A 144,179-nucleotide genomic window follows, 5' to 3' on the forward strand; every position below is an offset into this window, starting at 1 on the left:
CCACAACTGGTGCTTCTGCAGCCTCTTTAGTACTTCCCTGACGTCTCTGACATGTTGCTTCTCATTGTCTGAATAGATTAAGACGTCGTCCAAGAAGGCTACGCAGTTCTTGTACAGCAGGGGCCCCAACATGTGGTGCATGAATGCTTGAAAGCAGGTGGAGCCGGATTGTAATCCAAACAGCATGACTAAGTACTCAAAAGCCCCCAGGGGGGTGAACATGGTGGTTTTCCATTTGTCCCCCTCCCTTATCCTGATCAAATTGTACGCTCCCCTGAGGTCCAGCTTGGTAAAAATTTTCCTCTGCCTCACCCGTGTTAAAATGTCGTCAATCCTGGGCATTGGGCAGGTCACGGGTTCTGATACCAGGTTTAACGCCCTATAATCTACGACTAATCTGGGCTGGTTAGTCCCTTTTTTGTCCACAAAGAACACCGGACTGCCCCCCACCGCCTTTGATTCCCTTATGAACCCCCTCTTCAGGTTCTTGTCAATAAACTGCCGTAACTCCTGCATCTCCCTGTCCGACATGGCATACAGCTTACCCACAGGCAGCTGAGCCCCTGGGATTAAGTTGATTTGGCAGTCAAAGGGCCTATGGGGGGGTAGTCTGTCCGCCTCCTTCTCACTGAAGACTTCCTTTAGGTCAGCGTATGGTGGTGGCAACTCTCCCTTTGTTTCCACCGCCAGCCCAGCCACCCTGGCCACTGTCATTCTTGGGGATCCCCCCCCAGACAGTGTTCCATTCAGTAAGCTGACCCAAAGGTGACTGACCGCTGATGCCATGACACTACTTGATCATGCAGTGCCAGCCAGCTCATTCCCAGTATTATTGGGGGTCCTGCCAGTGTGGCCAAGTGAAAGGCAATGGTCTCCGTGTGCCTGGAAACCCTCATTCGCATTGGCGGGGTCTGGTGTGTCACTTCCCCTCCCAGAAGTTCCCTGCCATCGATGGTGGTCACTTGCAAGGGAAAATCCAGGGGTAGCAAGTGTATTTGGTGCTCCAAAGCGAAGCCCCTGCTAAAGAAATTGCAGGAGCTGCCCGAATCCAGCATCCCCTCAACCTTGACTGGGTGCCCATTCGGGAGTTCTAGCACCACTGCTAAGGCTATCGCTGCCCTGGGGGGGTCAGGCTGGGGCACTTCTATTGGTTGCTGGCCTGGCTGCTGGCCCCTTTGGTTGGCAGCCAGGCGCTGTCGTTTCCCTGCGCCTGCCCTTCGTCCCCCTTCTCCTCACAGCCAGCAGCCCCCACCATCCCTTGCCAGGCCTTTCTTTGCGGGCAGACCCTTGCAAAATGTCCCGGCCATTGGCAGAGGAAACACTTCTTGGTGGTTTTCCAATCCTTCCCCTCCCTCTTGTGACCTTCACTGGAGTTTGAAACCCATTGGCTCCGCCGCCTGGGAAAGCTGTCTTGGTATTTCAGGAATGTAGTAGTTATGGCAACGTTCCCCTCTCACTTCGCGTTTCTCCTGAGCCCGCGCTTCCTGCCTCACTCCAATCACAAGCACAGCCTTGGTCAGCTGATCCATCGACTGCGGGCGGGGCACGTGGGACAGCTTGTCCTTCACCGTTGGGGACAACCCCTCCTCAAACAACATTTGAATAGGTTCAGAGTCCAGATCCCACCCGAGACGGTGGATCAACATTGCAAAGTGCGACCAGTAGTCTCTAACTGACTGGCTCCCCTGCTTGCACCCCATCAGTTCTCGCCGAGTCACACTTTGCTGGACTTCACTGGAATACATCACATCCATCGCCTGAAAGAATTTCTTAAGGTCCTTCAAGGCATGATTTTGCGTCGCCATAAGGGGCCTGATCCATTCCCTTGCCCCATCCTCCGGATGCCCCACAATGTAGGCTACCCTTTGCTCATTGTTAACAAAGTCATCATGCTGCAGTTCCAAAGCGTACTCTATTTCCGTTCGGAACGCATTGTAGTCCTGGGGTTTCCCCCCAAACTTGTGTACCAGCCCCGGTACCTTCCTTGCGATGGGGGTGGGTCTGGCCTGAGCATCCTGAGCTCGTCTTTCGTCCAGCAGCGCCGTCAGGAGAGCTACATGCTGTTCCAAGTCTCGGTTTCTCTCTACCAGACCTTGCACTGCAGCCGCTTGCTCCGTCTCTCCGGCTCCTCTGGTCTGGCTCATCGTGCTGCCTCTCTGGAGCTGCGCACAAGCAACGTCACGGACTGACAGATTGCTGTAATGGGTTTAGGGGTTGCTCGTGCGTAAGTTGCCGCCACTCCTAGCTAGGTTACCTGGTTGAACCCTTTCTGACTGAACAGCCTCCAGCATCATGACTGTCTCAGTTGCTGGCAGAATCCGTCAGTGGGCGTTTCTTAAACTTCTTCCAGCACAAAAATTCCTTGACGCCTAGTCTCCGCCTAGACTCCCTGCATAATAATAATAATAATAATAATAATAATAATAATAATAAATTTTATTTATATCCCGCCCTCCCCAGCCGAGCCGGGCTCAGGGCGGCTAACAACAGTCAAATAACAATCAAATAATAACACATTCTAAAAATATTTCATTATAAAAATTAGTTAAAATCAAATTGATGGCAACCGATTAAACAAAATTCTGTGCAGGTTGCCAGAGGAGGGAGTCAGGCTGCGCCCTGACCAAAAGCTTGGCGGAACAACTCTGTCTTGCAGGCCCTGCGGAAAGATGTCAGATCCCGCAGGGCCCTAGTCTCTTGTGACAGAGCATTCCACCAGGTTGGAGCTGCAGCCGAGAAGGCCCTGGCTCTAGTTGAGGCCAGCCTAACCTCTCTGAGGCCTGGGACCTTGAGGGTGTTATTATTTGTAGACCGTAGGTTTCTCTGTGGGGCATACCAGGAGAGGCGGTCCCGTAGGTACGAGGGTCCTAGGCCGTATAGGGCTTTAAAGGTTAAAACCAGCACCTTAAACCTGATCCTGTACTCCACCGGGAGCCAGTGCAGCTGGTATAGCACCGGATGAATGTGATCCCGCAGCGAAGACCCCGTAAGGAGTCTCGCTGCGGCATTCTGCACCCGCTGGAGTTTCTGGGTCAGTCTCAAGGGCAGCCCCACGTAGAGCGGGTTACAATAATCCAGTCTGGAGGTGACCGTCGCATGGATCACAGTGGCTAGGTCAGGGCGAGAGAGATAAGGGGCCAACTGCTTAGCTTGGCGGAGATGGAAAAATGCCGCCTTTGTTATAGCTGTAATCTGCGCCTCCATAGAAAGGGAGGTATCGAAGATTACACCCAAACTCTTAACGGACGGTGCTGGCACTAATTGCACCCCCGCAAGAGATGGGAGTTGCCCCCTCGATCCCATATCGTCCCGCCCCAGCCAGAGGACCTCTGTCTTCGAAGGATTTAACTTCAACCGGCTCCCACGTAACCATCCAGCCACAGCTTCCAGACATCTGGTCAGTGTGTCTGGGGCCGAGTTAGGATGGCCATCCATCAACAGATAGAGTTGGGTGTCATCAGCATACTGATGGCAACCCAGCCCAAAACTCCGGACAAGCTGGGCGAGGGGGCGCATAAAGATGTTAAAAAGCATCGGGGAGAGAATCGCACCCTGAGGCACTCCACACACCAAGGAGTGATGCGATGACAATTCCCCCCCAAGCGCCACCCTCTGTCCCCGATCAGAGAGAAACGAGCGCAGCCATTGAAGGACTGTGCCCTGGATCCCCACGTCGGCAAGGCGGTGGTCCAGGAGTTCGTGATCCACCATGTCAAAGGCTGCTGACAGATCTAGAAGAATCAGCAGCCCCGACCCGCCTCGATCCAGCTGCCTGCGGAGATCATCTGTTAGGGCGACCAGAGCCGTCTCGGTCCCATGACCAGCACGGAAGCCGGACTGGAATGGATCCAAAGCAGATGTTTCATCCAGAAACCTACCAAGCTGTTCAGCAACCGCTCTCTCAATCACCTTACCCAGGAATGGAAGATTCGAGACCGGGCGGTAATTGGATAGATCTAAGGGATCTAACGATGTTTTCTTTAAGAGCGGACGCACCACCGCCTCCTTCAGTTCCCCTGGGAATATCCCGGTGCCAAGGGACAAATTGATGATATCCCCCAGGGGGGCCCGCACCTCGTCTGGACACGCTCTAATCAGCCATGACGGGCACGGGTCAAGAGGACAGGTGGTGGGCTTTCCAGCTTGGAGGAATCTGTCCACATCGGCTGGAGATATCCGGTCAAAGTGGTCCAATACTGGACCCAAGGACAGTCGAGGGGCCTCCAGTTCCTTTATTGTATCCAAATTGGCAAGGAGGTCATGGCGGAGCAACAGGACCTTCTCCGCAAAAAAGCTCGCAAATGCCTCACAGCTGTGTGTCAGATTGTTATTTAAATTTGGCTGTCCTTCAAGGGACGTTAATGACCGGATTATACTAAATAATTGCGCCGGGCGAGAGCTAGCGGATGCAATGGAGGCCGAGAAGTAAGACTTCTTAGCGGCCTTCACTGCCATCTCATAGGTTTTCATAAAAACCCTATAAGATGTTCTTGAGGCTCCGTCACGGGCACCCCGCCATACTCGCTCTAGCCGTCTGAGGTCCCGCTTCATTTTCCGAAGCTCCTCGGTAAACCAGGGAGCCCGGTTTCTGCGGGGTCGCAGAGGGCGCTTAGGTGCGATCTCATCGATGGCTGCCAGGAGCTGGGTATTCCAGCCCTCAACAAGCTCAGTCAATGAGTCGCCAGGGGGAGCAAGGTCCCGCAAGGCTTGACGGAATCTATCAGGGTCCATCAGCCTCTGCGGGCGAGCCCAAATCGGCTCGCCACCTAAGCAGGGTGGGGGTGGAAAGTCAATCCTGGCTTTCAGAGCGTAGTGATCAGACCATGGCACCTTCATCGAGGGAGACATGATCACATCTATACCGGCGCCAAAGATCAAATCCAGCGTGTGGCCTGCTTGATGTGTGGGGCCCGAAACAAACTGGGAGAGCCCTAGTGTCGCCATGGAAGACACCAGGTCCAGAGCCTGTGGGGAGGGAGTGGCATCAGCATGGATGTTGAAGTCCCCCAGTACCAATAGGTTGGGGAACTCCAAGGCCCAGCCGGCCACCGCCTCCAACAGGCCTGACAGGGTGGCTGCTGGTGCGCTAGGTGGCCGGTACACCAGCCAGACAGCCAAGCTCACCTCGGAGCCCCACACTAGGCCAACACATTCAATGCCGGGGATCGATGGCGATGGCAGAGCCCTGAAAGAACAGTCTTCTCGGATTAATAATGCCACCCCTCCCCCCCGGCCCACAGTCCGCGACTGGTGGAGGACGGAGAAACCTGGGGGCGCCATCTCTCGTAAGGTAACAGTTTCCCCTTCGCGCACCCAGGTCTCCGTCACACAAGCCAGGTCAACCCCCTGCGAGGTGAAGAAGTCTCGCAGGGTGGCGGTTTTTTTGCCTATAGACCTGGCATTGCACAACACCAGTGACGGAGGTGAGTAATCCTTGCTCACCCTACCTTCGTCCCTCGGGATGGGGCGCAGATTGGAAGGGGTACGAGCATATCCATATCTCAATCCCCTTCGCCTATGACATCTGCCCCCACCGCCATACCTCCCTCGCCCCACTACGGTAGCAATCCCAAGCCTCAAACCAACCTCCATTTACAGAATAGAAACAAGTCAAATCAAAAACAATTGTACCAACACAACAAATCCCCACCCCACTCAATAGCCAACCCCAAACCAAACTAAAACAGAAACAAAATAGAAATACATCAATAAAAACCACCGTTCACGGTGGGACAACAAAATAAAAAATAAAAACCCCTATAAAACATTTTAAAATATATAAAAACATATTAAGCATTTGCCGCGGCAACATCAGTGTCCTTAAAACAGTAGCGGTGGCGAGTGTGGGCCCCGCCCCCTAGGCCTGGAGGAGTGTGCCTACAGGAGGGAGCGGCCTTCCTCAACCCCCACGGTGGAGCCGCAGCAATGGTGTCCCAATGCCTCATGAGGCCTCTTAAGCTGTGGCGGTGGTGAGTCAGTCTGGGCCCCGCCCCCTGGGCCTGGTGGAATCAGCCTGAGGAGGGAGCGGCCTTCCCAACTCACAGTGCAGCAGCAGCAGTGGTGTTCCGGTGCCTCGTGCGGCATGGAAGTCTTCTGCGCAGGGAGGGTGTGGGCAGCGGAGGACCCGTACTCTCTCCGCTGGTCTCCAGCAAGGAGTCTTGGAGCCTCCTCTCCGATTCCCCCATCTGCCCCCCTTCTCCACTGGTGTTACGCTGATTTCCTTCCCCAGCAGATGGGCTGCCTCTCTCCCTACTGGGACCCTCTCTGGCATCCTTCTGGAGCCTTCCCTCCGCCTCTAGCTCCGATGGCAGTTCCCTGACAGTTGCTTTTAATTAAAAATATTGTAACCAATTTATTCCAAATGTTTGTAATTGTTCGTAAGTTTTTAATTTAATATTTCCGTCTGCATCCTCTAATATTTCCCTATATGTTGGCCAAGTCTCTTTTGAATTACTCTTTAATGTTGTGGTTGCCTCCACTGGCGAAACCTATTGGGGAGTTTTCTCAATAATTTTTCCTTTTGTTCTTTCCCAGACATCCAATAGAGCCTTTCTTACTATGTGATTTGTAATTTTTTTATGTTGTTCTTTTTTGTCATAGAATAAATAGCCATGCCAGCCATATATTTTGTCCCAACCCTCTAGTGTTAGGACTTCATTATCTTTTAATAATATCCATTTTTTTATCCAACACCAAAATGCTGCCTTAAAATACTTTTTTAAATCTGGCACTGCGAATCCTCCACTTTCCTTTGGGCCCGTCCTTACTTCTAATTTTATCCTTGCCTTTTCCCCCTGCCGTATAAAATTTGCAAGATCTCTATGCCAGCTTTTTATTTGTAATCCATTTCCCTAAGTAGTTCACTTTATTTTCTATTTTTAGTCCTGTTGTTTCCTCTAATTCCTTTTTCCCTTTCTCGCCTATATTTTTAGTTATCAATTTTGATTTATCTTTGTTCAATTTGAATCCTGCTACTTCGCCAAATTCTTTCATTCTTTCTAATGCTTTTTTATACTTTCTTTTGGTGTTTCGGTTGTAATGATCACATCGTCTGCAAATGCTCTTACTTTGTAACACTGTGTACCAAGACATATGCCCTTTATTTCTTCGTCCTTTCTCAGAGCTATTAATAGGGTTTCTAATATTGTTATAAATAGGAGTGGGGATAAAGGACATCCCTGTCGTGTCCCTCTCTCGATGTCGAATTCTTCTGTAATTTCGTTGTTTAGGATTAATTTGGCTCTTTGTTTTTTGTAAATTGCTTGAATTCCATTCATAATTCTTTTACCTAAATTTAAACTTTCGCGGGTTTTGATCATAAATTTCCAAGAGACACTGCCTTTTCAGCGTCTACCAAAAGCATTGAAATTTCTTTACTTGATTCATTTCGGCATATTCTATTAAGTCTATAATTATTCTAGTGTTGCCGGTGAGTCTTGGGGAGGACCGCTCCCCCTGGAAGCCCATTCTCCACCTTGGGCCTGGGGGCGCGCCCCATACTTCACCACAGCATACAAGGCTCCAAGGAGGCCTCGGGACATTGCTGCTGCCGCTTTGCCGTGAGTTTGTGGGGAGGACTCTTCCCCCTGCAAGCCCACTCCACCAGGCCAGGGAGCGGGGCCCACACTCACCACCGCCACAACTTTAAGGACACTGGTGCTGCTGCAGCAAATGTTAAAAATGTTTTTATATATTTTAAAGTGTTTTAAAAGTGTTTTTACTTTTTACTTTGTTGTACCACCATAAACGGTGGTTTTTATTCATGTATTTTTATTTTGTTTTATTTTATTTTGTTTTGGGGTGGGATGGTTGTTGAGTGGGGTGGGGATTGGTTTTGTTTTGGTATAATTGTTTTTGTTTGTTTGTTTGTTTTGCTTTTATATTTTGTAAATGGGGGCGAGTATGAGGCTTGGGATTCCTACCGTGGAGGGGCGAGGGAGGTATGGCGGTGGGGGCAGATGTCATAGGCAAAGGGGATTGAGATACGGATATGCTCGTACCCCTTCCAATCTGCGCCCCATCCCGAGAGACAAGGGTAGGGTGAGCAAGGATTACTCACCTCCGTCACTGGTGTTGTGCAATGCCAGGTCTATAGGCAACAAAACTGCCACCCTGCGAGATTTCTTCACCTCGCAGGGGGTCGACCTGGCTTGTGTGACGGAGACCTGGGTGCGCGAAGGGGAAACTGTTACCTTACGAGAGATGGCGCCCCCGGGTTTCTCCGTCCTCCACCAGTCGTGGACTGTGGGCCGGGGGGGAGGGGTGGCATTATTAATCCGGGAAGATTGTTCTTTCAGGGCTCTACCATCGCCATCAATCCCTGGCATTGAATGTGTTGGCCTAGTGTGGGGCTCCGAGGTGAGCTTGGCTGTCTGGCTGGTGTACCAGCCACCTAGCGCACCAGCAGCCACCCTGTCAGGCCTGCTGGAGGCGGTGGCCGGCTGGGCCTTGGAGTTCCCTAACCTATTGGTATTGGGGGACTTCAACATCCATGCTGATGCCACTCTCTCCTCACAGACTCTGGACCTGGTGTATTCCATGGCGACACTAGGGCTCTCCCAGTTTGTTTCGGGCCCCACACATCAAGCAGGCCACACGCTGGATTTGATCTTTGGCGTCGGTATAGATGTGATCATGTCTCCTTCGATGAAGGCGCCATGGTCTGATCACTACGCTCTGAAAGCCAGGATTGACTTTCCACCCCTACCCTGCTTAGGTGGCGAGCCGATTTGGGCTCGCCCGCAGAGGCTGATGGACCCTGATAGATTCCGTCAAGCCTTGCGGGACCTTTCTCCCCCTGGCGACTCATTGACTGAGCTTGTTGAGGGCTGGAATACCCAGCTCCTGGCAGCCATCAATGAGATCGCCCCTAAGCGCCCTCTGCGACCGGGCTCCCTGGTTAACCGAGGAGCTCTGGAAAATGAAGCGGGACCTCAGACGGCTAGAGCGAGTATGGCGGGGTGCCTGTGATGGAGCTTCAAGAACATCTTATAGGGGTTTTATGAAAACCTACGAGATAGCAGTGAAGGCCGCTAAGAAGTCCTACTTCTCGGCCTCCATGGCATCCGCTAGCTCTCGCCCGGCGCAATTATTTAGTATAATTCGGTCTTTAACATCCCTCGAAGGACAGCCAAATTTAAATAACAATTTGACACACAGCTGTGAGGCATTTGCAAGCTTTTTTGCGGAGAAGGTCCTGTTGCTCCGCCATGACCTCCGACCCAATTTGATAACAATAAAGGAACTGGAGGCCCCTCAACTGTCCTCGGGTCCAGTATTGGACCACTTCGACCGGATAACCCCAGCCGATGTGGACAGACTCCTCCGAGCTGGAAAGCCCACCACTTGTCCTCTCGACCCGTGCCCGTCTTGGCTGATTAGAGCGTGTCCAGACGAGGTGCGGGCCCCCCTGGGGGATATCATCAATTTGTCCCTTGGCATTTTGTCCCAGGGGAACTGAAGGAGGCAGTGGTGCACCCGCTCTTAAAGAAAACATCACTAGATCCCTTACATCTATCCAATTACCACCCGGTTTCGAATCTTCCATTACTGGGTAAGGTTATTGAGAGAGCGGTTGCTGAACAGCTTGGTAGGTTTCTGGATGAAACATCTGCTTTGGATCCATTCCAGTCCGGCTTCAGCACTGGTCATGGGACCGAGACGGCTCTGGTCACCCTAACAGATGATCTCCGCAGGCAGCTGGATCGAGGCAGGTCGGGGCTGCTGATTCTTCTTCTTCTTCTTTTTAAAATATATTTATTAACTTTTCCGAGGTTATATAAAAAAGGGCAAAAAACAAAAATACAAAAATAAAAACACATATAATTTCATTCACTTATTTTCTTTTAACTTATTTCTCGGACCTCCTCATACCTCCCCTTTTTGTATTCCAATTCAAGTTATTCATTCAGCAAATCCTCACCCTTAATTTTCACTTAATTTTACACCTTTTATTCTCTCCCCCCCCCCAATTATCTTAATCATTACAGCTGGTAACCACTTAACTTCTTTTTATCCAACATCATTCTAACATTCGCTGATTTTATAATATTTCCCAAGATAGTCCTTAAATTTCTTCCAATCTTCTTCCGCCGTCTCTGTTCCCTGGTCTCGGATTCTGCCAGTCATTTCTGCCAGTCCCATGTAGTCTATCACCTTCATCTGCCATTCTTCCAAGGTGGGTAGATCTTGTGTCTTCCAATACTTTGCGATAAGTATTCTTGTTGCTGTTGTTGCGTACATAAAAAATGTTCTGTCTTTCTTTGACACCAATTGGCCGACCATGCCCAGGAGGGACTGCTGAATCTTCTAGACCTGTCAGCAGCCTTCGACATGGTCGATCATGAACTCCTGGACCACCACATTGCCGAAGTGGGGATCCAGGGCACAGTCCTTCAATGGCTGCGCTTATTTCTCTCTGGTCGGGGACAGAGGGTGGCGCTTGGGGGGGAATTGTCATCGCGCCACTCCTTGGTGTGTGGAGTGCCTCAGGGTGCGATACTCTCCCCGATGCTTTTCAACATCTTTATGCGCCCCCTCGCCCAGCTTGTCCGGAGTTTTGGGCTGGGCTGCCATCAGTATGCTGATGACACCCAACTCTGTCTGTTGATGGATGGCCATCCTGACTTGGCCCCAGACACACTGACCAGATGTTTGGAAGCTGTCGCTGGATGGTTACGTGGGAGCCGGTTGAAGCTAAATTCTTCGAAGACAGAGGTCCTCTGGCTGGGACGGGACGATATGGGATTGAGGGGGCAACTCCCATCTCTTGCGGGGGTGCAATTAGTGCCAGCACCGTCCGTTAAGAGTTTGGGTGTAATCTTCGATACCTCCCTCTCCATGGAGGCGCAGATTGCAGCTATAACAAAGGCGGCATTTTTTCATCTCCGCCAAGCTAAGCAGTTGGCTCCTGATCTCTCTCGCCCTGACCTAGCCACTGTGATCCACGCGATGGTCACCTCCAGACTGGATTATTGTAACTCGCTGTACGTGGGGCTGCCCTTGAGACTGACGCAGAAACTCCAGCGGGTGCAGAATGCCGCGGCGAGACTCCTTATGGGGTCTTCGCTGCGAGATCACATTCATCCGGTGCTATACCAGCTGCACTGGCTCCCGGTGGAGTACAGGATCAGGTTTAAGGTGCTGGTTTTAACCTTCAAAGCCCTATACGGCCTAGGACCTTCGTACCTACGGGACCGCCTCTCCTGGTATGCCCCACAGAGGAACTTACTGTCTTCAAATGAAAACATCTTGAAGGTCCCAGGCCACAGAGAGGTTAGGCTGGCCTCAACTAGAGCCAGGGCTTTTTCGGCTGCAGCTCCAACCTGGTGGAATGCTCTGTCACAAGAGACAAGGGCCCTGCGGGACTTGACATCTTTCCGCAGGGCCTGCAAGACAGAGCTGTTCCACCAGGCCTTTGGTCAGGGCACAGCCTGACTCCCTCCTTTGGCAATCTTTACAGAACTTTAGTTTATGGTTGCCATCAATTTTGATTTTAACTAATTTTTATAATGTTTTTAGAATGTTGCACTATTTTAGTGTTGTTAGCCGCCCTGAGCCCGGCATCGGCTGGGGAGGGCGGGATATAAATAAAAATTATTATTATTATTATTTGTCTGGCTGGCAAAAATCCTGCCTGATCTTTTTTAATTACCCTTTTTAGCAGAGTTTTCATTCTATTTGCAAGAACTCCAGTAAATATTTTATAGTCTATATTCAATAAAGATATTGGCCTGTAGTTTTTTATAAGTCTCAAATCCGTACCTTGCTTTGGGATAAGGGTTATTAATGCTTCTTGCCACAAATTGGGTATTTCTCCTTTGTCTAAAATTTCATTCATAATTAATTGTAATTTGGGTGTTATTATTTCCTCTAATTTTTTATAATATGTTACTGAAATTCCGTCTGGTCCCAGCGATTTCCCAACCTTCATATTTTTAATCACTTTTTTAATCTCTTCAAGTTCAATATTTGAATTTAAAATTGCATATTCTTCTTCTATATCTGGTAATCTATTTTCTAATAGGAGATCCAGAATTCCAAAAATATATAAATTCCTTTCTTATGATACTATTACAAGAAACTTGGGTGGAGGAGGAAATTGAGTTAAATGGCTTTGAGTTTATATGTCTGCCTGCTAGTCCGTCAACGAATGGTGGCCGCCCCAAAGGTGGCCTTACAATTGGTATCTCCCTTAAACTTCGGGCCAAACTTTCACTAGTGCATGTATTACCGCCTTATGCTATTACCGGACTGATCTCTGGTGGAAACTTCTTGTCAGCGCTGCCTCAGGTCCCAGCTCACAGAGGACCAACGCCAGTTGCTCTTTATAAACAAAAGTTTTTATTGTGGTTCATTGTTGGTTTGACATCCATGGCGCGCAGTGCTACGTCTGAGTCCTTAGACAGGCGAAGCTCCGTCTGACTCCTCCCCGCTCATACACCAGTTCAAGAGCCGAGCTTTGCTCCACCTTTCCCTCTCCTCCTTTTGCTCCTTTCTCCTCCGGGTCCTCCTGCCCTCTGGGGTTCCCTCCTTCCTACTCTCTTCAGAGGCGGATTCTTCTGACTCCGCCCCACCCTTCCGGCGGGCTTTAGGACCTGGCTCCCAATCCGGTTTTTCTGCTGGCCCGCACGCCTCCACATTTGAACTTGGCGCACGCGCCCAGCTGCCTACTTTCCTCCTAACGGCTACACTGCTCCCCCCACTGCTTTCTCCTTCAGGGAGGCTGGCCGGACCTGCTCTTCCCTCCGCCCCTCCACTCTCTGACGGAGGCGTGGTCAGTCCAGCCTCACTCTCTCCTTCTGCAGGAGGCTCTTGTTTTAACCCTTGGGATTCTTCCCCCCCCCCCCCGCTACGCTCTGGTATGGGAAACTGTCGTGTAACGGGCCAATGGCCGTAATAAAGATCAATCCAATCCAATCAATCCAACCCCAGAGTCGGCAATGACTGGACTTAACTGTCAGGGGTCCCTTTACCTTTACCTTTACCTTTAACAGATTGGCCTAGGATTTGAATATGTGATGGTGTAAAATATTATAGTCAAAAGTCAAATGATAAGAAAAAAAAGATGTTAAGTGACCAAGTAAATTTAAGTGAAAATAGTTTTGGAAAACTGCTACAATTATTTACATGGAAACTCAGCCAGGGGGATTCGAGGAAGTCACCCAACAATGATAATGAAAGTGGTATAATTACATTTAGGATAAACGTGTTTGTTTGTATGTTTTTTGATATGTTTTTCTTGTTTTAGTTTGTTGTTATGTTTGATATAAATTTGGAAAATCAATTAAAAAAATTTGGGGGGGAAATAAAGTGACAGCTCACCATATTAAATCTTTTTTTTTCCTCCAGTAGGAAATAGATATATTCCAGCTGTATTGCAAGTGCTTGATATGAAACTTCGTGCCCAACTTTTATATGGCACCCCAGTGTGAATTTCAGGTGACCTCAAGAGGTTGGATAAATTTCATGCATCCCTTCTGAGGTCATTATTAGAACTTGCAAACTCTGTAAAATATGAATCAATATGTTGGGAGCTGGGAATACTTCCTTTATCAGTAAGAGTATGGATGAGAACCTTGAAATATTGGATCTTCCTGCATTATAGAGCTCTATCTCGTAATTCTCTCCTTTACGACCTCTTAAGTGATAATGTAATTTACAATCTATCACTGATTTGTAGGAGAAAATTGAACTCGATAGGGCTTAATCTGACTGACTTTGAAAATTCTGACCCCAAAGATACTTGGGAAATTATCCGGAAGAATCTTACAGGAAAAAGTGTTCTCTCCACTCTTGAGGTTGCAAAGTACAGCACTTGCTCTCCTCTCTATTTAAATCTCCCTTTGTGTAGAGATTTTCAAAAGGGATACATGACAAATCTGAAGAAACATGAATTGTGCAGGCTGTTTATGTTAGCCAGATTTAATATGTTTCCCTCGATGATAGTGAGAGGAAGATATTTAGCTCTCCCAGAATCAGAGCATCTCTGCAAATGTAATAAACAGGAACCTGATACTTTGGAGCATATTTTCTTTTCTTGTGATTTTGGCATTTATGCCAGAAGACAATTATTAAAGGTCTTACAACTTAATAGGCTGATTTCTATGCTACCAACGGTTCAGGACCCCAACGGCTTTTGGACAGGAATGATCAAATTACTTTAATAGTGGCTGAATTTCCCCCCAAAAAAAGATATTTATTAAAGTTTTTAAAATATAACAATGAAAATGAAAAATAAAAAGGTAGGTTTCTGGATGAAACATCTGCTCTCGACCCATTCCAGTCCGGCTTCCGCGCTGGCCATGGGACCGAGACAGCTTTGGTCGCCCTAACAGATGATCTCCGCAGGCAGCTGGATCGAGGCGGGTCGGGGCTGCTGATTCTTCTAGACCTGTCAGCAGCCTTCGACATGGTCGATCACGAACTCCTGGACCGCCGCCTTGCCGACGTGGGGATCCAGGGCACAGTCCTTCAATGGCTGCGCTCGTTTCTCTCCGGTCGGGGACAGAGGGTGGCGCTTGGGGGGGAATTGTCATCGCGCCACTCCTTGGTGTGTGGAGTGCCTCAGGGTGCGATTCTCTCCCCGATGCTTTTTAACATCTTTATGCGCCCCCTTGCCCAGCTTGTCCGGAGTTTTGGGCTGGGTTGCCATCAGTATGCCGATGACACCCAACTCTATCTGTTGATGGATGGCCATCCTGACTCAGCCCCAGATACACTGACCAGATGTCTGGAAGCTGTGGCTGGATGGTTACGTGGGAGCCGGTTGAAGTTAAATCCTTCGAAGACAGAGGTCCTCTGGCTGGGACGGAGCGATATGGGATTGAGGGGGCAACTCCCGTCTCTTGCGGGGGTGCAATTAGTGCCAGCATCATCCGTGAAGAGTTTGGGTGTAATCTTCGATACCTCCCTCTCTATGGAGGCGCAGATTACAGCTATAACAAAGGCGGCTGTCAGGGGTTCAGGAGCAGAGACGCAGAGAAGGGAGGAAGCAGAGAGCGAGGGGGAGGAATCCGAAGGGAAAATGAGTGATGATGACGACCCGAGATCTCCAAGCCTAAGCAGTGAGTCAGAGGACTCCCAAAAGGGAGCCCCAGTGAGCAGAGCAAGGGGGGGATCCGGGGGGACACCCCAGGAGGAAGGGAACAGAGGAGATTCAGAGAGTAGCAGCTGGAAGTCGGGACCCACGCTCATAACTGAGGGCGGCAGCAGCTGGAAGTCGGGACCCACGCTCAAGACTGAGAGCAGCAGGGAGGAAGGTAGCCAGGCATCGGGTTCCGGAGGCTGTCAGCAGGAGGGAGGGCACGAGTCAGGGGTGGTCACGCCCTCCTCAGAGAGCGAGGCAACGGTTAAGAGGAAAGTAGAGAGTTGGGCGCGCGCGCCAAGTTCAAATGCAGCGGAAGCGGGAGCAGTAAGCAGCCCGGAGAGTGAGCCAGGTCCCAAAGCCCGCCGACCTAGGGCAGAAGGTGTAGAGCTGCACGCTGCAGTTCGGAAATGAAACCTGTAACTTAATAAAGACTCTTATAAAGTGAACGCTGGCGGACTTGGTCCTATGTGAGCTGGGACTGGGTGGCAGCTCTGACAGTAAGACCCGTCTCAAGAAAGCTTCGGACACCTGATATCTCGCAGCGGAGAGAGAGGCAGCTGGAGGAGGGGATCGGTGTTTGGGAGCAAGCTCACGACGGTTAGCAGAGATGACGGAAGCAGAGACAGTTGCAGCGCTGCAACAGGCAGTTACCCAATTGAACGCGGAGGTACTGGCATCCAAGAAGAGGGAGGAGGATGCGGCAGCCGCCTACAGAGATCTCCACGCCAGGTTTGAAGCATGGGTTAAACACGGGCAGCCAGGACCCAGACCGGAGGGGGTTGGGTTGGCACGGAGAGCAGGAGGGCTTGTGGCTCACTTCGATGGGAATTTACAACAGTACCCCAATTTTCGAGCAGACGTAACGTGCGCACTGCAACTGCTGGCAAAAGACTTTAGAGATGAGGAAGAGAAAGTGGGGTTCATACTATCCCATTTGCATGGGGATGCTAAAGCGTGGCTACGCAATTTGTGGAGGGATAAAGATCCGGCGCTTCAGAATGCAGATGCCTTTATCAAAGCGATGGATGCGTGTTTTTTGTCTACTATTGATGTGGATCTTGCCCGACGGGAGATTCATGGACTAAAACAAGGGAGGGCAAGCGTCCGGCAGTACCACGCCAGCTTTTTTGCGCTGGTCAGTGCCTTAGAGTGGGACCGGGATTCGCCCCCTGTCAGAGACCTGTTCTGGGAGGGTCTAAGCTCTGCGGTCAAGGATGAGATTGCAAGGGGGGAGAGGCCCCGAAGCACGCAAGAGGTGGTCCAAAGGGCGCTGACTGTGGGGGTGAGGCTGGAAGAACGTCCATGGTGCAGAGATGAAGGACGTGGAGGGCGCGAAGCAGCGAGAAGTTTCTCTTTCATTCCAAGAGAAGCAGCGCGTGCGCAATCCACACCTCCGCCTGGAGGGGGAGGGGAACCGATGGAGGTTGGAGGTGCAAGGGCTCAGTCAGCAGCCAGAGCCCAAGCACCGACAGCAGTGAAAGCGAAGCCTCCTAGAGGGAACAGGAAGTGTTACATCTGCGAGGATCCAGGCCATTTGGCGAAAGAGTGTCCCCGGAGGCTCCACAAGCACACTGCAGCCTCAGCAATGGTGACTGCAGCAACGCAGCAAGGAGAACCACAGCAGGGAAACGACGATGTCTGGCTGGAGACAGAGGCACTGGGGCCCAGCCAGACGCATCAGTGAAGCAGTCCCCAGCGATCTTGCAGCCCACGGACCCCCTCCCACCCAAACCAGTAGTGCAGCTCACAGCATCTCTCCAGCTACCCGATGGCGTCACTATCGAAGTGCCGCTTTCTGTGGATTCTGGAAGCAACGCAGACTTTATAGCGCAGGATTTTGTGGAGCAGCACGCTATACAGCTACTGCCTGCCACTCTGCCCCTGCAAGTCGTCACAGTGGATGGCAGAGAGTTGCTAGGGGGGCAGGTGGTGAAGCAAACGCCACCGATGGTGATGCGCCTTGGCAACCACAGGGAAGTCATCAGTTTTAATGTCACCCAACTGTCGGACACGCCCATTGTGTTGGGCATGAGTTGGCTGGACAGGCACAGTCCGACACTGGCTTGGTACCAGAGACAGCTGATCTTCGGCTCCTCTTATTGCGCAGAACACTGCATCCTGCCCAGACAGGAGGGAGAGGAGGAGGAATCACAACTGCAGTTGGGAACGTTGCAAGCAGTCCCCCACAAATACGCAGACTTTCTGGAGGTCTTCTGCGAGAAAGAGGCTGACAAGCTGCCACCGCACAGGCAATATGACTGCAAGATTGACCTCCTACCAGGGGCGACGCTGCCGAAAGGGAAGCTGTATTCCATGTCTGAGGACGAATTACAGGAACTCAAACAGTTCATAGATCACAATTTGCAGCGCGGTTTCATCCGGGAGTCCAGGGCAGTAGGGGGCAGTCCTGTTTTCTTCGTGAAGAAGAAAGACACGCCCCAAAAAAGACTGGTGGTGGATTTTCGCCTCTTAAACAAGATGACCAAGCCTTCTGATTTCCCCATGCCCAGGATTGACGACCTACTAGCGACGGTGCGCAAGGGACGCGTGTTCACCAAGTTGGACCTGCGAGGTGCGTACAATCTCATCCGCATGAGGGAGGGCGATGAGTGGAAGACAGCCATGTTCACGCCTCTGGGCACCTACGAATACAGAGTGATGCCGTTTGGATTGCAAAACGGTTCTCACTGTTTCCAAGCTTTCATGCATCATGTGTTGGCGGGACTCCTTTACAAGAAGTGCGTCTGCTTTCTGGATGACATCCTGATATTCTCCGAATCGCAGCAAGCCCATGACCAAGATGTTCGGGAGGTGCTGAAGAGGCTGCAGCAGCATAGACTGTACGCCAAACTGGAGAAGTGCCAGTTCGACACGACGGAGGTGGATTTCTTGGGTTACAAGTTGTCGGACAAGGGGCTAGCCATGGACAGCGCCAAGGTTCGTGCGGTGTTGGATTGGAAGAGCCCGCGCAACCGGAAGGAGGTCCAGCGGTTTGTCGGCTTCGCCAACTTCTATCGCAAGTTTATCAAGGGGTTCGCGATGCAGACGGCGGCCATTACGGACACGCTAAGCTCCAAGAAAAAGAAATTCATCTGGACGGAGCAGGCGGAGCAGTCCTTTCAAGCACTCAAGCGTCTCTTCGCGTCGGAAGAGCAACTGCTGCATATCGACCCCAGCAGACCGATGCGGGTAGAGACAGACGCGTCCGATAGAGCAGTGGGAGCTGTCCTGCTGCAAAGGGACCCACAGGGGGTCTGGAGGCCGGGAGCGTTCTACTCCAGAAAGCTCAGCAAGTCGGAGCAGAACTACACCATCTGGGACAGGGAGTTGCTGGCCATTCATGCAGCTTTCAAGGCGTGGAGGCACTTCCTGATCGGCGCCAAGCACACGGTGCAGGTCTGCACGGATCACAAGAATCTGGAGCACTGGCGCACGGCTCAGTTCCTGAACCAGAGGCAGATACGTTGGGCGGAGTTCTTTGCTGACTTCAATTTCCGAATAGAGTACGTCCCAGGCGACACCAACGTCATGGCGGATGCACTGTCCCGCAAACCGCAATACCTCGAAGAGGCGACGCCAGCGGCAGCCATGCACATCTTCGCGCCAACAGTGTGGGCGTGCGCTTCAGCCACAGTAGACCTGGATGCGGTGCGGCGGGCGTTGCAGGACGACTCCTTCGCGCAGGCGAAGATGGCAGAGGTGCACAAGGGCACGGCGAAGGGCGACGAGTTCCAGATACGAGACGGCTTGCTCTTACGTAAAGGGGCCATCTACGTGCCGGGAGACGAACTTCGCGCCAGGGTACTGCAGCAGCTGCACGACGCACCCACGGCCGGGCACTTTGGCACGGAAAAGACGGTGGAATTAGTCGCAAGGGACTTTTGGTGGCCCAGACTGAGAGGGGAAGTCGCGGACTACGTTGCGAGGTGCGACACCTGCCAGAGGGCCAAACCGGTGCACAAACCACCGGCGGGACTGCTGGAACCGCTGCAAACGCCGTTTGAACCGTGGGAGAGGGTGGCCCTGGACTTTGTTACGGATCTACCCAGCTCGAGAGGCAAGACAGCTGTACTAGTGGTGGTGGACTTGTTCACCAAGATGGCACATTTCATTCCGTGTGCGAAGGTGGCCACGGCGGAACAAACCGCCAAACTGTTCATAGATCACGTGTTCAGAGTGCATGGTCTGCCGCGGTCTATCCTGTCCGACCGCGGGCGCCAGTTCGTCTCGAATTTCTGGCAGAAGCTGATGAGTTTTCTAAATGTCAAGGTCGATCTGGCATCAGCAAGACACCCGCAGACCAACGGGCAAGCAGAGAGGGTCAATGCCATCATGCAGCAGTACCTGAGATGCTATGCCAATCAACAACCTGCGACCTGGGTGGATTACCTGCCGCTCGCCGAGTTCGCTTACAACAACACGAAGCACGTGTCCACAGGGGTGACGCCGTTCTTCGCCAACAATGGGAGGAATCCCAGAACCTTCCCGGGACGGGAGAGAGTGGGGGACGGAGAACCACAGACGGCGGACGCGTTCGCGTCAGAGTTGCAGGCGGTACACGATCAACTCAGACGGCAGCTGGAGCTAGCTAAGCACGCCTACAAGGTGCAAGCTGACAAGCACAGGCGGGTTGGCGAAGAGATCCAAGTGGGAGACTGGGTCTGGTTGGCAGCCCACGCAGTGCCGACCAGGTCACTAGCCAAGAAGAAGTTGGGGCACAAGCAAATTGGTCCGTACCAAGTCGAAGCACAGATCAACCCGGTGGCCTTCCGACTGGTGCTGCCGGAGGGTTCCAGAATGCATCCGGTGTTCCACAGGTCGGTGCTCACTCCCTACAAGGCACCTCACAGATTCCAGGAGCCAGGGACGGCACCGAGTCCGTTCCGGGAGCGGACGGAGACGCGAGGGGTGACGCAGCAAGACCCCATCAACGAGGTCACGGAGATTTTGGACTCCAGATGGGGGGAAGAGGGAGTCGAATACCTCCTAGCCAGAGAGGGCACCCGGGCCAGCGCCAATAGCTGGGTGCCAGACTACGCTTTGGAGGAACCCCTGCTCAAGGACGAGTTTCATGCCCTTTTCCCGCACAGACCCATGCCAGCGAGCTTCTTCGACGACTGGCTGTTCACGCCCACACTTTCTTCCAGCACGTTCCATGGATTCGACTCGGACGGGGAACCCGCACTGAGCACCCGTTCCCCAGAAGGATCGCCGGCGGGTTCGGCGTCAGACACCTCGTATTGGTGGGACGATCGACCGGAGGAGCAATGGCGCCGGAAGTGGCTGGAGATGCCAGGTCGAGCGACCGACGCAGAGACTGACATGGACGTGTTCGGGGAGGACCTTGGGTTCGAGCACGGCGGTACAGAGATGGAAGCGGAACAGGTCAACGTCGGCGACCGCGAGGAGGAAGACTCGGAGGTCTTCAGTTGGCGGCCAACCACGGGGAGCGAACTGTATCCGGCATTCCCTCCCGTGATGATGGAGCACCCAGCACCCACACCTGAAAGCGGGGAGGGGGGAAGGGGGGGCTTCGAGGGGGGGATGGATGTCAGGGGTTCAGGAGCAGAGACGCAGAGAAGGGAGGAAGCAGAGAGCGAGGGGGAGGAATCCGAAGGGAAAATGAGTGATGATGACGACCCGAGATCTCCAAGCCTAAGCAGTGAGTCAGAGGACTCCCAAAAGGGAGCCCCAGTGAGCAGAGCAAGGGGGGGATCCGGGGGGACACCCCAGGAGGAAGGGAACAGAGGAGATTCAGAGAGTAGCAGCTGGAAGTCGGGACCCACGCTCATAACTGAGGGCGGCAGCAGCTGGAAGTCGGGACCCACGCTCAAGACTGAGAGCAGCAGGGAGGAAGGTAGCCAGGCATCGGGTTCCGGAGGCTGTCAGCAGGAGGGAGGGCACGAGTCAGGGGTGGTCACGCCCTCCTCAGAGAGCGAGGCAACGGTTAAGAGGAAAGTAGAGAGTTGGGCGCGCGCGCCAAGTTCAAATGCAGCGGAAGCGGGAGCAGTAAGCAGCCCGGAGAGTGAGCCAGGTCCCAAAGCCCGCCGACCTAGGGCAGAAGGTGTAGAGCTGCACGCTGCAGTTCGGAAATGAAACCTGTAACTTAATAAAGACTCTTATAAAGTGAACGCTGGCGGACTTGGTCCTATGTGAGCTGGGACTGGGTGGCAGCTCTGACAGCGGCATTTTTTCATCTCCGCCAAGCTAAGCAGTTGGCTCCTTATCTCTCTCGCCCTGACCTAGCCACTGTGATCCATGTGACGGTCACCTCCAGACTGGATTATTGTAACTCGCTCTACGTGGGGCTGCCCTTGAGACTGACCCAGAAACTCCAGCGGGTGCAGAATGCCGCGGCGAGACTCCTTACGGGGTCTTCGCTGCGAGATCATATCCATCCAGTGCTGTACCAGCTGCACTGGCTCCCGGTGGAGTACAGGATCAGGTTTAAGGTGCTGGTTTTAACCTTTAAAGCCCTATACGGCCTAGAACCCTCGTACCTACGGGACCGCCTCTCCTGGTATGTCCCACAGAGGAACTTACTGTCTTCAAATGAAAACATCTTGAAGGTCCCAGGCCTCAGAGAGGTTAGGCTGGCCTCAACTAGAGCCAGGGCCTTCTCAGCCGCGGCTCCAATCTGGTGGAACGCTCTGTCACAAGAGACTAGGGCCCTGCAGGACTTGACATCCTTCCGCAGGGCCTGCAAGACAGAGCTGTTCCACCAGGCCTTTTGTCAGGGTGCAGCCTGACCCCCTCCTCTGGCAATCTGCACAAAATTTTGCTTGATGGTTGCCATTAATTTGATTTTAATTTAATTTAATTAATTTTATAATGAATGTTTTAGAATGTTGAGTTATTTTGATTGTTGTTAGCCGCCCTGAGCCCAGCTTCGGCTGGGGAGGGCGGGATATAAATAAAATTTATTATTATTATTATTATTATTATTAAAAAACAAATAATTTTCCATAACATATATTCCTTACGCTTATTTCCCCAGACCTCCTCATACTTCTTTGTATTCCACTTCAATTTGTTAGTTCAGCAAATCCTTACCATTAAGCTTTTACCCATTTGTAAACCATTTTTTTCGTATCTCCTAAAGCATTACAGCTGGAAACCCCTTAGTTTCTATCCAACATCCTTCTAACATTCATTAATTTTACAGTATTTCTGTAAATAGTCTTTAAATTTCTTCCAGTCTTCTTTCACCAACTCTTCTCCCTGGTAATAGTGGCTGAATTTTTGAGTGCTGTCCATGTAGAAAGATTGGGCCATTGTAAAGAGATTTAGTGGTTTTTAATTGATCGGTGATGTGGTAGTGTTGTATTGTATTATTTTTGCAAATTGATTTTCTCTTGAGTTAAAGATATGATTGGGACAAACCTTGTTATGCTGAGCTCATAGTTTCCACAATTTGTATATGGTGTCTGTTTGATAATGTGTGGTTTGCTATGCCTAATAAAGGATATTTGATTTGGAAAAGTCTCTGAGCATATGGGACTTTTCCAAATGCTCCTTCCAAAACCGGCGAGGGCAAGGCTGAGCTTCTGGCTAGAATAAAGGCCCTTCTTATGTTTCTTGATAAGAGAAAATAGAGGTATGCTGCCGGGGCCGCAACATACCTCTCATTTTCTATGATTATGTAATCAGGGGACCTCAAGCAGTCCTGTTGTCTCTCTGTGTCCATGATTCTTTGCCTGACCACAGATCTTGCTTGGCCCAGGCCCAAGTTTAGAAGGGCTTGAGGAGCAAAGCCCAATTTCTGGAGAGTGTTCAGAACTGCTGTCTGCCAGCCAGACTTGAACCAATCGCATAGAATCAGTGGAGCTATTCCTCGGGGGAGCAGTTTCAGCGTCAGCCGATTATAGATTGATGTTAAACTAATATAAGCCTCTACTCTCATCATCCCTGTTTCTAATCTGACCCATGCATTTGAAAAGCATCTGGGGACTTATAGGAGGGCTCTGAGGAGTTTGGATTGCACTCTCTCAAGGGGAGTGAAGGAAGAGGATGGCGGGCCCAAGAAGGAGCTGTGCCAACGTTTTGGCCTTATATAGTTTTAGGGCTGCGGGGACGAAAAAGCCCCCTTGAGTTCTAAAGAATTTGAGGATACAGTTTGCAGATCTTTCCGCAACACTCCCAATGGAATTTATATGGATTTTGTTGGATCCTGAGGCCTGGACCACCATTCCTAGATACTTATAGCTCGAAACTTGTTCTAATTTGTGACCTTGGAGTTCCCAGCTTCTGGGCTTTGGTTTTCCCCCAAAAGCGAGAATCTTGGTCTTCTGGTAATTTATTTTAAGGCATTCAGTTTCACAATAGGCTGCAAGTTTTCTTAAAGCTCTTCTGAGCCCTACCGGGGTTCTAGAGACTATTACCGCGTCATGTGTGTATAGCAGAACTGTGATATGCCAATTTGCTATCCTCGGGGGATGGAGTTCAGGGTTATTGAGAGTGTTTACTAGGTTATTGAGATAGAAATTGGATAGTAAGGGGGCCAAAAGGCACCCTTGCCTGTTGGGATACTGCCGGGGAGACAGGGGCATCAGGCAGGCCCCCAGCTGGCTCCAGACGATCACTGGTCTCCTGTGGAACAGCATCAGTCAGTTAGCGACACAAGCCTCAGATACGTTTAGAGACCTGTGCACGCCCTGTCACCACACAGCAGAGGCAGATGTAAGCATTATTTACAGCATTTATTCAGCATAGTTCAGGAACAAAGGAAAACATATCTGCATCCCTTCGCCTCCGGCAGAACAGCAGTAATACAAAAGCTACATACAACGGAAGTTCCCAGCAGACAGTGCTGGGAGTAAACAGGCATGTGATACACAAACGTCATGCCTGTACCCTTTTTAAGGTGGAATAGAACTATATCCTAACATCCTCCCCCTTTCCATGTAACCTGTAGTACTTGTGGTTCAACCCAATTGCAACCTCTGTACATAGACCTTAAGTTGTTCTCTGTTAACAACCTTAGACAACAGATCAGCAGGAATTTCGTTTCCTGGCATGTAGGACACCTGAATGAGTCCTTTCTGAATACACTCTCTTGCACGATGTAACTTAATCTGCAAGTACGTGGTTCTTTGCTTGCAGCTCTCTGAGTTCAGCAAAACCAGACAGGATCTATTGTCTTGATACACCTGTATAGGACATTTCACAGAAACTCTGATGTCCTGAAACAGTTGCATCGACCATTCACAATCCATGAGTGAAAATGACAGGGCATTGAGTTCTGCATCACAGGAACTTAGGCTTACTGTCGTCTGCTTTTTGCACAACCAGTCAAACAGACAGTGGTTGTACATGTAGCATATTCCAGAAGTGCTTGTACCATCCGTGGTGTCACTTCCAAAACTAGCATCTGCAAAGATTTCAGGACCTCCAGTCTTCTGACTGGTGAAACTCAGTCTGTAGTGCAAAGTCCCCTTCAAATAGCGGGCTATGCGCTTCAGAGCTTTCCAATCCTGAACAATAGGATTGTTGGCATGTCTGCTAAGCAGGTTAGTGCTTACAGCTTTGTCAGGTCTTGAACATCTAGCAATGAAATTCAGCTTGCCTAAAATGCATCTGTGCAGTGTGGTGTCAGAAAATGCTTCAGCAGTATTATCTACCTGGTAACCTGTCACCATCGGTGTGTCTGCTGGGTTTGCATCAACCAAATTCAGCCTGGTTAATACATCAGCAATTTTCTGTGTTTGGTGTACCAGAAAATTACCTGCTTGGTCCTTCTCCACCTGCAGAGAAAGATAGTCGGATACCTCACCAAGCTCCTTCATGTCAAAGTGCTCCTTCAGCTGAGCTAGGGTGCTTTGATACAAAGCCTGATTCTTCCAAAACAAAAGATGATCATCAACAAAACATAAACAATACAGTTTGTTTTGCCCCTCCTCCTTGACAAACACACATGGATCAGGTTTGCCTTGGTGAAAGCCTAGAGAAAACAATGTCTCAGTGAGTTTTGTGTTCCAACACCTGGCACTCTGCTTGAGACCATATAAGGATTTCCGCAGTTTACAGACCATTCCCTTCTGTACCTGCGCTCCATCAGGTGGAAGCATTTTCAGTTCCTCCCCCAAAACCCAGTACAAAAAAGCTGTGTTCACATCGTGATGAGAAACGTGCAGTTTCTCCTCTGTAGCAATCTTTTTTAAAAAATAATTTTTATTAAGTTTCCATATTACCAAATTAAACACATCAAACCAATTAATCCAAATTATAAAAATACACATCATATAATCCAATTGTTTTCCGAATTATAAAATTTTGTGGGGGGTACCCATGCTTCTTGATCAGCAGGAGTCCAATCTTCCAATATTTCTGCTTTCATATTTACAATATTTTCAGTCCCCTCTCAATCCTTGTCGTTACTCATTTTCCTTTTCATTCACCTCTGAGTTGCTCAGCAAATTGGTTTAAAAAAAAGTCTTATTTGTATTTCTGTGTGGACTTTGTATTGCTCTCTCGTAAATCACTCTCATCCAATAGTCCAGGCGTTTCCGCTCGAGCAAGCAATCGCCATCTTGCCGTTCCGATGAAATACAGTCTAAAAGCCCGCTCGTTAACTTTCCCAACCTGTTGCATCGTAAATTTGTCTTTTCCAGGAGGGCTGCCCCTTCCAGTTCACAATCCCATCCAGATAACAAATCTTCGGCTCGCCCTCCCTAAGACCAAACTTCCTGCAACGAAGGTCTGTCCTTCCGTATCAAATCTCAATTCTTGCTGCGTCACAAAGAGAGCCTTTCTTCTTTCCAAATCCTTCACAGAGTAAAACCTTTAAATTCATATTATTCCCACACAGTTCATTTTTAGTCCCATTTGCCAATTAGTTGTTGTGACGGATCTTCTAAGGGGGAGGGTTGTTAGGTAATCACATAAAACAGAAAATAAAAAGTCGTTCCCCCCCCCCCCGTTCCATTCCGTTGCATTCCACATACCAGCATATCTGTAGTACTTTGATGTAATCTTCCGTCTCAATCTTCTTCATTTCAGTGGTAAAATTATTAGCAGATAAAAACCTGCCTCTCTCGAAGCATTTGCGTTAACTTTCTCCAGATTTTTTCCTTTTAAGTAACGCAACTAGTTTCGCTCCCGGAAGCAGCTTCGGAGAAGTTCCGAGACCCGCCGAGGGTTATGAACCCAGTGCCTCTCACCCCCTCTTTCTTCCAAACTCGGGGGTGATTTATGGCAACCGCGGGTGAAAACTGCACCTCTCCCTTCCCTGGAGAGATGAGTGAGACTGATATACTCCCCATAATCAGTCTCTAAAATTACCTCGGCGAGCTGGATAGATGTTATTATCCGCCATCTTCCAAGGCGCCCCTAGCAGGCCCCCCTCCTCTGTAGCAATCTTGAGCATTAGTCTAATGCTCTCATACTTGATGGTAGGTGAGTAGGTCTCGTGGTAATCCTGTCCTGGTACCTGTGAAAAACCTCTGGCGACCAATCTAGCTTTGTGCCTGACAACCTTGCCAGTCTGGTCTGTCTTGGCCTTGAAGACCCATTTGCTGCCAACCAGCCTCATTCCTGGGACTGTTGGCACCAGCTTCCAGGTTTGGTTCCTATTCAAGGAATCAACTTCGGCCTTCATGGCATTAAGCCATGGTTCAGCATCCTTAGAGATTAACTCCTGGACCTCTTTTAAGCTTGATGGTTCCCACACCTTTTCTGAGCTACCAAGAACAGCAGTTGCTGTCTTAGCAAACACATCAGCAAATCTCTTTGGAGGTTTGCCTTTTGTGGCCCTTTCAGATCTGCGTACAAGACGCACATCTTCTGCACTCATCTCCTCTTTCTTGGGAGAAAAGTGGCCAATGGTAAACAGTGGTTCTTCCAGTTCATTGTCAGACGCATCAGATGGTCTGAGTGAGGCCTTTGCGCTCTTGTAGTCTGCTATGTCATGACTGTCGCTGACAGCAGAAGCAGTGCTGCCCACTGAGCTGGAATCCAAACTCTGATCATCATCCTCAGGTTCCTCTTCTACATCATCTTCATCCCCCTCTGAGTGACTCTGGAAAATTTCAACATTTCCCCCCCACTTGGGATTGTACTCAACACTCTTTGTGAACCTAATGGACGTAGAGTCAGTCCTGAATACCCTGTATGCACCTTTTTCGTACCCCATGAACAAACCATGTGCCCCACGCTTCCAAAGCTTGCTGTTCTGTGGGGTGTGGACCCACATGTCAGAACCAAAGATTCTCATGTGCTTGACATAAGGTTTCTTGCCAAACATCTTCTCATAGGGAGTACAGCCAATAGGTGAAGACAATCTCCTGTTATAGGAATAAAGGAAACACGATAAAGCTTCAGCCCAATACTTCTCAGGGAGATTGGCATCATGCAACAAGGTTTTTAGGCCTTGCAGCCAAGTTTGGTTTGCCCGCTCGCAAAGTCCATTCTCCCATGGAGATCTGGGACTTGAGAGGTCGTGCTGGATTCCCTTCTCAGTCAGGAAAGCCTCAAACTGCTGAGAAGTGAATTCACTGCCTCCATCAGTAAACAAACAGCCAACGCGTTTACTGTGAGCATTCTCCAACCAAGCACAGAACACCTTGAACCTTGGAAACGCTTCTGACTTCTGCTGGAGCACAAACACATGAATGTACCTGGAAAAAGAATCAACACCATGAAGTACCTTACTCCACCCAAAGAGGGCGCAAGTGGACCAACCAGGTCTGCGTGGACTAGCTGGTAGGGTTTGGAAGCCTGCCTGCTAGACTCCTTGCCTTTTGGAGCAACCTTCACCTTGTTCTCTGCACAAGATACACATTTCATGTGAAACTTACAGGGTTTGATGTTCAAACCCTGAACCAACCTAGGCATTTTGGCCAGTGCCTGCCAAGACATGTGACCAAATCTTCGGTGCGCCTCGTGAATACATCCTGCATGAAGAAATTTGTTAGTTTGTGCAACACAACAAAATTCAACATTAGACACACCAACAGCTTTGTCATCATAAGTTATCAAGAACAAGCCATCAACAAACTTTGCATGTAAAATGTCCTCTTTGCCCTTCCTGATGGCACAGATGCCCTTCTTGAAAGAAATCTCAAAGTCTTGCTCAGTCAGCTGTGGGATGCTGAGCAAATTGTCTGCAGAATCTAGAACAAAAAGTACTTTGCTGATGATTGTATGCAGACTTGCCAGTTTCACTGTCCCGACTCCTGCAGCTCTCAGAGTCTTACCATCAGCCTGCTGAATTTCCCCAGCCTGAGGTGTGAAGGAAATAAACAGGTGCCGATCCTTCGCTACGTGCTTTAACGCTCCTGAATCCACAACCAATCTGCCTTTGGAGAAGCAGTTCCAGCAAACAAAGCCTTGTTTTTCACCAGCTTGGGTTTCTTGCCCCCCTGCTTCTGGCCATCTGCAGGCTTCTTCTTTTGTTTCCCTCCAGCCTTTGGGCAATGACACTGAATGTGACCTTGATTTCCACAGTTGCAGCACTTCACAGCTGCCCACGCCTTGGCTCCCCCTGGAGGCTGGAATGCTGTGCCACACTGCTCCCCCTGAAGCACACAAGCTGGTTCAGCTGCATTCCTCCAATCATATTCGTTTTGCAAGGTCACCAAAACTTTTGAAGCAGTGAGCTCCTGCGCAGGAAGAGCTGCCAGCTGGCTCGCCACAGCGCAGCAGCTCACATCTAAAGAATCCAGGATAAGGATTGCAAACAGAGATTCTGGCATGTTGAAACCTCTTTGAGTCAATTCCTGTCTGAGTTTCTGTAACTCTAGGACATGACTTCTGAGGTCCCCCCCCCCCCCGGCTCCAAGCACTTCTTGTGCAGCTTTTTGAAGTAAAGCAACACAGACCTAGCTTCTTGTTGGAGATGTGAGGCCTGAAGCCCCTCCCACATCTCACGCGAGCTGGTCTTGCCAGCCAGGGTAATTAACTCTTCTGGAGCTACTGAGAGCAGAATTACCCCCATGGCTCTTGAATCTTGTACAACCCATGCATCAATCAGAGGTGCTTGGGGGTCCTCAGAAACAGTGTGCCACACACCAAGCCTTCTCAACTGGCCCTTGCAGTACCTTGCCCAGGTCTGATAACTGTGGCCATTAAGCTTTGGGCACGGAACCCCATCTGAGGCTTGTAAAAGATCCATTCCTGCTCTTCATGCAAGCCTTGGAACTGGATACAATTTACAATCAGCCTTATCTTAAGCATGTCGTAAATCAGACATAGTGTGCTTCTCTCTCCGGCCTAATTGGTTCTTGGCACAGACTTCAAAAGCCTTCTAGCTGTGGTCGGGACAATCAGCTTCACATACCCCTGTCTCTGCTGGGAGCCATCAGCAGTCTTACTCTCCTGTAAGCGCCATGGATCTGGGCCCGAAACCCTTTTGTTGGGATACTGCCAGGAGTCGGGGGCATCAGGCAGGCATCAGACAGGCCCCCAGCTGGCTCCAGCCACCAGTTGGCAGCCGGTCTCCCTTGGAACAGCATCAAACAGTGACAGAAGCCTCAGATACGTTTAGAGACCCGTGCACGCTCTGTCAGCAGAGTGTGTAAATCACCTCACAGCAGAAGAGGCAGACAGAGAGATGTGCAAGCATAATGTACAGCATTTATTCAGCATAGTTCAGGAACAAAGGAAAACATGTCTGCATCCCTTCGTGTCCAGCAAAACAGCAAAACAAAAGCTATATGCAAACGGAAGTTCCCAGCGAGTGCTGAAAGTAAACAGGCGTGTGACACACAACAGCCTGTTCCTGAATGGGGCAACTTATTATTATTATTATTATTATTATTATTATTATTATTATTATTATTATTATTATTACTGGGATGCCATTTGTTGTCCAGCCTTCTCGATATTCTCACACATCTTACAAGGACCAGCACATGCAGGGTGTTACCAACCTGACCTACCTTGCTGAGGATTCGGTAAAGGAGCCCAAGGATAGTCTTAGATTTCCCAGTCCCAGGTGGCCCATGGATCAAGCAAACTTTGGGCAATGAAGGCAGCTTCATCACGAAGGTGTAAGCAGTTTCAATAGCTGTCCTTTGATCTTCATTAAGCTCCTTCATGTACGAAGACTGTGGGGCAAAGGAGAGGACAAAGATGCATCTCTCACCAGAACGGACCGTTCCGAGATTTCTGTGACCTAGTTCACACTAATACAATGCCAAACCATGGCTTAGTGTGAGCATGTGGGTTCGCAGAACAGGAGACTGTGATGGCTTTGCTTACAGTATTCTACTGCTGTGAGCTAGGTCTTGGTTTGGGCTACAGCAAGTTTTCCAAACTTAAGCCTGTGGTTTGCCTCACTTAAAGTTTGAACCACATGTCCAAGTCCAGAAGACACATGCAAGCCAAACCATGGTTTAGCTCACAGTAGCAGGACCTCAAGGTGAATCAAACTAGCCACCATCTCCTCTTTGAGCACCTGCAAGTTTGCACTAAGCCATGGTTTGGTTTAGCATTTTGTGCAAACTGACCCTGCGTTATCTGTCCTCACTTCAGAGGTACAAAAGCCCCAAGGATTTGGAAGTCTCTCTTCAATGGACCTCTCATTTTGCAGAAAATTGCCACAGGAATGTTATCACAATGTCATTCTCTCCTAAGGCCCAAGTTCAACTTTCAGGAGGAAGAGTGGGATATAAATTGAATAAATAAATGAAGAGGAAGGAGGAGACTGTGGAAGACTGCTGCGGATGTTCATCAGCTTTGTGCCAACCAGATGTTTTGGACTACCAGTCCCATCAGCCCTGGCCAGCATGGCCAATGGTTGGAGGTGATGGGAGTTGTAGCCCCAAACACCTGGGGAGTGTCAGGCTGGGGGAAGGTTGGCTTAAGACAGGTAATGTGCGCTCAAGCTTAATTTTGGCTATGGAAAGACAAGGTGGGACTCAGTGAATTTCCCAAGCAGCTAAATTTCACATCCATGTGAGATACAGCCAAACAAGAGACAAAAAAGGTGTAGATGGAATTATGCACTGGGTAGTGGCAGGGGGACCTTTTCAGTCCAAGGGCCACATTCCTTCCAGAACAACATTCTGAGGGCCACATGGCAGGGACAAAAGTGAGCAACGCAAACATGGTGGGTTTTACCTTTCTTCACATTCAAGACACCACTCTCCTCCCAAATTCAGGCAAGCAAGAGGCTTGATCAGAGCTCAAGGACACATCCCAACCAGGCAGATAACACCACCACCACTCAAGGAGGGTGCAAAGCAAGGCCAGTGAAAGGCAAGGCCTGGGTGTCTCTAATTCATTCTCGCATTGCTGGATCATGTGATCCTTATTTACATTCCACACTGCTGGAAGTGTGGGAACATAAACTCAGACAAGAGAACTTCCGTTCTGTGTGTTTTTGTTTTTCTGCTCTTTGTTCTCTGCTTTCGGACAGAGGAGACGTGTGTGAGAGACACTGCTCACACCAGTCATGTTTTGTTGTTTTGATTTGTTGTAAATTAATAAATTTCGTGATGTCACACGCCTACACAGCCTCGCTTCTTGCAGAACTCTGCTAAGCATGCATACAGCTCCACTGGATGTATGTCGCAGTTCTCCTGCGTACAGAGGAATGTACGCACACTGGGGACAGTGTGTGTGGCCTAGGCAGACTTGCAAGTGCCAGTCAGAGAGGCCTGGAGGGTGGCATTTGGTCCCTGGGACTGAGGTCCCCACCCTTGTCTCACATCTAAAAGACCATGTTCCCAAGAGATGCAGATTTGTGGCCACATGTTACGGGCAACACTTGAAAAGCGGCGGTGTGTGAACCATAATTCCGAAGGCTTCCCTGGAGATGGCAGGAGAAAGCTTCCATCTGCTGCTAATCTTAACAGCTAACTGTCTCTCCTCCTATCCCCCGCCTCCACCTCCAGAAAGTTGGCTGCTGGAGTAGAAATATTCTCTTGCCTCTCTCTGGTCTTCTCTGCCCATCTCTGAGGGAGTTTCAGCTTAACACCTGGCTCATTGGCATACGATTTGTGTAATGGGTAGCAAAATATCTTATACCTCCCCAAGTCAGCACTGAGTTATATTGCCTTTTAAAACAAACACTTACAGAAGTCTCCAAGTCCACAGTTGAGCCTGTCAGACAGAAGTCAGAGTTTTGTGGGCTGATTATGGCTTTGGCTAGAGGGCTTCGGTTCAGAAGAAGGAGGGCCTTGAACGTTTGCTCCGTTGTCACCAAAGAACTGACCACCACACACCTGACATTCTTATCAACACCGGACAAATTTCCTTGTGTCTTGACAGACAGGAGACAGGCATCCTGCTCTTTCATCTCTGAGAGAGAGAGAGAGAGAGAGAGAGAGAGAGAGAGAGAGAGAGAGAGAGAGAGAGATACACAGGGGTACAATTCAGAAACCACGGTGTATGCATTCATTATCATCTAGCATTCAAATCATGATTTGAGAGCTTTTCTAGCATACATATTAACAGACTGTACATTGTTTAGAGTTCTTTGCCTGCTTCCATTTCCCAAAACCGTGGCTTGTAACCTCACTTCAAACAATGGCTTCTGATCTCAATCCATGGCTTCTTGGCTTCCCAGTGGATGATAAACCATGGTTTGTCGACTCAAAACTTCATGCCAAACTATAGATAAGCTTTCTTAACCACAAAGCTTGGTGCAATACCTGGACTGAGCCAGAATTTCATGCTGAAATAGCAGAAACGGGTCCCCCATCCCAAATCAAATAACTTACTGACACCAAGGGATGGCTAACATAATTGTCTTGTACACTTACTTATTAGGTTTTTGTTGTTGTTTTTTTAAAAACACACCTACCAGTATAAAACCGAGTCACATAGCCCACATGGCGTAATGGACAGCTCTCTGCCTTGCCTTCTTTGCTATAGAAGTTTTGCTTTTCAGACAATATTAAGAACACCAAGTCACATTCCTTTGGGTGCAGCTGTTTCTCTAAATTGCTTCTTGAGATGTTAACTGGAGAAGTAATTTGAACACAGAACAAAAATATGCAAGCATTTAGCCACATACAGATACAACTACGTTGTTACCAAAAGCTCTTAATAAAACAGTAGGCATGTCGAGCACAAGTTGCTACAGCTGAACTTTGAATTCCAGATGTTTTTGGTTACCCAGTCACACATTCTAATAAATATTCACTAAATTTAGTTGTATGAGCTTTTTCATTGGTGAGACCCGCTGAGGTCCATTTTGGAGAGAGAAAGCCTTCTGGGTATTGAGATAAAGCAGGCACACCTTGCCTCAATCCTCATTTTTTTTTCTTTTTAAATAAAATAATTTTGATTTTTTATTCATTATTCATTTAATCATTTGCAGCACCTGGAAATCAGTTTGTTTGTGTCACAGATATTGGTTTATTTTATTTCATAAAATTTATACACCGCTTGTTTGGTTTTTCACAACTTCAAAGCAGTTTACCAAAAGATTAAAACAATAAAAAAATGGTAAAAAAAATATTTAAAACATTTTTTAAAAATCAAATCAACGAGAAACTGAAAACAGGCTAAAATACACATCAACATTCTGTGTTGGGCAGAAAAGCAAAAAAGATACAGGCAGAATAAAGTATAATAGCCCTTGACTGCTCACCCCAACAGTCTAGTGTTAACACAAGCACTTCTGTTATCTACTACAACCACCATTAAAAACAGGACTGCATTTCTACTTCCCATTTGTTTATATGCAGTGAAATTCTCACTCACTTGTAAAATCTGCTTCATTTGTGTCTGCGTTGAAGTTCAGCAAATTCAACTCAAAAGGCCTTTGCTCTTTCGATTTCTGGTTCTCTAGCCACTCCTGTGCCATCTGCAGGGAAATGGAAGCATAGGCTTAAGAGACTGCTCTTCCACCACATGTGGGCTGCTAAAAGCATTGGGCAGGATTCCCTGCTCATAAATGGGGCCCAGAGAGTCTGTGGCTCACCACAGTTAACTTTATTGACTGATTTTCACAGAGAGCAAAAGGAGTTACAGTCTAAGGAAATAATAAAATCCCTGCTTGCAGCAGCCCAACAACTGGTGGCACAAAACTGGAGAAATTTAGCAAACTTGCAACTTTTCTTATGAGGACAAAAGGTATGGACAGTGATATTAATGAAGAAACTTACCAAATATATGAAAGCTCTATATTGAACATAAGACTCCAACCATTTTATGGACATATGATGTTCTGTTATTACTTTCCTGTTTGGGAATCCATCTAATTAGCAGCCTCCATCTACTCATGGACAATTGTGATGCAATGTATTTTGTTAAATACACATGCTCTCGCTCAGTGGGATTGGGAGGGAGGACTGTATTGCTTTAAAAAAATGTCTATTGATGTATTAGCAGAGTGGCTTGGGGTAGTAGTAATAATAATAATAATAATAATAATAATAATAATAATAATAATACATTTATTATTTAACCTTTGGCCTTCCAGATATTGCTGGACTACAGTGCCCATCCATCCATCCATCCATCCCTGGTGCCACTGGCCATGTGCTAGGGCTGATGGGAGTTGTAGTTGAGTAACATCTGGAGGGTCACAGGTGTTCTCCCACCTCCTGTCCTAAGACAACATCCACACCTTACATTTTAAAGCACTGTTATACCACTTTAAACAGGCTTCTTCCTGCATAGGCTGTAATGATCTCAGACAGGCAAGCAAGACTTGATAAGATTTAATGACTCCCCTGACAGTTTTATGGTACATTTATAATAAATTACATCCAGAGTGCAGCTCCCAGCCTGACACTCTTGAAACAAGTTGGTCACTCTAAGTCTCCGCCCTTGTAACAGTAAGAAGGATGCCAAAGTCCAGCCTTTCCCCTTTTGCACTTCCGTTGCATTCTAACCTTTTCAGCTCTCAAAAGAAGAGCTCCCTGTCCACTAGCTTTCTGCTGGTTGCTTAGCAACCCCCCCCCCCACTGCCGTCTATCTCTCCCCCTCCCCTTTCTCTAGCTGAGTCAGGGAACTCTTGATGAAAGGGCCCACCTCCTCCTGCTCTGTCTGTGATCTTTTGTCTCCAGAGTCGGACTCTTCCCCGGCATTCGATTCAGCCATGTCCCTGACATAGGCATCCTGTGAAATGGAGTTTGTCAAGGATGCTGAGAGTTGTTAGGAGAACCATTTTCCTCTCACACAGAGCTACAATTTCTAGAGTGGTTTAACAATCAAGCAATATTTAATGAATTACAGTTCCCAAGATGCTTTGGGGGAAGCCAGGACTGTTTAAAATGGTACAATAGTGGCAGGTGTGACCTTGAACAACTCATACAATACTGGGAACCAACAGATAAGAAATGTCAGGGCCAGACAGAATAACAACATGGAAAACAGCAGCTTCGGTTGCTGCTGCAGCTGCAAGAAGGGTCAGTATACAGGGCGATAATGGGGGGAAAGGTGACAAAGAACAGACAGACCCTTTTGCACTGCAGCTTTTAGAATTCAGGAAAGAGATGATGAAATCAATGCAAGAATTTACACAACAGGTCTGTAGTGACATGGAAAAATCTAATTATCATTGAAGAAACAAGTACATAGAGATATTGAGAACTCAAACAAAGTTATAAAAGAACAGTTTGGGATATTGGGAGACAAGGTTAGCAATTTGGAGACAAAAGTAGATAAATTAGAAAAATTAAGAGAGGAGGTCACAGAAGTAAGGGAGGAACAAAAAGGGATGTCAGGATTGGTACAAGGGGTCCAAGAGAAACAGAGTGATTTAGAAGATCAGGTTTTACTTCTGCAGCTACGAGAACGGGACAGGACGCTCAGAATCAGAGGGCTACCAGACTCTGAGCCAGTCCTAGAGACATATGTGACACAGATAATTTCAGAGTGGATGGGGGAAAGTACAGATTGGCTGGATGATTTAGTTGAAAGCTGTTTTAGAATTAAATCGTTTCAGAGCAGAGAATGGAAGCAGCCAGGAGACATTTTGTTAACATCAGTGACAAAAAAAGTGAAGGATGCAATCCTTCAGAATAGCTTTGAAAATGATCTCGTGGTTGCTGGACAGAAAGTAGACATCTTCAGAGAAATTCCTCTGAAATTGAGATTAAGAAGAACAAAATACCGGTTTTTGACAACGGCTCTTAGGAGAGCCGACATCAGATACAAATGGGAATTCCCTGAGGGCATTTCCTTTACATAGATGAAGAGGAGATATAAGCTGACATCAGAACTTCAGGCGAGAGAATTCCTGGATAAAAATAGGAGAGACTTAGACCCCAAACAAGACAAGGGAGACCCCCGATCTGAGCAAAAGAAAGCCTTAGAACAGCTTGCACTGGAAGAGGCGGCTTCAGGGAAAACAGATATTGTAACTGACTCTGGAAATGGCCAATCTTAAATTATTGAGTTGGAATGTTAACGGCTTAAATTCTGGAGCCAGACGACATCTGATTGAACATGTAATAGCAAAACAGAAATTGGATATAATCTGTCTCCAAGAGACACATATTGCAAAAAAGCATAAAAGGGTCTTAATTAACAAAAAATTAGGTATGGACTTCATCTCATCAGACAAAACAAAAAAGAGAGGAGTTGTTTTTTATATTAATCCTGCACTTGAACCCAAATTGATTCAGAAGGATGGAAAAGGCAGAATTTTAATAATACAAATTAAAATCCAGGGAGAGAAAGTGATATTGGTTGGTATTTACGCCCCTAATGATAAAAAAGCAATTTTTTTTCAGAAAACTAGAAACAGAACTACTTGAATTTGCAGATCAAAAGATTATCTTAATGGGAGACTTAAATGGAGTTCCAACTTTAGACAAAGACAGATCAGCCAGGAAAAAAAGAGACCAAAGAAGGTAAACTGCCAAAAACTTTTTTTGACATGACTCAAAATCTAAAGCTGATAGATATCTGGAGAATGAGACACATGTTTGATAGAGAGTATACTTTTTACAGCCATGTACATGACAGCAGCTCGAGAATAGACTCTGTATGGATTCCCAAAGAATTGGAAACAAGAGTCAAAAAAATTGAAATCAATCCCAGAACCTTTTCAGACCATAATTCCCTGACTATTGAATTACAAATAGAAAGTCAAATTTCTTTTAGATGGAGATTAAATGTTTCTTTTAGATGGAGATTAAATGATTTATTAGATGATCACAAATTTGTTGAAAAAGCAAAAAAGACCTTGATGGATTATTTTGAAATAAATAGTCAAGGGCAAACAAAGTTACAGACGGTATAGGATGCAAGCAAGGCTGTAATGAGAGGACTCTTTATACAACAAAACTCATTTAAAAGGAAATTGAGAGAGAAAAAGAAAAAAGAAATATTAGAGGAAATTATGAAAAAGGAGAAACAGCTGCCAAACAAAGCAAATAAAGAGGCAGTAAAACAGGCAATCAAAACATTACAAACCCAATATTCAATTATTATAAACGAGGAAATCAGCTGGAAAATAAAAAGAGTAAAACAAAAATATTTTGAGCATGCAAATAAACCGGGGAAGTTGTTAGCCTGGCAGTTGAATAAAAGTGAACAAAAGAACTCCCTAAATAAAATTAACATAAATGGCAGAATTACAGACAAGCTGAAGGAAATAAGAGAAGGATTTGTTAAATATTTTTCTGAGCTGTATAGACAAGGGAAAGAAAAAACATTTAAGATAGAAGAGTACATCAGAAATAGCAGTATGCCATATTTAAAAGAAGAACAAAGGAGCATCCTTAACTCCCAGATAACAATGCAAGAAATACTTGAGGCAATAAAAAGCTCTAAAAATGGCAAGTCCCCAGGCCCGGATGGCTTTACGGCAAAATATTATAAGAAATTAAATGAACAATTAGCGAACCCATTGAAAGATGTCATGAATGAAATATTGAACACAGCTGAAATCCCAGAAACATGGAAACAGGCCTATATAACAGTAATTCCAAAACAAGACACAGATTTACTGCAAATTAAAAACTATAGGGCTATCTCCTTGTTAAATAACGATTACAAATTGTTTGCAAATATTCTAGCTAACAGATTAAAAAAATATTAAATGAATATATACATCAAGATCAAGCCGGGTTTTTACCAGGAAGACAAATGAAGGAGAATATAAGGAATATTTTGAATATAATAGAATATTTGGAGGCTAAGAATGAAAAGAAAGTGGCAATGATGTTTATAGACGCTGAAAAAGCCTTTGATAATGTTTCTTGGAAGTTCATGATAAAGCTGTTAGAACAAATCAGAAGCAGTCCTAAGTTTTTAAAAGCAATAGCAGCAATCTATTCAGAACAAAAAGCCAAACTAATTATAAATCAGGTGATAACGGATGATTGTAAGATCCAAAAAGGAACAAGACAAGGATGCCCATTATCACCATTATTGTTTATTCTGGTCTTGGAAATACTTGCCAAAAACATAAGAGCAAATAAAGAGATTATAGGTGTAAAAACTGGGAAAAGTGAATTCAAGTTAAAAGCGTATGCAGATGACCTAGTGATAACAGCGGAAGAACCTAAAACTTTACTCCCTAAAGTAATAGAAAAAAATCAGAATTTAGGGGAAGTGGCAGGATTTAAGCTAAATAGGAATGAAACTAAATTATTAGTTAAAAACATGAAGGAAGAAGAAAGAACCGAATTAGAACAAAACATTGAGATTGAAGTCCATAAAAAGGTTTAATATTTAGGGATTTCGTTAACATCAAGAAATATAAACCTATTTAAAAATAACTATGAAAAAATTTGGCTTGAGGTAAAAAGAAATTTAGAAATATGGAGCAGAATGAATCTCTCAATGTTAGGAAAAATATTGGTGATTAAAATGAATGTGTTGCCAAAAATGCTATTTCTTTTTCAATCAATACCAGTCATCCTGAAAGATGAATGTTTTAAAAAATGGCAGAAAGAGATTTCAAGATTTATCTGGGGGGACAAAAGGCCAAGGATAAAACATAAAATACTTACAGATGTAAAAGATAGAGGCAGGTTTGCCCTCCCAGACCGTAAATTGTATTATGAATCTGCTTGTTTGGTATGGATCAGGGACTGGATGAGATTGGACAAGCAAGAGGCATTAGAACTAGAAGGACATGATAATAGATTTGGCTGGCACGCATACTTATGGTACGGGAAAGGGAAGGTTCATAGAAGTTTTTACAACCATATAATCAGGAAATCACTAATGAGAGTATGGGAGAGATACAAAGACTTATTGGAACAAAAGACCCCATGGTGGCTTTCACCACATGAAGCATTACTGCTCAAACCACTTGGAAAGAAAGGGAAATGGCTCACATATGCTGATTTATTAAAGGAACATGATGGAAAATGGAAATTAAGAGATTATGATGAGATCAAAGACCACTTTCAGAGTTGGCTGCATTATCGACAACTACATGAAACATATAAAGACGACTGTAAGAAAGGATTTAGTTATACTAGATCTAGGTTTCAAACGGAAGTGATTGAAGGGAAAGTGAAACTACTGAAGGCCGCATACAGCATACTATTAGAATGGGAGACAAAAGATGAAGAGGTAGAATCAGTTATGATTAAATGGGCACAAGATGTAGGTCACAACATTATGATGGAAGATTGGGAAAAATGATGGAAAACTGATTTAAAATTTACAGATTGTTCCCTATTGAAGGAGAATTACATGAAGATGATGTACAGGTGGTACACATCACCAGTGCAGTTAGGGGAAATGTACAAAACTTGTTCAAATATATGTTGGAAGTGTAAGGAAAAGGAGGGGACATTTTATCATATGTGGTGGGATTGTAAGGTAATTAAAAAATTTTGGGAAATGATATACAACGAATTGAAGAAAATGTTCCATTTAATATTTGTTAAAAAACCTGAAGCATTTTATTATTATTATTAATGATTTTAATTGAAATTTACAGTCACCAACCAACCCCCACCACCCACCACCAAAACATCACATCTTATTACATGTATCCTACTTTGTGTTTCATAGATCCATTAGCTTCTGTCATTCCCTTCCACCAGTTTTCCTATTCCATTCTATAGTTTACAGATTCTTTAATTAAAAATTATACCATGACAAGAGATTTATTTCAATCCTGCCAACGTTTTCATACTTGTACAATTCTCACTTATATAAACCATAAATTTACTCCATTCTTTTTGATACTTTGTCTCCTCCTGATTGCGAATTCTGTGTGTCAATTTAACCATCTCAGCATACTCAACCAACTTTATCTGCCATTCTCTTATCGTCGGCATCTCCTGTTGCTTCCACATTTGAGCTATCAAAACTCTGGCTGCAGTTGTTGCATATAAATATAATCTTTGATCTATCTTTTTAATCCCTTCTCCCACCAAACCTAGCAAAAATTCTTCCGGCTTTTTGGGAAAACTGTACTTAAACATCTTTTTTAACTCATTGTAAACCGCATCCCAAAACTCTTTTATTTTATTGCAAGACCACCACATGTGATAGAAATCGCCGTCTTTTTCCTTGCACTTCCAGCAGGTTTTACTACTTGTTCTATACATTTTTGCCAATTTGGTGGGAGTGAGATACCAACGATAAACCATCTTCATAACATTTTCTTTTAAGGCAGAACAAGCAGTGAATTTTATGCTCTCATTCCAGAGTTTGGCCCATACATCATATTCTATGTTATGTCCTAAATCAATAGCCCATTTTATCATAGCCACTTTTATAAATTCATCCTTTGTGTTCCATTCTAGTAAGAGATTGTACATTTTTTATAATAGCTTGGATTTACTCTCTAAAATATCTATTTGAAATTTCAATTTTTTTATCCTCTTTAAAGACATCATTGACTTGATGATATTGCAACCATCCTGTCAATTTTTCAGCAATACACTCATAGGCCTGAAGCATTTTTATTAGGGATTGTGGGGAAAGATCTGCCAAAAAAGTTGAAAAACATCTTCATGTATGTGACAACGGCAGGAAGAGTTCTAATAGCACAAGGATGGAAGACTGAAGAAACCCCAACTAAAGAATCATGGCCAGAAAAATGGATGGACTATGCAGAACTGGCAAAACTGACATATAAGCTACGGGACAAGGATAACTGTGACTTTAAAGATGAATGGGAACCCTCTACAAAGTATCTGAAGACGCAACAAAGAGAACTGGACTCCTGGGCAGGTTTTGAATAAACATTCACAAACTTTTTATTGATAATAATCAGCTAAATAGTTTGAGGATTTATACAACTGTGTAACATGCAGAAAACAGCATTTTTAGAGAAATCAAAGACTGGAACTGAGGGAAGTCGGGGGGTGGGGGTGGGTGGATTCTGTGTGGGTGAGGGAGGGAGGGAGGAAAACTGGGGGGGGATAAGGATAATATGTTTCTGGATAATATGTTCTGTTTTAATTTTAAATAAAGTTATTTTTTAAAAAATAAAGTGGTACAATACTGATTTAAATGTATGTGCAGGTGTGTCTTAAGTTTAATTGGGGAGGACGAAACTTTCATTTTTAGGAAGGATTCAGCCATAAAGATGAATATTTTACCTAAGATGTTATTCTTATTCCAAACAATACCAATAATAAATAACACAAGCTGCTTTAAGGAATGGCAAAGAGATATTTCAATATTTGTCTGGCTGGGAGAAAGCCAAGAATAAAGCATAACATTTTGATGGATACTAAAGATAGAGGTGGCTTTGAAATGCCAGACTTTTGATTGTATTGATAATACACAATTGCTAGATCTAGAAGGATACGGTAATAAATTTAGCTGGGACTCATGTTTATGGTTAAGCCTTGCGGGACCTTTCTCCCCCTGGCGACTCATTGACTGAGCTTGTTGAGGGCTGGAATACCCAGCTCCTGGCAGCCATCAATGAGATCGCACCTAAGCGCCCTCTGCGACCCCGCAGAAACCGGGCTCCCTGGTTTACTGAGGAGCTCCGGAAAATGAAGCGGGACCTCAGACGGCTAGAGCGAGTATGGCGGGGTGCCCGTGACGGAGCCTCAAGAACATCTTATAGGGTTTTTATGAAAACCTACGAGATGGCAGTGAAGGCCGCTAAGAAGTCTTACTTCTCGGCCTCCATTGCATCCGCTAGCTCTCGCCCGGCACAATTATTTAGTATAATTCGGTCTTTAACGTCCCTCGAAGGACAGCCAAATTTAAATAACAATTCGACACACAGCTGTGAGGCATTTGCGAGCTTTTTTGCGGAGAAGGTCCTGTCGCTCCGCCATGACCTCCCTGCCAATTTGGATACAATAAAGGAACTGGAGGCCCCTCGACTGTCCTCGGGTCCAGTACTGGACCACTTTGACCGGATATCCCCAGCCGATGTGGACAGACTCCTCCGAGCTGGAAAGCCCACCACTTGTCCTCTCGACCCGTGCCCGTCTTGGCTGATTAGAGCATGTCCAGACGAGGTGCGGGCCCCCCTGGGGGATATTATCAATTTGTCCCTTGGCACCGGGACATTCCCAGGGGAACTGAAGGAGGCAGTGGTGCGTCCGCTCTTAAAGAAAACATCATTAGATCCCTTAGATCTATCCAATTACCGCCCAGTTTCGAATCTTCCATTCCTGGGTAAGGTGATTGAGAGAGCGGTTGCTGAACAGCTTGGTAGGTTTCTGGATGAAACATCGGCTCTGGATCCATTCCAGTCCGGCTTCCGCGCTGGTCATGGGACCGAGACGGCTCTGGTCGCCCTAACAGATGATCTTCGTAGACAGCTGGATCGAGGCGGGTCGGGGCTGCTGATTCTTCTAGATCTGTCAGCAGCTTTCGACATGGTCGATCACGAACTTCTGGACCACCGCCTCGCCGACGTGGGGATCCAGGGCACAGTCCTTCAATGGCTGTGCTCGTTTCTCTCTGGTCGGGGACAGAGGGTGGCGCTTGGGGGGGAACTGTCATCCCGCCACTCCTTGGTGTGTGGAGTGCCTCAGGGTGCGATTCTCTCCCCGATGCTTTTTAACATCTTTATGCGCCCCCTCGCCCAGCTTGTCCGGAGTTTTGGGCTGGGCTGCCATCAGTATGCTGATGACACCCAACTCTATCTGTTGATGGATGGCCATCCTGACTCGGCCCCAGACACACTGATCAGATGCTTGGAAGCTGTGGCTGGATGGTTACGTGGGAGCCGGTTGAAGTTAAATCCTTCAAAGACAGAGGTCCTCTGGCTGGGACGGGACGATATGGGATTGAGGGGGCAACTCCCATCTCTTGCGGGGGTGCAATTAGTGCCAGCACCGTCCGTCAAGAGTTTGGGTGTAATCTTCGATACCTCCCTCTCTATGGAGGCGCAGATTACAGCTATAACAAAGGCGGCATTTTTTCATCTCCGCCAAGCTAAGCAGTTGGCCCCTTACCTCTCTCGCCCTGACCTAGCCACTGTGATCCATGCGACGGTCACCTCCAGACTGGATTATTGTAACTCGCTCTACGTGGGGCTGCCCTTGAGACTGACCCAGAAACTCCAGCGGGTGCAGAATGCCGCAGCGAGACTCCTTACGGGGTCCTCGCTGCGAGATCACATTCATCCAGTGCTATACCAGCTGCACTGGCTCCCGGTGGAGTACAGGATCAGGTTTAAGGTGCTGGTTTTAACCTTCAAAGCCCTATACGGCCTAGGACCCTCGTATCTACGGGACCGCCTCTCCTGGTATGCCCCACAGAGGAACTTACGGTCCTCAAATAAAAACATCTTGAAGGTCCCAGGCCTCAGAGAGGTTAGGCTGGCCTCAACTAGAGCCAGGGCTTTTTCGGCTGCGGCTCCAACCTGGTGGAACGCTCTGTCACAAGAGACAAGGGCCCTGCAGGACTTGACATCTTTCCGCAGGGCCTGCAAGACAGAGCTGTTCCACCAGGCCTTTGGTTAGGGCACAGCCTGACTCCCTCCTTTGGCAATCCTTACAATACTTTAGTTTATGGTTGCCATCAATTCTGATTTTAATTAATTCTTATGATGTTTTTATAATGTTGCACTATTTTAGTGTTGTTAGCCGCCCTGAGCCCAGCTTCGGCTGGGGAGGGCGGGATATAAATAAAATTTATTATTATTATTATTATTATTATTATTATTATTATTATTATTATTATGGTATGGTAAAGCGACGATATATAAAAAGTTCTCAAATCATGTAATCAGGAAGAACTTATATAGAGTCTGAGAGAAGTATAAAGACTTACTGGAAATGTTATTGTACACATGAAAGTTCATTAGCAGGATTAACTTAAACCAAACAGTTAAAATTAATGTGAAAGGAAAACTAGGGAGTAATTAATAATTGGAGTAATGAAGGAAATGCAGTGTTACAAATATAAAAATACAGGAAACCACAAAAGGAGTGGGGGGAAGTCAAAATACACATATTTGTTTGAAAATATTGGATCTGTATTTTTGTCAAAATATTTTTGAAAAAATTAATTAAAAAAGCAATTTCACAGAAAAACACAAAACATGGGAAAGAAATGGGTGACCTATAGGGACCTATTGGACCTCACAGAAGAGGGTGTGATGCTTAAGAACAGGCATAGGCAAACTCGGCCCTCCAGCTGTTTTGGGACTACAACTCCCATCATCCTGTGACCTAGGGATGATGGGAATTGTAGTCCCAAAACAGCTGGAGGGCCGAGTTTGCCTATGCCTGCTTAAGAAGTTTGAGGATAAAAAGGATTGGTTGATCAATTGGTTGCAATACTATCAATTGGTTGCAATACTATCAACTGATTGAAGTATTTAAACAATGTAAGAAGCATGGGTTTATTAATCAAAGCTCTCCGTTTGAAAAAGAGTTATTAGAGAACAGAGAAAAACTAAATTCAAAGATGTATAAGAGGCTTTTAGGATGAGAAACTAAAGATTGAAATGGATAAATCTGCTATGATCCACTGAGCTAGCGATGTGGGCACAATATAGAGATGAAGGCATAGGAAAAACTGTAGAAATTGAATATAAAATTCTCAGTGTGTTATGTTTTGAAAGAAAACTTTATGAAAATGACTCACAGATGGTACTTGGCACCGAGTAAGCTAGCAAAAATGTACAAATCAGAGTCAGGCTTATGTTGGAAATGTAAAGAAGCAGAAGACACTTTTTACCATATGTGGTGGACATGTAAAGTGGCTAAGAGTTTTTGGGAGATGGTTTATAATGAGGTTAAAAAATTACATAAGGTGATGCTCCCAAAAAACTCCAAGGCATTTCTCTTAGGGATAACTGGGTCAGATGTTTCAAGAAGACAGACGAACCAATTGTATGCTACAACAGCAGCAAGAGTACTCTATGCACAAAAATGGCGAAATCAGGAGACACCTACTAAAGAAGCGTGGCAGTTTAAACTGACAGAATATGCCAAATTGGCAAACTTAACTATGGAAATTAGAGATCAAGAAGAGGTAGGTTTTAAGGAGGAGTGGAAACCTTTTGTTGACTATTTAAAGAATTATTGTAAACATGTTAAAACGTAGGTAGGATTTGAATGAAGAACAGCAACTGAATATTTGTTGTTGAGTACAGTGTGGGAAAGACAAGGTATAGAATATTGATAATATGCAGCAAATTTAAAAATTACGGAGGAAACCATGGAGGGGGGCGGGGAAGTTGAAGTGTATTTGGAAACATGTGTCAACTTGTCAACTTTTGAAATTGAGAGAGAGAGAGAGAGAGAGAGAGTTAGTTAGTTTAATTGCAGCTAGTGGGAGGATTTCCTTTGAGGAGGAAAGAGAAAAATGAGGTGGTCTGTTGCCAGCTTACCGTTTCAAATGCATTTAGCATCATTAAGGGGAAGAAAGTATTGAAGTAGTCATTGTAACCCTCAAACTTGGCTGTGACAGGGGCAACAATAGACTGAAGGAGATGGCTTGGTGGCCCAAACAGTTTAAAGTTTGCAAACATGTCATAGTTCCACTTCAGCACCTCTCTGGTGAAAATCCCATGGTCTCTCTGCTGGGCATTCACAATGTTTGCTTGTGCAAAGGGTTGGTGCACTTTGTTCCAAGAACCAGCTCTGGGGGTGGGCAGCGCCATGACAATATGGTTATTTTGCACATTCAGCAACTGAGGGGTGTTGTTTGAAATCCGAGGCTGGAGAATGCTGCTCAGCGTCGGGGTCTTGAACTGCAAGTCATCATCACTACCCTGCAGTGGGTTTGCAGATATATTGACTTCCATGTTTGAGAGGTAACTGCCATCTTCTATTTGTGAACACAGTTCCATGTCCACTGGATCCAACTGTGTAAGAAAGAAGCCGTCACCATCTTTGTTCTCATTCAATTGGGGCTCTCTCTTTTTCAAAGCCACATCCTCGTCACATGGGCTAGAGGAGGGATCTGGAAAGGTCAAATGATTGGTTTTACTAGCTCCAGCAGAACTTTCCTTCTGATTTTCCACCCCCACCATACTGGCAGACTGCACAGGTCTTAGCTCTGCCGCCTTGGGTTTTTTGGCTGGCTGCGCCTCCTGAGTTTCTCCGTGAGTACACTGACAATTCTCTCTCTCTTTGGGGTTTGTCTGCCTATAGAGCTGACGTTTTTGGCAGGCAAAATTGTTCTTATTTCTAGTAGTTAGTTGCTGAGCATTTACTAATTGTGATGTCCTTTCCTGGGGAACATCCACCTCGCCAACAATTTCCCTGTAACTGCACAACTCAGCAAGACTGTCCTGTGTGCACTGAGCAAGTTCGGCTGCTCTTTGGACTTTCTCTGATAGGCCATGTTTTTCTGTCACAAAGGTTGGGGCTGGCATATGTTGGATTTCGTTGGGTGGGACCAGAGCAGGAGTAGATCTTGCCAGTTTTGCCAGCAGTGGTTTTTTACTGTGCATGCTTGGCTTGATGCTTCCCTTGGGACTTTCTCTAGCTGTTTTAACCTGCCCATATTCTGCAGAGCTCTTCCTGTCCTCAAGCTTTTTATGATGGAGGACCTCTGTAGCCACCCCCAACGACACGATCTCAAGATGGAAGGGGAGGGAACAGCTGCAGTCGCCTGCGATTCCTGCGCAATGTTTGCCATCTTGCCAAAGGTTGCAGGCAGCTTTACCTGCAGCAATTGCATGTTGATTGCCCTTTTAAAAGACAAAGTCCAGCAACTGGAGGAACGTGTAGCTACGCTCCAAAGAATTAGAGAGCTGGAGCTCTTCTTGGAAGCAACAGAGCACACCGTCTCCACCAGGGAGGAGACAGGGGACTCCCCTGAGAAGGAGGCTAGTTCACCAACACAGGAGCCAGATATATGGAGAAACGTGACTCAAAGAAGTAGGAGGCCCAGGGTTCACTCTGATTGTTTAGAAATACACAATCGCTTTGAGGTCCTCTCCCCTAGCATGGAAGACGAAGAGCAGACTCCATTTGAGGATCTCTCCCTCATTACAGTCGATCAGGTATATGAAGACGAGCAGCAAAGTCAGTCCTCAGGGAATGTGCAGGCGACCTTGGAACGGACAGCTCACGGAAGAACCCCGACCAAACCCAAGAGGAGGCGTGTAGTGGTGATAGGGGATTCCCTACTGAGGGGAACAGAAGCAGTGATCTGTGGGCCTGACAAGATGTCTCGGGAAGTGTGCTGTCTCCCCGGGGCTAAGATCCAAGATGTAACTGAACGACTGCAAGGAATCATAAAACCCACTGACGAATACCCCTTCCTCTTGGTTCATGTGGGAACCAATGACACTGCTAGCAATAGCCTCCAGAAGATCAAAAGAGACTACGAGGCTCTCGGCAGGAAATTGAAGCAACTAAATGCACAAATTGTCATCTCGTCTGTCCTCCCAGTTGAACGACGTGGCCCAGGGAGAGAGGGGGAAATAGTGGAAGTGAACAGCTGGCTTCGCAAATGGTGTAAACAGGAACGGTTTGGATTCTTAGATCACGGACTGCAGTTTCTTGAAGATGGACTTCTGGCAAGTGATGGGCTGCACCTCACAACGGTTGGGAGAAATGTTTTTGCCAAAAATCTCAGAAACCTCATCAGGAGGGCTTTAAACTGACTAATGTGGGGGAGGGAGACAGTGCTCCTGAAGGTAGGAGTCTATCAATTAATGAAGATGATCATCCAAATGTCATAGACCAAATGGAGCAAACAGCACGCGGACCTAGTGGAGGGAGGAAAAAATCCTTAAATAAGAGACACGGGGGAATGATTAATGGACTTCAATGTCTGTACACTAATGCGCAAAGCATGGGAAATAAACAAGATGAGCTTGAGCTCTTGGTACAGCAAACTAAATATGACATAATAGGCATCACTGAAACCTGGTGGGATAAGTCCCACGATTGGAATGTAATAATGGAGGGATACAATCTATTTCAGAGAAACAGACCAGACAAGAAAGGAGGAGGAGTGGCGTTATATGTCAGGGGTGTGTATACCTGTGAAGAGATCCAAGATTTAGAACCTCAAAGCCAAAGTGAGAGCATTTGGGTCAAAATTAAGGGAGAGAAGAATAACAGAGACCTCATTGTGGGAGTTTACTATAGATCCCCAAGCCAAACGGAGGACATAGATGATGCCTTCCTGGAACAGATGGCCAAGCATGCAAAAGGAAGGGAGATAGTAGTAATGGGGGACTTCAATTACCCGGATATTTGTTGGACGTCAAACTCAGCCAAGAGCATAAGGTCAAACAGATTCCTCACTGGCCTTGCAGACAACTTCATTGTCCAGAAAGTGGGAGAAGCAACAAGAGGAACAGCCATTTTAGACCTGGTCCTAACCAATGTTGATGACCTGGTTAGTGGGGTAGATGTGGAAGGATCATTAGGCGCGAGTGATCATGCTCTTCTGAAGTTTACTATACAGCGGAAAGTAGCAGCCAAGCATACTAGGACTCAATTTCTTGACTTTAAGAAAGCCGACTTCATAAAACTTAGGGAAGTGCTGGGTGAGATCCCATGGACAGCAATACTAAAAGGAAAGGGAGTTCATGATGGCTGGGAGTTTGTTAAGACGGAGATAGTAAAAGCACAACGTCAGGCAATACCAATGAGACGAAAACATGGAAGGTGCCTAAAGAAACCAGGGTGGCTATCTAAAGAACTTTTAACTGAATTAAGATTTAAAAAGGATGTGTACAAAAAATGGAAAAGGGGGGAAACCACCAAAGAGGAATTCAAACAAATAGCCAGCACGTGTAGACACAAAGTCAGAAAAGCTAAAGCACAGAATGAACTCAGGCTTGCTAGAGAGGTTAAAGGCAACAAAAAAGGCTTTTATGGGTATGTTCGTAGCAAAAGGAAGAACAAAGAAACAGTGGGGTCACTCAGAGGAGAAGATGGTGAAATGCAAACAGGGGACACAGAAAGGGCTGAACTCCTCAATGCCTTCTTTGCCTCAGTCTTCTCCGATAAAGAAGACAATGCCCGACCTGAAGAATTTGAAGCAAATGATTCAGCAAAGGAAACACAGCCCAGAATAACTAAGGAGATAGTACAAGAATATTTGGCTAGATTAGATGTATTCAAGTCTCCAGGGCCAGATGAACTGCATCCAAGAGTATTAAAAGAACTGGCAGATGTGATCTCAGAACCACTGGCAGTCATCTTTGAGAATTCCTGGAGAACAGGCGAAGTCCCGGCAGACTGGAGGAGGGCAAATGTTGTCCCTATTTTCAAAAAGGGGAAAAGAGAGGACCCAAATAATTACCGCCCAGTCAGTCTGACATCAATAGCAGGGAAGATTCTGGAGCAGATCATTAAGCAAACAGTCTGTGAGCACCTAGAAAGGAATGCTGTGATCACCAATAGTCAGCATGGATTTCTGAAAAATAAGTCATGTCAGACTAACCTGATCTCGTTTTTTGACAGAATTACAAGCCTGGTAGATGAAGGGAACGCAGTGGATGTAGCCTACCTTGATTTCAGCAAAGCATTTGACAAGGTGCCCCATGATATTCTTGTAAAGAAGCTGGTAAAATGCGGTCTTGACTATGCTACCACTCAGTGGATTTGTAACTGGCTGACTGACCGAACCCAAAGGGTGCTCATCAATGGTTCCTCTTCATCCTGGAGAAGAGTGACTAGTGGGGTGCCACAGGGTTCTGTCTTGGGCCCGGTCTTATTCAACATCTTTATCAACGACTTGGATGATGGACTCAAGGGCATCCTGATCAAATTTGCAGATGACACCAAACTGGGAGGGGTGGCTAACACCCCAGAGGACAGGATCACACTTCAAAACGACCTTGACAGATTAGAGAACTGGGCAAAAACAAACAAGATGAATTTTAACAGGGAGAAATGTAAAGTATTGCACTTGGGCAAAAAAAATGAGAGGCACAAATACAAGATGGGTGACACCTGGCTTGAGAGCAGTACATGTGAAAAGGATCTAGGAGTCTTGGTTGACCACAAACTTGACATGAGCCAACAGTGTGACGCAGCAGCTAAAAAAGCCAATGCAATTCTGGGCTGCATCAATAGGAGTATAGCATCTAGATCAAGGGAAGTAATAGTGCCACTGTATTCTGCTCTCGTCAGACCACACCTGGAGTACTGTGTCCAGTTCTGGGCACCACAATTCAAGAAGGACACTGACAAACTGGAACGTATCCAGAAGAGGGCAACCAAAATGGTCAAAGGCCTGGAAACGATGCCTTATGAGGAACGGCTAAGGGAGCTGGGCATGTTTAGCCTGGAGAAGAGGAGGTTAAGGGGTGATATGATAGCCATGTTCAAATATATAAAAGGATGTCACATAGAGGAGGGAGAAAGGTTGTTTTCTACTGCTCCAGAGAAGCGGACACGGAGCAATGGATCCAAACTACAAGAAAGAAGATTCCACCTAAACATTAGGAAGAACTTCCTGACAGTAAGAGCTGTTCGACAGTGGAATTTGCTGCCAAGGAGTGTGGTGGAGTCTCCTACTTTGGAGGTCTTTAAGCAGAGGCTTGACAACCATATGTCAGGAGTGCTCTGATGGTGTTTCCTGCTTGGCAGGGGGTTGGACTCGATGGCCCTTGTGGTCTCTTCCAACTCTATGATTCTATGATTCTATGATTCCCTGGCTGAATAGTGGATTCTTTGACAGCAGGTGCTGACCCTGAAGGACTGGCAGATGCTGATGTACTGGGCAGAACTGGATCTGTGCACCTGAAACAGCTTCCATTGCCAGCACATATCCCTGTGAAATTTGAGCATACCGCTGCATTTCCCTTGCCGATGTGGCCTTCACGAGCTGCTGTATGATGTATGAGGTCTGGAGTAGTCAATGGCTCTTGCTCTGGGGCACTGAATTTCTTCTCAAGGCACACGTCCACTTGCCCTTTCCTGCTCTCTCTACCAGCTTTCATTTTGTTTTCATCCTCATCTGAAGAAGCGTCAGAAATAATGACTTGGTTTGGGGAATCATCTGCACCAGCAGACAACTTGTTGCTCTCTCGGGCAGACAAAGTTTTAACAGCGCCTTTAGCTTTCCTCTTAATGCATTTTTGGTGACGGATGATGCTTTCCTGGCTAGAGTCAATGGGCAAACTGGTTCCTTTAGCACACACAACAGAGGCCTTGCCTGAGCTTGCCTCTGATTTGCAAGGCAATGTGTCTGATGTGCTGCCTCTGGCTACAATCATTTCACTCCTCTGCTGAAATATACTCAGAGTCGCAAAGTGATTTCATGCTCTTTATTCAGCTCATAGTGGTGAGGAGGAATGAATGAAAGTCCCCTCACAGTATCTGCTTTATATACATTATTTACACAATGGGCTGCACATGATTGGCTAATTCCGGAATTCTACTGTAAGCCAATCAGGTTGTGGATTCACTTCAATCTGGAGCAGGATTGGGTGGTTCCTGCCAACCAATCATACTGCTGCATTGTTCTAGGACCAATCAGACTGCTGCATTCTGAATCCTATTGTTCTAGGACTAATCAGACTGCTGCAATTTCGATCCTATTGTTCTCAGTACATAACACCCCTCCCCTCTAAGTTCCAGTCCTGCCCGGGAGGTCGCATTCATAGTCCTCAAGGTATGCCGGCAGCCTACGTGTGCGTTGCGGCCTGGGGTGTTCCCTGGACCGGGCTCCAGGTTCTGGCTCGTGTTCCAAGGATGCTGGCTGTGATGGGGTTGTTTGGTCTGGTGCAACCGGCTCACTCAGTCGTGGTTCTGGTTCTGGTGTCCTTTCGGCCTCACGGGTCCTCTCTGTATTTACTGATTCTGCCTCTCCTGCTGGCCCCTCCTGCTCTATGGGCCTCACTGCCCCGCTGTTCCCTTGGGACTCCTCTGACCTGTCCTCCTCCTGGGTTTCTCCCGGGAATCGTCGCCGTATCTGGTCGCAGTGGCGGCGCCAGCATTGCCCCCCATCCGTTAGCACCTCGTACAACACTGGGCCAGTGACCCTGGTGACTGTGGCGGGTACCCATGCTGGGCCTGCCCCAAAATTCTTTGCGTACACTGGGTCCTGGGCCTCGAAGGTCCGGGGGTTCCTGTCTTCCCCCACCACTACCTCATCCTGAGCTCTATCCGGGTGAAGGCGGTCCAATCTGATTGCAAGGCGCCGACCCATTAGTAGTTCAGCGGGGCTCCGGCCAGTCGTTGAGCTGGGGGTGCTGTGCTGTGCTAGAAGGAAAGTGGCAAGGCGGTACTCCCAGTCCCCTTGCGTCATGCGGCGAAGGGTGTCCTTGGTGGTCCGCACCATGCGTTCTGCTTGGCCATTGGTGGCAGGGTGGAACGGCGCCGAACGGATGTGGCGGATGGCGTTCTGTGCTGTGAAGGTTTGGAATTCTCCTGACGTAAATGCAGTCCCGTTGTCTGAGACGAGAGTGTCAGGGAGCCCGTGGGTTGCAAAAAGCCTGCGTAGTACACGGATGGCTGCGGACGTGGAAGTGGACGGTACCAGTGCGACTTCCAGCCATTTGGTGTAGGAGTCCACCACTATGAAGAATGTTTTCCCCTGAAAGGGGCCCGCGAAATCCACATCCAGGAGTGACCATGGTGCTCGGGCGGACTCCCAGGACTGGACTGGGGCCCTTGGGGGATCTGGGCAGGATTCTTGGCAGGCCTGGCAGTGTTTGACCCAGGCCTCTATCTCTCCATCAATCCCCGGCCACCACACATAACTCCTGGCAAGGGCCTTCATTCTTACTACCCCTGGATGTGTCTCGTGTAGGGCTGTGAGGACCCTTTTGCGGAGGGGCTGGGGAACAACGACTCTGCTTCCCCATAACAGGCACCCCTTGTGGGCCGACAGTTCATGTTTGCGGGTTGTGTAGCCGGCGAATTCTGGCCCGGGGCTGCTGCTGGGCCATCCCCTCCACACCCAGTCCAGGACCCGGGAGATGACCCTATCTTTCTTGGAATGGTGTGCAACTTCTTGTGCCTGAATGGGGCGGTCGGGAAGCAGCTCCAGGCTCATAACCTCTTGTGCAGGTGCTGGGTCAGGGCCTGTTTCCGGTAGTGGTAGCCTGCTGAGGGCGTCCGCATGGCCCATCGCCTTCCCCGGACAGTGAATCAGTGCATACTGGTAGCTGGCAAGGAAAATTGACCACCTGAGGACGCGAGGAGACAGCACTTGGGGTGTCTGCCTTTCAGGGGCAAACAAGCCAAGCAACGGCTTGTGGTCAGTCACCACGGTGAAGGGCCGCCCGTACAAGAAATCATGGAATTTTTTTACTCCCTTCACGATTGCCAGACCCTCCTTGTCAATTTGCGAGTAGTTCCGCTCGGTTGCGTTGAGTGTCTGGGAAAAGTACGCCACCGGTACCTCTCTTCCATCCGGGAGTTGGTGCCCCAGGACAGCGCCAATGCCATAGGGTGAGGCGTCGCATGCTAGCACCACCGGCAGCCTCTCGTCGAAGTGTGCCAAGACAGAGTTTGAGACAAGCAAGTCCTTGACTGCCTGGAATGCGGCCTCCTGGCGCTGGCCCCACACCCAAGGGGCCCGCTTGTCCAGGAGTCTGTGTAGGGGCTCCGCTACCGCCGCCTTGTGGGGAAGGAAGGAATGGTAAAAGTTCAATAGTCCCAAGAAGGCCTGAAGTTCAGTCTTGCTCTTGGGCGCTGGGGCATCACAAATAGCCCGTACCTTGTCCCCAGTCGGGTGGACCCCTTCTGCGTCCACCATAAATCCCAGAAAGTCCACCTGAGGCACTCCTAGTAGACATTTTTCCCGCTTCACCTTGAGACCCGCCGTCTGGAAACGGTGTAGAACGGTGCGGAGGCGGTCCTCAAACTCCTCTGGTGTGGGCCCGGCAATCAACACATCATCGAAGAAGGGGGTGACACCAGGAATCCCTTTAAGGAGAGAGTCCATTAGATTCTGGAATATGCCTGGTGCCACGCTGACCCCGAATTGCAGCCGCTTTACCCTGAACGCTCCTCTGTGCGTCACAATCGTCTGTGCCTCTGCTGTGGCCTCATCTACTGGCAGCTGTTGATATGCTTGGGCCAAGTCCAGCTTGCCGAAAATTTTCGACCCAGCCAGGGTGGCAAGGACATGGCTGACCACTGGCACTGGGTATGCGTGGGCCGTGAGGGCCTTGTTTATGGTACATTTGTAGTCTGCGCAGATGCGGACCGAACCATTAGGCTTGATGGGTGTGACGATTGGAGTTTCCCAGGGGGCATTAGGCACCGGCTCCAGCACTCCTTGCTCCACGAGTCGGTCCAATTCCTCGTCTATACGGGGTTTCAAGGCGAACGGGACCCGGCGGGCCTTGAGCCTGACCGGTCGTACTGCGGGGTCAAGCTGTAGCGCAATGGGGGGGCCCGTATACTGTCCCAATTTCCCGTCGAAAACCCCTGGAAATTCCTTGCATATAGCGTCCACGTCCACTTGTAAGCTAGTGTGGTTCACCCCGGTGACAGCTAGCCCCAGTGGTCCAAACCATGCCAATCCCAGTAAGCTAATGTAGGGGCCCTTGACCACAAGCAAGTCCAGTTGCCGCGTCCGCCCTCGGTATTGCACCCTGAAGGTCCCCACCCCCATTGTGGGGACCTTACGTTTCTGGAAGTCCCGTAGGGTGAATGGGGCCGGCCTGAGTTTGGGACCCCCCGTAGGACACAGTTTCCTTAAGGTCTTTGCCGAGATTATGGATAGAGTTGAACCCGTGTCCAGCTCCATGCAGCATGGGGCCCCCTCTATCTGTACCTCTACATAAATTTTCTCTACATTGGGGTGGGGCAACTGGTATACCTGGCAGTCCGTGAGCTCCGTCGAGTTGCCTTGGTGCGTTGGGCCCCGGGACCTGGGGCTCTTGGGTTGGTCATCTGATGCCTGGTGTCGGGTGGGCCGAGCCCGACACACCCGGGCGATGTGTCCCAATTTTCTGCACTGCCTGCACTCTGCGTTGCGGAAACGGCAGGTCCTCCTCTCGTGACTCTCCCCGCAGCTTGCGCAGTTTCCTCCTTCTCGTCGAGGCAGCTGTGGTCTGTGCGCTGCTTGAGTGCGCTGCTGTACTCGGTGCACCTCCTCCCTGTCGGATCCTGAGTCGTCGGTGAGGTCTTCGTGGTGGACCCTCGGTTGGGATGGCAGGCTCGGCCGTGCCTCTTGCGTCGACTTCTCGGCAGCTTCTGTTGCCAGGGCCTCCTCCAGAGCGACCTGGAACGTTAGGTCCTTCTTAGCGTAGAGGCGGCGTTGCAGCTTCTCATCCTTCAGGCCACCGACGAGGCGGTCACGAAGCATGTTCTCCAGCTCTGAGAAGTTGCAGAACCGGGCGGCTTGGCGGAGAGAGGTCACAAACCCAGTTATGGTTTCCCCAGGGGCTTGTCGCTTTGCGTAGAAGGCGTTTCGACGAGCCACCACTGAGGGCTGCGGCGAAAAGTGCCCCTTCAGCTGTTCCATTATTGTTTTGTATGGAACAGTAGCGACGTCTTCAGGCGCAAGGAGAGCCCGGGCGATTTCAAACGTCTCCTCTCCGCAGACGCTGAAGAATATCGCCCTCTTCTTGGCGTCTTCTTCGTCGGTGACCCCTTTGGCTTCTAGGAGGAAGGTGAAACGGGAGGCGTATGCTTCCCAGTCTCCAGATGTTGGGTTGAATGGCGAGAAGTTGCTGTTGGCTGCCATTCTGAGTTCCTTGTGTCCCGGAGCTGAAGCCTGGATACACGGTGCGAGGCAGCGGTGCGGCAGGTGGCGGTGCTGCGGTGCTGTGTGTGGCAGTCAGCTCAGCGGGATCCCACCTTCGTCGCCAGTGAAAGATACTCAGAGTCGCAAAGTGATTTCATGCTCTTTATTCAGCTCATAGTGGTGAGGAGGAATGAATGAAAGTCCCCTCACAGTATCTGCTTTATATACATTATTTACACAATGGGCTGCACATGATTGGCTAATTCCGGAATTCTACTGTAAGCCAATCAGGTTGTGGATTCACTTCAATCTGGAGCAGGATTGGGTGGTTCCTGCCAACCAATCATACTGCTGCATTGTTCTAGGACCAATCAGACTGCTGCATTCTGAATCCTATTGTTCTAGGACTAATCAGACTGCTGCAATTTCGATCCTATTGTTCTCAGTACATAACATCTGCCCTTCCTGGCTCTTTGTTCTGTCTCTGACCAACTGCAGCTTTTCTGTTCCTGGCTCCAGATTGGTATTTCCTCTCCTACTGCTTTCAGGTAACAGTTTTAATTGCAGGGTGCTGTCTGGTTTCAGAGATCTGATTTTGCTTGTAATGTCATTTAGACCAACCTTTCTCTCCAAAGCACTGCTGCTGTTACCATTCTTTTCTGTAAGAGATCTGGAAGAACTGGGCTTCTCCTTTGTGCTGAAGTCTTTGGTCTCCAGGTCTTGAAAACCGAGGCCAAAGCTTTTGTAGAAGGGATCTTGCTTGTTTTGGACCCCTGGCCATTGATGAGACACCACATTTTTCTGGGCATCCATGTGTCTTTTTGCTAACGCAGACAAGCAGGGTAGGTGCTCATTGTCCATATTCATTGGACACCTGTCTTCCTGCCTTTTGTGGTTCATCAGGAAAGTAGGTGAAGTTACAAAAACAGGAGGGCTCTTCACAAGGGAGGAAGGATTTAACGATTTGCTCATGATGCTCCATATGATCTCCTTCAGAGTGTTCTGTAATTCTAGAGCCTGCTGGGAACTCAGCTCCCAGTGCTTGTGGCTACGGCGAAGCAAGTTGAGTTCATCAAGGAACTGCTTACAAGTGGGTGACTGCACAACCTGATACCCTTCCTTCAGGATGTTGCGGATCAGTTTCATGCAGGCAAACTGTATGGGCTCAGGTTCCCAAGATGGTGATGTCACTGTACTTCTTAAGCTATTCCTGACTACTCTTCTCTCAATGCCAGGCATGAACACCGTACTTGGAAGCATGACACATTTCACCACTATCCACACCCACATTTCTGAGCTGATCCACAGAAAATGAAGGCAATTTTTCTTAAGGCTGCACTCAACAACAGTCACCAAGATCCAGATGAAGAACTCAGACACTTTGTCACAAGTCTCAACAGTGCCACTGAGGACATTTTGGATTTCCAAACACAGGTGATGAATGACCACTATGCTGTAGGCAATCCCCAGGTCCTTCAGGTCCATAAGGGAGTGGATAAAAGGGATGAACCATAAAAAAGTGCTGTTGTGCAACTGCATGTCTTGGCCGATGTCAGAATGTAACAGGTCGGTCAGAGTCTGCATATCTTTGTACAAGTAGAGGCAGTAATCAGGACAAATGGTATCCTGAAACAGGAAACAGGAAGTCAATGTTTAGCAGCATGTTCTCAACTTTCCTGCTCTGCATATCCAACAACAACCCGCCTCACTTCAAGGATTTCACTAGGATGGGAAAGGGGGATTTGTCATCCTTCAAGTGTTGCTGGACTTCAAATTCCACCAGCCCCAGCTAGCATGGCCAACAATCAGAAATTATGGGAGTCCCTATACTAGTCACTATATAGTGATCTTTTTTTTTTTTGCGGGGGGGGGGGGTATTGCCAGCCAACAAGGCTAGAAACATTTTTTTAAAAAATGAAAAAAAGACAAGGTTTTCAAGGGGGTGAATTCTGTCGCCAATAAAAAACCACCCTTCAAACAAACATGGAGGAGGGAAACTGCTTCTGTTCTAGAGGACAGATGTGATTTGATACTTCTCTATAACTATAATCCAGAACCGTCCACATAGCCATGTTTCAAGCATGGAAGAAGACAGTAAGACAGATCAACAAGCAAGTTACCTTGTGGGGCTTTTCAATGTGGTAGTCATACGGCAGTTGGCTGCAAGTGACAAATTCATCTCCATAGTCCGACATGGGCTCAGATTTAGTCCTTCAAAAATATTAAGAAAGCCAAGGGTTTTGTCAGGAGCCAGCCATGTGAAGGTCAGCAATAAAAAAACACTGGTGTCAGTGAAGTTAACTTTTTATTCAAAGAAGCAAAAACAGTGCAGGCCTAGTGATCCCAGCAACTCTTCCCAGTAGGTCTTGGCCCAATGCAGAAGTTGCAAGGACTGAAGGTCCCTGCCCTCCCACAGCTGCCTATGGTCTCTCCTCTCCAGGGGTTTTTCCAAGCAGTCGGAGACTACGTCTGCACGCAGCCAATCTCTCCTCTGCTCTTTTCATTTCTCTGCATGTTCTGGGAGGCCAGGGGAGCGGAGCTGGTCATAGAAGGGAGACACTCCTTAGTCCTTCAGCAGCCTGCCTCTTCTTGGTCTACTGGCCCCCTTCCTCTCCAGCCTCTGAATTATGACTTTCTGCCCCAGCTTCTTCCTGTTCACTAAACCCTGTTACCTCTTCAGCTTCCAACACCACCTACCCCCAGTCCACTCCCTCTTCTTCCTCTGGCCACTCTTCAGCATCCCACCATCAGTCCCCTGGCTCTGAGCCTTCTTCCCCTGGAGGATCCCTTGGGGGTTCTCCAGCTGGCACCTCCCACCACTCCCCCGCATCCAGCCAGTCCATGACAGGTTTAAACCATTAGCTACTTATTTAAATGTGTAGTACACACTATTCTGAAAGCTCGAGATGGGGGGGCGGGGCGGGCAGAAAAGAACAGAATAAAATGTAATTAAGCTCAGTGTTATTTCCTCACTGACTTGGAGTCCCGAGGCTATGGGAATGATTATGGTCTTACAATGTAATCTGTCACAAGGAGCACTTAAATTATTCTCAAACTTAAACTGAGACCCAGGTTCTGCTCAAATGCCTGCTTCAAATTTAACACTAAGATATAGTTTACGTGAAGGAGAAATTTCCATTTTCCTTCATCTTGTCAGGATCCATTTTGAGCCTTTAGGACTCCATATGCTGTATTAGTTTTATCATCTGTGTATGAACTTTGACTAACCTATTCTAACAGAGAAAAAACATTATTTTTAACCAAGAAGTTATGTGTGCCCAGTGTCCTGGTACACTGAGAGAACAAACTCTGATGGAATGGAATGTCACGGGACTGGCAAGGGACGCCTTGGAGTCGGGGAAGAAAAGAGTCAGAGCGGGAACAGTCAGAAGGAAACGATGGGGAGATGACGGAAGGGGAAGAGGGGGAGAGCCAGGAGGAGGCAAGGCTCTCCGATGCTGAAGCAGAGCCCCAGCACCGCACAGGGAGCTCAGGTACAGACGGGGAGCCTATGCCTGTGCCTTCGGCACAGGAAAGGAGAGGGTTAAAGCGCAGGGATCAGAGACGTCCCATGAACATTCCAGCCGCCTCTTCTGTTGGAGGAGAAGCAGGAGAAGACCACTCCCCGAATCTGAACCAGACGATTCGGATGCATGATTGTACTGTGCTGCTTTTACACATGCAAAATAAAGAACTGTAAATACCTCTCTGAGTGAGCAGAGGGTGCTTATTGCGAATAGCATACACAAACCATCACATGTAAGCAATACGGCAGTGACCCAAGCCAAATTAGGGAAATCGCCAGGACCTGATGGACTATCCTTGGTGTATTACAAAGTATTCCAAGGAACATTGGCATTGCCATTGATGGAGGTAATGAACCGAATTCTTCAAGGGGACGAAATTCCATCTTCATGGGAAAAAGCATATATAACACTAATCCCCAAACAGGATCAAGGAACCCCATACCCAAAGAATTTCAGACCAGTATCTTTATTAAACAATGATTATTTTAGAAGTATTAGTGTAAATAATAAGATGTAATCAGAAAATTAAAGGTTTAAGAGTGGGTCAGAGACTTAAAAGAGTGGATGATATTGTGGGATGTAAACACAGGAGCAGTCAATGACAACATTCCTAGAGTGTACATGTTAAAACATGGGGAGGGATGTCTGTCTAGCAAGCAGGTAAACTTCCTGGGGACGGACTTCCTCCGCATGTGACCAGAGGTGGGTGTGGCCTCACCTGTGCAGGTAAATGATAAAAGCACAGGGCAGGCAGCCATATCTCTCTCTCTAATCTTCATCTTCTGAAGGAGCAACATGCCCTCTTGGCTCTCAGCCAAGAGAGGACAGTACTATCTTCCTATAAGATAGATTATGAGTGTATTTTCCCTTTTTTAAGCTGTCTGGCTTCTGGGATCATATTGTGAACAGAACGTGAGTAAACTCTTTTATACTTTTATAAAGACTGTGTCGTGTCTTGTATTTTAAGACGGAACAAAAGGGGAAATTACCAGAGTAATTATTATAGTGGTTCTAGCGAACCTGTGCAGACGTTACTGTTGCGAACTTAAAGGGGAATGTCATAAACTCTGCTGATATTTTGGGAACTTGTTAGCACAAATTGGATTAGGATATAATCTCACAATATATCCTCTCCTGCACCCCTGAACATTCCCACAAAGGGTTATTGGCCCCAGTATTGCATATTTCTGCGTATTTTTGAAGGATTGCGTTGGATTGTGATTTTGAGTTGAGTAGTATTTTTCTGAGTTAACTTCCTAGTAAGCACATGGTCCTTTTGTTCCATTGTGCAGTGGGGATTAAGCACCCCCCTTCCCTCAGAGTTCACAGTGACCCAATGCAGTGAAGAAATGTTTTGTATTTTGAGATTTTTGAGATTTTGATTTTAAAATTTTGAGAAATTTTGAAGAATTTTCAATTTTTTGGATTTTAAGATGGCTAGAGCAGCTTTTGATAGTGATGCAAAGCTAGGAATGCCTGTGCTGAATGAACACAATTTCATACACTGGAAGCAGCGCTTGATAGCATGTTTAGATTGTAAGCACATTTTGGAAGCTTTAATTTTTTTTATAAAATTTTTTATTGGTTTTTCACAGTTTTTATAAACACAAACAATACACAATACAAACAAACAAACACACAAACAAACATGTATAATTTCATATCCCTTTTTCTTAAACCTTACTTCGCCGACTTCCCCATACCTCCCCTTTCTACATCCCAATTTCCAAAATTATTTCAGCAAATCCTAATACTTAGTTTTATCAAATTTTCCCATTATTCTTTTCTTTTACTTAATCTTTAACAGCTGTAGTCTCCTTTTTCCCCCTTAAAACCTCAACATTTTAGCATTCATTGATTTTACAATGTTTCTTAAGATAAACTTTAAATTTCTTCCAATCTTCTTCCGCCGTCTCTTTCCCCTGATCACGGATTCTGCCAGTCATTTCAGCCAGTCCCATATAGTCTATCACCTTCATCTGCCATTCTTCCAAAGTGGGTAGATCTTGGGTCTTCCAATGCTTTGCGATGAGTACTCTTGTTGCTGTGGTAGCGTACATAAAAAAAGTTCTGTCTTTCTTTGACATCAATTGGCCGACAATGCCCAAGAGATATATATCATTTCCCAGAAAACCTTAATCTTCGGGCACGTCCACCAAAGGTGATAAAAAGTACCTTCAGTTTCCTTACATTTCCAACACTTATTGTCAGGCAAATGGTAGATCTTTGCTAGCTTGACTGGGGTCATGTACCACCTATAAATCATTTTCATAATATTTTCCTTTAAGGCATTACATGCCGTAAATTTCATACCGGTGGTCCACAACTGTTCCCAGTCAGCAAACATAATATTATGACCAATGTCTTGTGCCCACTTAATCATAGCTGATTTAACTGTTTCATCTTGTGTATTCCATTTCAGCAACAAGTTATACATTTTAGACAAATTCTTAGCATTGGGTTCTAACAATTCTGTTTCTAGTTTTGATTTCTCCACCTGGAAGCCAATTTTCCTGTCTTGTTTATAAACCTCCATTATTTGGTAATAATGGAGCCAATCTCGTACTTTGGTCTTCAATTTCTCATAACTCTGTAGTTTCAATTTATCACCCTCTTGTTCCAAAATCTCCCAATATTTTGGCCATTTAGCCTCCATATTGAGTTTTTTCCCAGCTTTAGCCTCCATTGGCGACAGCCATCTTGGAGTTTTATTTTCCAACAGGTCTTTATATCTGGTCCAGACATTGTATAATGCTTTCCTAACAATATGATTTTTAAAAGCTTTGTGCGCTTTAACCTTATCATACCATAAATATGCATGCCATCCAAATACATTATTAAAACCTTCCAAGTCCAAGATATCTGTATTCTCAAGGAGCATCCACTCTTTCAACCAGCAAAAAGCTGCTGATTCATAGTAAAGTTTTAAGTCCGGCAGGGCAAATCCCCCTCTTTCCTTTGCATCCGTTAAAATCTTAAATTTTATTCTGGGTTTTTTGCCCTGCCAGACAAATTTAGAAATGTCTTTCTGCCACCTCTTGAAACAGTCCATCTTGTCAAGGATTTGCAATGCTTGAAACAAAAATAACATTCTAGGCAATACATTCATCTTTATGACTGCAATTCGGCCTAACAAGGAAAGCTTCAAATTTGACCATATTTCTAAATCTTTTTTAACTTCTGACCAACATTTCTCATAATTATCTTTAAACAAATTCACATTCTTGGCTGTCATATTGACCCCTAGATATTTCACCTTCTTAACCACTGTCAAACCTGTTTCATTCTGGAACCTCTCCCTTTCCATGGCTGTTAAGTTTTTTTTCCAACACTTTAGTTTTTTGTTTATTCAACTTGAATCCTGCAACTTGACCAAATTCTTGAATTAGCTCTAAAACTCTTTTCGTACTAGTGTCTGGCTCTTGTAAAGTAAGTACTAAGTCATCTGCAAAGGCCCTTAACTTATACCGTCCTCTAAAAGTTTGTTAATAGACTCTGTATTAGAGGTCACCCTCTTCCCTAGATCATTGACACTCTGCGTATTCTGATCAAGCTTTGTAGAGAGCTCTGTCAATTTTTTACTGTTTTCCGCACCTTGCTTTGTCAGAGATTCCAAAGACTCATTTATTTTAACTAGAGCTTGTGTCACAGGGTCTATTGACATTGTGGTTTTTGTCTGCCCAGTTGCAGCTGGTGTCACTGGGATGCCTGAGACCGAAACTCTTCGCTGTTGTAAAGTTTTTGCCTTGTATGTTTTGCCAGATCTAGTTGTTGTCTCTTCTTGTGCACCACTCATGTCCCAGTCAAGGTCGTTCTCACGCCTGTAGATTGTTTTTAAGAGGAAAATTCCACTAACTTAAAAGTTGTAGTCCACTTTGCAGCAATTTCAACAGAGTCCTCTAGGGGGAAAAAGTTTCCAGAACTTCTGCAATAAAATGTCTTTTAGTCCAATCTTCCCAAGAGTCAATTGCAACAGCTCCCAATGTATTTTCAAAATTTTAGAGTCCAGTAATTTAGTATCTTTCCAGAGCCCAATAACTCAGAACAAAGTAACTTTCCAAGTAACAGTTTGACAGTTCTCTTACCGGCATCCTTATTTCAGGCAGTCCGTTTCAGGGGGGTTTGACACAGCGGGAGAAACTTTTACAAACCCCTTTTTCCTGCAGGTTCAAAGTCCACTCTCCTCCCCCTTTTGCTCCTGCCAGCAAGAGGGGGATTTTTTAATCAAATGTCCAGTTCACTTAATTCCAAAAGATCTTTCTATGATTGCAGCTTTGTACTTTCTTTGCGGTGTACTTTTGCAGTCCGGGAAGGCAGACTTCCTTGCTTTAAACCATTCCCGTTTCCGGCCAAATTTCCTTAAAGTATTTGTAAATTCCAAATTGATTTTAAAATCCTACTCACCGGTTTTTAATTTGTAATCCAAATTTTCAGGAAGGAATCGGCGCTCTCCGACTATGGTGATGTGGCTTCGCTTCACGGGCTGAGTGACGACTCTCAGCACCGTGCTTCACCCCCGCTGCCGTTCCGGAGCCTTTAAAAAGGCTCCCTTGCGATTTCAGGGGGGGCGCAATGGTGCCCGCCGAGTCTCCTTGTTTACAGGCTTCCGCGCCTGTAATTTTTAGGGGTCCCCGCTTCGCCGTAGCGACAGGACCCAAACTCGTAAAGCAGACCCCCTCCGGAGTTCGGAGGGAAATCCGCCATTAGCCGATGGCGCCGACCGGAAGTCCCATTTTGGAAGCTTTAAACCCTCAACCTACGGGATCGTCTGAGGAAGCTTTAGCCAAGATAAGTCCTTGGAGACGCATGAACAGCGAAGCTAGACACATAATTTTGAGTGGACTTCGTGATGAGCAGCTATCATTAATAAATAGTACAGATGATGCATCTCACATCTTAAGAGATATTGAGCGTGTGTATGGAGAATCTAACATAAACTGCTTCAGAAACTTGGTGTGTAAATTAACCAGATTGAGGATGAATTCAAAAGAGGAATTCACAGAGCACATCAACAAGTTTACTGAGATTGTTCAAAGGATTGATCTGACTCCAAAAGCTTTTGATGAAGATACAAAGGTAGCATTTTTGTTATCATCACTTGGACCACGCTTTAGCGCATTTGTAAGTTTGATGGACCATAGACAAGGTCTGACTTTTAAAGACTTGATTGGTTATTTAAAAGAAGAATGCAGAGATAGAGCTGAATCTCCAGTGAGAAATGCTAAAATCAAGGACAGTAGTTATGCATCTAGGCAATTTACAAAGTCCAAAGAGATGCCTAGGAAAGTGATTTGTTTCAATTGTAACAAAGAAGGACACATTGCAAAGAATTGCAGGGCTCCTAAAGCAAAGAAACCCCACCCCTTTCAGCCAAAAGGGGAAAAGAAGGGAAAATGTGAATGCACATGGCTACTGCAAGAAAGGAATTTAGCTGTCCAGAATCGTGAGAATAGACGTAATAAATGGATAATTGATTCAGGTGCCAGCTCGCATTTTTCATATAAAAAGGACTATTTTAATGAGATAAATGATGAAGAAGGATCTGAAATTGAGATTGCAGATGGCAACATTGTTAAAGCAAAAGGTGCAGGTTCCATCAGCCTGAAATGCAATATAAACAATGAATGCATTGAGAACACAATCTCTAGAGTTTTGTATGTTCCAGAGCTGAGCTGCAATTTAATCAGCGTGTCCACTTTGGACAAGAAAGGTTTCCAGATCACATTTGGAAATGAAGAATACAAGGTGACTAAAAATGGCAAAGTGGTTGCTCAAGCAAAGCTAATAAATGGTGTATATGAGCTTGATCTTTCAGAGAACCAGTCTGCAAAAGTGGCATATTCCAGCCAGAAGGATGAGGCAGATCTGGACCTATGGCACAGAAGGCTTGGACATAGAGATACCAACGTCATTCTGGATCTACAGAAAAGAGATCTTGTAAGAGGTCTGCAGGTAAAGCAGAGCAACAAAACTCCAGCAAAGTGCATAAGCTGTATTACTGAGAAGGCTGTAAAACCTTCATTTCCACGTTGTGCAGAACAAAGAAGCAACAAAGTGCTTGACATAGTGCACACTGACATATGTGGACCCATGAATGTTCCCTCACTGGGAAAGAATAGATATATTTTAATATTTCTGGATGATTTTTCAAGATTTTGTGTTGTATATTTCCTCAAAGAGAAGAGTGAGACAGTGGACAAGCTCCAGGAATACATTGCCATGGTCAAGAATAAATTCCAAAGAGCTCCAGCTGTGTTAATGAGCGACAATGGAGGTGAGTACTGCTCAAATGAAATGCAGGCTCTCCTGGCCAAGGAAGGAATTGCACACGTAACCACAATTCCTTACACACCACAGCAGAATGCCATAGCTGAGAGAAAGTTTAGATCCATTATGGACATGACAAGGTGCATGCTAAAGGATGCATGTTTGCCACAGAAGCTGTGGGCCGAAGGAGTGTACACGTCGGTCTATTTGCAGAATAGACTACCAACTAAAGGTACAGAGCGCACACCATTTGAACTTTGGCATGGGAAAGCTCCCAATCTGTCGCACATACATGTGTTTGGAAGTCCGTGTTACTTCCATGTGCCCAAGGAACACAGACACAAGCTTGACTCCAGGGCAAAAGCAGGTATCCTTGTGGGATATGCTTCTGGAGGCAAAGGATACAGAATTATGGACTTACAAACTGGTAAGACAAATGCATACCATGCGGTTTACGTTTATGAATATGGAAAAGTAGACACTAAGAACACTGTTGTGGATTCTTCCGATGATTCAGAAAGGACTCAAGAGTTTGTATATTTCCCTTTTGAGACCCCACAAAGTAATAATCTGCCTTCGAGTGTTACAGCGCCCCCTACAGGTGACGCACCAGAAGACGCAGAGGACCAGAACCCTAGCGGCACCAGAGACGAAGAGGAGGACTCAGATGGGGACATGCTTGCATTGGAAGAGGATGAGGAAGCTGATGCGGTCGCAGAACCAGAGGTCAGGCACTCGTCCAGAACCAACAGAGGTGTCCCACCATTACGGTTGTCCTACTTTGCAGGGTCGGCGTTTCCACAGGAACCTTCCACTTGGGAAGAGATACAGGAGATGCCAGCTGCAGAAGCCAGTCTCTGGAGGAAGGCCGCGCAGGAGGAGATGGATGCACTGCATCAGAACAAGACCTGGACACTCACTGAGCTGCCTCCCGGTAAGAAGGCCATTGGCAGTAAATGGGTTTTCAAGGTTAAGAAGGGGTCAGAAGGAGAGTTGCAGCGCTACAAAGCTAGACTTGTAGCACAGGGATTTTCACAACGTTTTGGTGAAGACTATGATGAAGTTTTTGCACCAACCGTGAGGTACAGCAGCGTAAGAATGCTTTTAAGCATTGCAGCCTCCAAGAAAATGAGGGTGAAACACATTGTCATTGCTACCGCTTTTCTACATGGGCAGATTTCAGAGGAAATTTACATGAAACAGCCCAAAGGTTTTGTAAAACCACATGAGGCATATTTAGTGTGCAAACTCCAGAAAGGACTTTACGGACTCAAACAGGCTGCTAGAGCCTGGAACCAGAAGTTGCATAAAATGCTGACGCAACTTGGGTACAAGAAAGGCGACGCTGACAAGTGCTTGTACAGTAAGTCAAATAATGGACAATTCTCATATATCTTAGCTTTTGTCGATGACCTGATTATTGCCACAGCAAGTGAAAAAGACTATACACAGATAGTAAAACACCTTAGCAAAGAGGTGGAGGTCAAGGAGCTAGGAGATGTCCAGTACTACCTTGGGATCCAGGTGGAAAGAGAAGAGGACGGCTCATTTCTTCTCAGCCAAAGACAGAAGATCCACGAGCTAATTGAGCACATGCAGATGCAAGACGCACATCCAGTCGCTACACCGATGGCTACTGACTTCCTGAAGAATCAGCAGGATTCGAAGCAGTTGCCAGACAACAATGACTACAGATCGGCGATTGGTAAACTTTTGTATTTAGTTACCACATGTAGACCTGACTTAGCTAATGCTGTGGGGATTCTTAGCAGAAAGGTGAATTCTCCCACTGAGCATGATTGGGCAGGTGTAAAGAGGGTGGTGCGATATTTGAAGGGTACCATGAATTGTAAATTAAGGTTACCAGCTGTCAGAGACCCTAAGTTGGTTGGGTATACTGATGCGGATTGGGCTGGGGATAATGTTGATTATAAATCAACAAGTGGTCATGTTTTCATGTTTGGGGATGGACCTGTTGCATGGGGCAGTTATAAACAGAGCTGTGTAGCATTATCTTCCACAGAATCAGAATACGTTGCAGCAACAGAAGCCTGCAGAGAGATCGCCTGGCTTGATCAACTCATAAAGGACTTTGGGTTGGTGAGAAAAGAACCTGTCAGCTTGCTGGAGGACAATCAAAGTTGCCTGAAGCTGACGCAGAGTGAGAAGTTCCTGGCCAGAACAAAACACATTGGGGTTAAATACCACTACATATGCCAGATGATCCAGGATGGACTAGTGGAACTATCCTACTGCAGCACCCAAGAGATGACTGCTGACATCCTGACGAAACCCCTACCAAGAGAGAGTTTCCAGAATCTACGTGTCAAGCTGGGACTCTGGGTGGTTGAATAAAGTTGTTTATGTTTTGTGTATGTTGTATTGCCTGAGAAGGGGTATGTGGGATGTAAACACAGGAGCAGTCAATGACAACATTCCTAGAGTGTACATGTTAGAACATGGGGAGGGATGTCTGTCTAGCAAGCAGGTAAACTTCCTGGGGACAGACTTCCTCCGCATGTGACCAGAGGTGGGTGTGGCCTCACCTGTGCAGGTAAATGATAAAAGCACAGGGCAGGCAGCCATATCTCTCTCTCTCATCTTCATCTTCTGAAGGAGCAACATGCCCTCTTGGATCTCAGCCAAGAGAGGACAGTACTATCTTCCTATAAGATAGATTCTGAGTGTATTTTACCTTTTTTTAGCTGTCTGCCTTCTGGGATAATATTGTGAACAGAACGTGAGTAAACTCTTTTATACTTTTATAAAGACTGTGTCGTGTCTTGTATTTTAAGAGGGAACAAAAGGGAAAATTACCAGAGTAATTATTATAGCGGTTCTAGCGAACCAGACGTTACTGTTGCGAACTAAAAGGGGAATGTCATAAACTCTGCTGATATTTTGGGAACTTGTTAGCGCAAATTGGATTAGGATATAATCTCACAATATATCCTCTCCTGCACCCCTGAACATTCGCACAAATATTACAAGACGGGGACTTATTAGACCTAGAAGGGTTTAATAACTGCTATGGGTGGCATGAGTATTTAGGATACAAAAAGGTGAAGGTCCACAGGGGATTTCTTAATATTATCATAAGAAAATTGATATATTAGAGTATGGGTAAAATACAAAGAATTACTGGAGCCTAAGACACCCTGGTGGATTTCACCCTTAGAAGCGATAATGGTAAAAAAGAAAAACATGGAATTAAATTGGGCTACTGTAATGTGTATGGGTTGCTTGTGCGTAAGTTGCCGCCTCTCCAGGCTTTGTTGCCTTGCTAAACCTTTCAGTCTGGGCAGCCCTTCACTTCGTGGCTGCCTCAGTCGCTAGCAGAATCCGTCAGTGGGCGTTTCTTAAATCTTTTCCAACATAAAAGTTGTTTGACACCCAGTCTCCTCCTACTCCCTCTGCGCGGAGGTCTTCTGCGCAGGTTGGGCGTGGGTAGCGGAGGACCCGTGCTCTCCCCGCTGGTGTCCGGTGAAGAGTCCTGGAGCCCTCTCGCCGATTCCCCCATCAGCCCCTCTATATCCCTGGTGTTGCGCTGATTTGCTTGCCCATCTGCGGAGCTGCCTCTCTCCCTGCTGGGCCCTTCTCCAGCATCATTTGAGAGCCTTCCCTCCGCCTCTAGCTCCGATGTCAGTTCCCTGACAGCTACATATAAGGATTTACTAAAAGAAAAAGATAGTAATTTGATATTAAAAGAGTACGAGGAAATAAGACATCACCTAACAGGGTGGATTCAGTATCACCAACTAAATGAAGTGTTTAAGGAAGACAAGAAAAACGGTTTTAAAAATGAAATCTCATTACTAGACAGTTATTACAAAATAAGAACAAGGTGATCTCAAGAATGTATGGAACATTATTGGAATGGGAGGTTAAGGATGAAAAAGTAAAAGACTCCCAGGCTGCACACCTAGTCCTTCAGGGGCACGGTTACCCTGTTCAAGACCAGAAAGTCCCCCACACCTGCCTGCCCCTTGCCTCCCCAAAACAGTACTTCTGTCTTGTCAGGATTCAACCTTAATCTGTTAGCTGCCATCCATCCTCCAGCCGCCTCCAGACACTCACACAGGACATTCACTGCCTTCACTGGTTCCAATTTAAAATAATAATAATAATAATAATAATAATAATAATAATAATAATAATAATAATAATAATAATTTATTATTTGTACCCCGCCCATCTGGCTGGGTTTCCCCAGCCACTCTGGGCGGCTTCCAACAAAGATGAAAAATACACTAAAATGTCACATATTAAAAACTTCCCTGAACAGGGCTGCCTTAAGATGTCTTCTGAATGTCAGGTAGTTGTTTATCGCTTTGACATCTGATGGGAGGGCGTTCCACAGGGCGGGCGCCACTCCCGAGAAGGCCCTCTGCCTGGTTCCCTGTAACTTGGCCTCTCGCAGTGAGGGAACCGCCAGAAGGCCCTCGGAGCTGGACCTCAGTGTCCGGGCAGAACGATGGGTGTGGAGACGCTCCTTCAGATATACTGGACCGAGGCCGTTTAGGGCTTTAAAGGTCAGCACCAACACTTTGAATTGTGCTCGGAAACATACTGGGAGCCAATGTATGGTCTTGGCGGCCGCTCCCAGTCACCAGTCTAGCTGCCGCATTCTGGATTAGTTGTAGTTTCCAGGTCACCTTCAAAGGTAGCCCCACGTAGAGCGCATTGCAGTAGTCCAAAAGGGAGATAACCAGAGCATGCACCACTCCGGCGAGACAGTATGCAGGTAGATAGGGTCTCAGCCTACGTACCAGATGGAGCTGGTAAACAGCTGCCCTGGATACAGATTTGACCTGTGCCTCCATGGACAGCTGTGAGTCCAAAATGACTCCCAGGCTGCGCACCTGGTCCTTCAGGGGCACAGTAACCCATTCAGGACCAGGGAATCCTCCACACCTGCCCGCCTCCTGTCCCCCAAAAACAGTACTTCTGTCTTGTCAGGATTCAACCTCAATCTGTTAGCCGCCATCCATCCTCAAACCGCCTCCAGACACTCACACAGGACCTTCACTGGTTCTGATTTAAAAGAGAGGTAGAGCTGGGTATCATCCACATACTGATGAACACCCAGCCCAAACCTCCTGATGATCTCTCCCAGTGGCTGCATGTAAATGTTGAAAAGCATGGGGGAGAGGACAGAACCCTGAGGTACCTCACAAGTAAGGGCCCAGGGGTCTGAACACTCATCCCCCACCACCACTTTCTGAACACGGCCCAGGAGGAAGGAGCGGAACCACTGTATGACAGTGCCCCCAGCTCCCCAGCCTCTCAAGACGGTCCAGAAGGATGTTATGGTCGATTGTATCAAATGCCGCTGGGAGATCCAGCAGAACTAGGAAACAGCTCTCACCTTTGTCCCTAGCCCGCCGGAGATCATCAACCAGTGCGACCAAGGCAGTTTCAGTCCCATGATGAGGCCTGAATCCCGACTGGAAGGGAGCCAAATGCTCCGCTTCTTCCAGGCGTGCCTGGAGTTGTTCAGCAACCACTCGCTCAATCACCTTGCCCAAGAATGGAAGATTTGAGACTGGGCGATAATTGGCCATCGTGGCCGCATCTAAAGATGGTTTTTTAAGAAGCGGTTTAATAACCGCCTCTTTCAGTGGGTCTGGGAAGGCTCCCTCACGGAGGGAAGCATTCACCACCCCACGAAGCCCATCGCCCAGTAATTCCCGGCTAGCTTTTATAAGCCAGGATGGGCAAGGATCCAGGAGACAGGTGGTTGGCTTCACTTGTCCAAGCAGCCTGTCCACATCCTCGGAGGTAACAGGTTGGAATTGATCCCACGCAACTTGACTAGACAGGACTCTAGCACTCTCCCGCCCTGCCCCTGCTCCCACGGTGGAGTCTACGTCTTCCCGAATCTGAGCGATTTTATCTGCAAAAAACTTTGCAAAATCATTGCAGGAGATCATGTGGCCCATACTGGGCCCAGATGTCGCAGGTGGTTCCGCTAAATTGTGAACCACCTGAAAAAGTCTCCTGCTGCTGTTTTCTGCAGATACAATAGAGGCGGCGAAGAAAGTCTTCTTCGCCGTCACTATCGCCACTTGGTAGGCTCGACGTTGAGCTCTAACCTGTGTCTGGTCTGATTCGGAATGAGTTATCCGCCACCGGCACTCTAGCTGTCTCAACGATTGTTTCATTGCCCTCAGATCCGTGGAAAACCACGGGGCTGTCCGGGCTCCATGCAATCGGAGAGGGCGCTTCGGAGCCAAACAGTCAATAGCCCTGGTTAACTCCACATTCCAGCGGGCCACCAGGGAATCGGCTGAAAGGCCATCAACATGGGATAAAGCATCCCCTACCACTCTCTGGAAACCATTTGGATCCATTAAGTGGTGAGGGCGGACCATCCGAATTGGTCCCACCTCCCTGCAGAGGGGATGGGTCGCAGAGAAGTCCAGTTGCACCAGGAAGTGATCTGACCATGGCACTTCTTTCGTTTCGCTTTTACTTAGTGTCAGATCACCAACATCCATAGAGGTAAACACCAGGTCCAAGGCATGTCCGCGGCTATGGGTTGGGCCAGACTTATTCAGGGACAGCCCCATGGAGGCCATGCTTTCCACAAAGTCCCGAGCGGCCCCTTGTAAGGTCGTGTCGGCATGGATGTTAAAATCCCCTAGGACAACCAAGCTAGGTGTCTCCAGGAGAACATCCGCCACGACCTGAAGCAGCTCGGACAGGGAATCCTTGGTGCAGCGGGGAGGTCGGTACACCAAAAGGAATCCTGTACTGCCCCTATCGCCCAACTTCCAGAACATGCACCCGGAAAACTGGGTCTTCCCAATAGGACGCCTGGTGCAAACTAATGACTTCCTAAAAATCACGGCAACCCCCCCCCTCCCCGCCCACATGACCTGGGTTGCTGTGCGTAAGAGAAACCTGGTGGACAGGCAGCGGCAAGGACAGGCCCATCTGCTTCATCCAACCAAGTCTCTGTCACACATGCCAGGTCAAGTCCTCCATCCATGATCAAGTCATGGATGGCAGTGGTCTTATGAATCATTGACCTGGCATTGCACAGCAGCACCATCAGGTCATGTGGGTATCCCTTGCTGATTCTAGTATCCATCCGGCCAGGACCAGACCCGGAGGCAGGAATAGTCCTCAGACAACGACTAAACCTGCCTCCTCTGTAATGACATGGTCTGGTCTTAGCGTAACTCCTCCTCCTACCCGTGATCACTGAGATTGGTTGTCCCAGTGCATCCCCCCCCCCCCGTGGAACATGCCCCAGCCATTTTGTTGGCTGGGACCCACTCCCCGCAGCCCTGACCCCTCCCCTTAAGAACAAAATAACACCTTAAAAAAAACCCAATATAACAATACAAACAAAAAACAATAAAAATTACAAAAACATAAAATCAAACAAATTCCCAGGCCCAATAAACATCCATCCCACCCCCACCCCCCCACTTACCAAAAATTCAAAAGAAAAGAGAGGTAGAGAGGTATAGTAGTCATGGGAGACTTCAACTTCCCCAATATCTGTTGGAATTCAAATTGTGCCAAGAATGTAAAGTGCTGATGTGATCCAAAGTAAAGGAGAGCAATACGGAGCTGGCTTTCACTGGCCAGCTAAATGAGGTAAGGGTAGCTGATGGGTCTCAAACCCAGAGTGAGTAAGGGACTTCCCTTGCATGCAAAGACAGGCTGCCACAGATTGAGCGGACAAGACAAATAGTAGGTCCAATGGTCAAGAAGGCAATTTCTGCATGTGCTGTAGAGGGAAGTGAGGGTCAGATGGGGCTCGTCAACCTGGGAAGGTAGCCCATCTAGGAGAAGGGAAACTCTGATCCTAAACCTCTGCTGCCTTGCAGAACATCTTCAGGAGACGAAAAGGCTTACACAAGTCCAGAGTGGAGTTCTGTTTTTCATTTTTTTTAAAAGCAACAACAATTTTTTATTAGTTTCCCCCAATTATACAAATACCAATTAATATCAAATTAATTCCAATTATTTCGATTTAGAAAATTTAATTAGTGCTTTCCCGTGCTCTGTGATCAATGTGTTTATCCAGTTCTTATATTACTGTGATTCGTGTTCTTATAACTTATATTAAAGATTTAAATAACAGCTGCATTCTTCGTAATTTCTCTTCGTGTCATTATTTAACTTTTCATAGGCTTTCAAATGAGAAGCTCTAATTATTTTCTTTTTCACTACATGTGTCAGTCTAATTAGGTCCAGTTATGGATTCCTTGTCCTTTATCTGCTGTCCCATCCTTGAATTTCTTCCACGGTTGCTGTTGTCTCCCAGTGTAGCTGGGGTGGAGATGTATTCTCAGAGATTCTTGAAAGTTCTCATTAGCTCCTTCCCATGGTGCTCCCATCTTACTTGATGTTTCCAGACAACTGTTTCCAACAACCCACTTTTTCTCACTGCTCGGTCAACCCACTCTTTCTCACCGCTCGAAGTTTCCACAGCCTGAGAAAGGGGGTCTTTTCCAGGGAGTCTTCTCTTCTCATGAGGTGGCCAAAGTATTGGAGCCTCAGCTTCACGATCTGTCCTTCCAGTGAGCACTCAGGGCTGATTTCCTTCAGAATGGAGAGGTTTGATCTTCTTGCAGTCCATGGGACTCTCAAGAGTCTCCTCCAGCACCAGAATTCAAAAGCATCAATTCTTCGGCGATCAGCCTTCTTTATGGTCCACCTCTCACTTCCATACATCACTACTGGGAAAACCATGGCTTTAACTATACGGACCTTTGTTGGCAAGGTGATGTCTCTGCTTTTTAAGATGTTGTCTAGGTTTGTCATTGCTTTTGGTTTGTCATTGTCATTGTCTTCCGCTGCCTCCCACAGTTTGGTCAAACTCATGTTAGTATCTTCGAGAACACTGTCCAACCATCTCGTCCTCTGTCGTCCCCTTCTCCTTGTGCCCTCCATCTTTCCCAACATCTGGGTCTTTTCCAGGGAGTCTTCTCTTCTCATGAGGTGGCCAAAGTATTGGAGTCTCAGCTTCAGGATCTGTCCTTCCAGTGAGCACTCAGGGCTGATTTCCTGAAGATTGGATAGGTTTGATCTTCTTGCAGTCTCCTCCAGCACCATAATTCAAAAGCATCAATTCTTTGGCAATCAGCCTTCTTGATGGTCCAGCTCTCACTTCCATACATCACTACTGGGAAAACCATAGCTTTAACTATACGGACCTTTGTTGGCAAGGTGATGTCTCTGCTTTTTAAGATGTTGTCTAGGTTTGTCATTGCTTTTCTCCCAAGAAGCAGGCATCTTTTAATTTCGTGGCTGCTGTCACCCTAGCTGCCTTTAAAAATCCTGTAATATTGTTCCTCCCATCTCAGCCTCTCTCTGAGGTCATGCCAAAGGTAATTCCATTGCCATCGGCACCTTCATTTGCCTGGGTCGACTGTAAATGCCATGTCACCTACTTATTTAGTGGGCAATGCTCCATAAAGGGCTCAGACTACAGTGCAAAAATTGACTATTCCAAATTATGGCAGAAGGAAGCAGTGAAGAAGCTGTTACATTGCCATTATTAGCAGTCTGTCCTGTTGCTCAGAATGCACAGGGACAGAGAGCCCATGAATCATTGCCCTTCGCAGTTTTTAACAAATTGAAGCGAAGTGTGGCAGAAAATGGCTTGGATGGCATTCTTTTTTTTCTTTTTTCTTTTTTGCTTTGCAGCCCTTTCTCTGTTTTTTTATAATATTTTTTATTAAATTTTAACAATGCAGAGTATAGAAAAAAAATACAAAGACAAAGACAAAAAGAATATAAAGACACAAAATACATACTACAAAATACAACAATACAAACATTAAGCACAAAAATAAAGTACATACATTTAAAACTAATAATAAAGAAAAAAAACACATATAGAAAAAACACAGAAATTCCCTCTTTCTTAATTTTACATCTTAAATTCACATATTTTCCTGACTTCCTCACGTCCCCCGTTCTTGTATCCCTTTTAAAGATTGGTTCAGCAAATTCATAGCCCATTAATTTATCTATTGTTGGTTTAATCTTAGATTTTACCTTGTTGCTAGAACCCCAGCATTTCATTTCAATGTCATCAACATTCAAAAATTTTACAATATTTCTGCAAATAGGTTTTAAATTTCCCCCAATCTTCTTCCACTGAGTCTTCTCCCTGGTCTCGGATTCTGCCAGTCATCTCCGCCATCTCCATATAGTCTATTAGTTGCATCTGCCAATCTTCCAAGGTGGGTAGATCTTGTGTCTTCCAATGTTTTGCGATGAGAATTCTTGCTGCTGCTGTAGCGTACATAAAGAAAGTTCTATCCTTTTTTAACACCGATTGGTTGACTATGCCCAGGAGGAAGGCCTCTGGTTTCTTCGGGAAGGTATATTTAAATACCTTTTTCAGTTCATTATATATCATTTCCCAGAAAGCCTTAATCCTTGGACACGTCCACCAAAGGTGAAAGAATGTACCTTCAATTTCTTTACACTTCCAACATTTATTATTGGGCAAATGGTATATCTTTGCTAGCTTGACTGGGGTCATGTACCACCTATATATCATTTTCATAATATTCTCTCTTAAGGCATTGCATGCCGTAAATTTAATCCCGGTGGTCCACAACTTCTCCCAGTCAGCGAACATGATGTTATGACCTATGTCTTGTGCCCATTTTATCATTGCCGATTTTACCGTTTCTTCCTCAGTATTCCATTTCAACAGCAGATTATACATTCTTGAAAGTGTCTTAACATTGGGTTCTAACAATTCTGTTTCTAACTTTGATTTTTCCACCTGGAAACCAATTTTTTTGTCCAAGTTATAAACCTCTCTTATTTGAAAGTAATGTAACCAGTCTCGCACCTTCTCCTTAAGCTTGTCATAACTCTGCAATTTCAGTTTATCACCTTCCTGTTCTAAAATTTCCCAGTATTTTGGCCATTTAGCCTCCATGTTGAGTTTTTTCAAAGCTTTCGCTTCCATAGGTGATAACCACCTTGGTGTTTTACTCTCCAGAAAGTCTTTATACCTTATCCAGACATTAAACAATGATTTCCTGACAATATGGTTTCTAAATGCCTTATGTGCTTTGACCTTGCCATACCAAAGATATGCATGCCACCCAAATACATTGTCATACCCTTCAAGATCCAACACATCCGTGTTCTCAAGAAGCAGCCATTCCTTCAGCCAGCAAAAAGCTGCTGACTCATAGTAAAGTTTTAAGTCTGGCAGGGCAAACCCCCCTCTGTCTTTAACATCTGTGAGAATTTTAAATTTTATTCTGGGCTTTTTGCCCTGCCAGACAAATCTAGATATGTCTCTTTGCCATTTCTTGAAACAATCCATCTTATCAATAATTTGCAATGAATGGAATAAAAATAGCATCTTCGGCAATACATTCATCTTAATAACGGCAATTTGGCCCAGCAAGGAAAGCTTCAAATTTGTCCAAATTTCTAGATCCTTTTTCACCTCTAACCAACATTTCTCATAATTATCTTTAAATAAGTTCACATTCTTAGATGTCATGTTCACCCCCAAATATTTAACCTTCTTTACTAATGTTAATTCTGTCTCCTTCTGAAACCTCTCTCTCTCTATTGGTGTCAAATTTTTCTCCAAAACCTTAGTTTTCATTTTGTTCAGCTTGAAACCTGCCACTTGACCAAAGTCCTGGATTACTTCTAGAGCCCTCTTGGTGCTAGATATCGGCTCCTGTAATGTCATAACTAGATCATCTGCAAAGGCTTTAAGCTTATATTGTTTAACTCCGACCTGGCTTGGATGGCATTCTTGATGGGCTAAGAGCAGCCAGTACTTTAATTCCAAACCTTGAAGCCTCTGAAGTTTCAATGAAACAATTGGCTTATGAAAATGCTGATTGCAAGACTTCTCTTAAAGTGATGTACCAGAAGTCAGAAACAGAGATTGCTCAAATGAGTAAGCCTTGCCAGAATATTGACACCGAGACTCACAAATCTGCCCTCCTAGCAGCAGCTTTGTCTCCTTCAGCTCACCCTGCTAAAGACAGGCAATGCCACGACCGGTGGCCTTCCAGCCTGAGTCTAAATGGGAGAACACAGACTGTTGTGCCAGCTGATTGTCAGTCTTTTACTGAAGCTAAATTAGAAGCAATAGCTGGCTCTTCTAACACACTTGCTTTTAACACACAGTCTCCTGTGACAAATCTGCGCCATGCCGCTAAGGGCAGTGCTGGTTTGAATCTACTGACAGCAGAACTTGCTACTTTTCAGTTCCAGTTCCCTATGGTGGTTTATAAAATTAAGACATAGCATACAGGTCTGATTCCACCTCAGACAGTGAGACTCATTCTTCATCGCTTATTTGCAGACTTTTTTCTCCTTTCCTCCCTGAACTTAAAATTCCTAATGAATTTACTTTACAGGAGTTGCAGAGTTTTGGGGTCACTTCATACGCGTGATTTTCCTTAAATACAATGTTTTCACCTACAGGACTCCTTTTCCCCCCAGACACTGCTGACAGAATAGTGATTTTAGAGTGGCTACACTCTAAATTGCCTAACACTGGATTTGATATTGCTGCTTGTTATTTGCCTTTTTCTAAACAGGAACACGAATCCTTAATGAGTTCTTCTCTTCCCTATCAGTTTGCATTTCCTGATTATATTTGGGATAGTTTATTTTAGCCCTCCTAAAAGATTCATGCCTGGTTTTGATTCAAACAGGTTCCTATTCAACACCTTTAGAGTGTTTTAACGTATAAGGACTCTGAAAATAACTGGCTTTTTTTTTGCAGCTAATCAGAAAACTGACAGAGACCAGCCTACACGTCCACTGCATTTTGTGATTTTGTGTGAAGTGGGATATCTTTTTATCACATTTGGCTAATTCCGATCTTTCTCCGATGTTAGATTTTAATCTACTCTCTTTGTTCTTGACACTGAAATATCTCTTGACAAATAGAACTATGCCTTTCTATGCTGCTCATGTTTACTCTCACGTTTGCTCCCATACAGGATGCAAAGAAGCACTTTCAGAAGGTAATCAACATGCTGATTCTGCTCTGAAATCTCTCTGACCATTATTTTCTAATGCAATTGACAGCCATACATTTTTTCACCAGGGAGCTAAGCAGCTGCATAAAACATTTTTTCCATTCCTCTGACACGAGCTAAGGATATTGTTGGTGGATGTCCTTCATGCGCTTTAACTCCTGTTAACTTTACCTTAAATCAATTAACTGTTTCCTTTCTTAATAAATTTTCTCCTATGAAATGCCATTGTAGGAAAGAGGTACCTCTGGAACACCCTCTAGTGATGTACCAGCAGCTCCCCAACCCGTAGTGAGAGGGACCCATTCCTTTGATTACCTGGGGGCAGGGATACCCTACTGTTCTTACTTCCTCAGGTCCTGTGTGGATTCCAAGTCACTGTATCTATCCCTATCGGCCCAGACATGCGCTGGTACCAAGGCCTGCAGAACCCCATTCTGGACTTTGCAAGGATCATGACCCTGCCTCCGCCTCTACAGGCTCAGCAACCCCATGCGAAAGTCCATCGCACCCGTCCTCATCCTTGAAAGGCTGAGGGATGCCCGAAGGTGACATGGGGAATGCTGAAGACCTTGACCTCTGATGCCAGGACACAATTTCAGCATCATGATGTTCCAGCGGAATCGGAGACTTTTTTCATAGCCTTGATTACTCAGCTAAATATGAACTCTATGCTGATTTTAACACGCATATTATTTGTTTTCTTGATACCTTAGTACTCAATGTATCTATCTTCCCCCTGAAACTTCTTCTAGTCGTAGCTATAACTGGTGGATGCGTTTAGCTAAAGTGGCTAACGTCTCTCATTTTTGTCTGAGTGAAACATATGATATGCACACTACCTTAGGAAATTGTATACTCCCTGTTTGTACACAGCCTTTCCATATGGCACATGCCACAAACATGGGAAAGTGGTTTTCTGGCTGCCTTTCTAAAGATATCATTGGTTATACTAATCTCCATGATTGGGGAACAGTGACACAAAAGTTACCTCTGGATGCAATATTGTTATACACACCTAGAGTTGCAGCACCACCAGACAGTGGCGTAGCGTGGGTTCTCAGCACCCAGGGCAAGGCAAGTAATTTGCGCCCCCTAACCCGTGGATTTTAGCACTCGAGTCTCTTCCGCGCCCCCCCAGATGTTGCGCCCCCCTGCACCCCCCACGCTATGCCACTGCTCCCACCACAAGTCTTCAGGACAGCCATCCGAAGGCTGGTGCAGGGAGCAGGTCTCTCCGCCCCACCGCCAGGCTTCGGAGGAGGTCCGAGGACAGTGGGGTTCCTGCTTCTTCGAGGAGGGCCGGCCAAACACGCCCCCCAAAATGTTGCGCCCGGTGCGGCCGGCACCCCTGGCACCCCCCACGCTACGCCACTGCCACCAGACACCTCTTGTGCTCAGATTGTGAATTGCAGTGAGAAAGCAACTCGCTGTCTGGACACAGGAAGGCCAACTTGGACTTGCTCACGTGTTCAACAGATTACTTTTAATTATGCTCATGTGCGCTTACCAGATAGCTGGTTTTTCACGTGTAATCAAAGAAGTTATAATTACATTCCTGCAAATTTATCTGATACTCAGTGCTGCCTCAGCAGACTGACATGGGTCCTGCCTCGTTGCTCAATTTTAGAAAAGAATAGGCAGAGGATGTTACGCTCTCCTTTAGGAATATCTGCTAGACATTGTTATGTGATACAAGAACACATACATGAACATGAAGAGAACACAGCACCCCTGCTACCTTAACCTCTACTATCTTAAACTCTTCTTACAAAAAAAATTAAAATTAAAAAATAAATAAATTTTAAATAAATAAAAAACGGTGAGATACACACTCCTCCCAGAGTCTTGCTGGTTCAAGCCTCTGTGTGTATTTTATTATCAGAGTCTAATCCTTCCTTTGCTTTGGGAACGCCTCATCCAATAGCATATTTAACCAATCTTGAAATACCAAAACAGCGAAGAGCTTTCACTCTGACACCTTATGAGGAGAGAAAATGCCCCTGCAGTTCTGGACACATAGAAACAATTGACCATGTTTTCCTCCACTGCCAGTATTACACAAACATACGTGTTAGTTTTATTCTGCCGATCATACACAAATTCCCAGGACACACAAGGCAGTTCAATATCTCCTTACTACTCCTTACATACGTCAGAGGATGGTATGTGCCCCACAGGTCTAAAACAAAGGGCTTGATTTACATGTCTTATGTGTTTTTATCTACTGTTTTTATCTGCTTCTATGTTGGTCTGTGATCCATGAAGGGGTGTTAAGATGCTACACTCAAAATGCCAGCAAGTTTGGAAAACTCAGCAGTGGCCAGAGGATTGAAGAAGATCAGTCTACATCCCAATCCCAAAGAAGGGCAGTGCCAAAGAATGCTCCAACTACCGCACAATTGCACTCATTTCACATGCTAGCAAGGTTATGCTTAAAATTCTACAAGGCAGGCTTAAGCAGTATGTGGACCGAGAACTCCCAGAAGTGCAAGCTGGATTTAGAAGGAGCAGAGGAACCAGAGACCAAATTGCAAACATGCGCTGGATTATGGAGAAAACTAGAGAGTTCCAGAAAGACATCTACTTCTGCTTCATTGACTATGCAAAAGCCTTTGACTGTGTCGACCACAGCAAACTATGGCAAGTCCTTAAAGAACTGGGAGTGCCTCATCTGTCTCCTGAGAAATCTCTATGTGGGACAAGAAGCTACAGTTAGAACTGGATATGGAACAACTGATTGGTTCAAAATTGGGAAAGGAGTACGACAAGGCTGTATATTGTCTCCCTGCTTATTTAACTTATATGCAGAATTCATCATGCGAAAGGCTGGACTGGATGAATCCCTAGCCGGAATTAAGATTGCCGGAAGAAATATCAACAACCTCAGATATGCAGATGACACAACCTTGATGGCAGAAAGTGAGGAGGAATTAAAGAACCTTTTAATGAGGGTGAAAGAGGAGAGCGCAAAATATGGTCTGAAGCTCAACATCAAAAAAGCGAAGATCATGGCCACTGGTCCCATCACCTCCTGGCAAATAGAAGGGGAAGAAATGGAGGCAGTGAGAGATTTTACTTTCTTGGGCTCCATGATCACTGCAGATGGTGACAGCAGCCACGAAATTAAAAGATGCCTGCTTCTGGGGAGAAAAGCAATGACAAACCTAGACAGCATCTTAAAAAGCAGAGACATCACCTTGCCAACAAAGGTCCGTATAGTTAAAGCTATGGTTTTCCCAGTAGTGATGTATGGAAGTGAGAGCTGGACCATCAAGAAGGCTGATTGCCAAAGAATTGATGCTTTTGAATTATGGTGCTGGAGGAGACTGCAAGAAGATCAAACCTATCCAATCTTCAGGAAATCAGCCCTGAGTGCTCACTGGAAGGACAGATCCTGAAGCTGAGACTCCAATACTTTGGCCACCTCATGAGAAGAGAAGACTCCCTGGAAAAGACCCAGATGTTGGGAAAGATGGAGGGCACAAGGAGAAGGGGACGACAGAGGACGAGATGGTTGGACAGTGTTCTCGAAGATACTAACATGAGTTTGACCAAACTGTGGGAGGCAGCGGAAGACAGGAGTGCCTGGCGTGCTCTGGTCCAGGGGGTCACGAAGAGTCGGACACGACTAAACGACAAAACAACAACAACAATGTTGGTCTACTGCAGTGATTTCAAACAATGTGCTGTGACACCCTGGGGTGCCTTGGATGATGGTCAGGGGTGCAGAGAGCAACATGGGCCTCTATCCCTTTTTCCTTCACTCCCTCGCATCTCTGCCTCCCATAGGCTTGCAGAGCTGTTTGTTGCAGCAGCCCTGGCTACAAGCTCCCCAGGCAAATGGTGCCTCTGGAGCTAGCCGGGGGGTACTTCCCAGGCCTCTGTGGGGCAGTGTGAGAAGGCATCTCTCTTTGGGGCAGGGGGGCAGCTCAAAGACCGGGGCGGCCGCAGCAGCTGCCTGGAGAACTCCCAAAGAGAGGGGAAAGGAGACTGAGGGAACACTCCACAAGGGAGGGTGTTTGAAAAAGGGTGAGAGGCTGCCGGCTCTGCAGACAAGGGGTGACATAGCTGGGGTCCTGAGGACTTCTGGTCTTGGGAATGAGGCGTGAGCAGGCACGCTGAGAAGCTCCGCAGCGTGAATGCAAGGAGAAGTATAAATTAAAGGTGATTAAAACCTATTTAAGGATTTATGGACTGGAGGAAGGTTTTGGAGGGAACTTAAGAACAATTATATCTGAGCTTATCAGCATTTTAGCAGCTGGGCAATATCAAACGTCAAAAAGACGTGGAGGGCTTGCTGAGGGCTAGAAGAGCATGTCAAAAAAATAATACAGTCTCAAAAAAAAAAGAAGCGAGACGCATCAGCTCTAACTCCCCCAAAAGCCACAGAAAGAAAGAAAAGCTTTGACAAAAGAGCAACGGAAATGCAGGAAGGCCAAATAATGTCAGAGTCACATGAGATGATTCACTTATTACGGTCTATTAAAGAAGACATTGGGGAGCTTAAGACAGAAATGTCAGCGATTATACAGGATACATCACAAATGAGAATAGATCTACAAGTTTTAACATCTCTGCAATGGATTTAGGGGTTGCTCGTGCGTAAGTTGCCGCCACTGCTGGCAAGGTTACCTGGTTAAACCCTTTCTGACTGAACAGCCTCCAGCATCGTGACTGTCTCAGTCGCTGGCAGAATCCGCCAGCGAGCGTTTCTTGAACCTTTTCCAGCATAAAAGTTGTTTGACGCCAAGTCTCCTCCTACTCTCCCTGCGCGGAAGTCTTCTGCGCAGGGAGGGTGTGGGCAGCGGAGTACCCGTACTCTCTCCGCTGGTCTCCAGCAAGGAGTCTTGGAGCCTCCTCTCAGATTCCCCCATCTGCCCCCCTTCTCCACTGGTGTTATGCTGATTTCCTTCCCCAGCAGATGGGCTGCCTCTCTCCCTACTGGGACCCTCTCCGGCATCCCTCTGGAGCCTTCCCTCCGCCTCTAGCGCCGATGGCAGTTCCCTGACATCCACCTCCCCCCCAGGACCCCCTCCGCCCCCGGCCCGACCTTCAGATCCAACCTCGTCCCTGTGATGGCCTGGGATTCCGAGCCTGAGAGTGAACTGGAGGAATCCCAGCCGGCACAGGAGTCCCCGCCTCCAGGGCCGGCTGAACTGGGGCAAGGCCTAGATGCTGAGGAGCCTGCACCTGTGCCAGATCCTCAGGGGCAGGCACCAGGTGAGACCATTCTGGCCCCAGAGGTGCTGGAAGACTCAGTGGCTACAGGTGAGCCTCCCCCGGGGCCCAGTAACCCTTCGGCCTCTCCTGAACTGCAGAGGCTTAGGGCTGAGAGGCGAAGGGAACTGGCCTCTCCCAGGAGGAGTGCTCACCTTAAGGCCAGGAGAGGCGGGGCTCCTGGGGGCCGGGACCGCCCCCGGCCTTAGAAGAAGATAAAGGTCAGGCAGCCCGGTCCCAGGTTGCGGGAGCGACGTCGTTGTGGAGTCCCTGCTTTACCCAGACCTAGATCTGCACTCCCGGTGTGCCTGTTCCTCGCCCGGCTGCCCGCTGCTGACCCACCAGTGTTCCTGTTCCCCGCCTGGCTCCCTGCTTCTGCTCTACCAGTGTTCCTGTTACCCGCCTGGCTTCCTGCTGCTGCCCTACCAGCGTTCCTGCTCCCCCGCCCGGCTCCCTGTTTCGGACCTCGCGTCTCATCTAGTGATCGTCTACCCTGCTAGTGACTCTGGACTGAACTTCGGATACGGTATTAGTACCTCCCCCCCCCCCCGGGACCAGCACAGTCCCTTTCCTCGGCCGACGATGCAGGGAAGCCCCTGAAGGAGCTGTCGCTATCCTCTGAGGATTCAAAACCCGCTTCCCACCCGCCCCAATATCTTCCCACGGGGTGGGCCTCCCAGTCTGATTCTTCTCTCTCTGACACCTCCCCTCCCTCCTCTTCGGAGGCAGGAAAACCCACAAAGTCCTCTTCGTCGTCTGTGGTTCCAAATTCTTCCTCCCAGAATCTCGCTAGTGGTTTCGGTTTATCTGGGAACAGGCTGTGGAATTCTTCCACTAGATACCCATCATTGATCGCCTCAGCGGGGACCCACGTGTTTTCTGACCTGGGTTCTCCATCCCAAGCCACCAAGTACTCCACCTGGCGCCCTCGCCACCTTGAATCGAGTACTTCCGTGGCTTGGTTGTGGTGTTCCCTCTCCTCTACCCGCGGGTGTGTGGTGACTCCTCCCTCCCGCCCCGGAAATTCCCGCCCCTCCCTGTACGGTGAGAGTAGGGACCTATGGAACACCAGATGTATCTTCATGCTGTCAGGCAACTTGAGCTTGAATGCCACAGGATTCACCTGCTGTGTTACCTCAAAAGGTCCCAGCCGCATTGGCTGCAACTTCTTGCACCCTCCCTTTAGGGGTAACCCTTGGGTTGACAACCACACTCGGTCTCCCACCCGTATGGCCTCCCCCTCCCGACGGTGCTTGTCTGCCTGCCTCTTGTAAACTTCCTTGGCCCGCTCCAAGTTCATCTTGAGTTGCTGGTGCAAGGCCTCCATTTCTTCCACAAACTGCTCTGCCGCAGGTACACTCCATCCTTCCTCCCCCCTCCCCGGGAAGGCCCTGGGGTGACACCCATAATTGGCCATGAACGGGCTCATCCCCGTGGACACATGTTCAGTGTTATTGTACGCAAATTCAGCCAGCGCTAGTTTCTCTACCCAATTGTTCTGTCTCTCGCTGACGTAGCAGCGTAGGTATTGCTGGAGTATACTGTTTGCTCTTTCTGCTTGCCCGTTGGTTTCTGGGTGGCGTGCCGTCGAGAAGCCCACCTCAACCTGCAACAAGCTCATGAGCTTCCTCCAGAACCGGGAAGTAAATTGTTTCCCGCGATCTGAGATGACCCTCGAGGGCGCTCCATGCAACCTGAAGATGTGATCCACAAACAACTTGGCTGTCTCCTCTGCCGTCACCACATGTGAGCAAGCTATGAAATGGCACGTCTTCGTCAGTAGATCAACTACTACCATGACTGCTGTCTTCCCCCTTGACTTGGGCAAATCTGTCATAAAATCAATGGACACCACCTCCCAGGGTCTTCCCGGCATGGGTAAGGGTTCCAGTAACCCTGCGGGTACAGCCCTCTCCCCCTTTGCCCTTTGGCAGCGGTCGTACCCCCGTACATATTCCCGTACATCTTCCCTCACCCTTGGCCACCAGAACTGCCTGGTGACGAACAGCATGGTTTTGTGCTGTCCAAAGTGCCCAGCTGTAGGGTTGTCGTGGAGTTGTTTGAGTACCTTCCCCCTCAAGGTCTCCCCCGGTACATACAGCGCCCCCTTATAGTACAGCACCCCTTCCTTTTCCTCAAACCCTCCATGGTTTTCCCTCCCGTCTCGGAGTTCCCTGATTTTAGTTTGTGCGAACACGTCGTTTCAAGTCAGCCCAGCCAGTTCTCGTTTCCCAACCAAGGCTCCCCACACACACCCATCGGTCCTCGGGGATAGCGTGTCGGATCTCCGGGAGAGAGCATCTGCTCTTACGTTTTCCTCTCCCAGCACGTATCGGATCTCGAAGGAAAACTTGGAGAACTCCTGTGCCCATCGAATCTGTCTCTGGTTGAGTACTCGCGCGGTCCTCCAGTATTCCAAGTTCTTGTGATCAGTACAAACCTGGATCTTGTGCTGCGCCCCTATTAACAGATGTCTCCATCGGCGAAACGCCACATAGATCACCAGCAGTTCGCAGTCATACACCGTATAGTTTTGCTCCGACTTGCTCGGCTTCCTCGAGAAAAAGGCACACGGCTTCCAGTCCTGCTTGCCCCCCCGGCTGCAAAAGTACCGTCCCAATGGCTCGGTCGGACGCGTCGGTCTCTAGCCTCATGGGCTTCTCCAGATTTTATATATTTATTTATTTACGGCTATTAGCCCTTAAAGTATGTACAAACATAAAAGGACAGAGGCATAAAAACCGATATATTCGGCACCAGAAGGAGAACATCACGATGCAAGGGTGGGTCATTGAGCAGAGCCAAATAACAGCTTGGGGCCCGGGGAGCTCCAAGGGACGGATGGCAGAAAAAGGAAAACTGAAGACGAGATCCGACATGCACTCTCATCATAACTGTCCAATTAGTTTTGGTGATGTTGTTGTTTTTTAGTGATTTTTGTGTGTGAGATAACCGCGTTCAGGAATCTCGCCACCTGCAGAGTTACAGAGGGATCTGTGTCCTGCAAAAGTAGTGCGGCGTGTGACTCAACAGGCCTGCCAACCAAGCGCAATAAAACAGGACCCAGGAATTTAGTCCTGGCTATGCTATGTAGGGGACAGTTGAACATTATATGTGGAAGAGATTCAACAGTTTTCCCGTCACACACGCATAGCGGAGACACCAAACCCTTGGAAAATCTGTGGCTCAGCAGGTTCGATGGAAGGACATTGAACCTTGCACGAATAAATGCAAGTCGGTGTGGTACAGATGAAAGAGATGACATGTATGATGGAAGGCCAAGTGGTGGGGTTATTCCGTGATACCTGGGGGAGCAGACACCCCCACCCCAGGCGAGGTTGTGTTGATTTTCAATGTCTGCTAATCTTTGCTCTATAAGGCTTTTGGCTGAGCGTAAGTTCGTCTTTAAGGAGTCCGCTGGGGAAATTCCGATGCTCAGAAGTTTGGCTTGGATTTTTCCTACCCACGGATTGACAAAGTCGTCCCGCCAGAGGCACTGGAAAAGGTAATGGTCGGGAAGCCTATGCCAGCTAGACAGCCAATAGCCAAAGACTCGCTTCCAGATGACAGTCTCCAATGATGCAATCCTTAACTCCAAACGTATGGCTGCGTTGCTCACACACATGGGGAGTTTCAGGAGGCGACGGAGAAACTGACTCTGCAATGTCTCAAGCGATGTTAAATTGGACCCTGGGGCCCAGAGCGGGGCAGCATAACAGAGGGTGGAAACCACTTTTGCGTGGTATACCTTCAATGCAGAAGGGATGTGGGAGGCTCCGTCGGCCGCAAAAAATTGGAGTAGAGTATAAAGTATTGTTCTCCCTTTGTTTAGTAAATACTGTATCTGTGGCTTCCAGCTTAGGTTGTAGTGAAAGAAGACTCCCAGGTATTTAAATTTGAAAACCTGTTCTAATTGGACTCCATCCAACTTCCAGCTGTAAGTTTTCCGAGACCTGGTAAAGACCAGGACTTTAGATTTCTCATAATTAATTGTCAGATGGTTAAGTTTGCAATAAGCCGCAAAAGTCTTTAGAGCTCTGCATAAGCCGACTCTAGAGTAGGAAAGGATCGCTGCATCGTCGGCATATAGGAGCAGAGGGCAGCGGAAATCAGACTTCTCCAGATTAACGTGCAGGAGCTGCTCTTCCGAAGCGAACGCCTTCTTCAGTCTTTCAAAGGATTGCTGGGCACTTTCTGTCCAGGCGAACTTCCTTTTGCTACTGAGACAATCTGTGATGGGCGCCATCAAGTGGGCGAAGTTCTTGATGAACTTCCTGTAGAAGTTGCTGAACCCTAGGAACCTCTGCACATCCTTACGGGTTTTGGGGGCCTTCCATTCCAGCACCGCCTGCACCTTGCTTGGGTCCATAGCTAGTCCCTTGTCTGACAACTTGTACCCCAGAAACTCAACCTCTCTGGTGTGAAATTGGCATTTTTCCAGCTTGACCCACAACTGGTGCTTCTGCAGCCTCTTTAGTACTTCCCTGACGTCTCTGACATGTTGCTTCTCATTGTCTGAATAGATTAAGACGTCCAAGAAGGCTACGCAGTTCTTCTCCAGCAGGGGCCCCAACACGTGGTGCATGAATGCTTGAAAGCAGGCGGAGCCCGATTGTAATCCAAATGGCATGACTAAGTACTCAAAAGCTCCCAGGGGGGTGAACATGGTGGTTTTCCATTCGTCCCCCTCCCTTACCCTGATCAAATTGTACGCTCCCCTGAGTATCCTGGGCATTGGGAAGGTCACGGGTTCTGATACCAGGTTTAATGCCCTATAATCTACTATTAATCTGGGCTGGTTAGTCGCTTTTTTGTCCACAAAGAACACCGGACTGCCCCCCACCGCCTTTGATTCCCTTATGAACCCCCTCTTCAGGTTCTTGTCAATAAACTGCTGTAACTCCTGCATCTCCCGGTCCGACATGGCATACAGCTTACCCACAGGCAGCTGAGCCCCTGGGATTAAGTTGATTTGGCAGTCAAAGGGCCTGGGGGGGGGTAGTCTGTCCGCCTCCTTCTCGATGAAGACTTCCTTTAGGTCAGCGTATGGTGGTGGCACCTCTCCCTTTGTTTCCACCGCCAGCCCAGCCACCCTGGCCACTGTCATTCTTGGGGTTTCCCCCCAAACTTGTGTACCAGCCCCGGTACCTTCCTTGCGATGGGGGTGGGTCTGACCTGAGCATCCTGAGCTCGTCTTTCGTCCAGCCGCGCTGTCAGGAGAGCTATATGCTGCTCCAAGTCTCGGTTTCTCTCTACCAGACCTTGGACTGCAGCTGCTTGCTCCGTCTCTCCATCTCCTCTGGTCTGGCTCATGGTGCTGCCTCTCTGGAGCTGCGCACAAGCAACGTCGGTGACTGATGGATTGCTGTAATGGATTTAGGGGTTGCTCGTGCGTAAGTTGCCGCCACTGCTGGCAAGGTTACCTGGTTAAACCCTTTCTGACTGAACAGCCTCCAGCATCGTGACTGTCTCAGTCGCTGGCAGAATCCGCCAGCGAGCGTTTCTTGAACCTTTTCCAGCATAAAAGTTGTTTGACGCCAAGTCTCCTACTCTCCCTGCGCGGAAGTCTTCTGCGCAGGGAGGGTGTGGGCAGCGGAGTACCCGTACACTCTCCGCTGGTCTCCGGCAAGGAGTCTTGGAGCCTCCTCTCTGATCCCCCCATCTGCCCCCCTTCTACACTGGTGTTACGCCGATTTCCTTCCCCAGCAGATGGGCTGCCTCTCTCCCTACTGGGACCCTCTCCTGCATCCCTCTGGAGCCTTCCCTCCGCCTCTAGCTCCGATGGCAGTTCCCTGACAATCTCATATGTACACACTTGAACAGCTCGTTAATGTCTTGGAGAAAATATCATTTGCAACACAAAGCCTGATGGACAAATGCTTACTCCAGACTTCCGGGTTAGCGCCATAGGCTCATGGCGGATTCCCTCCGAGCTCCGGAGGGAATCGGCTCCGCAGGATTTGGGTCTTGCCGCTGCGGCGACACAGGGACCCTTAAAAATCACAGGCCGTGAAGCCTGTGAACCTGGTGACTCGGCGGGCACCATTTGCGCGCCCCCGACCCGTGAAGGAGCCTTTTTAAAGGCTTCGGAACGGGAGACTGGGTGAGCGGCATGGTGCTGTGAGTCGACTGCTTCTCCTACGGAGTGAAGCCGCATGCCATGGTCGGAGAGCGCTGACTTCTTCTTGTGAACATTTGGATTTTAAAGCAGCAACCCGTGAGTAGTACGGAAATTGGATTTCTAAAGGATTTTTTTTTTTTTAATTAGGCACGATCGGGGAAGGCGTAAACAGGAAGTCCGTCTCCCCGTCCTATAAATAATCTAAAGCAAGGACTAACTAACTAAGGTCGAGAGGATTTTTTCCTTCTTATTGGCCAAAAGATATTAATTTCACGATTTGGCAGTTTAAGTAATTTTTACTGGAGGATAAGAGCTAATTTTTGGAGCTGAAGTGTCACCCCCCCCCCCGGACCTGGGAGTGATCCGCGAGAAAGCCTGTTGGAGAGATATCGAAGAGCTTGACAGCTGTCAAATTAGCTGTCAAGACGGAAAAAGCGAACTTTGTTTTCTATTGTCTCTGCTGGTTATATTTGTTACAATTTGGTTATACTTTGTTGAAAATAAGGAAGAACCGATACAAACTAACTTGATTTTTGGATTTGAACTGGAAGGAATACTAAGTAACCAAAATCCCTCTAGAGGGGGTTTTGGGACATTATAAGAATGGCTGAAGGAGGGAAAACTCAAGCTAAATTGGACAGAATTTTCTTTCTCTTGGGAAAGTTACAAGGCCAAAGTGATGTTTTGGCTACTAACGTTGCAACCCTGGACTTAACAGTAGACAAGTGCATTGAATTTGATAAGGATTTGATCCGGGAAGTTCATGCAGCTGGACAAGAGGAGAAAGTTGAGAACTTTGAGAGTGTGGAGAAAGAGACACATGTTGTTTTTGAGGAAAGGGAAGGAGGAGATGTGGTGTTGCAGATGACAAAGGAGAGCCAGAGTCCTGACATGATGGTTACAAAGGAAAACAAGAATTGGATGATGGAAATCTGGTCCAAATTGGAGACTGAAGAATGGAGAGATCTCTATATGTGGAGATCTGAAGACCTAAGGATTACAAATTTGATTAAGGTGAAAGCTGGAGCTTTGGGGACATTTGGACTTGAAAGGAGCAAGAAACAAGATCTGGGCTCCACTTTTAAGTATGGTGTGGTCTGGCTGGAGGAAACATTGTCCCCATCGGGTTAGAGCACCTCCGAGATCTGGTGTTTAATATTAAGAACTATCAAAAAAACTGGCAGAGAGGAACTGAGAGACAATTAAGGGCCTCGGACGTGAGATCTCCAGGCTGATAGCAGATTAAGACTGATGGACATTTGTTGGGGATTGAAACCGGGAAAGGGGATGGGGTGGGGTTTGGGGATCCAAAGGGTGTATAATTATAATTTGTCTTTTTCTTTTTATTCTGTTTTGTTATCAGTATGAAAAGTGGGGAATTCGTGGAAGGGAATTTGGGTCGACTTTAGAAAAAAAGGATTTAAGAATGAGTACTGAGGTATAAATTTTGAGGTTTATAAGGTAAAATTGGTTTTTTAAAATGAATTAAGTATAAAAAGGTTAAAAATTGGGGATAAGAACTTGTTGAATTTACAGTTTGAGTTGGAATATAAGAAGGGGAGGTGCGGGGAAGTCAGGGAAATATGTTATAGAAAATAAGGATTGTAAACTGTATATGTTTTTAATTTTAATTTTTCATTTTTCTTTTTTCTTTTTGGCTTTTTAAAATGGAAAATTCTTAATATTTATTAAAAAAAAGACAAATGCTTACTCCAGTTGGAATCTGATATCGAAGGAAAAACCTTAAAATTTTAGGTCTTAAAAACCTTCCTCCTGAAGGAATTCAGGTAATTGAATATATAGAGAGCTGTTTAACGGAAATGCTGGAGCTACAGCTGGATTTAAAGGTGGAGATAAATGGTGTTAAAAGTTTTCCACTGAAAACCAAGAAAGCAAGAGGGGAAACATATATAACAATAATTCAATTTGCGTGTGCAAGGGTGCGAGATTATATCCTTAAAACTTTCCGGGGAAAGTCGAATGCTAAACCCCTTGAATGGAGGGGAAATATAATTTCTATTTTCCTGGACTATGCTCCAATGGTGGCAGAAAAGAGACGATTATTTGCTCCTGCTCACAAGCTAGCAAGGGAATTAAAAATACAACACTTTACAATATTCCCAGCTACTTTCTGCTTAAAGATAAATGATGAACTGCGCCGTTTTAAAAACCATGATAATGTGATATCCTACCTCCAAGCAATAAATTGTGGGTAAAGAGCCATGGTGAAGGGTAGGGGGGCTTTTCCTTTTTCTCCTACTCTAATTGAAAATGGTGTGGGGTAATGCCCTCCATTTTGAAGCTCTTCTTTGACCTGACCTTTCTGCTTGAAGAACCTCCAACTCATGTTGACTCACCATCTGAACAAAGTATCTTTGGCATAGAGCCATGAAACTCTAGATATATTAGTAATTTAATAATGGTGGAATTCTATATACCCTCGGGTTAATAGTCAACTGGTTTTATACCACTATTAAAGTCAAAATGCCGTGGAAATATTGATTTGTCATTCAATAAGTCTCGAACCATGTAATTATAAGTTGTTTACTTATGTATATACCGTAATTTTCGCTCCATAGGGCGCACCGGACCATAGGGCGCACCTAATTTTGGGAGGAGGAAAACAAGAAAAAATTATTCTGAACCCCAGAAGCCAGAACAGCAAGAGGGATCTGGTTTCTGGGATACCGTGTGGCTGTTCTGGCTTCTGGGGTAACCCCGCCAAGCCTCTTCAGGGCAGCGGGATGAAGGCTCCCCCTCCCGAAGAGGCTGTGCAGGGCTAAGACAGAAGCCAGGACAGGCGCGGAAATTTGGAAGCCAGGACAGGCGCGGAAATTTGGAGGGGGAAATGTGCGTCCTATAGAGCGAAAAATACGGTAAGTTGATAATCAAAAGGGGGAAATGAAGCAAATCAACAATTCCTTTAAATCCTTATGTGCTAAGTCAAAAGCTCCCAATCATTATATTGGTGAAATTAGGAGCTTGAAGGGGTGAATGTTTGCGCCTTCTACAGAGCGGAAGTCATGCATTTTTTCTTTTTTTCTTTTGTTATCTATTTGTGTTTTATTGTTAAGTGTACTAAGTGTGAGGACAACCTGAGCTTACAGGGTTAAACAGCTCAGTTCGTATGTCCTGCCTTCTGAGGGGGCGGAGAGTTCCTACGTCACACATCCAGGATCTGTTTCTTTGTTCTGTTATTCTGGCTTCGTTTTTGTACGGAACAGAGATGCACTTTTTACCAGACACTGGATGATGATTTATACTGCTGTAAATAAACGCTTCTAGATTAGAGAAGCTGACTGGACTTTTGATTTCTGCACGCTAAAGGCAAGCACAGAGGGCAGAAGGCTAAAAGGCTAAATACGCTGTGTTTACTCTGCTGTGCTCAGAGGTCCGGGGAAAGCAGATATGAACCACGGAAGCCTGCAGGACCTTTACCCTGAGCAATATTTCACACTAAGTAGTTTTCTTTTTCCTTTTTTATCGTTAGTACTGTTACTATTATTATAAATTGTTGGTCATTTGTATATATTTGTGCCTACCTTTTCAGAACTCTTCCTTTTTGTAGCTAGAGCTATTTCCTAGTTTCCTCTCTTTTCTCTCTCTATCCCTCTTTGCACTGAGCAGTCACGCCGGGGCTTCGGGTACCTCTGCGCAAGCCGCGGGAGGGCTCTGCCGGCTTGTGCAGAGCTGCCTCTTATCCCGAAGCCCCGGCACGCTGAGCAGTTGCGCCGGGGCTTCGGGTAGCTCTGCGCAAGCGGCGGGAGGGCTCCCCCGGCTTGCGCAGCACTGCCTCTTATCCTGAAGCTACCCGAAGCAACTGCTGAGCGCGCCGGGGCTTCGGGATAAGAGGCAGCGCTGCGCAAGCCGGGGGAGCCCTCCCGCGGCTTGTGCAGCGCTGCCTCTTATCCCGAAGCCCCGGCGCGCTCAGCAGTCGCGCCAGGGCTTCAGGTAGCTCTGCGCAAGCCGCGGGAGAGCTCCCCTGGCTTGCGTAGAGCTGCCTCTTATCCCGACGCCCCGGCGCGCTGAGCAGTTGCGCCAGGGCTTCGGGTAGCTCTTTTCTCTCTCTATCCCTCTTTGCACTGAGCAGTCACGCCGGGGCTTCGGGTACCTCTGCGCAAGCCGCGGGAGAGCTCCCCCGGCTTGCGTAGAGCTGCCTCTTATCCCGACGCCCCAGTGCGCTGAGCAGTTGCGCCTGGGCTTCGGGTAGCTCTGCGCAAGCCGCGGGAGGGCTCCCCCGGCTTGCGCAGCACTGCCTCTTATCCTGAAGCTACCCGAAGCAACTGCTGAGCGCGCCGGGGCTTCGGGATAAGAGGCAGCGCTGCGAAAGCCGGGGGAGGGCTCCCACGGCTTGCGGAGAGCAGCCTGTTCTGGGGGCTGGGGTCGGGGCAAGCTCGGGCTTCCCCCGCCCCAGCCTCGCACCTTGGGGGGGGAATAATTTTTTTTCTTTATTTCCCCCCAAAAAAACTAGGTGCGCCTTATGGGCCGATGTGCCCTATGGGGCGAAAAATACGGTATATCAGAGGGAAGAAAATATCTTTCTCTGCCAACAAGGTCAAGATGCAAAAATTAAAAGAAAATAACCTAAAAAAATCTTTTTAAACATTATGGGGCAATATGGCAAATAACCCATCTAGGGTTACATATGAAAGAATACAACAACAAACACTAGAACTGAATAATATACTAGCTCAAAAAATTGAGTTCAGCTTATTATGTCTAAGACAAACATATTGGGAACAGGGAGAAAGACCGACAAAAATTCTAGCTAATCATCTAAAGCAGAAGAAAATGAACCAAATAATACCTTTAATAAGAAAGGGGGGGGGGGAATCACAGCGACCTCATCAACAGATATAAATAACGCTTTTTTAAAAAGCTATATGAAGGGCCAGAAAATATAGCAGAGGATGAGGTGGAAAACTTTTTTCAGGATATTAAACTACCAACCATTGAAGAATATCACAAAGATATGCTATCAGCCCCCCTGATATTGAGAATGAAATAGAAACAATGGGTAATGGAAAATCACCTGGACCAGATGGTTTTCCTATAGAATAGTATAAAATATTCAAAAATTTATTAGTCCCCAGACTTCTAGAATTTTATGAGGAAGCAATATGAGTTTATGAGGTATAAAGGTGTCTATGCTGCAACATTTAATGAAGCATTCATAATAATTATACCAAAACCTAACAAAGACCCCACTGAATGTGCAAATCACAGACCAATTTCATTAATGAATGTCGATGCAAAGATTCTGAATGCAATACTAGCTGAAAAATTACAAAAAGTCATCCAAGACTTGGTACTTAATAATCAAACAGGTTTTATAAAAACAAGACAAGCCACAGATAATGTAAGATTAACAATAGATTTGATAAATTTAAAGAGCAAGAGGAGTTTATGATAATGTCACTAGATGCAGAAAAGGCTTTCGATAGAATCTATAAAGAATTCATAGGGATCGTGTTATGTAAATTTGGCTTCCCTACAGAATACTGTAACTGGATTAAAATGATTTACAAAAATCCAACCTCTGGGACTGTTACAAATGGTAGAATATCTAATGTGATTAATCTAAAACGAGGAACAAGACAACGATGCCCTCGGTCTCCATTACTATTTAATCTATGCCTGGAACCACTAACGAGTAATAATTCAAGATGAGCATATCAAGGAGGTAAAACACATGAAAGAAAATTACAAAATTGCATTATTTGCAGATGACATCCTTCTATTTATTACAAAACCAGAAGATACAATTCCAATAATTATGGAGAAAATAAAAACCTTTGGCTGAATATTGGGCTATTCCATAAATTGGACAAAATCAGAGATTTTGCCAATAGGGCCAAGGGCTACATTGTATAAAAACCATCAATTTTGGATGTGCAAAGACTTTATTAAATATTTGGGCATAATGATTTCATCAGATGTTAACCAAATCGTAAAATTACATTTGAATCAAATTATAAAAGAAATCTATTTTGATATTGAAAGGTGGGGACTGCCAAACCTTTCCCTTTGGGGAAAGGTTAATGTCCTCAAAATGACTATTGCTCCAAAGCTTTTATACATTCTCAGAGGATTACCAATGTATATTCCCAACTTATATTTTCAAAAAATAAATCAAATATTTAGATTGTGCCTGTGGGGTACAAAGCCACCAAAAATATCATTACACAAAATGCAACTTCCAACTAAGGAAGGTGGTTTTGGACTCCCAAATCTGGAATTATATCACCAGGCCTACCTGCTGAGCAAGACAAATTGTTGGAGAGCAAGCAGGAATCCCAGTTGGGCTACTCTCAAATATAATTTCATTGAATCTCTTGTGGGGTGGACCAATCTCAGCTACAACTATAAGAAATATCCCATTAATCTGGAGACTATTAAAGCACCCATAAAAATTTGGATGAACATATATAAAAATAATAAGGATGACCCTTACCAGCATGAGAAATTAACAATATGGGCCAACCCAAAACTAAAAATTGGAAATCTAGTACAGTGGTACCTCGGGTTACAGACGCTTCAGGTTACAGACTCCGCTAACCCAGAAATAGTACTTCAGGTTAAGAACTTTGCTTCAGGATGAGAACAGAAATCGTGTGGCGGCAGCGGGAGGCCCCATTTGCTAAAGTGGCACCACAGGTTAAGAACAGTTTCAGGTTAAGAACGGACCTCCAGAACAAATTAAGTTCCTAACCCAAGGTACCACTGTAATAATTTGGCAAAACTGGATGAAAAAGGTATTTTGACACTGAATCAATTAATTGATGAGAACTACAAATTTGTGGAATATAAGACTTTGCAGGTAAAGTATGGATTAACCAGTGAAATACACTGGCAATATATCCAACTGAAACATATGTTGGAAAAGCAGTTTGGCCCTGATGCTATAGCAGCATTGGAAACACCCATGCCGTTACAAGATTTAGTCTCTGCAACAAAAACAAAAAATCCCACACTTGCCCTATATAAAACTTTACTTAACAGGAAGAAATACGATTTAGAATATGAAAGACAAAAATGGAGTAAAGAGCTAGGAGTACAGATAGCAAATGATATAATAATAGTAATAAATTTTATTTATACCCTGCTCTCCCCGGCCAGAGCCGGGCTCAGGGCAGCTAACATCAATAAAATTTCAGTAAATAATAAGGGAAAAAAGAAAAGGCTTCCGGTTGGCCGCGCGATTAATGGCGGACGGGAGCTCTTTCGGAAGAAAGAGCCCCAGCGTTTTGAAGATTGGGGCGACCGCGAGAGTGTTGCGGAGCCCCCAAAAAACCTCAGATCGGGCTTTCTGAGGACCTGGTGTTCTGGCAGGTACCCTTAGTGACTCCTCTGCTCCCCGGTAAGCTCTAATAAGAGCCCCGAGAGCGAGCAGGGTTGGAGACGCGGGTACTGTGGAATTTACTCACTTTCTTCATAGCGCAAAGCTCCAAGTCCGGCAATTGTGAGCGACCAATTTCTCCAACCAAATTATCAAGGATTGGACAATTGTGAGTAAAAAAGATTTTAATTTGGACAGTTAATTGGAACGAAAGGGATTTAAATTACGGAGGTCGATCCCTTTCCGCTGAAGTAAAAGTGAAAGCAGTTACCACTGACCGAAGCCGTAACTTTAAAAGACCTGTCAAAACTTCCAAGGAAATATGTCAAACCCCTCTTTCTGCAGGGGGAAGGGGGGAGAATTTGATTGATTTGAGACCCTGCTTGAGATAGACTTGACAGTGGATTAGACTCTTTCTTTTTAGAAGCGGTTCTCCCGGCAGGGGAAGGCTAGACTCCATTATTATGTCATAAAGGGAGAAGATACATTCAACGTTCGTTTTCCTCTTTGGGGATTACAAAGTAACTGCTGCTATCTGAGATTGTTAAAATAGCACACAGAGTTTCTTTTACCCTCCTTGAACTGGATATAAGTGTTTGAACTAATTTTGTGGTTCCAATAAAATAAAATAAAAAAAAAAAATAAGGAAAGAGAATAAGACTTTGAAAGAGGGAAGCTGTTGGGCAGCCTGGTGGACTCTGACTGGGTGAGCTGACCTTGAAACTTTGGAATAGCTAGGGCTAATGGGGTAGATAAGTCTGAGAAAAGTAAAAGTAAAGATAGAAGACCTTCTAAAGCACCAACTTTTGAAGAGTCGGTGTGGAATTTGATTGATCTGGCGCGACCCCCGCTAATTGATTTGCGATCCTCAATTAGCTCTTTACTGCCCGGCACACTTCTCCTGCCGCACGCTCTGCTCCGAGCTCTCAGTCACGCCGTAGCAGAGATTACACAGCAGTGTAAAACTGTCACGCAGCTTGGCTTCCAGACAAACACACACAGTCCAGGTTTGTCTATTTACAGCTTTTATTCCAACATTTCTCAGCAATTTCCAGGACTATTTGCAGCCATGACAAAACTGCATCCTTTCCCCACAAAGTACAGAGTGGGACTGGCATACTCTTCCCAAGCTCCTCCCAAGCTTCCAAAATTGACGTCAGAATGGTGTGGCATCATGGGAAGAACTTAACCCGTTAAGTTCCAACCTCAACACCCCCCCTTGCTGCACCTTCTGACAAGACCCTTTTGATCCCAACACCTTACCCTTTGCCTTGTGCTCCTTCCCAGCATCTTTCCCTGGCACCTGTTGAACCCTTTCAACACTTCCAGAATCACACTGTGCGAATTTCGCCCACGCACATGTTGCCTGGTACCTTTCAGGTGGAATGCCCTTTGTTGTGCGACTAGACCTTCTGGGCATAAACTCAGATGTTACCTCTGACTCACTGCCACCAGGAAATGTGTCCTCAGCATCACGGGATTCCCCCTCTGACTTAAAACGTTTTCGAATCCTCTCCATTACACTCACAGGGGAACTGGGCTCGCTTTTGGGTGTTCTCCTAACATCTTGTGGAGAAACTAACGATACCTCCTCCTGTTCCTGACTTTGGTCAGTTACCTGATCGTCATCATCAGACTCAGCTTCTCCTTCCTCCCCCTCAGAATCTTCCTGTTCTGAATCAGAGAGACACTCTGAAAGAACATCACGCTTGACAGCAGCTTGTGTCTTTTTATCCTGCTCATAGAACTCAGCGTGTTTACTGATCAGTAACTTACTCTGATCACCTGATGGAAATGCAAACCTCCATGCACTCGCTGTTGGCTCATACCCACAGAAGATCATTTTTCGGAACTTGGATCCATCTGGCCCCTGCAAAGCAGCAGGTACCGGCACAGACGCACGTGACCCGAACATACGCAAAAAATGAATCTGGGGTTTCCTGCCATGCAACAAACCAAATGGTGTGTCCCCTACCATGGAATTGTAGGTGCAATTCCAGGTGAAGCTTACATACTTGATTGCCTCCAGCCAAAACCTTGAAGGTAACCCAGAGTCTTCCAGCAACACCTGTGCAGTTTTAACCAGAGCCTGACACTTCAGCCCTGCCACCCCCCACTGATTGGGTGAAGTCACTGTGTGACGTATCCCTTTCTTGTGAAAGTACTTCTGCAAAGCAGAACCTGTAAACTCAGCTCCTCTGTCACTTGTGACAGCTTGCACTTTGGTGGAAAACCTTTGCTCCACCCCCTCAATCCACCCTTTGATCAGCTGTGCTGCATCATCCTTGGATTTGAGACCATGTATCCAGGAATTCTGAGTAAAATCCTCCTGCGTCGTAAGCAGAAACCTTGACCCTCCCAGACTTGGTTCTTTTACAGGACCCAACAGATCTATGTGAATCAGTTCAAAAGGCCTAGTGGTTATCCTCTCAACTTTTGGATAACTGCAACCTTTTACCTTTGCCAGTTTGCAAGTTTCACAACTTACAGCATGTCCACATTCTGAGATCTTACAACCTTTGGAAACTTCCGGCAGCACCTGTAGAGAACTATGAGAACACATCTCTAGAGAACACTTCTAGAGAACTATGAGCTGTACGTGTATGCCAAGCATGTACGCATGAATCATGATTGGGAATTGTAGCACGCAGTGCTTGTGCTTTCTCAACCTTCCCACCACCCTCCAGAGACGTTTTAAGAATGAAGAGATCATTCTGCCCCTTTTTAACCTTGGCAAGCATCCTCCCTCCTTTGGAGATTGTGCAAACATCACCCTGAAAACAAACCGTAAATCCCTTTTTCAGTAAATAAGGCACAGATAAAAGACAGTGGTGCATCCCAGGAACAGTACAACACTCCAACGTTTCCTGTAAAACACAAAAATGCAAATTTACAGCATTAGTCATATTTCTTTTCTGTCCATTTGCAAACAGTACAGTTTTCCCGGCAGGAATTGCCGTGCAGTTCCACCTCTCGACAGCAGGTGTCTCTGGAATCAAATTGCGATTAGCTGCAGAGTCAATAACAAAACTTAGCTCTTGGCTTGCCCCACAGCTGTCTTCAGCCAACGCCAGACTAGCCGTGATCTGATAAATCTCCTCACGTTGTTTTCCACGTCCTTCTCTTGCGTTCCCACGCTGGCCTCCTTTTCCAGACTGGTTCCCATGGAAACCCGACTGATTCCCATGGAAGGTGTCCTTGAAGCCTTCCTGTGCAGCTGCTCTCGCTTTCTGTGGGCAGTCTCTTTTTAAATGACTGTGGGATCCACACACGTAGCACCGACGAAATCCAGTGGAAAAACACTGCCTGGTGCTCCTCCCAGCTGGCCTCCTTCTCCTTCTTCCGGAAAAGCACTCCTTGCCAGATCTGCCCCCCCTGAACTGCCGCTCCATTCCAGCAGATTCAGTGGAAAACTTTTCAAACTTGCCTTTGGAACTTTCCGCCCCCCCGACTTGCTCACTAGCACTCCTTGAGGCTAAATCATCAGGAACAGGGGCTCCAGCCATCTCTAGGCTTTCAGCTTCCATCTGCCCTAGGCCTCCTGCTGAGCCTTCACACAGACGTTTCAGCACACTCCAGGCCTCACACGCAGATTCAATGCTTTCCAGGTGATGTTGCAGATTAGCATGAACACCTGCTCTCAACATGCAGACCTCAGCTCTCATAGCTTTCTCCCTCTGCATTTTCTCCTCCAGAGAAACAGACTTCAGCTTTCCTGCATCTCTGTCCACCAGTTGCACTGGTTCCCTCTGTGAAATGTCCCAAACTTCCGTGGCTATGAACCACGCTCTCACCCATCTTGCCCAGGTATTCCACGCTTGGGCGGTGAGTTCCTCAAGCTGTTCAAACGGAGCTTGAATCACCTCCTGGCCATCTGCCATGTTCTCCCGTTCTCCCATGTTGGCCCCAAGCCGTACTTACAAAAGCACCAGCTCCTCTGGCGTGGAGAAACGATTCTTGGCAACACAGGCACTTTCTGCGTCTTTCAGCTTGCTTGTTTGCCTCCGCCTCCTTCCGTGCTCCTCTGCTAGACACCGCAGATTTCACAGCTCCCGGCAGCTCTCCCGTGACGGGTTTACGATAGGTGATTTAGGTTACCCATAACCTGTGGAATTTGATTGATCTGGCGCGACCCCCGCTAATTGATTTGCGATCCTCAATTAGCTCTTTACTGCCCGGCACACTTCTCCTGCCGCACGCTCTGCTCCGAGCTCTCAGTCACGCCGTAGCAGAGATTACACAGCGGTGTAAAACTGTCACGCAGCTTGGCTTCCAGACAAACACACACAGTCCAGGTTTGTCTATTTACAGCTTTTATTCCAACATTTCTCAGCAATTTCCAGGACTATTTGCAGCCATGACAAAACTGCATCCTTTCCCCACAAAGTACAGAGTGGGACTGGCATACTCTTCCCAAGCTCCTCCCAAGCTTCCAAAATTGACGTCAGAATGGTGTGGCATCATGGGAAGAACTTAACCCGTTAAGTTCCAACCTCAACAGTCGGTGATGCAAATGTTAACAGACATAAGAGCAGGTGTGAGAGGAACTCAGCAGACTGTACAGGAGTTGAAACAAGAATTTGTAGATGTGAAAAAAGGCATTCAAGAGGTCAGGGAGGAAGTTGCTGCCCACAAAACAAGACTTGAGGGAATTGGAAACAGTGAGAGTGCCTGACGTGGAGAAGATTCAACAGGATGCGCTCAATGCAATTGCTTTTTTACAGATGAAGGAACGGGAGAATCAACTGAGAGTAAGAGGCGCACCCCAATTGGAACAAGATAATCTTAAGGATTGACATTGGGTCTACATTACAAAAAAAGCTTGAAGATTAAAGATAAGCCAATTGTTTTGTTTAAGGAGATTCCAAAGCATTTTTTGAACCTAAGGAATAACTACGCAGACTTGGCTGGAACTCTGAGAAGGAAGAACATCTTTTTTAGGTGGGAATTTCCAGAAGGCCTCTCCTTTAAATTTCAAGGAAGGAAACAAAGAATTAGGACCGTCAAAGAAAAAAACAAGGTTCCTGGAAAAAAAATGCCAAGGATCTGGGATTGGAAAGTGAGCAGACACCAGGGGCAGGCGCAGGAGCTCCTGAATAGTTTAAGATGGTATTGAGAATATATTCATGGAATGTTAATGGTTTGAACTCACAACCAAAAAGGAACCAAGTATACCATGTGTTAGCAAAACAGAATTTGGACATAATTTGTTTGCAAGAAACTCATGTTACTAGATTACACAGAAAAGTCCTTCAGAATAAGAGACTTGGTCAAGAATTCATTTCATCTGACAAAGTGAAGAAAAGAGGAGTGATCGTTTACGTGAAAGAAAAATGGAATCCCAAAATGATGTTCAAAGATGAGGGAAGATATATTGCAGTAGAAATCAATGCACAAGGCGAAAAATATTTGCTGTTGGGAATTTATGCACCAAATGATGGCAAAGCAGAATTTTTTAAGAACTTGGAAACAAGACGTCTGGACTATTTGGATTATAAATTGATTTTGATGGGGGACCTGAATGGAGTTGCGTCAACGCTTATGGATAAAACACAGACACAGAAAGTAATGAATGCTGGCAGATTACCAAAGTTTTTTTAAAAAAATGGTGGAGAAATTTGACCTGTCAGACATATGGAGAGTGAGAAATCCAACTGAAAAAGACTTCACATTCTATTCAGATACAAATCAAACAGAAGTGGGGTGATTCTTGCCCCCATCTTTGGACAGTGTCCTTCTGGACCCATTAAGACTTTTTCTAAGTCATTTCTAAAAAGATTAAACAATGGGGGGGGCAGAATACAACCCTATCTGACCCCTCTTAACATTGTGATTTTGTTAGAGTTGCCCCAGCAACCTACATGTTGCTATCACTATATAAGGCTTTTATAAGGTATAGGAGTCTCTTGTCCTCCATCACTGAATGCAACTTTGACCATAATTTGGATCTAGGGATGGAGTCAAAGGCAGATTTTAGGTCCATAAAGGCCATATATAAATGGCCTTGGAGTGGTCCTAGTATATTTCTCTGCTAGGTTTGACAGCACAAGACAGTGGTCAGATGTTGAGTACTTCGTACGGAAAGCAGCCTTGGCTTCAGAGGTTATGTTATTATCCTCAAGAAATGTTGCTAATTTAAAGCAAAGGAAATGGGCATATAATTTCCCCATTATGGAAAGCAAACTAATTGGCCTGTAGTTGCCAAGATCTATAGGTTGTCCTTTCTTGTAAATTGGGACCACAATTGTATACTTCCAGCTAACTGGGATTTTACCTGAATTATTTACCTCTGTGAAAAGAGAATGTGCATACTGCTGTATTTTAAAAATAATAATAAAAGGATAAAGAACCAACCTGATGCAACTTTGGCGAATAGTCTCTCTTGCTTTCTGATAGCTCGCATTGTTGACAATAGTTTGAAATGCCTGGATTGGATCAATGACCTGTCCCCATACTTTAGACCCAAGCTTATCCAGGATCACCATGAAACAGTGGAGTGCAGGCCAGAAAGGATTGATGCTTTCATCTAAACAAAAATTTTAAAAAATCAAAACATGCTTAGATGGGAAATAGCACTTAGAAGACAATAAAAACATGTAAATTTAAAAACAGTAAAGAAAAACTTGTTGGGTACAATAGAAAAAATGTAAAACTCCAGTATCAGGCAACCCCTTTTATCCAGACCAACCAAAACTTCCAAAAAATAAGTGAACAAGTTCTTTGGAAGGCTCCATCAGATTGAATTTCAACCGAGGATCATTCCACGCCAAATCACAAATCACCTGATTTTAATATTTGACCGTGCTCTCACGACTCAGATTTTCTTCAGTTTTTTTAATGTGTCATGGTACTGCCGGAGAATGCCAGGGAGGAGCAGGAACAGGCAGAGGGAGGTGGGCAGGAAGTGGCGATTGAGTGATCAGAGTGATCTGATCTCTGAGTGATCAGAGGTACTTATTGCAAAGAGCATTCACAAGCCATCGCCACTATGAGATAACCTCAAATAAATTTTTAAAGATTTTTTGGTCCAAAATTGGGCACAGGAGAATTTTTTGAAAATTTTAATTTTTGTGCGATTTAGGCTAATGCAATTTCTGTGTCAGTTTAGAAAAAACCTCCTGTTTCGCTTATTTTTCAACCGATTGGGCTTATTTTGGTATCAAAATAAAGCAAATTGTGCTCTCTTTCAAAATAAGGTATAAAAATGGTATTAGGTGCCAAAGAAAAAGGTCACCAACCATTCAAAGTGAATTTTTGTCATTTTATTCCCGGTATGTTCAATAAGCCATAGCGCACAAACCACAACTAACACGTGTATCATACTTTTGTTGTAGAATGGGCTAACCATGTACTTATTATGCTGTAAAAATAAGGAGGGTGCTTTTTGTGGTTATAAAATAAATTGATTTTGAAGGGTTTTTTTTACAAAAAAAATATTACTTTTTTGGACAGGTTTATTTTTAAAAAAATAATTTTTATTAATTTTTCAACGCAAATATACAGTCTTATCAAAATTTCCACAAATTTGACTCTGTTTGGACTTCCTTCAGCTTCTCTGACAATCATCCATATTTACCTCTCAATTACGCATTTCTTCTATTTATATTGTCGTTAAACTTCCCTCCCACTTCTATTTCTTTTTAACAATATATCTCAACTTTCACAGTGCTTCTTGAAACCCCACTAGCATTGTTTGCACATCACATATACTTTTCAGATATTCAACAAATTCCCCCCAGTCCTCGTTGAACTTTTGGTCTCTAAGATATCTAATTTTCCCAGTTAGTCTGTCCAATTCTGCATAGTCCGTCAGTTTCAATCTCCATTCTTCTATCGTCGGTATTTCCTCGTTTCCATTTCTGGGCCAGTAGAATTCTTGCTGCTGTAACTGCATATTGGAAAAGTTTATAGCCCTTTCTTCTTATTTCCTTTCCTGTAATCCCTAACAGGAAGGTCTCTGGTTTCTTTACAAATGTATATTTTAAAATCTTTTTCATTTCATTAGATATCATCTCCCAGAAACCCTTCACTTTCTTACAATCCCACCACATATGATAAAACGTTCCTTCTTTTTCCTTACATTTCCAACACTTATTACATGTCTTATACATTTTTGCTAATTTTACCGGTGTAATATACCATCTGTAAAACATTTTCATAACATTTTCTTTCAATGCCGTACAAGCAGTAAATCTTAGATTTTCCTTCCATAGTTTTTCCCAATCCTCATACTGTATATTGTAACCAAAATCTCTGGCCCATTGTACCATTACCGATTTATCTTCTTCATCTTTCATATTCCATTCCAACAATATTTTATACATTTTTGACAAAATTTTACAATCATTATTTATCACATCTGTCTGAAACTTTGAGTCTTTTTCTGCATAACCACTTTCTTTAATGTCTTTTTTAAACATTTCATTAACCTGAAAATAATGTGACCAATCATAAACATGTTCTCTAACTTGTTCGTATGGCTTTAGTTTCCATTTTCCTCCTCCTTTGGTTATCAATTCACCATATGTAATCCAATTACCTCTCATATTTAATTTTTTTACACTCATAACTTCTAATGGGGACAACCAGTGTGGAACTCCTGGTTCTAGTAGGTTTTTATACCTATCCCATATTTCTATTAGTGAACTCCGGAATATGTGGTTCCCAAAGCCTTTATGAATTTTCTTCTTTTCACACCATAAATACGCATGCCATCCAAATCTGTTATCAAATCCTTCTAAATCTAATAACTCCTTATTCTCTAATTTTATCCATTCTTTTAACCATGTTGGAAGTGTAAGGAAAAGGAGGGGACATTTTATCATATGTGGTGGGATTGTAAGGTAATTAAAATTTTTTGGGAAATGATATACAACAAATTGAAGAAAATGTTCCATTTAACATTTGTTAAAAAACCCGAGGCATTTTTGTTGAGGATTGTAGGGAAAGACCTGCCAAAAAAGTTGAAAAACATCTTCATGTATGCGACAACGGCAGGAAGAGTTCTAATAGCACAAGGATGGAAGACTGAAGAAACCCCAACTAAAGAATCATGGCCAGAAAAATGGATGGACTAGGCAGAACTGGCCAAACTGACATACAAGCTACGGGACAAGGATAACTGTGACTTTAAAGATGAATGGGAACCCTCTACAAAATATGTAAAGACACAACAAAGTGAACTAGACTCCTTGGCTGGTTTTGAATAAACATTCACAAACTTTTTATTGATAATAATCAGCTAAATAGTTTGAGGATTCATACAACTGTGTAACATGCAGAAAACAGCATTTTTAGAGAAATCAAAGACTGGAACTGAGGGAACTCGGGGGGTGGGGGTGGGTGAGTTCTGTGGGGGGAGGTAGGGGAGGGAGAAAAATGGGAAATAAGGATGATATGTTTCTGGATAATATGTTTTGTTTTAATTTTAAATAAAAGTTATTAAAAAAAAACCCCAGACTTCCTGTCATTTCCCGATGTAAGTTACATTTACGACACTGAATGTACTTATACTTCTTACCTTACTCTTACTATAGTTTCTAGTACTTTCTTATAACATATACCGTATTTTTTGCTAAATAACACCATAACACGCACATAATTTTTAGAGTAGGAAAACAAGAAAAAAAATATTCTAAACGAAACATGTGAAATTTACAGGGTTTGATGTTCAAACCCTCAACCACCTCTGGCATCTTGGCCAATGCCTTCCAAGAGAGGTGACAAAACCTTCGATGCGCATCGTGAATGCAACCTGCATGAAGAACTTTGTTAGTTTGTGCAACACAAACTACAGGAATCAGCATTTGACACAACAGCAGTGTCATCATAAGTTATATGGAACAAACCATCCATAAACTTTGCATGCAAATAGTCCTCTTTGCCTTTACTGATGACACAGACGCTCCTCTTGAAGGAAATCTGAAAACCACGCCCAGTAAGCTGTGGAACGCTCAGCAAGTTGCTCGCTGCTCCTGGAACAAAAAGTACATTACTGATGGTAGTGTGCAGACTTGCAAGTTTCACAGTCCCTTCTCCTGCAATTTGCAACGTCCTTCCATCAGCCAGGTGGATCTCACCTTCCTGAGGCTTGAAGGAGATAAAGAGATGGCGGTCCTTCGAGATGTGGCGGGTACAGCCTGAATCAACAACAAAGCTGCCTTTGGCTGTTGGAGCAGTCTTTACAGCAAGCAAACCCTTTTGCAGCTTGCCCCCCTGCTTCTGGTCAGCAGACGTGCCTTTAGCCTTTGGTGAAGCTGTGCCAGCAAGCAAAACCTTGCTTTCCACTGGCGTGGGCTTTTGCAGCTTGCCCCCCTGCTTCTGGTCAGCAGACGTGCCTTCAGCCTTTGGTGAAGCTGTGCCAGCAAACATAGCCTTGTTTTTCCCTGGCGTGGGCTTTTGCAGCTTGCCCCCCTGCTTCTGGTCAGCAGACGTGCCTTTAGCCTTTGGTGAAGCAGTGCCAGCAAACATCGCTTTGTTTTTCCCTGGCGTGGGCTCTTCACCCTCCCTCTGCTCCTGGCCATCTGCAGACGCCTGCGTGTGTTTACCTTTGCCTTTCCGGCCTCTGCAAAGGCGATGACCTTGGTTCTCACGAGAACCAGAGCTCTCAGCTGCCGACTCCTTGGCTCCCCCTGGAGGCTGGAATGCTGCCTGGGATGACGTGACGGTCAGCTCCCCCTGCAGCTTGCAACCGGTGCCCTCAGCATCCCTGCATTCACTCTCATTCTGGGAAACAGCTAGGACCTCCGATGCAGTCAAACTGTGGGCTGGGATTTTTGCCTTGTGAGCTTTCATCAAAGCATTCCACATCCCATGTGCATGTGGAATTTGATTGATCTGGCGCGACCCCCGCTAATTGATTTGCGATCCTCAATTAGCTCTTTACTGCCCGGCACACTTCTCCTGCCGCACGCTCTGCTCCGAGCTCTCGGTCACGCCGTAGCAGAGATATCACAGCGGTGTAAAACTGTCACGTAGCTTGGCTTCCAGACAAACACACACAGTCCAGGTTTGTCTATTTACAGCTTTTATTCCAACATTTCTCAGGAATTTCCAGGACTATTTGCAGCCATGACAAAACTGCATCCTTTCCCCACAAAGTACAGAGTGGGACTGGCATACTCTTCCCAAGCTCCTCCCAAGCTTCCAAAATTGACGTCAGAATGGTGTGGCATCATGGGAAGAACTTAACCCGTTAAGTTCCAACCTCAACACCCCCCCTTGCTGCACCTTCTGACAAGACCCTTTTGAGCCCAACACCTTACCCTTTGCCTTGTGCTCCTTCCAAGCATCTTTCCCAGGCACCTGTTGAACCCTTTCAACACTCCCAGAATCACACTGTGCGAATTTCGCCCACGCACATGTTGCCTGGTACCTTTCAGGTGGAATGCCCTTTGTTGTGCGACTAGACCTTCTGGGCATAAACTCAGACGTTACCTCTGACTCACTGCCACCAGGAAATGTGTCCTCAGCATCACGGGATTCCCCCTCTGACTTAAAACGTTTTCGAATCCTCTCCATTACACTCACAGGGGAACTGGGCTCGCTTTTGGCCTCCCTTTTTACAACTTGTGGAGATGCTACAGATATCTCCTCTTGTTCCTGACTTTGGTCAGTTACCTGATCGTCATCATCAGACTCAGCCTCTCCTTCCTCCCCCTCAGAATCTTCCTGTTCTGAATCAGAGAGACACTCTGAAAGAACATCACGCTTGACAGCAGCTTGTGTCTTTTTATCCTGCTCATAGAACTCAGCGTGTTTACTGATCAGTAACTTACTCTGATCACCTGATGGAAATGCAAATCTCCATGCACTCGCTGTTGGCTCATACCCACAGAAGATCATTTTTCGGAACTTGGATCCATCTGGCCCCTGCAAAGCAGCAGGTACCGGCACAGACGCACGTGACCCGAACATACGCAAAAAATGAATCTGGGGTTTCCTGCCATGCAACAAACCAAATGGTGTGTCCCCTACCATGGAATTGTAGGTGCGATTCCAGGTGAAGCTTACATACTTGATTGCCTCCAGCCAAAACCTTGGAGGTAACCCAGAATCTTCCAGCAACACCTGTGCAGTTTTAACCAGAGCCTGACACTTCAGCTCTGCCGCCCCCCACTGATTGGGTGAAGTCACTGTGTGACGTATCCCTTTCTTGCGCAAGTACTTCTGCAAAGCAGAACCTGTAAACTCAGCTCCTCTGTCACTTGTGACAGCTTGCACTTTGGTGGAAAACCTTTGTTCCACCCCCTCAATCCACCCTTTGATCAGCTGTGCTGCATCATCCTTGGATTTGAGACCATGTATCCAGGAATTCTGAGTAAAATCCTCCTGCATCGAAAGCAGAAACCTTGACCCTCCCAGACTTGGTTCCTTCACAGGACCCAACAGATCTATGTGTATCAGTTCAAAAGGCCTAGTGGTTATCCTCTCAACCTTTGGATAACTGCAACCTTTTACCTTTGCCAGTTTGCAAGTTTCACAACTTACAGCATGTCCACATTCTGAGATCTTACAACCATTGGAAACTTCTGGCAGCACCTGTAGTTCTTCAAGAGAACTATGAGCTGTACGTGTATGCCAAGCATGTACGCATGAATCATGATTGGGAATTGTAGCACGCAGTGCTTGTGCTTTCTCAACCTTCCCACCACCCTCCAGAGACGTTTTAAGAATGAAGAGATCATTCTGCCCCTTTTTAACCTTGGCAAGCATCCTCCCTCCTTTGGAGATTGTGCAAACATCACCCTGAAAACAAACCGTAAATCCCTTTTTCAGTAAATAAGGCACAGATAAAAGACAGTGGTGCATCCCAGGAACAGTACAACACTCCAACGTTTCCTGTAAAATACAAAAATGCAAATTTACAGCATTAGTCATATTTCTTTTCTGTCCATTTGCAAACAGTACAGTTTTCCCGGCAGGAATTGCCGTGCAGTTCCACCTCTCGACAGCAGGTGTCTCTGGAATCAAATTGCGATTAGCAGCAGAGTCAATAACAAAACTTAGCTCTTGGCTTGCCCCACAGCTGTCTTCAGCCAACGCCAGACTAGCCGTGATCTGATAAGTCTCCTGACGTTGTTTTCCTCGTCCTTCTCTTGCGTTCCCACGCTGACCTCCCCTTCCAGACTGGTTCCCATGGAAACCCGACTGATTCCCATGGAAGGTGTCCTTGAAGCCTTCCTCTGCAGCTGCTCTCGCTTTCTGTGGGCAGTCTCTTTTGAAATGACTGTGAGATCCACGCACGTAGCACCGACGAGTGGCAAAAGCCTGAACAAAGCTCTCATCTGGCCTTGCCCCCCCTTTTTCCCGGTGGGGCTGCCTGCGCCAGACTTGCTCTCCCTTAGACGTCTCTCCTGTTCGTCAGCCAAGCGTCCTGTGACGTAAGCCAGAGTCAGATCCTGCGGACTCATAGACTCCAAAGTTAGACATAAATTGTCATAACTTTTGTCCAGAGAGCTTAGCAAAATATAAACCTTCAATTCATCTGTAAAGTTCACCTGCAACAGCCGCAGTTCATTAAACACAGAGAGCATCTCTGTAACATGCTGTCTTATGTCCCCACCTGGACGCAGCTTCATCTCAAACAACCGCCTGGTGGTGTGGATTTTTGCACCAGCCGTGGTCCTGTGGTGCACTCTTTCAAGAGCAGCATAAGCCTCATGCGCAGTTTCCAACTCCTCCACATGGGGCAACTGTGAACCCTCCAAACTGAGCACTATAGCTCCCAGGGCTTTTTCGTGACAGTTTTACGATAGGTTATTTAGGTTACCCATAACCTGTGGAATTTGATTGATCTGGCGCGACCCCCGCTAATTGATTTGCGATCCTCAATTAGCTCTTTACTGCCCGGCACACGTCTCCTGCCGCACGCTCTGCTCCGAGCTCTCGGTCACGCCGTAGCAGAGATATCACAGCGGTGTAAAACTGTCACGTAGCTTGGCTTCCAGACAAACACACACAGTCCAGGTTTGTCTATTTACAGCTTTTATTCCAACATTTCTCAGGAATTTCCAGGACTATTTGCAGCCATGACAAAACTGCATCCTTTCCCCACAAAGTACAGAGTGGGACTGGCATACTCTTCCCAAGCTCCTCCCAAGCTTCCAAAATTGACGTCAGAATGGTGTGGCATCATGGGAAGAACTTAACCCGTTAAGTTCCAACCTCAACAGTGCAGTGGTGTTGCCAGCCTCAAGAGATACGGATAAGACTATTACGTCAATCGCTTTCGAATTCTGGCCTTTCCATCTCTCTGTCAGAGGAACTGGGGGGGGGGCTCACTCACGGTATGCCACACCCTAAACTGACGCAGCAAACTCTCACACCATTTTGCCCAGGTTTCATAATTCTGCCCATCCAACTTAGGGCATTCAGCATTTCCATAAGCTTGGAAAAACTCCATTCCAGCTTTTGGCATTAGCCGTGAGTCTTTTTTAACTTGAGAGACTCCTTATCTTGGCAGCCATTAATCACGAAGCCTTTTTGGCGCAGCTCCCAGGCCAATTAAGCCTTGCCGGAGATCAAAGGCTCTGTGCTGGTCCCGGGGGTAAGGTACCGTGAGTGTAGCAGAGTCCACACGAAGAGGGGCGAGGTCCGATGCAGAGAGCCGGGCGGGGAACAGGAACGCTGGAACAGAAGGCTGAGTAGGTAGCAGGAACACCGGATGGACGGGAACAGGAGGCCGAGCAGGGAACAGGAGTACTGGATAGTCAGGAACAGGAAGCCGAGCAGGGGACAGGCGTACCGGATAGTCAGGAACAGGAGGCCGAGCAGGGATCAAGAACACAGGAAGGTCTGAAGCCAACAACGACGTTGCTCCCGCAACCTGGGGCCGGCCTGACTGGGCTTTTATCCTCTTCTAAGGTCAGGGGCGGTCCCGACCCCCAGGAGCCCCGCCTCCTCTGGCCTTAAGGCGAGCACTCCTCCTGGGGGCAACCAGCTCCCTTCGCCTCTCTGCCCTAAGCCTCTGCAGATCAGGAGAGGCCGAAGGGTTACTGGGCCCTGGAGGAGGCTCACCTGTGGCCACTGAGTCATCCAGCACCTCTGGGGCCAGAATGGTTTCACCTGGTGCCTGCTCTTGAGTTTCCTCAGCATCTAGGCCTTGCCCCAGTTCAGCCGGCCCTGGAGGCGGGGACTCCTGTGCCGGCTGGGATTCCTCCGGATCGCTCTCAGACTCGGAATCCCAGGCCATCACAGGCTCCTTGCCGAGGTAAAACAGAAAAGCGTCCCTTCCTTTCGCTTTCCCCACTTCATACCTCTCAAACGCAGTCGGTTGCAGCTTTACTCTCCTGTAGGTGCTTTGAATCTGGGCCCATAACCTTGTTGTTGGGAAACTGCCAGGGAGATAACGTCCATCATGGCCCCCAAGCCGGAGTTCGGACGATCCATCGGCCTCCCGTAGTCACGCAGAACCAACAGTTAGGGGCACAAAGCCTTAGAAATAGACAGGCTGCATTCCTAGGCTGGTGCACCCTCTTTCAGCAGAAAGCACAGTCAAAAGCTTGCACCGCAGAAGAGCAGAAGAGCATATTTACAGACTTTATTTAGAACATGAACAGAACAAAAGAAAACACGTCCATTCTCAGTCAGCGTCTCTGACCGTCTGGCAAAAACGAAAGGAACAAAAGCAGAACAAAAACATCCTGTGAACAGGACATGCGCAGACTCTGTGACTTACAAAGCCTGCTCCCTTTTAAGGTGTAACGGAAATATCCTAACATCCGCGTCCCCAAAAAGACAAATTTAGTCTACTCCAAATCTCCATATTCCTTTTTACTTCGGACCATGTATTAATATAATTGTCTTGATAAAGATTAATGTTTTTCGATGTTAGCCATATTCCGAGATATTTCATTTTTTGGCAGAACCTCAATTGTGTTGTCCTCTCAATTGCTTCTTTCTCTTGAACCGTGAGGTTCTTAGCAATAAGTTTGGTCTTTTTACTATTTAGTTTAAATCCTGCCACCCTCCCACAGTTGCTAATTATTTCTAAAATTTTGTTGATGCTTTCTTTAGGATTTTCCATTGTTATAACGAGATTGTCCGCAAATGCCCGTAGTTTGTATGTTTTATTTCTGAGTGTTATTCCCTTAATGTTTCTTTCCCCTAATTTTCTTATTTAGCACTTCCATCACTAAGATGAATATTAACAGCAAGAGAGGACATCCCTGTCTGGTCCCTTTATTTATCTCACACTCTTCAGTTATGTTACCGTTAATAATTATTCTTGCCTTTTGTTTAGTATAGATTGCCTGGATTCCATTACAAAAAAGTTCTCCAAATTCCATTTGTTGTATCATGGTTATCATAAATTTCCAAGAAATCTCGGCGCGGCTGCACAATCCTCCCCAGGGGCCGATCTTGGCGCGGGGGGCACCAAATGTCACCCCCCTTCAGGATGACACCCAGGGTGGTCCACAATCCTCCCCTTTTGTTGGAAGCCACCCAGAATGGCTGAGGAAAGCCAGCCAGATGGGTGGGGTATAAATTATTATTATTAATTATTATTATATTGCAGGAAAGGCTTTCAAGTATTTGAGATAATTCCCGTTTTCATATTTAATTATAAAATCTCAAGTATGAAAACTAGCTTTCATTGTAGTTTGAATAAATCTAGGTAGTCATAGAATCATAGTAGGAAGGTACCCCAAGGCAGTGGCGAAGCTGGGTGCAACGCCCCGCCATCCTCCCTGGGGGCCGATCTTGGTGCAGGGGGCACCGAATGTCACCCCCCTTCAGGATGACATCTGGAGTGGACCGCATCTCACACACACCCCTTCCTATGCCCCAGACCCCAGGGTCATCTAGTCCAACCCCCTGCAATGCAGGAATATAGTGTGTGCATGTGTGTATCTGTAAAGCTGGTACAATTGAAGTACTGTGATTTATGAAGAACTGCTATGTGGTGGGAGTTATTTCTTTAGGCCAGTAGCATAACTCAATTGGTTCAAGCAATGGTGCATGTGCATGTATGTGACTAACAGCATGTGAGTGTGTTCAGAAAGCAGTACAAAAATCAAATTGAGTAAAAAATGGTGAATAGTTTTTGCACCTGCAACCTAGGTTCTAGGAGCCATGTGATGGATAGCTTTTCTATCCCGGTTTCCAGCACTGGCAAAGACCATAGCCTCCTCACATACTGACACGGCCCAGCAATTTGTATGAGAAAAGTCATGTGATTGAATTTGTGTGACCTGAATTATGTAGGTCTTTGAGACACTTCCAAGTTCAAGGTCAGTATAGGAAAGGGGTAGGCAACCTAAGGCCCGTGGGCCGGATGCGGGAAACAGCATTTTTTACATGAGTAGAATGTGTGCTTTTATTTAAAATGCATCTCTGGGTCATTTGTGGGGCAGAGGAATTTGTTCATCCCCCCCCCCCCAAAAAAATATAGTCCGGCCCACCACATGGTCTGAGGGACGGTAGACCGGCCCACAGCTGAAAAAGGTTGCTGACCCCTAGTCTAGGAAAACATGATTTACTTTACCAAAGACTCAGAAGAATGAGGCTTATACAACGTCTATGCCATATATCAGGCATGCCCAAGACATCAATCGTGATCGACTCATGGATCGTGGGATGCATTTTGGTCGATCGCGCTGGAGGATTGCTGCTGGCCTCTTCCTCCTCTAGGAAGGAAGCCAGGGAGCTTGGCTACAGTTCCCCCACCATTTACTGGTGGAACTTCTGGTGCTGCCGCCATGGCAAACTGTGGATCCCATGATAGCAGATGCCAGCAGCGCAGTTAATTAAGGATAATCTGGGAGTAATTATCCTTGCAAGCCCCCCCCCCCCCGGGTTGGAGAGGGGAGAGCTTTCACTCGTGGAACGTCCAATAACTGCCTCTCGCTCCGATGGAATGGGGGGGGGGCAGGGACGCAGAGTGCATAGCACTGCACATATTGGAAAATCCCCAATGCAGTCACCATGAGCGGAGGTACCGTATTTTTCGCTCCATAAGACACACTTTTTTACTCTTAAAAAGTAAGGGGAAATGTCTGTGCGTCCTATGGAGCGAATGTGTGGTCCCTGGAGCCAAATTGCCAGAGTGCGGCACTCTCTTGGGCTGCTCTTTGGTGGTGGGGGATGGTTGGTTGAAGCAGATGGGCCTGTCCTTGCCGCTGCTTGTCCACCAGGTTTCTCTTACGCACAGCAACCCAGGCCTTGTGGGCAGGGAGAGGGGGTTGCAGTGATTTTTAGGAAGTCATTAGTTTGCACCAGGAGTCCTATTGGGAAGACCCAGTTCTCTGAGTGCATGTTCTGGAAGTTGGGCAATAGAAGCAGTACAGGATTCCTTTTGGTGTACCGACCTCCCCGCTGCACCAAGGATTCCCTGTCCGAGCTGCTTCAGGTCGTGGCGGATGTTCTCCTGGAGACACCTAGTTTGATTGTCCTAGGGGATTTTAACATCCATGCCAACAGGACCTTACAAGGGGCCGCTCAGGACTTTGTGGAAAGCATGGCCTCCATGGGGCTGTCCCTGAATAAGTCTGGCCCAACCCATAGCCACAGACATGCCTTGGACCTGGTATTTACCTCTATGGATGTTGGTGATCTGACACTAAGTAAAAGCAAAATGAAAGAAGTGCCATGGTCAGTTCACTTCCTGGTACAACTGTACTTCTCCGCGAACCTTCCCCTCTGCAGGGAGGTGGGACCAATTCGGATGGTCCGCTCCCGCCACTTAATGGATCCAAATGGTTTCCAGAGAGTGGTAGGGGATGCTTTATCCCATGTTGATGGCCTTTCATCTGATTCCCTGGTGGCCCGCTGGAATGCGAAGTTAGCTAGGGCTATTGACTGTCTGGCTCCAAAGCACCCTCTCCAATTGCATGAAGCCTGGACAGCCCCGTGGTTTTCCACGGATCTGAGGGCAATGAAACAATTGTTGAGACGGCTAGAGCGCCGATGGCGGATAATTCATTCTGAATCGGATCAGACACAGGTTAGAGCTCAATGTCGAGCCTATCAAGTGGTGGTAGCGACGGCGAAGAAGACTTTCTTCACCGTCTCTATTGCATCTGCAGAAAACAGCAGGAGGAGACTTTTTCAGGTGGTTCGCAATTTAGCAGAACCAGCTGCTACATCGGGGCCCAGACACATGATCTCCTGCAATGATTTTGCAAAGTTCTTTGCAGATAAAGTCGCTCAGATTCAGGAGGAGGTAGACTCCACCGTGGGAGCAGGGCCAGGGTGGGAGAGTGCTAGAGTTCTGTCTAGTCAAGTTGTGTGGGATCAAGTCCAATCTGTTACCTCCGAGGATGTGGACAGGCTGCTTGGATGAATGAAACCACCACCTGTCTCCTTGATCTTTGCCCATCCTGGCTAATAAAAGCTAGCCGGGAAGGGCTGGGCGATGGGCTCTGCGGGGTGGAGAATGCTTCTCTCTGTGAGGGAGCCTTCCCAGACCCACTGAAAGAGGCGGTTATTGAACCGCTTCTTAAAAAACCATCTTTAGATGCGGCCACGATAGCCAACTATCGCCCAGTCTCAAATCTTCCATTCTTGGGCAAGGTGATTGAGCGAGTGGTTGCTGAACAACTCCAGGCACGCCTGGAAGAATCGGACCATTTGGATCCCTTCCAGTCGGGATTCAGGCCTCATCATGGGACTGAAACTGCCTTGGTCACACTGGCCGATGATCTCCGGCGGGCTAGGGACAAAGGTGAGAGCTGTTTCCTAGTTCTGCTGGATCTCTCAGTGGCTTTTGACACCATTGACCATAACATCCTTCTGGACCTGGAGGGGCTGGGAGCTGGGGGCACTGTTATACAGTGGTTCCGCTCCTTCCTCCTGGGTCGTGTTCCAAAAGTGGTGGTGGGGGATGAGTGTTCAGAAACCTGGGCTCTCACTTGTGAGGTACCTCAGGGTTCTGTCCTCTCCCCCATGCTTTTCAACATCTACATGCAGCTGCTGGGATATATCATCAGGAGGTTTGGGCTGGGTGTTCATCAGTATGTGGATGATACCCAGCTCTACCTCTCTTTCAAATCGGAACCAGTGAAGGCGGTGAAGGTCCTGTGTGAGTGTCTGGAGGCGGTTGGAGGATGGATGGTGGCTAACAGATTGAGGTTGAATCCTGACAAGACAGACGTACTGTTTTTGGGGGACAGGAGGCGGGCAGGTGTGGAAGACTCCCTGGTCCTGAATGGGGTAACTGTGCCCCTGAAGGACCAGGTGCGCAGCCTGGGAGTCATTCTGGAATCACAGCTGTCCATGGAGGCACAGGTCAATTCTGTGTCCAAGGCAGGTGTTTATCAGCTCCATGTGGTACGCAGGCTGAGACCCTACCTGCCTGCGGACTGTCTCACCAGAGTAGTGCATTGAGTATTGTGCTCCCAAGCAGCTGGGTGGCAGCAGGCTGGGGATTCTGCCTCAAGGCATGGCACACTTCCTGGCAGAAGTGAAGCATACCTTTGCTCCTGCTATCTCTCTCTCTCTCTCTCTATATATATATATATCATTTTTATTAATTTTCCAACACAATTATACATTTTTCTCCATGTTTTAACCAATTACACTTTTTTGACTTCCTTCCTCTTCTCTGGTAATCATCCATATTTACTTTTCAATATGCATTCCCTTCATTGTATTGCCATTTGTCTTCCCTCCCCTTTCTATTTCTTTTTAACAATACATCTCAAACTTTACAGTGCTTCTTGAAACCCCACTAGCGTTGTTTGCACATCACATACATTTTTCAGATAATCTACAAACTTTCCCCAATCTTCGATGAACTTTTGGTTTCGAACATATCTTATTTTCCCAGTCAATCTGTCCAGTTCCGCATAGTCCGTTAATTTCAATCTCCATTCTTGCATCGTCGGTACTTCCTCTTGTTTCCATTTCTGGGCCAATAAAATTATTGCTGCAGTAACTGCACACTGGAAGAGTTTACAGTCTTTTCTTCTTATTTCATTTCCTGTTATCCCTAAGAGAAAAACTTATGGTTTCTTAACAAAAGTGTATTTTAGCATCTTTTTCAATTCATTATATATCTCTTCCCAAAAACTCCTCACTTTCTTACATTCCCACCACATATGGTAAAACATTCCCTCTTTTTCTTTACATTTCCAACACTTATTGCATGTTTCGTACATTTTTGCAAGTTTTACCGGTGTAATGTACCATCTATAAAACATTTTCACAACATTTTCCTTCAACGCCGTGCATGCAGTAAATTTTAAATTTTCTTTCCACAATTTTTCCCAATCTTCAAATTGAATGTTATAACCAAAATCTTTGGCCCATTGTATCATTACCGATTTAACCTCTTCATCTTTCGTGTACCATTCCAACAATATCTTATACATTTTTGACAAAATTTTATATTCATTATTTATTATATCTATTTGGAACGTTCCTTTACATCTTTTTTAAACATTTCGTTTACCTGGAAATAATGCAACCAATCATACACATGATCTTTAACTTGTTCATATGGTTTTAATTTCCATTTTCCTCCTTCCCCTTCCCCATATGTAGCCCATTTACCTCTCATATTAATTTTCTTTACACACATAACCTCCAGCGGGGATAGCCAACTCTCGGTTCCAATAGACTTTTATACCTGTCCCATACTTCTATCAGCGAACTCCTGAAAATGTGGTTGGCAAAGCCTTTATGAACTTTCTTCTTATCACACCATAGGTAAGCCTGCCAACCAAATCTGTTATCAAAACCTTCAAGGTCTAGTAATTCCATGTTTTCTAATTTAATCCAATCCTTTAACCAACATAAGCATGCTGCTTCGTAATATAATTTCATATCTGGCAGGGCGAAGCCTCCTCTTTCTTTCACATCTGTTAATAGTTTAAATTTTATTCTTGGCTTCTTGCCCTGCCATATATACCTTGAAATCACTCTTTGCCAGTCCTTAAAGATCCCTATCCCCTTAATAATGGGGATATTCTGAAATAAAAATAACATCTCTGGAAGCACGCTCATCTTTATCGCGGAGATTCTGCCCCAAAAAGACAGTTTCATTCTGCCCCACACCTCCAGGTCATTCCTTATTCCCTTCCAAACCTGTACATAGTTATTCTGGAACAGGTCGATATTTTTAGGAGTTAACCAAATTCCCAAGTATTTTACTTTCTTCACCACCTCTATCTCTGTCTGTTGTTGCATTATTTCTATCGTATTATGCTCCATATTTTTATTCAATCTAAAACCAGCCACATTTCCAAATTGTTCAATCTCCTTCAATACTTCTTTAACACTTTCCATTGGTTCTTCCATCGTTATAACCAGATCATCGGCAAAGGCTTTGACTTAATATTCATTCTGACCTACTGTCACCCTTTTAATTGATCTATTTTGTCTAATCACATTTAAAAAGACCTCAAGGACCATTATAAATAACAATGGCGAGAGCGGACAACCCTGTCTTGGTCCTTTAGATATCTTTATATCTTCCGTCACTACATTATTGACTATCAGCTTGGCTCTCTGCTCTGTATATATTGCCTTGATTCCATTGAAAAACTCTTTCCCCACTTCCATATATTCCAAATTTTTCAACATAAAATCCCATACTACATTATCAAATGCCTTTTCAGCATCCACAAACATTAATACCGTTTGTTTCTCATTCCTGGCAGTCAGATATTCCAAAATATTATTTATGTTCCTTACGTTATCTTTCATTTGTCTGCCTGGCAGAAACCCTGCTTGGTCTTTGTGGATAGTTCTTATCAGTATTTTTTCATTCTCTTCGCTAAAATCCCCGCAAATATTTTGTAATCCGTATTCAACAGTGAAATAGGTCTGTAATTTTAAACTTGTGTTAAGTCCGAATCTTGTTTTGGAATCAAAGTAATAAATGCTTCTTTCTTTTGCAGGGTTGCCGGCATGCCGAAGCCTGCGCGCGCTGACATCAGCGCTCCCAGGCTTCGCGGTGCTGATGTCAGCGCGCGCAGGCTTCGGCATGCCGGCAACCCTCCGCCAGCAGCGGCAGCGCTGCCGCTGCTGGCGGAGAGGTCCGCGAAGCCTGGGAGCGCTGATGTCAGCGCGCGCAGGCTTCGGCATGCCGGCAACCCTCCGCCAGCAGCGGCAGCGCTGCCGCTGCTGGCGGAGAGGTCCGCGAAGCCTTGGCCGGACAGCTTTTGAAGGCAGGCGGGGGGGGGAGCAAAGACTTTCGCCCCCGCCAGCCTTCAGAAGAGGAAGGCTGGCAGGGGGCAAAAGTCTTTGTCCCCCCTGCCTACCTTCCCAGGGGCTTTTAAATCACCCCGGACAGCGGATAAGTCCTCCGCTGTCCCTGGGCGATTTTAAAATGCCGCCCGCCAGCATTTTAAAATCGCCCCGGACAGCGGAGAAGTCCTCCGCTGTCCCGGGGTTTTTTAAAATGCTGGGGGTGGGAAGAAAAGCCCTTGTCCCCCCCCCCAGCCTTCAGAAGAGGTCCGGGGACAGACTGTCCCCGGACCTGGTCTGAAGGCGGTTTCCCTAGGAACGCATTAATTGATTTTCAATGCATTCCTATGGGAAACCGTGCATCGCAAGACGAAAAAACCACAAGACGAAGAGAATTGCGGAACGAATTAATTTCGTCTTGCGAGGCACCACTGTAGTTCCATTTTTATTGGACTGTGATCTGAAATTACTTTAGGTTGTATTTCAATTTGTTGGATTCTTGGGGTCAATTCATTCGATACCCATATTTGATTGATTCTTGACATTGACTGATTCGGTTCTGAGTAGTAAGTAAATTGCTTCTCCAATGGGTGTCTAAGTCTCCAGATATCAATCAAATTACAGTTCTTGGTCATTGTAAAAAAGGTCCTAGGTAGTTTCCCTTCTTTATTTATTCCTTCTCTTAATCTGTCCATTTCCAATGAAACCACTCCATTCATATCTCCCATTATTATGATTTTCTGGTCCATATCTTCAAAAAGTTTTTCTTCCAAAGCTTTATAGAATTCAGTCTTATTACCATTAGGTGCATAGATCCCGACAATTATTAGATTTTCGCCTTGCCATTTGATCTGAACTGCTATGATTCTTCCTTCTTCGTCTTTGAATATTTGTTGAGATTCAATTTTGTTTTTCATATATAAAACAACCCTTTTTTCCCTCTTTATCCGAAGATATAAATTCATTCCCCAGTCTTTTGTTGATCAAAATTTTCTGTGTCTCCTTGCCACATGTGTTTCTTGTAAGCATATAATGTCCAAATTTTTCTTTTGTAAAAATTGTTCATTTTATTTCGCTTCTTTTTGTCGTTCATCCCATTAATATTCCAATTCCATAATTTTAGAGCCATGATAAAGGCCAATTAAATAAATTTAAATTGATTTACTTATAACCTATCTTCCTTTTCTCCTACTTCTTCTTCTTTTTCGGCTCTTCCCTGGCCTTTCTGGGGTGAAGTGGGAAGGAGCATTGCTGCTGTGTCTCTCACACCTCCAAGGTAATGATGTTTGAACCCAGCCTAAGTGGTGGAGAAAATAGAACATAAGAAGAGCCTGTTGGCTCAGGCTAAGTACCCACCGAGTCCAGCATCCTGTTCTCACAGTTGAAGAATGCCAATGGAAGAGTGTGGTAGATCACTGCCAGTTTTTGATAATGGATGGTAGATGTAGATCACAGGCTACTTGAAGTTGGACATGCCTGCCATATATCAACAAGCACCATAATAGCAGCGTTCAAAATTAGCCGGGCGCCAATCGCATTTTGCAACTGGCAACCGGCCTTTTGTGACTGGATGGAGATGTCCGGGTGCCACCCTTGGGGCCTAGTATCTCCACCTGCCTGGCTACAGTCAGCTGGTTTGCCAGGCACCACAGCAGCAAAATACGCAAGATGCCTCTTTTCTCTGATGCAGCGCCTCTGGGAGAATCAGGTGTTTTGTGGGTTAGCGTGGCTGCACAAGACTCTGCAGACCACCTGATTCTATGTCTTGGTTAATTAACAGAGTATTGTGCTTGTAATATTTTTATCTCTTGTTCTAACTCTATTACCTGATTTCTTACTAATGTCTTTCTTTCTTTTTGTTAGTTCCTTTAAAATACCTTGAATAATTGCCTCTCTTATTTTTTGGTACGCATTCTGTTGGATCATATATCCCCTTCATGACCACCGTGCCTGTGTCCCACACCACATTTACATCTACGTCTTTGTTGAGATTAAGTTCAAATTGTTATCATAGAATCATAGAGTTGGAAGAGACCACAAGGGCCATCGAGTCCAACCCCCTGCCAAGCAGGAAACACCATCAGAGCACTCCTGACATATGGTTGTCAAGCCTCTGCTTAAAGACCTCCAATGTGATGGCCTGGGATTCCGAGTCTGAGAGTGAACCGGAGGAATCCCAGCCAGCACAGGAGTCCCTGCCTCCAGGGCCGGCTGAACTGGGGCAAGGCCTAGATGCTGAGGAGCCTGCACCTGTGCCAGATCCTCAGGGGCAGGCACCAGGTGAGACCATTCTGGCCCCAGAGGTGCTGGAGGAATCAGTGGCTTCAGGTGAGCCTCCCCCGGGGCCCAGTAACCCTTCGGCCTCTCCTGAACTGCAGAGGCTTAGGGCAGAGAGGCGAAGGGAACTGGTCTCTCCCAGGAGGAGTGCTCGCCTTAAGGCCAGGAGAGGCGGGGCTCCTGGGGGCCGGGACCACCCCCGGCCTTAGAAGAAGATAAAGGTCGGGCAGCCCGGTCCCAGGTTGCGGGAGCAACGTCGTTGTGGAGTACCTGCTTTACCCAGACCTAGATCTGCACTCCCAGTGTGCCTGTTCCTTGCCCGGCTTCCTGCTCCTGACTCTCCGGTGTTCCTGTCCCTCGCCCGGCTTCCTGCTCCTGACTCTCTGGTGTCCTGTTCCTCGCCCGGCTGCCCGCTGCTGACCCACCAGTGTTCCTGTTCCCCGCCTGGCTCCCTGCTTCTGCTCTACCTGCGTTCCTGCTTCCCCGCCCGGTTCCCTGGTTCGGACCTCGCGTCTCATCTAGTGATCGTCTTCCCTGCTAGTGACTCTGGACTGAACTTCGGCTACGGTATTAGTACCTTTCGCCCCCCGGGACCAGCACATCCAAAGAAGGAGACTCCACCACACTCCTTAGCAGCAAATTCCACTGTCGAACAGCTCTTACTGTCAGGAAGTTCTTCCTAATGTTTAGGTGGAATCTTCTTTCTTGTAGTTTGGATCCATTGCTCCGTGTCCGCTTCTCTGGAGCAACAGAAAACAACCTTTCTCCCTCCTCTATGTGACATCCTTTTATATATTTGAACATGGCTATCATATCACCCCTTAACCTCCTCTTCTCCAGGCTAAACATGCCCAGCTCCCTTAGCCGTTCCTCATAAGGCATCGTTTCCAGGCCTTTGACCATTTTGGTTGCCCTCCTCTGGACACGTTCCAGTTTGTTTTTTAAAAAAGGCATTGTTATCTCTCAAACAAAGGTTGAAAAGATTAAACTGGGCTAAAACCCATGTTAACTGGACAGCGGAACAATGGGACAGTGCTATTTGGAGTGATGAAACCAAAATCTCTTTGCTTAGTAGTGATGGCATGAAATATGTGAGAAGAATCAGAGGAGATTTACATCCTGCTTGCATTACACTTACCATGATCTGGGGTTGTGTGACAGCAAAAGGTGTGAGCAGAATTTGCATCATTAATGGGAATGTAAATGCCCCAAAACACATAGCCCAGAGACCTTAACCCAGGGCTCAGCAAACTTTTTCAGCAGGTGGCCGGTCCACTGTCCCTCAGACCTTGTGGGGGGCTGGACTATATTTTGAAAAAAAGGAATTAATGCATTCCTATGCCCCACAAATAACCCAGAGATGCATTTAAAATAAAAGCACACATTCTACTCATGTAAAAACATGCTGATTCCCGGACCACCCGCGGGCCAGATTTAGAAGGTGATTGGGCCGGATCTGGCCCCCGGGCCTTAGTTTGCCTACCCATGCCTTAACCCAATCCAAAATCTATGGAGCCGACTAAAGAACCTTGTTAGTCAGAAGCAACTCAGCAATAAAACCCAATTAATAGAGGCAATAATTCAATCTGGGTTTCACATTATTACAACTGCAGAACTAAAGAAACTTGGTTCACTCCATGGGAAGGCGTTGTAAGACCGTAATTAAAGCTAAAGGTTACCCAACTAAGTATTAACTGACATGGTGAGAATTTTTGTATATCTCATTTTTCCTATGTGTTTCATGTTTCTTCTTGATGACTGCTGTTGTAATAAATAATCCTTCATAAAATTTATTGCATTACATTCTTCATTAAATTATCTTTCCATTGATATATAATTTTATGGTATTAGTCCAAAAACTAGTGGTGTTATGAGCCATCAAACCTCGGAGATACACTTTTTCCAAAAGGTTTCCACAATTTTGGCCACTAGTGCAGTGTTTCCCAACCGGTGTTCCGCGGCACACTAGTGTGCCGTGGAACGTTGCCTTGTGTTCCGTGGGAGGGAGGCGGGCGAGTCGGGCGGCGAGAGGCGGGGCGGCGGCGGCGAGCACACGCGGGGCGGCGAGCGAGCTCCCTCCCACATCCCATCGCCGCTCGCTACTGGGCCTGCGCATGCGCGAAGTTTTCGCATAGCCACTTCCGGGCCTGCCCCAGGAGGTGGGGTTGCGGGCATCACGCCCTTCCCCACGTGAGCGGGGGCTGGTCTCAGCCCCCGCGAGAGCAGGGGAATCCCATCCGGCCACGCCTCCTGGCCAGCCAATCGGCTGGCTGGAGGGGGCGTGGCTTGCCCTATTTAGGGCCGGAGCGGAGGGGGCTCGCCCTCTCTTCTCCGGCTAGCCCCATCGCCGCTCGCTACTGGGCCTGCGCATGCATGAAGTTTGCAGTCCTTGCAGTCCTCGGTAACCACAGCTTGCAGTCCTCGGTAACCACAGCGACCCGAGGGAGGGGAGGGAACAGGGAAGTCGAGGGTGGCGGCGAGCCGCGATGACGTCAGTGGGCCGCGCCGCCTCGCCCTGGCACGTTGTGAGAGCCCCGGCTAGTGGCGCGAGCTTCGGAATAAGTGGGATCCGCGTGCACGAGACCGAGATCGCGGGTAAGGAGCTCAGCCCTGGGCAGGAGGAAGCGGGGCCGCACGTGCGGGCCACATCCCCACAGAGAGCGAGCCTCCTCCGGCCCACCACTCCGGGCAGGTCCACTCGCATGAGGGGGCGGCGATGGCGACGGCCGGCAGCTTGCCTGCAATGCCATCCCTCGAGCAGGCGAGGAGCCCGGAGGCTACCAGATGCGAGTCCTCTTTCCCACCCTGCTCGGGAGTCCAGAGCACTTGGTCGCATTCAGGATCTAGAGTGGGGAAGCGGGGCTTGTGTCTGGGCTGGACACATTGGGCTGCCTGTGCCGCTCGACCTGCGGGGAGAAATCAGGGTGGGAGTCACGACCGTGAGGCAGGGCTGCCAAGTGTGGCAGAAGAGGACACGGCCGTCGCACCTGTCCTTAGGTAGGAGCTTCTTCCGTGTCGACCTGCTGCCCTAAAGTCTTGGCTTTTTTCTTGGCTTTTTGGCAGTTGGCACAGAAGGAAGGCAAGGGGGAGGGGAAAAAATTGAAACTTACACTTTCGTGCGTCCCGGCGTGACGCTGCGCGCTGACGTCACGGGGCTGTAATGGTGGTGTGCCTCGAGATTTTTTTCATGAAACAAGTGTGCCTTTGCCCAAAAAAGGTTGGGAAACACTGCACTAGTGTATACAGAGTGCCTCCTACATTCCTCACAGAAAGTAAACTTTTCATTCAAGAGCCAGTGTGGTATAGTGGTTAAGAGTGGTAGTCTCGTAATCTGGGGAACCGGGTTCGCTTCCCTGCTCCTCCACATGCAGCTGCTGGGTGACCTTGGGCCAGTCACACTTCTCTGAAGTCTCTCAGCCCCACTCACCTCACAGAGTGTTTGTTGTGGGGGAGGAAGGGAAAGGAGATTGTTAGCCGCTTTGAGACTCCTGAAGGGGAGTGAAAGGCGGGATATCAAATCCAAACTCCTCCTCTTCTTCTTCTTCTTCTTCTTCTTCTTCTTCTTTGAATTTCACATTGGGCAGCATGGGCACCACAGAGTGCAGACATCATATGGGGACAGATAAAGGGAGAGCAGCATTAAAGAAAAGAAGACCAGATTCTGTAAGTGAGAGCAAGTAACATAACGGGGAGACTTGTTTGGAACAAACAGTGACTGATTCCCTACACCGGCAAGCAAGCACCATCTTGTAGCAAAGTGATTGGAAGACCCAGCCCCAGAAATCTTTTTGTCTTTGCAGACAAGTTATTTATGATTTACTGTACAGAGAACACAGACAGGCAAAGCAGCAAAAGCTTCCCACAAAGGTGATAAAGGATTTGCCCATCTGCCACACACCTTTGCTTTGGGCAGTGTACAGAGAAGAGGCAACATGCAGAGCATCCCAGAATGGCTTCCCAGAGCCCATCACCAAGAGTATCCTGCTACTGCTGCCACTGTCCACTCCACACCTGCTCTTTCAATCTTCCAGGGGTCATCCAGATGGTGAACACAGGAGCAGCCACCTCACTGCTTCACCGGAATTTTATAGGTGCTACAGTAACACTCACTTGCCTTGTATGGAGGCAGTGGCCCCCTTTTTCTCCCAGAGTCCCACACCAACATTTGGAAGGCATTCTGCTTCCCACGTAGGGGACTTGAGAGGGTGGTGAAGGGGAGGGGGAGAGACATGCTCTGCTGCTATGGGGGTAGTTAGGAGGGTCAGAGGCTGGTGGGAATGCAGTAGCAGAGGAAGATACTCAGAGGCAGCGGGGAGCAACCTAGAAACCAAGTCAGGACTGGGGCTCAATTTCATATACTTGTCTGTTTGGAAGTATAAGTGACAGAGAGGACATAGGAAGTTGCTTTGTGGTGCTGAGGACCATTGGCCCAACTTTCTCAGTATTGCATACCCTTGCACCCCCTTCAAGTATCCCTATTTTCCAGGGAGAGTCCCAGAATTACGAAAGCCATCCTGGCTTCTGATTTGAACTGGGAATGTCCCTGTTTCCCCATGTCAGTGCTGCCGCCACCAAATTCAGGGAGGAGCCGGCACTTGTCCTGAGCTGCGGCGGTGAGGGAGCATCCTGTGGACTCTCCATGGCCATTGCCGCCGCCACCAACCCCCTCCCCTGGGTAGCTCATAGCGGCTGCTGGAGAACGGGTGAGGATGTGGAATGTTGGAGGGCAGAGTATTAGCTACACTGAACCACTTCCCTGAGGGCACCACTGAAAACTACAAAGGCTTACATCTCCAGAAGCACTGATGTCCATATCACATTCACTTGGGTATCACTCATTGGAGCCAACTCCTTGGGGTCGAGGTACATTCGGCCCAGGATTCAAAACGAACACGTGCTTTTTGCAATTCAATAGCGCCACCTTGCAACCAAGTTTAGATTTCCTGTTGCAATGTTGCGACCAAAATCTCCAGCAAGGGCAACATCCCTAAGAGCAAGCACAAAAGCTGAAAACCTGTTACCAGGTTGTTGAGCTTAAGGCACTCTGCAAGAAGCCTTTAGATACGCAGGAAGAAGAAATCTGATTCCATTGTGCTACTGTTTGCAAGAGCTGCAAAGCAAATTGTCTGCTGGTCTGCTGTAGAAAAAACAGCAGAGCAGCTGGTTTTTTCAGCCCACCCCCACCCCTCCCCTCCAGAGCTGCTTGTGTTTAAGCCAGCAGTTTTTTGTCACTCTTTTAACAGGGCACGTTTTTGGAGAGGGGGTGGATTGGTTTCTCTCTGCTTCTTCATTCTTCCCTGGGCGGTCAACTCCCCTACCCCACTTTCTGCTACCACCCCCTTTTGTCAGAAGAGAAGAGGCAAAAGAAGAGAAGGGGTGTGTATGAGTGTGTGTTTTTAAGCAAAATGAGCTTTGTTTTGGGAGTTGGGGGGGTGGAGAGGCTGGCGAGTTCCTTTCTTGTTTTAAGTAAGGCTGGAAGGCAACTTTGGAGAGGTCTGAGACATCATCTGTTCCCCCAACCCCATTTTTTAGGAGGAACTGCTCATAAAACTATATTTCTACTTCCCCTCCCTCCTCTTCTCTTCTCACAGTCCCTCTCCAAATAATCTAGTAGTTGCACATTTGTTTCACTTTCTCAAATTTCTTTCAAGTTCAGTAATAATAGTCACAATAATAATAGTAATAATAATAATCCACAGTGGTCTTACAAGTATAAAACAAATTACAAAATATGTAATAAATATGCACAATAAAATCATTTCATTGAAACATTAAAATAAGCATCCACATATAATAAATAAGAGCAAGCACATTCAAACACTGCAACAGTTAAGAGTTAATACAGCAAGTAAACATTAAATATAGTAACAGTAACAAGTGTTTGCATTGTGCTCAAGTGTTCAGATGCTGCAGGTATGTATTCTTTTAATCTTTACAACATCTCTGTCAGGTATTCCTTGCCTCCTTTACCCACCCCTTCCTTGGAGGTTTTTAAGCAGAGGTTGGATGGCCATCTGTCATGGATGCTTTAGCTGAGATTCCTGCATTGCAGGGGGTGGGACTAGAGGACCCTTGGGACCCCTTCCAACTCTAAGATTCTATGATTTCCTATGAGCAGCCAGGTAAAATTAGCTCTCTTCGAGCACCACAGTACAGTAGGCAGTATATAAGAATGTGTCCAATGGATTCAACCTCACTAGAGTTGCATGGACATAACATTTGTTCAACAGGGGTCATGGTATCTGCACTCTAGTAGTGCTGAAGCGAGAACATTAAGACAAGCTCTGGAAGATGTCCAATGATGTTTAGGGCAGGCATAGGCAAACTCAGCCCTCCAGATGTTTTGAGACTACAATTCCCATCATCCCTGACCACTGGTCCTGTGAGCTAGGGATCATGGGAGTTGTAGTCCCAAAACATCTGGAGGGCCAAGTTTGCCTATGCCTGGTTTAGGGTATCCAGTGTACTTATGTAATTTGCTGGATGGGATCGTTGGGGTTCGTGTAGAGATTTATAGATTTTAGAAGATTGGATAAAATCAGTTCGGAATTCTATGTCCCAGATTCGTTCTTTGATTATATATCTGACCGCTGGGGAAGCAAGAAAGCAGTTTTATACTCCGTGAACAGTTTTCTACTCTCCAAGCCAAATTCTCCACTATGAACAATCAAATTTAGACTTTAAAAACTTATATTGGCTGCCAAGGAACAATTACCATAAAAGACTAGTTATCACGTTTCACCAGAATAGAACTCCATCTAAGCTTTTGCAAATGCAAGATCTTTTGGCAAAGTCCCAAATATACTTGACAAGAGTTTTTAAAGACAGTACCTGCCCTCCATTGTGCAAACTAAGGGTTAAACAGATCCAGGGAACAAGTAACTGCCATAGGAATGGAACAATGACCTTGGTGAGATAAAGAGCTCAGCCAAGAACAGCAAAGCCAGAGGAACAGAAGCTCCCATCTCCATAGCAACAAGACCAGATTTACGGTACATACCTCACAGAAAACGGGGACTATGACTCAGTTGAGGGAGTCAGTAAGTAGACTTACAAGACTCTCCCCAGTCTCCAAAAAACATCCAGAATAAAGGGTCCTTAGAACAGAAGATGGACCAACAAAACAAAGAGGCTGCAGATAGTGTGGAAGCTATGGGACTTAGGGAAAACAATTATTTAAAAGCAATTTAAAACAATTTACTGTCACAGAAATAAGGTGGATTCTAAAAATATGCCCAAGTAGGCTAATAATAATAATAATAATAATAATAATAATAATAATAATAATTTATTATTTATACCACGCCCATCTGGCTGGGCCTCCCCAGCCACTCTGGGCGGCTTCCATAAAAACCAAAAATACAATAAAATATCACACGTTAAAAACTTCCCTGAACAGGGCTGCCTTAAGATGCATAATTTTGCAACCAGCCAACCCTTGTTGATTTTTTTTTGTGGGGGGGTGGAGGCAACCAGATGGGGAGAAATGGATTCAAGTCCCTAACCTGCCCCCCCATGTTTTATTCAAGTAGACGCCCTTGCATGCTTAAGTTACAGTATAAAAAACCCCAATTGTGCAACGATACAATATAGCTCTGTATTTAGGATACTATCTAAAACGCTCCCCACTCCAATCCCCAGCAAGTGACAGGGTCATAGCCTGTCCCATCAGGCTCTCCTTTAAACCAATTCAGACCACTGTTTACACAGACTAGCAGCAACCATCCAGAGTTTCACACAGAGGACATTTCCAGGGCCACCTGGAGATGCTGGGGATTTAAACTGGGACCTTCTGCATGTGAAATACTGTATATGCTCTACCAGGAAATTATTTCAGCCTAGGTGGTTGCAGTGGGGATGGGGGTGGGGAAATATAAATGGGCAGCTCTCTGGTGGGTTGAAGTATGTGTCATAGGAGGTCAAACACACAAGAACCCTCTCCTGTGTGTGTGCAGATCAAGAAGGAAAGTCACATATTTTATTGGTTTCAGAACTCACAGGGTTAAGGAGTTCTGTGTGACGTCTCTTTCCTGAGGCGTGGTTAGAAACTTTTACGGGAGTGGTTTGACTCTGAGAGTTTCAGTCTGCTCTCTGTCTCTATGCGAGAGGGAGACAATGGGCGAGCTTTCACCAGGTCTGAATTTATGCTGTTAAACTTCATGATTAAAGGCAAGAGAAGATAAGGAATGCCTTGTGTCTGTTCTGAATTATTACCCACGTGCTGCAATTGCTTCTCGCCACTGTGTATGCTCTGCTACCGGCAAGAGAAAGAGGCAAAGGATTTTTGGATCGGCACGGACAACAGCAAAGCTGCGCAAGCGGAAGCGTGCCAGGCTCCATGTTTGTTTTTCTTGGCACTCATGGCACTTTTGGCCTCTCGGCTGCCATAGGTTATGGGTGTTTGCCAACGCTTTGAAGCTTTGCAGGAACGTCCCACGTGTGGGGGAAGCCAGCAAGCTAGCTGAAAAGTTGCTGGGGCCAGCCGGAGCTGTCTTTGAGGCTGGAAGGAGCTCGCTGGGAGGAGAGCCGATCTGCCGGGAGCCGGAGGAAGCTGATACCAGTCGTGAGTACGCTTACCCCGGGGAGGAGATGGCTCAGTCCCAGGAACATTGCTTTGAGCTTAAGCTGCCATGTGCGAAATTAACCATTCAAACGTGGTTGGAGTGGAGTTATTTAGCAGAGTTGTCCCTAGTCGGAGCCAAGCTCTGGGAATTGGTCCAACCGATGTCTACGTCAGCTGGGGCGGTTGCAAGCCAACGTGAAGCTGAGGAGCGTGTGCTTACTTTTCTGGCTGAGAATGTAAGTGCTGATTTAAGGCCTGTAGTTCTGGATGCAAGGAAACCTGAGGTCGCTTGGCTAGCTCTCCAGGAAGTGTGTAAAGCTGGGGGCGGAAGCAAGGGCCGGGAGATGGCTGCATTAGAACAGGAGAGGCAAGAGGGCACTGACCACCTTCGTGGAAGCCGGTGCACAGCTGGGAAAAGCTGTGGGACCCCTGAGGGGGACAAAGGGACTATTGCCACTGCTGCTGTTGCTGCCAGTTTTGCAGAGTCTAAAAGCTGCGTGGGTGATGCAACGTGTCTGCGTGAGAAGCTTGGAGAGAGGCAAGCTGCTGGGGGCCCTTTACTCATCACAGGGGGTGCAGGAAAGCATCTTGGGAGCCCTATGAGAAGTGGGGGGGGGGCGGTGAGCAGTAAAAGCTCAGAGAAGCCTCTTTTTCCAAAGGCTGCCAAGAGTTGTTTGCGTCGTAAGTCGAAGCCTGGGAAACAGGACAGAGCTGAAGGCTTCAAGGTTAGCCATCTGCTGCAGAGGGAGATAACGGCTGCAGAGTTGTCTGGGAACTCTGAGATAAGCCCAGTCTTCAGAGCAACGCAGGATGTTGCGGTTTCAGAGGCTGCCAAGGACAGGTGCAGCGGGACGTTTGTTGCTGCCATGGCAACGCTACAGAACAATACCAGCAGGGACACAGCTGTGAAGTGGGTGTTGGATTCAGGAGCGAGTCATCACCTCATTGGGACGCCATCTACTGGGAGGCTGCGGAATTGCAGGGCTGTTTCAGCTGGAACTACTGTTACATTAGCTGATGGGACACAAAAATCAGTTTCTAATGTTGCTGATGTTTATATTTCTGTTTTGCAGGCGGAGCTGGAGTGCTTCATTGTACCAGGGATGAATTGTTGCCTGTTATCTGTACCTGCTCTTGCGAAGCAGGGGTACAAAATTTGTTTTGAAAATGATACCTGTTCCATTTTCAGAGGGGGGAGACAACTTGTCAACGTGGAAAGCAAGAACAATCTCTTTGTTCTGGAAACACCTCTGGAGGGTGGTGGGAATGCAGGAAAAGCAAAGGCGCAGTGTGCTAGTGTTCCCAGCCATGATTCATGTGTTCATATATGGCACAAGAGAATGTCTCATGCTTGTCTGGAAGATGTTAAGAGGTTGCCCGGCTGCACCAAAGGTTGTAAAATCACACCATGTGAGAGATCCCTAGAGTGCAGGGCATGCAGGAAGGTCCAAAGGAGCGGTTTTCCCGGGGTAAAGAGGGTAACCACAAAACCTTTTGAGTTGGTTCACACAGACCTTACAGGACCCATGAAGTGTGAGAGTCTGGGTGGGGCCAGGTTTCTGCTAACGATGGCAGATGATTTTTCTCAGAATTTATGGTGTTTCTCTCTCAGGTCACAGAGGGAGGCGGCGCAACTGATCCAGGATTGGGTTGCGGAGGTGGAACTAAGGTTCTCCACCAAGGTGCAAGAGTTCAGGAGCGACCGTGGGTCACAGTTCACAGGGTCTGCTCTGAAGGAGTTTTTCAAGCAGAAGGGAATTCGTCACCAGGTGACGGGTGCAAAGTCTCCTCAAGAGAGAGGCGTGGCAGAGCACAGGAGTGAAGCACTGGCTGAAGCTGTCAAGGTTTTACTGTGTGACTCTGGGCTGCCTCAGAGCTTTTGGAGTGAGGCTTGGAAATTTGCCAGCTTTGTTTTTAACAGGTCCTACAATCACGATGTAGGTGACACACCGTATTTTCTGTTGCACAAGCAAAAGCCACAGGTGCATTTCTTCCGTTCGTTTGGTTCCAGGGCTTCAGTGCCAATACCAAAAGCGCAACGGAAGGAGGGTGGTCCTAGGTGTCAGGACATGATCTTCTGTGGGTATGATCCTGCAACAAATGGGTGGAAGTTTGCATACCCAGAGGGTGATCAGACCAAGCTGCTGGTCAGCAAGCATGCTGAGTTCTTTGAGCAGGGTGGTTGGTCACGGCCTAAGGTTAGTTCTGATTTTCTCTCAGAATGCTTGTCCGATTCTGAGGGGGAGGAAAGGGAGGAAGAAAGGGAGGAAGGAGAGGCAGAGGCGGAGGCGGAGCCTGTTGCTGAAGACCAGGTTGCTGATGATGGTCAAGCACAGGGGTGGGTTTCTCCACAGGTTAAGAGAGAACCCAAGAGCGAGCCTTCATCTCCTGTTAGCCAAGTGCAGAAGGCCCGAAGACGCAGCAAGTCAGAGGGGGGGGGGTCTTCTGAGCTTTCTGGAGACACACTTGCTGATCCCAGTGGATCAGGAGGAGCACCCGAGGTTGTGCTCCGGCGGTCAATTCGGACCACAAAGGGGATTCCACCGGAGAGGTTTCAGGTCACCAGTGCGTGGGTTGGTTTCGCACAGTGTGATTCTGGGAGTGTGGAAGGGATTCAACAATTGCCTGGGGTAGATGCCAGTGGGAGGCAAAAGGCAATGGGAGGTGAGTTGAACTCAAAGAGATCTGTAAATAGGGGTTCACAGTTTCCCTCAGGATGCAAGACGAGAGGGGGTGTTATTGGTTTCAGAACTCACAGGGTTAAGGAGTTCTGTGTGACGTCTCTTTCCTGAGGCGTGGTTAGAAACTTTTACGGGAGTGGTTTGACTCTGAGAGTTTCAGTCTGCTCTCTGTCTCTATGCGAGAGGGAGACAATGGGCGAGCTTTCGCCAGGTCTGAATTTATGCTGTTAAACTTCATGATTAAAGGCAAGAGAAGATAAGGAATGCCTTGTGTCTGTTCTGAATTATTACCAACGTGCTGCAATTGCTTCTCGCCGCTGTGTATGCTCTGCTACCGGCAAGAGAAAGAGGCAAAGGATTTTTGGATCGGCACGGACAACAGCTTTTGGGAGGGGACTTTTGGGAGGGGACTTACTGTCAGGGCTGCCTCAGGTCTCAGCTCACAAAAGACCAACTCCAGGCTCTTCTTATATACAAGGATGTTTATTGCAGTTCATTATTGGTTCCACAACCGAGGCGCGCAGCCCCGCGTCTCTTAGCCTAGACATTTGAAGTCCCCTCTGAATCGGTCCCGCCTCTACACCAGTTTAAGAGGCTTGTGCTAGACCACCTCTTCCTGTCCTTTCTTTTCCGCAGGGTCTTTCTGCCGCCCTGGGTTCCTTCCCTCCTGCTTTCCCCTGACGCGGATCCCTCAGATGCCTGCTCCCCCCTCCTTCGTGCTTTGGGGCCAGGCTCCTCCTCCGGGCTCTCTGCATTTCCGCGCGCCTCCACATTTGAACTTGGCGCGCGTTCGCTACCCCTGACCTTCCTTTTGACAGCTACACTACTCCGTGTACTACTCTCCGCCCCTTCCGGCAGGACGTCCTGCCCCGATCTCCTTCCCCTGTCTCCTTCCTGCTCTGCTCCGTGTGTCACACTGGGAACTCCACCCTTCTCACTCCGTTCCTCCTGGGAAGCCGACCCCGATCTCCCACTCCCACTCGGGGTTTCCCTGCTGCTTCCCTGCTCCTGGCAAGTCCCCCCTTTGACCCCCCTTGGCTTGACCAGGGGCGCCCCCTTCTGGGAATCCTCCGATTCACTTGAGAGACTCATGGAAGACCTCAAGTCATTGTCATCCTCTTCCTCACTGTCCTGGGTTTCTTCCCCATCGCTCTCCGTCTCCCCCCTCACCTGTGCCTCTGTCCCTGAACCCCTGACAAGTAGTTTTACAAATTGTGTAAAACACAGTGTAGATAAAATATTATGCTTGCAACAAAACAGGTAACCAACCCCTTTTCCTCAAAAGCAACAAAAAAGCAAGAAACCATCAACATTAAAAATAATCAGATTTGCCCCTTAGAGCCAACAGCAAATAAAGTTAAGGTCCACCTCAATATTTAAGCTCCATAGAAGGTCTACCCTTTGAGTAGTGCTTAAAGAAATAATCCAAAACAAAATCCAAAACAAAAACAAAACCAGAAGAAACAACATATACAGTTTATTCTATCTCATTTTTTGAACTACTGCTATCCTTTTCCATTTCTTCTTCCTCTTCCTCTTTGTCATTTTTCTCATGGACTTCTAAAAAAAGGCTTTGAGGGAAAATGGGGGGGACACCTGTTTCCCCCCAGGTCTTTCAATCTCTACTTGACCACAGGCAGCGCAAAGCATAAGGCCAAGAAGTAACCAACATCCAGTTACTGAATAGTATGTTGCACTACGGCTTAAACTCTGAAAGGAAAAGGCGTGTATGTGGTTTTTTTTATTGAATTTGTTATTATATATTATAAACCGGACGCGGGTGGCGCTGTGGGTTAAACCACAGAGCCTAGGACTTGCCGATCAGAAGGTCGGCGGTTCAAATCCCCACGACGGGGTGAGCTCCCGTTGCTCGGCCCCTGCTCCTGCCAACCTAGCAGTTTGAAAGAACGTCAAAGTGCAAGTACAGTGGTACCTTGGGTTAAGTACTTAATTTGTTCCAGAGGTCTGTTCTTAACCTGAAACTGTTCTTAACCTGAAGTACCACTTTAGTTAATGGGGCCTCCTGCTGCTGCCGCACCGCCAGAGCACTATTTCTGTTCTCATCCTGAAGCAAAGTTCTTAACTCGAGGTACTATTTCTGGGTTAGCGGAGTCTGTAACCTGAAGCGAATGTAAACCAAGGTATGACTGTAGATCAATAGGTACCGCTCCGGCGGGAAGGTAAACGGCATTTCCGTGCGCTGCTCTGGTTCGCCAGAAGCGGCTTACTCATGCTGGCCACATGTCCCGGAAGCTGTAAAGCGAGATGAGCACCACAACCCCAGAGTCGTCTACGACTGGACCTAATGGTCAGGGGTCCCTTTACCTTTATTATAAACTGCATGATGGTAAGAGAGCTTTCTAAACAGTTTACAAAAATACACAATGGAATATTAAAATGATTTTTTTTTTTTTTTTTTAATTGAAAAACTTTATTGCAATCAGGTATACTTTCTCATACAAAAGTGATTGTATCGTAAAAAAAAAAAATACAATACAAATAGCACATTAAAACACATGCTTCTAAAAAAGAGGAATAACAAAAAAAAAGTAGAGAAAGAAAAAGAAAAAAGAAAAAAAAAAAACCAAACATCACAAAGTAAACCACTTTCAATCATTCCCTTACATACAGTTGACTTCCATTAACCTCAGCTTTGGGTTAAATATTCTACATTTATCATCTGCAGTTATTTTCATTTATCTTTATATGTCGAAGGAGTTAAGCATCATCTACTGTTAAGTTATTAATTCTCAAATTAATCTCAAGGTAGCTTATGAATTTAGACCATTCTTCTATCTTTTTTATCGGTTTATCTCGCCTAATATATTGTGTAAGTCTCGCCAATTCCAGGTATTGATATACTTTCTCCTGCCATTCTCTCATTGTAGGTATTTCTGGAGATTTCCAATTCTTTGCTATTAGAATTCTCGCAGCGGTGGTGGCGTATTGGAAGAAAGTCTGATCTGTCTTTTTTATCTCTTCTCCTATCATCCCTAGGAGGAACGCTTCAGGCTTCTTGGGAAAGTTATACTTCAAAATTTTCTTTAACTCCTCATAAACTTGACCCCAGAAACCCTTCACTTCCTCACAGGTCCACCAGATATGGAGGAAAGTCCCCACCTTATCTTTACATCTCCAGCAGGTATTATCTGCTGTTCTATACATTCTCCCTAGTCTTGCTGGGGTCAGATACCAGCGGTACATCATCTTATACATATTCTCACGTAAGTCAGCACATACGGTAAATCTCATCCCTTTTTTCCATAATATTTGCCATTTGTCATATCCTATCTCATATCCTAGATCTTTGTTCCATTTAATCATTACTTCTTTAATTAACACTTCTTTATTTTCACTTTCCAGCAATTGCCTATACATCTTAGACAGTAATTTGCTATTACTCTCCATAATCTCGGTTTGGTATCTTGATTTATTTTCTCCCATACCTATTCTCTTATGTTCCCTCCATATTGCACTAACTTGGTGAAGGTGGAACCAATCCTTAATCTTCTCTTTCAATTCATCCTGTGTTCTTAATTTCCACCCTTCTTCTGTTTTAATTAATAAATCCTCATAAGTCCATCTTTTACCGGTCATATTTAATTTCTTTATTTTAATGATATCCACGGGTGAAAGCCACCAGGGAGTATTTTGTTCAATCACATTTTTCTTCCTGTTCCAAACTTCTATGAGTGATCCCCTAATTATATGGTTAGTAAATCCTCTATGGACCTTGTCCTTTCCCTGCCAAAGGTAGGCATGCCACCCAAATCTTAAATCAAACCCTTCCAGGTCTAATAGATCAGTATCTTTCAGGGAGGCCCAGTCCTTTATCCATAGTAGGCATGCCGCCTCATAATAGAGCCTTAGGTTCGGTACGCCAAAACCCCCTCTTTCCCTAGCATCCATCAAATATTTAAGTTTCACCCTGGGTTTCTTCTCTTGCCAAATGTATTTGGTCAGGGTCTTTTGCCAATTTTTAAAGCAGGTGGTGCCTTTTATGACTGGCAAGTTCTGGAACAGGAATAGCAATCTCGGGAGGATACACATCTTAATCGATTCCATCCTCCCGGTCCAAGATAGATTCAATCTACGCCAGATGTTCATATCTTTCTTAATTTCCTTCCATAATTTATTGTAATTATCCTCAACCAAATTAATATTCTTTGGGGACAACCAAATTCCCAGATATTTCACCTTATTTACTACTTTAATATTCACCTGTTGTTCTAACTGTGTTCTTTCTTGTGCGGTAAGGTTCTTTGTTAGTATTTTAGTTTTCCCCCTATTTAGCTTGAATCCGGATAATTTGCCATACTCTTCCAAAAGTTCTATCGCCTTACTGGTGGTTTCAGATGGGTTCTCGAGGAAAAAGACTAGGTCATCTGCGTAAGCTTTTAATTTGTACTCTTTCTCTCCAATTCTTATACCCTTAATGCTCGGGGTCGTTCTTATTTTATTTGCGACTGTTTCTAACACCAAAATAAACAATAAGGGTGACAAAGGGCAGCCCTGCCTTGTACCTTTCATAATCGGAAAATACTTAGTCAAATTATTATTAACAATCAACCTGGCCTGCTGCTCTTTATAGATTGCCCTGATACCCTTCAGATAGGGGCCTCTTATACCCACCTTGTCGAGTTTTTGTAGCAGGAATTCCCAAGACACACAGTCAAAAGCTTTTTCTGCATCGACAAAGATAAGGGCCGCTGGGACATCTGGTCTTGCCTCTAAAAACTCCATAATATCTAATACATGCCGGACGTTGTCTCTCAATTGTCTACCCGGTAAGAATCCCACTTGGTCTCTATGTATATATCTATTTAGTAATTTTTTGAGTCTGCTTGCCATAATGTCTGCGAAGATCTTATAGTCGCAATTTAATAATGAGATTGGCCTATAATTTTTTAAATCTGTCTTTTCGCTTTCGGTCTTAGGGACTAATGTAATATACGCCTCCTTCCAGGAGCTAGGAATCCTCCCTTCTCGGAGAGTATTATTAATTACCTCCGTTAGTACCGGCACTAATAGATCTATCATTTTTTTATAATATTTTGCCGGTAGGCCATCCGGACCGGGGGACTTCCCGTTCTTCATTTTATTAATAGCGTCCCGGACCTCTTTTACAGACACCGCATTATTTAGATATATACAGTCCTCTTCCGTAATGAATTTCCTTTCTTCTCGATTTAGATAGTTCTCTATTTCTACACTGCTCTCTTCTCCTTTTTCATACAGCTTTTCAAAGAAGGCAACAAACCTGTTTTCAATATCCTCTGGATCTTCTATTACCCTTTCATCTATTATAAGTTTATTAATCACATTTTGTTTCCTTCTTTTCCTAAGCTGCCAAGCAAGTAACTTCCCCATTTTATTTGCCGACTCAAAATATTTCTGTCTCGTAAATTTAATTTTCTGTTCTACCTCTAGATTCAGAATAGCTGAGTATTGGGACCGCAGCACCCTCACCGTTTGATTGGTTATTTCGTCCGTCGGATCTAAAGCAAGTCTTCTTTCATAGTCTCTCAATTGTGCTAAAATATCATCCTTCTTTTTCTCCCTTAACTTCTTTCTATAGCTATTTTGTTGTATTAGAAAGCCCCTTAGGACGGCCTTACCAGCATCCCAAACCAGCTCTATTGGGGTATCTCTATTTAGATTCATCTCCAAATAATCTCTCAAAGTTTTTTTTGCCATATCCAGTACTTCCTCATTTTCAAATAAATATTCGTTCATCCTCCACCTGAGCTGCCCTTTCAATTCGTTTTTAATTTCCAAGGTCAAGGGGCAGTGATCCGACAGGGTCCTGGGTAATATCTCACATCTCTTAACTCTCCATACCATAGCCCTGGTCACCCATATCTGGTCGATCCTACCCCAGCTCTGGTGTGGCTCTGAGTAATGAGTGAACTGTTTTGTTGTGGGGTTCCGATGCCTCCAGATGTCAATTAGATCTAAATTTTCCACTAACTCATTAAATGAGTTAGGGAGCTTCCCCCTGTTTACGTTCCTTTGGTTCTCACTTCTATCTATACTCGGTATTGGGACCCCGTTCCAATCTCCCAACAAAATTAACTTATACGGTTCCAATTCCAACAACATACTTTCTAATTTTCCAAAGAACTCAGTTCTGTTTGTATTTGGTGCATAGACCGACACCACGTTAATTCTTTCCCCTCTAAAATTTAATTGAATACCTAGTATTCTACCTTCTTCATCTTTACAGATTAGTCTTGGTTCCCACCTTTCTTTAGCATAGATTACCACTCCTTTTTTTTTGTTTACCTCCGAGTTTACAAATTCCATTCCTAAGTTTTTATTCACCAAAATATGTTTATGTCTCTCTGCAATATGGGTTTCCTGAAAACAAATTACATCGTATTTTTTATTTCTCAAAACTTTTTGGATTTTATTCCTTTTAATTTTCTCATTCAACCCATTCACGTTCCATGATAAAAATTTTAAGGTATCCAACATTGTCTTAGTTCTCTAACTGCTTTACCTCAAATCAAAATTCAAGTTAAAAACCGATGCCTTTGCTTCCTAGGAACCCCTCCTCTTCAACCGCCCCTTCTCCCACTGCGGCTTCTTCATCTTCATCTCCAGAGTCTAACCCCCTCTCTCCTTGGCCTTTCACACTTCCCTCCCTCTCTTCCTTCCTCTCTCGCCCATTCCCTCTCACCTCTTCTTTACTTCGTACTCTATATTCTGTCCTTCCTAACTCTTTTTCATATCTTCTTAGAAACTTCTCTGTTTCTTGTATGTCCATTAGTTTAAATTTCTTATCTTTATAAAAGAAAGAAATCCCCTCTGGGAACTCCCATCTATATTCTATTCCATTTCTCTTTAGAGCCGCGACCACTTGTCTGTAGCCCTCTCTTTTTCTTAATAATCTAATTGGAATCTCTTTATAAATGATAATGGGCCTCCCTTCAATTCTAAGTTTGTTACGGTAACTCGTCCTTAATATTAAATTTCTCATTTCAAGGGAATTGAATATCACCAGACAGTCTCCCAAAAATTTGTTAGTTTTTAGATGCTGGGGTCTAGACATTCTAAATGCATTATCGATCGTTAAAGCTACCTCTTCCTCTGCCAAACCCAACCAATTAGAGAGCTCCTTAGTCATTTTCTTTCTTACATCTTCATTTCTTTCTTCTGCCACCCCTCTGAATTTTAAGTGGAGCTGCTTTTGTCGCATGTCGGCCATAGCAAGGTTATCCCAAATCTTGTCCTGTGCCTTATTTATTTCGCCCAACTCCTCCCTCATCCTCCCCGTTTCTCTTTTCTGTTCCCTCATTTCTTTCTGTAATTTCTTATTGGACTCCTCAATCATTTTGGATTTTACTGACAGATCTTGAATTTTGGATGAGAGTTCTCCTACTGCCTCCTCTATTTTTTTGTCAATCAGGTCTTGCATATCCCCTAGCTTGTTTTCCATATGTGTTTCATTTTGTTTAAATTCTTCCTTTATTTTGATCCATAAGCTATCTAGATCTTTAATCTCCTCCTGACGCGATGCCTTTCTTTCTCCTGGGGTCCCGCCCATTCTCTTAAGGTCCTTCCCCTCCTTCCCCATCATTCTTTATAACACTCCCCCCTCCCAACCCTTCCTCCTTTCCTCTCAAGGAGCGTTCACCCGGGATAACCTATAATGAATCTAATCTGGCAGTACCTTCTGCCCCTGTATATAAACACCTAAGCACATAAACACCTAAGCACATGAACACGTATCAGCATATATGGGCCCTGGCGAGGCCGCAATTCCCCGGGATACTCTCTTAACTACAAGAAATGTAGGGATACAAAAGATAAGGGGAGAGAAAAGGGAAAACCGTGGGGAAGATGCCAATCCAGAAAATGGCGCTTAGTCACTTAATCCGCTCACAGGCCTTGACCTTCTCTTTTGCTTCTCTTAGTCCTCTCCAGGTCCTTTACCTGCTCTCACCTGCGTCCCACTCAACATCCAATAAGAGGAGAAGGAGAGAAAGGAGAAAGGGTAGAAGGTCAGGGGAAGGGTAGGTTTGCTCTTAAACGCGTAGTTGTCCTGCACCGTTTCTCCCCCAATACATTCAAGCTCAGTCCTGGTTAATATACACCGACGCTTCGAAAGCTTCCGACACTCCTCATTCAGACCCAGTCGCTGAAGAGTGCTCTGTATGGTTGGTTAGGCTCAATGCCTAGTTTCTCCGTTAAAAGCCAGCTTCTTAAAATGGCTTAGAGTAGCACCCAAATCAGCTGTTGGCGTCACTGCTTGGAATGTCTTTTATATGACTCAGGTCGCAAATCACATATCAAACCCTTGCCGCATCTCCCTTGTCGTGTTCTTACCAACTTATCTGGATATATGTCCGCAAGGGAGTCAATAGCATTGAAGAAAAGAAAAGTCAAGAAAAACAACAACGTAACCAAAAGAAGGAGCCTCTCCGGAGGACTTAAAAGAAGCGTTAATCACAGTTTATGTCCCAAGAGTAGCGTTGAACTTGTTTAGTATACCTTAGTAGCGTCCGTATAGGCGTTGTGTTTATCTAGTGTAGTAGTTTAATATAGTCAATAAAAATCGTTGTGGTCTATATTTATTCTCAGTTCGGTTCTAACTCATTCAGTCAGACTGATTACTAACCTCCTCACCCCTGCGACTCTCTTTCTGCGCCATCTTGACTCCGCTGCTGAAGAAAATCCCGAAATAGCAAACAAAAGTTTAAAAAAAATACCCAGACGTCTCCTAGCTTCTCACCAACTGCGCGCTTAACTAGTAAGCGCTTTGAGCAAAGAAGAACCTTTTCTCACACTGGAGACCCCGTTCTATCTCAAGAGAATTCCAACGCTTTCGCAGTTGAAGCTCCAGGCGTTTCGCTGTGGAATCGGCACTTCCCAATTTGCGCTGGCGGTCGCCGATCTTTCACGCTCTCTCTGTCTTTGCCAGAAAGGCTAGGACGACCGCGTCCACGCTGCGGGTTGCCTCACCCCCAAGGGTTCCCCCCCTGAGGTTTCGGGGGTGCGCTGCGCCCTTGCGTCTCCCCCACACTTCCACAGCGCCCAGAAAGCCGAGAGCTAGCTTTCTGCGCTTCCTCACTGCTCGCGTCCGGAACCGGAATATTAAAATGATTGATAAAACACAGTTAAAAGCAGGTATTTAAAAGTATTCAAAAGATCTTTAAAGTCAGCAGTGGTATTGGGGGTGAACATGACATCTAAGAATGTGAACCTATTTAAAGATAATTATGAGAAATGTTGGTCTGAGGTGAAAAAAGATCTAGAAATTTGGACGAAATTGAAGCTTTCCTTGCTGGGTCAAATTGCTGTTATTAAGATGAATGTATTGCCGAGGATGTTATTTTTATTCCAATCATTGCAAATTATTGATAAGATGGATTGTTTCAAGAAGTGGCAAAGAGACATATCTAGATTTGTCTGGCAGGGCAAAAAGCCCAGAATAAAACTTAAAATTCTTACTGATGCTAAAGACAGGGGGGGGGGGGTTTGCCCCGCCGGACTTAAAACTTTATTATGAGGCAGCAGCTTTTTGCTGGCTGAAAGAATGGCTACTTCTTGAGAATACAGATGTTTTGGATCTTGAAGGGAATGATAATGTATTTGGGTGGCATGCATATCTATGGTACGGCAAGATAAAAGGGCATAAGGCATTTAAAAACCATATTGTCAGAAAAGCACCTTTTAATGTCTGGATAAGGTATAAAGATTTTTTGGAGAGCAAAACTCCAAGGTGGCTATCACCTATGGAGGCAAAAGCCTTGAAAAAACTTAACATGGAAGCCAAATGGGCAAAATACTGGGAAATTTTAGAACAGGAAGGTGATAAACTGAAATTGCAGAGTTATGACAAGCTTAAGGAGAAGGTGCAAGACTGGTTACACTATTTTCAAATAAGAGAGGTCTATAATTTGGATAAAAAAATTGGTTTCCAGGTGGAAAAATCAAAGTTGGAAACAGAACGGTTAGAACCCAATGTAAAGACACTTTCGAGAATGTATAATCTGCTGTTGAAATGGAATACTGAGGAAGAAACAGTAAAATCGGCAATGATAAAATGGGCACAAGACATAGGCCATAACATTATGTTTGC

General features: G+C 46.3%; 1 protein-coding gene across 1 annotated transcript; it reads right to left on the reverse strand.

The window, feature by feature from the left end:
- Positions 1–29,296: 29,296 nt before the first annotated feature.
- On the reverse strand, positions 29,297–104,419 carry LOC309523245 (putative helicase senataxin; the record flags this gene model as incomplete). The annotated part of the gene is made up of 11 exons (XM_082207034.1): positions 29,297–29,446; positions 29,965–30,132; positions 32,106–32,329; positions 32,835–32,993; positions 33,740–33,842; positions 45,723–46,871; positions 50,988–51,534; positions 56,412–57,583; positions 58,078–58,168; positions 103,793–103,964; positions 104,413–104,419. 11 exons carry the CDS (start codon positions 104,417–104,419, stop codon positions 29,297–29,299), a joined length of 3,942 nt encoding a protein of 1,313 aa, XP_082063160.1.
- Between the last annotated feature and the right edge of the window lie 39,760 nt (positions 104,420–144,179).

This window comes from Podarcis vaucheri, assembly GCF_965113315.1.
Source record: "Podarcis vaucheri genome assembly, chromosome: W".
Classification (NCBI taxonomy): Eukaryota; Metazoa; Chordata; class Lepidosauria; order Squamata; family Lacertidae; genus Podarcis; species Podarcis vaucheri.